At 41.0% G+C, this 144179-nt stretch overlaps 1 protein-coding gene across 3 annotated transcripts; it reads left to right on the top strand.

The window, feature by feature from the left end:
* The first annotated feature begins 59345 nt into the window (after window positions 1-59345).
* On the top strand, window positions 59346-139826 carry pomgnt1 (protein O-linked mannose N-acetylglucosaminyltransferase 1 (beta 1,2-)). Of its 3 annotated transcripts, none has more exons than XR_012101027.1 (21): window positions 59346-59578; window positions 63231-63333; window positions 66325-66440; window positions 68658-68723; window positions 78395-78508; window positions 86806-86923; window positions 87235-87333; window positions 87827-87954; window positions 92306-92376; window positions 93042-93117; window positions 93620-93703; window positions 94041-94082; window positions 99416-99474; window positions 99780-99852; window positions 114733-114861; window positions 119595-119720; window positions 119979-120043; window positions 120770-120814; window positions 121156-121291; window positions 134935-135022; window positions 135308-135417. XR_012101027.1 is itself a non-coding variant. In XM_073062978.1 (21 exons), the coding sequence occupies exons 1-21, from the start codon at window positions 59423-59425 to the stop codon at window positions 135733-135735; spliced, it is 1989 nt and encodes a 662-aa protein (XP_072919079.1). In that variant the 5' UTR covers window positions 59346-59422; the 3' UTR covers window positions 135736-139826. The 3 variants fall into 3 exon arrangements, 2 of the variants coding, with proteins under 2 accessions (XP_072919079.1, XP_072919080.1); XM_073062978.1 differs by lacking the exon at window positions 134935-135022 and adding an exon at window positions 135663-139826; XM_073062979.1 differs by lacking the exons at window positions 134935-135022; window positions 135308-135417 and having other exon boundaries at window positions 120770-120809.
* The last annotated feature ends 4353 nt before the right edge of the window (window positions 139827-144179 follow it).

Here is a 144179-nt window from a genome sequence, read left to right as displayed (position 1 = left end):
TCCCCATAACCTTTGATGCCCTGATTAATCAAGAAACTATCAATTTTTGCCTTAAGTATGCTCAATGAACTGGCCTGCACAGCTCTCTGTGGCAATAAATTCCACAGATTCACCACCCTCTGGTTAAAGAAACTTTTCCTTATCTCTGCTCTAAATGGACGTCCCTCTATTCTGAGGGTGCACCTTCTGGTCCTAGACTCTCCACTGTAGGAGACATTCTCTCCACATCCTCTCTATCTAGGCCTTTCAATATTCAACAGGTTTCAATGATAACCCCTCCTTAGTTTTCTAAACTCCGGAGAGTACAGACCCAGAGCCATCAAACGCTCCTCACCTGTTAACCCTTTCATTCCTAGGAATATTCTTGTGAACCTCCTCTGAATCCTCTCCAATATCTGCACATCTTTTCTTAGATAAGGGACCCAAAACTGCTTACAATACACCAAGTGCAGTCAAACATTGCCTTATAAAGCCTCAGTATTACATCCCTGCTTTTATATCCTAGTCCACTTGAAATGAATGTTAACATTGCATTTGATTTTCTTACCACTGACTCAATCTTCAAGTTGAACACTAGGAATAGACTCTCCTATGTCTATCCTGCGGGCTAATTCCTCAAAGAATTCCAACAGACTTGTCAAGCAAGATTTCTCCTTGAGAAAACCATGCTGACTTTGACTTATTTGATCATGTGCCTCCAAGTACCCCAAAAGCTCATACTTAATAATAGACTCCAACACCTTTCCAATCACTGAAGTCAGGCTATCTGGCCTATAGTTTTCTTTCTTCTGCCCCTCTCACTTCTTAAAGAGTGGCGTGGCACTTGCAATTTTCCAGTCCTCTGGAACCATTCTAGAATCTAGTGATTCTTGAATGATCAATACTAATGCCTCCATAATCTCTTTAGCTACTCCTTTCAGGCCCGTGGGGTCATCTGGTCCTCATCTCCCTTCAGACTTTTCATCTACCAAGCACTCTTGCCTTAGGAATAGCAATGACAATCATTTCTGCCCCCAGTCACTCTTGCACTTCTGGCATTCTACTAGTGTCTTCTGTAGTGAAGTCTGATGAAAAATACTTATTAAGTTCGTCCTCCATTTCTTTGCCCCCATTACTACCTCTCCAGCATTTTTCCAGCTGTCCAATATCCACTTTTGTTTACTTTTTATATATCTGAAAATCAATTTTTGAATAATCTTTCACTGTATATTATTGGATAACTTACCCACATATTTCATTTTTTCTCTATGGCTTTTTTAACTGCCTTCTGTTGGGTTTTCAATGCTTCCCAGTCCTCTACCTTCCCACTAATTTTTTGCTGTATTATATGCCCTCTCTTTTGCTTTTTATGTTGTCTTTGACTGCCCTTGTCAGCCATCATTGCTTCATTCTTCCTTTAGAATACTTCTTCATCTTTGGGATGTATCTTTCCTGCGCCTTCTAAACTTCCCACAGAAACACCAGCTGTCACCGTTCTGGCATCATTACTTCTAGTATCCCCTTCCAAACAACTTTGGCCAGCTCCTCTCTCATGCCTCTGTAGTTCACTTTAGAAACATAGAAACATAGAAAACCTACAGCACAATACAGGCTCTTTGGCTCACAAAGTTGTGCCGAACATGTCTCTACCTTAGAAGTTACTAGGGTTACCCATAGCCTTCTATTTTTCTAAGCTCCACATACCTATCCAAAAATCTCTTAAAAGACTCTATCCTATCTGCCTCCACCACCGTTGCTGGCAGTCCATTCCACGCACTCACCACTCCCTGTGTAGAAAAACTTATTCCTGACATCTCCTCTGTACCTACTCCCAAGCACCTTAAACCTGTGTCCTCTTGTGGCAGCCATTTCAGGCCTGGGAAAAAGCCTCTGACTGTCCACATGATCGATGCCTCTCATCATCTCATACACACCTGCTGTAATACTAAAACCCCCAACTTTAGCTTCTCCTTCTCAAACTGCAGGATGAATTCACTCATATAGAGATCACTGTCTCCTAAGGGCTCCTTTATCTTAAGCTCACTAATCAAATTTGGGTCATTACATAACACCCAATCCTGAACTGCCATTCTCCTCGTGGAGTTAACCACAAACTACTCCAAGAAGCCATCTCATAGACATTTTACAAATCCCATCCCTTGGGATCCAGCTTTAAGCCGATTTCCCCCACATATTGAAATCCCTTATGATTATTGCAACTTTGCCCTTTTTACATGCCTTTTCTATCTCCCATTGTAATTTATAGCCTGGCTACTATTTGGAGGCCCGTATATAACTCCCATCAGGTTCTTTTTACACTTGCAGTTTCTTAAATGAGGATTCTACATCATACGATCCTATGCCACCTCTTTCTAAGGATTTGATTTCATTTTTTACTAACAGTCACCCTACCATCTCTGCCTACCTACCTGTCCTTTTGATATAATGTGTAGCCTTAGATCTTAAACTCCCAACTGTGATCTTCTTTCAGCCACCACTCAGAAATGATCACATCATTCGTGCCAGCGTCTAACTGCCCCTGTTACAGTTAACTCAGCCCACTGACTGTAATTTTGCATGTCCTTCCTTACAGACTTTTTCTATTTGTATACCAACTGCACCACCCTCATCTCTATCACTCTGGTTCCCATCCCCTTGCCAAATTAGTTCAAGCCCTCCACCATATCTCCATCAAACCTGCCCGCAAGGATATTGGTTCCCCCTCAGGTTCAGGTGTAACCTGTCCTTTTTTGTACAGGTTATACCTTCCCCAAAAGAGATCCCAATGATCCACAAATCTGAAACCCTGCCCCCTGCACCAATTCTTCAGCTTCACATTCATTTGCCAAGTCATCCTGTTCTTATCCTCAAACCTTTTCAATTTCATGCAGTCTTGAGCAGAGCATTTGCCATGCTAATTCATGGTGCATCCAGATAGGATATTTTCTATCGTACATTGATAAAAATTGGTGAGATACAAAGGCAACATGCAAAATGTTTATAGCTGCCTGAAGAAGTAGAGGTGCTGGTGAGTTTTCTTGGCTGTGACATTAGCATGGTTGGACCAGGTTTTTGGTGATATTTACTCCTGGAAACATGAACCTCCCTGTCTCCATCAGTACTCCGAGTCTTTGATATTTGGAGTACAGCCCATGATAGTGGTTTCATTTGGAAACGTGTGGAATCTGGCCATGCACTCCTGAGAGTACAGGGGTCTGATGATGCAGCCTTATGGGGCATCAGTGTTGTGGATGATCGTGATGAAGGCGTTGCTGCTTAAACTTATTGATGGCAGTGTGTTGGTCAAGAAGGCAAGTTGCAAGAGGAGGGTCTAGGAGTTTGGAGATGAACTTGCTTGATGTTATAGTATTGATTCTATAACTCCCGTATAATTCGGTATTCTAGTATAATCCTTCAGTTTAGTTCACCATCTACTGGATGTTGAGACAAGCTAATTGCTTGCCAGCATGTGACCTATGTCATGGAGTTAGTTGTAAAGAGGTACAGTTGTACTAAAATTTAATGTCTCATATGAAAGATGGGACTTGTGAGAGTGCAGCACACATGTAGTGCAGGGCTATAGTGATGGTCCAGATATTATACTCAGTTAATTTCCTATCACTGAGGCAATGGTTAACAACCTTACTGAAGATCATAACTACCTTATTTAAGTCATAATTCTTAACTTAATAAATTCTAATGTCTACATTTATTATGGTAAACTTCTTTTATAAATTCAACAGGCTATAAATGCTGCTCCTCATTCTCCAGAAGCTAGTTTCTCATCCACTTCTGGGGATAATAAACCACCATGAAGTAACTGTTTTATATTTCTTTTTAAACAAAAACTTACGGCATTTTGAAGCTGCATCCAAGGAATGATGGCCTCGTATATTTAGACAGACATTTATTTAGACTGATGGAATATAAAGAACCAAATCCAATCAGAATCGTATTATTATTCAATCAGCAGGAATAAAATGTTGGAGACAAAGCTGGGATTCAACCATAGCGGGTTCTGCAGCCTGCTTGAAACTTGAGAAGTAATGTAAAAGTCGAAGCCCTGAAGGCTGAAAATGAGGAGTGGCATCAGACTCTTCAGTCATTTTACTTACTGACAAACTCATCCTGGAGCTGGAGATAGTTCAGCATGATACTGGGATCGGGCTCAAGTTTTCCTGAGGGGAGATTTGATAGAGGCATACAAAATTATGAGGGGTATAGATAGGGTTAATGCAAACAAGCTATTTCCATTGAGGTTGGGGGAGACTAGAACTGGAGGTCATGGGCTAAGGGTAAAAAGTGAAATATTTAAGGGGAACATGAGGGAGACTATCTTCACTCAGATGGTGGTAAGTGCGTGGAACAAGCTCTCAACCGAAGTGGTGGCAGGTATAATTACAATATGAAAGAGAATTTTGAATAAGTACATGAACGGGAGGGGTATGGAGAACTCTGGTCTGGGTGTGTGTCGATGGGACTGGGCAGAATAATAGTTCAACATGGACTAGATGGGCTGAAGGGCGCGTTTCTGTACCATAGTATTCCATGAGTTCATTGACCAGGGCTGTCGTCAGGCATGTTGTGGACTTGGGACGTTAACTCAGTTTCCCTTTTCACAGATGCTGCCTGACCTGTTGATTGTTACTAAGATTCAAGATTCAAGTTTATTTACCATGTGCACATCAAAGCATACAGTGAAATGTGTAATTTGCAGCAACAACCAACACATCCAAGGGTGTGCTGGGGTTTGCCTGCTTGAGTTGCTAAGGATAATGTGCCCACGATACCAGGCAGAATGATGTAAAACAGAACGAGCAACAAAACAACAACAGCAAAATCTCCCTCCCATCCTTGCTTATACACCGTCCCCGAACCGCAAAACAGGCCATCGTCTTTGGCTCCAGTATTGCGAGGACTCAGTGCGTGACCCAGACACTCAGACACTGGGCCTTTGACGATCCTAGTGGGCTTGCAGAGATTCAGCCTTGGCAGGCTTTCTGGTCGTTATATTGTTGTTGAAATCTCATTTTTAGATATTTCTAGTGTTCCTATATTTAAGAATTAGAAGAATATGATACCACCAAGCAGAATCAACTTGATTTTATGAAAGGGAAATCCTGTTTGATAGGTTTGAAGATTCTGATGAAGTTTGAGGATGTAATGAGCAAGGTGAATAAAGACAAACAAATAGATGTCACGTTCAGTATTTGGGTTTGTGGAAGACATTCATTCCAGAAGGCATTCTATGCACAAAAGATTCTGAAGTGAGGGTAACATATTAGCATGGATTTAGGATGGGCTGTGAGAAAATGGAGAGTTGTGATAAATGGTTCACTTCTGATTAGCAAACTGTAACTATCATTGTCAGTGTCTAAGATAAAGGAATCAAGTGTATTTTGGCCAGATTTGCTGATGATACAAAGAAAAGTGAGAAAGGAAGTACCAAGGAGGAATCTGTAAAGGGTTAATCATAGGATAAGTGAAAGGGCAGATGCTTATCATGCAGTGGAGTGAGAGGTTATCATATTGGTAGAAAGAATATAAAAACAAAAAATGATTAATGTCCAGCAAGACTGCAGAAGGCAGCAGTACAGGGTGATCTGGGTGGCCTTATCTGTAAAACTCAAGAAGATGCAGAAACACAAGCAGCAGAGCCTGGACTATACGAACCCAAAACTGCATATCCACCCAATGTACAGCTTATACTGTGTGACCTAGACTATACACCTAACATTGCCCATCTACTGTTGTATATATGACACCATACAGCCAAAACTGAACGCCCAATGCTGCACGTCAAAAGCACAGTCTCTGCCATCCAACCATTCTGTGTTTCCCACGTTAAATATACAATACAAAGCAGCCTGTTGCTAAACAGGCTACACTGCACAGACTGTGCTGTTGTGTAATTCAGCAAAGAATGACATATACTGCACAGTGTACACTGCACAGATTACACTGTACCTCTGGTGTTGCACAAGGCATAGTTCCGAGATTACACTGAGCACTGAAAGCCGTGCATCCAACACCACACAGACCGGGGTTCACAACCTACACCATACATCCAGACATTATAAATCTGACACTGCACTGCCGACACCGTACACGTGTCACTCCCGAAGTGATGTGACACATCCAGACTTCGAAAGCGATATCTTGGTCAAAGCTCAAAACCTCTGAATAAAAAATAGCAAAAGGGAATCTGTTGATGGCAAAATAGAAAGAGATATTTTTTGCAATCTTTGAAGGAGAGCCCAATGAAGTTTGTTTGGCAATGTAACGTTTTCACTCATCTTTTGAGAATAGGAGAATATGATAGCAAATGTAACAGGCACCATCAATGAAGGTGGCAGCCAGGTTAATTATCAACCAGATAACAACCTGGAATCTGTCTGAACTGCTGAGTTTCCTCTATTTTTCTGGGTCTTGCAAAAACTTGGGGGGTTCCACCTGGATTGACAAGTTAAGTACAAGGGTTTTGTTTTTTTTTCTTTATCTTACTTACTGATAAATTCATTATAATGTTTGAAATGAATTTATCTCAGTTAAACATGGATCCTTCCACCTTGTAAGATGGTCTCATCGGTGAGACCTGGCTGCTGACATAAACCATGTACCCGGTAGTTGTAAAAGGTCAGTGCAGCTGTAGAGAGCACCGACCTCTGCAGGATGCAAGGGGTTAAAGCAATGGACCATTATAAACAGCAGTCACACAATGCTGTGTGTCAGTGATAGTCTCATTACATTTTCAATCAAAGAATATTATGGTGAAGTCAACCTCAGTTCTGTAGAGGGTAATGTAAATTATTGTGACACCACACTCTGAACCCCAGGCACTGTCAGGAGGTGTTGCCATGGTGAGACTCACTACCATGGAATGTGGCTCTCTTAAATTGGGTGGAGGCCTCTAGGGAAGATACTGCTCATCTTAAGTTTACTTTTAAGAAAATTACATTGACTTGACATGTTAGGAGTTCCAGAGAATGAAGGATGTCAAAGAAATTCAATAGCATGCAGGATATGGGAAATGGGAGAATGTTGAGCTGCTATTGTGATAGAAGATTTTCAAAGGTTTCAAAAGTACATTTAATGTCAGAGAAATGTATACAATATACATCCTAAAATGCCCTTTCTTCACAACCATCCACAAAAAGCAGAGGAGTGCCCCTAAAGAATGAATGACAGGTAAATGTTAGAACCCCAAAGTCCCCCCCCCCCCCAGTGTAAGCAGCAGCAAAGCAATGAACCCCCTCCCCCACCAGAAAAAAAATGCATCGGCCCCCCCCAAGCACTCAAGCGTGCAGCAAAACAACAGCAAAGACACAGACTTGCAGTGCCCCAAAGACCACCCGGTGTTTGACATACCATGGGCTCTCTCTTCCTAAGAAGGGAGAACGAGATGTCTCCGTTTCACAGCAAGAGGAGAGACATAACAAACAACTCGCTGATTTACGATGTTAAAAGACTGTTGCATAATTTTTTCCAAGCTCTGTGCCCAAAGATCTTGCGTTTCTGGGCACACAGCCAGAGATCTTCCGTCTCCAATGACACACCGATTTCCTGCTGGGATACCGACCTTCGGTCCGCTGTCTCCAGAGCCACGAGATCTCGGAGCTCTGAAGGCGAGCTCAGCTCCTAGGCTGTGTCCTTGGCACGTCAAATAACGGCCAGTCATGAAACCCCACGAGCTGGTCCCATTCCTGCGAAGAACCGAAGTCAGCGTGACTCCAGGTCAGAGTCTTCAAAAGAACCCTGAAAGGGAAAAATAGAGTTATTAAAGATGGAAATAGAGCTGTTTCCAAAGATGCAAGCTGTTTTATCACTATGTTTGTCTTGAACACTTCTTTTTTAAGTACACAATCTTCCATAATAGTTCTGAAGATTTCTGGTGTCATTGGTGTGGCAGTGAAGAAAGTAGCAACTGTGTACGTTGTCTGTATTATTATATATGGTACAAGTACCAATCATTGCATTTTTCTGATTCCATGTGGTTGGGTTTATTCATTAGTGGAAGAGGGATTGCAACAGTCTTATAAGATCCATTGGCGTTTCACAGAATAGGCTGAGCTTGGGAAATCTGCTCTGTCATGTGGGGGCCCAGTGTGATATCCCATTGCTTTAATGAGGAAATTCTGCCACAATATTTGCTATCATAGTTCTGATTCTCATCTAATTGTAACCTAAATGAAGACCGTGTTGAGTGAGTACACTTGCTGTGCCCCCCGCCCCAGTTAGATGGGACCATTGATGACCTTGGTTCTTGGCCTAATTAAAGAGGTCTTTATTTTCATTTGTTGCTTTTTTATGTATTTCTGGTCAATCTTTTATCCCCTGCATTACTTTCTTTAACTAAAAATGAATCAAATATTAGTATTCTTGGATGCTTTGAGGTCTTTAGATGAACCACATAGAGTGCTGAAGGGAATCATCACAGAGTCCGACCAATCATCAAGTTTGCTGATGACACAACAGAGGTGGTAGAGTGGCTTATAGGATGGTGTGAGCACAACAACTTGATTCTCAATGTGGTCAAGACTAAAGAGATGATTGTGAATTTTAAGAAGGCACAGGCTGAGCACTTCTTACTGCACTTAAATGGCTCTTCTGTGAAGTTTCTGGGGATACACATAATGGATGATTTCATCTGGGCCCTCAACACCACCTCTTAAGTCAAGAAATCACAGCTGTGTCTCAACTTCCTGAGAAGATTGAGGCAAGTGAGGCTTCCCCCCAACCATCTTTTACAGAAACATCATCAAGAGTGTTCAGACCAATTGCATCTCCATCTGATACGGTAATTGCAAGGCATCTGACTGCAAGACTCTACAAAGGATTGTGAGGTCTGCTGAGAGGATCATTGGGGTCTCTCTTCCACCTATTTGAGATATTTATCATGAATGCTGCATGTGCAGGGCCTTTAGCATTGTTAAATATCTCTCCCAACCATCCCACAATCTCTTTGACCTCCTACTGTCAGGCAGGAGGAAATGTAGCATAGGACAAGGAAGTTAGGAGGGGAAACAGCTTCTTTTCACAGGCAGTTTGCACAAAGAAAAGTTGTTTTGCTTGGCGGTATACATAGCAATGCTGGTGCCAAACTGTATTGGTCTCTGCTGTTCCTTTGGGCTCATCAGAGGTGTGGAGAGGGGGAGTTTTCGAAATGGGCATCAGCTTGTTCTCCATATTGTACTGCACTGGCTTGCATATCTAGACAGCTAGGTTGCAACCTCCATGTTTGGCCCTGACCGACGGAGTTCTCACTTATACGTGTATACGGCATAATGATCATAAATTTGAACTTGATGATGATGGTGAATAATACTGGGTGTAGTGTCACCATTTGGAATCTATGCTCATCAATCCCCTTTACAGATCGTTAGACTAATTGGAGCAGACCTACCTCCAGTTCAGGAGGGTGATGCCAAGTAGTTGGAAGTACACTTAACGGACTTATGTTATATCAGATAGGCTAATATAATGATATACGATTTCAAAAAGACATCACCCTTCCTTTACCCTGAAACCTATCAGGGCTTTACAACCCTTTGAAAGGGTTGCTGTTTTAATTCTTGCTGTTTGCTTACACTCTATTTTAAATGCCCTGTTCTCAGCTGCAGAAGTCCTAAATGCTGGAATTTAATCCTCTGTCATTCTTCATTTAAGACCCGCCTTAAACTCACCTCCTGACTAAAGTTTTGGTTAAGATTAAAGTATTACCTGATGTGTCTTGGTATCCATTTCTGCTAGATGAGATTTCTATGAAGTAAGTGTGAAGCGAAGTAAGGTGGAAGAAAGATCACATGTAGCACAGACACACTCGTTAATTCTGACCAGTATCCCAGCCTCTACAATGCAGCTTCCTGTCTAGAAACAGAAAATGGAAAATCGGCCCTTTTTATATAATATCATACTGGCATTCCCTTTATCACAACTGAGTTTAAATCCTCAACCTCTAAAATGTGACTCTGAACCAGAAAGGAAGAATAAGCAAGTAGTTCTGAAGTGGGAGAAAATTACTGAGAGAAATTGAATTCAATTGATTTTATTTCTTAAATCCTTCACGTACATGAGGAATAAAAATCTTTACGTAATGTCTCCGTCTAAATGTGCAATGTGCAGTTTATATCAATTTGTAATAAATAGTATGTACAACAGGACAGCCAATATCACATAGAAATACAATTGTATCAGCATGAAATAGAAAGTCTGATGGCCTGGTCGAAGAAGCTGTCCTGGAGCCTGTTGGTTCTGGCTTTTATGCTGCTGTACCACTTCCCGGATAGTAGCAGCTAGAACAGTTTGTGGTTGGGGTGACTTAGGTCCCTAATGATCCTATGGGCCCTTTTTATACATCTGTCTCTGTAAATGTGTTGAATAGTGGGAGGTTCACATCTACAGATGCGCTGGGCTGTCCGCACCCCTCTCTGCAGAGTCCTGCGATTGAGGGAAGTACAGTTCCCATACCAGGCAGTGATACAGCCAGTCAGGATGCTCTCAATTGTGCCCCTGTAGAAAGTCCTTAGGATTTGGGGACTCATACCAAACTTCTTCAACCATCTGAGGTGAAAGAACGTCATAAAGCAAAATTTTCAATTATATAAGCAATATAATGCTTGCTTGAAGCTGTAACAATCTCAGGAGTTGAATAACTGTATCCTCTACACTGGAAGTATCCTCTCTATCTTCATATATTCTTTTTATTCATGTTAATTGAGATTGAATTTAAAAGCAAAACAACATTACTTGAACCTTGTTGCAATACTCCTTACTTAAATGCATAGCAGGTAGATATTTGTATGTGGACGTGGTGCAAGCTGGTCCAGTTGTGATTACCTTTTCTGTTTTATTCTGGTGTTATGTTCAAATGCTAACCATTCATTTTTGGCACTGAAATGTTAGGAATGCATGCCAGATCTGTCTTTAAGACATCTGGATCCTATCTAAAGAGCAATTACAATTATTACTCTTTCAGGATATGAGGAACGAACATCAATCATTTCATTATTAAATAATAAACAAATGTGGACTGACTTCTCTGCATCATGATAGCCTTTTTTCTATTTTAAACATGGTTGAAGAACAATATTTTCAATATTTTTCTGATACTGAGCTGATGTGAGTGTCACCAACAATAAGACATTTTAAGAAGAGCCTTCACAAAACGTTATTCGTAAGTTGCTCCAGATTTCAAAGCACATATGTAATTTATGACTTTTAATTTTTCATACTTGGAATTTTCTGTCAGGGTGATAATTTATCTAAAATTCTGCACAATGTTAAGGGCAAAAGCAAGTGGAATATGTCCGTGACTGATTTTGTATTTCACTTATCAGTCAGTACTGTTGCAATAAAAGGGCTGAACGTATTTTACTGAGGTAAGGAGGAGACATACATTGTCCCAGAAGGGCTGAGCTGAAAGTTTAATGGATCATTCTGAGCCCAAGGCATCTTCTGCTTCCTTTTGCAGGCTGAGGTGTGTCAGCTGCAAATGATATAAAACATTCCTCTGCACACATGCCTGTACAGTTAGTCTGCCATTATTATTTTTAAATAAACTGTTTTTGCCAGTTATGATTGCATGCTTTTTTTACACTACTCCTTGCCAAACCTGCTAATCTGCTCTGTTCCTTCTCTCATCAGGAGAAAGCCATTCTCCTCTGGCCACTGCCAAAGTCCCATGACCTCCCCGGTCTCCTTTATTTTGGTTTTCCCCTCAGCCTGCTTAGTTTCAGTTACTGTGATCTTGACCAGCGTCCACTTCTTACAGACATTGTAAGTTAGAAATTACTGCTGGCAAACACAATGAGCAACATTTCATCATAATATTTTAATATCCCTGTCACATTATTGAAGCAATTATCCTATCTGAAGTTTGAAAAAACACCTGCTACCAAAGCATTTGGTTTTCTCCCTATTATTGGAATTGTTGAAAAGCTTATATGTTACACACACTTCAAGAACTAGAGCAAAGGATAGTCTGGTGCCTCATGCAGAATTGCTGTTTCCATCCTTTACATTGGATCACTTTCATTCATTTGTGTTTCTCATCATCTTTGCACAGGTAGCAAGTAAACCCCATCCTCAAAGACAACTTCAATAACTCTCTCCAGCTTCAACACACTTTTGGACTAGGCATGTTGCATTAAATACAGGAATAAAAAATAAAGTCAGGTAATGATTTGCTTCATGCTATTTGCCATTTGCACCTTATCTGGACTCACAGGGTGGAAATTGTATTGAAGTGATTAAGGTATGGACTAGTAATGTGGAGGCCTATAACGATGATTTGGACTAACAATTATGAATTGGGGATGGGCTTCATGTGATGGCCTTTCTGATGATGTCTAGTCATGAACATAAAACATTACAGCACAGTACATGCCCTTTGGCCATAAAATGACTAAAAAATTTCTCTTGCATCTTAATCTCTTTTGCCATTTCATGTCTCCCTCTAATCGTTCTGTCATTGGTCACTCATTGTGTTCACTCCTCTCCTCTGCATGTTCTCTGCATATTATTGTCACAGAGTCATAAAGTGCAGAAACAGGCCCTTCGTCCCATTTTGTCCATGCTGAGCAAGTTGCCTGCTCCCATTTGCTTACATTTGCCTCACATCCCTCTAAACCAGGGGGTCCCAATGTGAGGTCCACTGACTCCTTGCTTAATGGTATTGGTCCATGGCATGAAAAAGGTTGGGAACCTCTGCTCTAAACCATTTCTATCCATGAGTAAATGTCTAAACCTCGTAATTGTATCTGCATCTACTACTTGTTCTGTTAGCTCACTCCATATACCCACCATCCTATAGGTGGAAAGATTGCTCTTCAAGTTCCCTTTCAAAGTTTCTTCTCTCATATTTAATCTATGGCTTCTGAGTTTTAGATTCTGCTTCCCCCGGGGTAAAAGACTATGATACGTAATTCACCTTACATATGCTCCTTGTGGTTTTATACACTTCTATAAGTTCACCCTCTTCCTTCTCAGCCTTCTGTGCTTTAAAGAATATATATTCTCTCCTTATAACTCAAGTACTCCAGTTCCAGAAGAGAAGAACAATCAAATAGATACCTTGGTCCTGTTTTCTCATAAGTAACTTTCCAGAACTGTTAGGGAACCAAGAACCTAATGAAGGTGAGGAAGGAAAGGAAATTAATATGAGTAAGAAAATAGAGCAGAGGGAATTATTTAGAAGGAAAGCTGATAAATCTTCAGTCACTGATAATTTGTATTCCAGACTATTAAAGGAAGTAGCTGTGGAAATTGCAGATATATTGGTTATTGTTTTCCAGAATTTTTTAAGGCAAGGCAAGGCAAGTTTATTTGAATAGCACTTTTCAAACTCAAGGCAGTTCAAAGTGCTTTACACAAAACAAGGTATAGAAGTCAAACATCAAATTTCAGACAATATAAAGAGAACAAAATCACACATAAAATGAAAAAATAGAATTTACAGTGCAGGCGATGCTAATCAAAAGCTACAGCAAAAGAAAAGTTTTAAGCCTTGATTTAAAAGAGCTTAAAGTTGAGGTAGAGCATAGTAGCTAAAAGCTGCTTCACCACATTTAGTTTTGACCCTGGGGACGGTAAGCAGACCTGCTCCAGATGACCTGGGAACTCGGGAAGGCTCATAATGAAGCAAGAGATCGGAGGTGTATTTTGGCCCCAGACCACTCAATGCTTTAGAAACCAGTAGTAATGCTTTAAATTAATCCTCTGATGGACAGGAAGCTAGTGTAGTGATCTGAGAACTGGAGTGATGTGTTCTACTTTCTTGGTCTTAGTGAGAACTCTAGCAGCAGTGTTCTGAATGAGCTGCAGCTGTCTGAAGGATATTTTACAGAGACCTGGGAAAATGCTATTACAGTAGTCAAGCCTACCAAAAATAAATACATGGATGAGTTTTTCTAGATCTTGGCTGAGACATAAGCCCTTTAACTCTCACTATATTTTTAAGTTGGTGGTAGGCTGACTTTGTTGTCTTAAAGTGGCAGTTAAAATTTAAGTCAAAGTCCATCACAACACCAAGGTCTGGGTTGGTTTGTGGTGTGTAACGACAGGGATCCTAAGTGAGCCCTGACTCTTAACTGTTCTGTTTTGGCACCAAAATCAGTTTTCAGTTTTCTCTTTGTTTAACTGGAGGAAATTTTATCACATCCAATCAGTGATTAGTTCACACAGTTATTTTAGTGATTGTATGGGACCATAGTCACTTGATGACACTGTTATATAAATCTGAATGTCATCCGCACAATTAAGGTACGATATTTTGTTGTTTACGATGATTTGAGCGAGAGGGAGCATGTGTATGTTAAGCAGAAGAGGCCCCAGTATGGACCTTTGAAACACTCCGCCATGTCATTTTTGTTCGGTCAGATACGCAGCTACCAATTGATACACAATTGTCCCTGTCCTGTAGATATGATTTAGGACTGTACTGGAAAGTCCCACCCAGTTTTCCACCCTGTCCAGGAATATGATAAGACCATCTGTATCTGAAGCAGCACTAAGATCCAGTAAAACCAAAACTGAAATTTTACCATCATCATGGTTTAAGTGATTAAAACCTTTAAAACCATTTAAAACCTTGACCAGAGCAGTCTCAGTTCTGTGGTGGTGTCGAAATCCAGATCTGAAAACATCCATTTCATTAAATAATGAAATAGATACTTGAGAGGAGAGTGACAAATGTAAACACACAACTTGGCAGATTGAATATAATGTGGTTATTCACTTTGATAGGGAAAGAAGAAAAACAGATTATTATTCAAGCTTCGACTGTTTATTGTCATTCTTCAGCGCACACTGTAAAGGAGAATGAATTTATTGTTACTCCAAATGCGATGCAGCAGAAAAAAAACACTATGCATAAAAACCACAATAAATACAAATATAAAAGCAATCAAATAAAACCTGATGTACAAGTAACTGTTAACTACTATGCATAAGACTAGCTTATATATAGTATATAGACTGATTGTATGCACATAAATTGACACTAGATGGTGAAAGCATACTTCGTGTATTGTGTGCACTTCTGGTCTCCCTGTCCGAATTGATCAATTTGACATGGAGAGAGTGATGTGGAGGTTTATGAGGCACATTCCAAGGATGATAAGACTGACATATGAGGAGAGGTTAGGTTGAATAGGTTTGTGAACTTAGAGGGAGAGACATCTAATTAAGCTTACAGAATTCTTTGAGGGCAAGACAGAATGGATGTTGGCAGGATATTTCCTGTGGCATGGATGTGGGGAAAGATGCTTTGAGCTGAAATGAGGAGAAATGCTTTCACTTAGAGCGTGGTGAATCTGACGAATTGACTACCACAGAAGACTGTCGAGGCTAGTGATGCACCATCAATAACTCACTCTGAGATGTAAGAAGCGAGATATCGGCTTTTATTGACTGGAAGAATGAACAACACTACATCCTGGGGAATGAGGCCGGGCTCAGGCCTCAATCGCCTTTATACAGGGGTCTGTGGGAGGAGCCACAGGAGCAGTCAGCAGGGGTCTGTGGGAGGAGCCACAGGAACAGTCCAGACAGGTATATGTAGTTCACCACAGCTAGGTCACCAAAAACATTTAAGAAGATTTAAAGGGTATGGGAAGAGAATGGAAAATTACTTTGAGACAGAGGATCAGTCATGATCATATTGAACCAAGGAGCAGGCTGGATGGGCTAAATGGCCTATTCTTGTTCCTATTTGACTATGAATTTATACTTTAATCTGTATTCCCCTTTCTCTATCTCTATCAAATGAGGTAACATATAGATAATAGGGGAATCCACTAGGATTTACTTGTATCTTCTTGTACTTTCTGCCCTGTATGGATAGCATCACTTTCCTAATGGCACAGTCATGATAAAATTGAGGTTGGTTCCAGGAAAGCTCACAGTCACAAGCCACTCTTTTCTCTGAGGGTCCATGAGTACATCAATGTGGATGCAGTGGAATCCTTTGTGATCTGCTTGTACCACAGTTGTCATGCTTTCACAAGAGTAGCTGGCAAGGGATATGACAATGACTGAAACACAAGAGAACATTGGTAAATAAGAGCAGGAGATGGCCACTAGGTCTTTCAAGCCTACCCTGCGATTTAATATGATCATGGCTGATCTACCCCGGGCCTCAGGGCCTCTGTGCCAATCCCTATGACCCTCAAATCCTTGATCTTTCAATCATTTACATACTTTTAAAAAGTTCCAATGACTTGGATTCTATAACCCTGCGCACAGAGAATCACTATACTTTGTGAGAGGGAAGTTCTATGCGCCTCATTTTTAAGTTATTGCCACCTTATCTTGTAACCATACCCCCCGTGTGTTCTCATTCAAGGCCCCCTCCCATCTGAAGGTCTGGCCTGTAATGCTCCCTTAAACGTTTCAAAGAGATCATCACCCATTCTTCTAAAATCCAAAGAATAAAGATCCATCTTCTTTAGCCACTTGGCAACAGGAGAGGACTGCCTCCAATATCCTTTCTCAGGTAAAGGGACTAAAACCGAGCACAGGTGTGACCTCACCAACACCCTGTACAATTCTAACAAAACTGTCCTATTTCTAAGTTCCAACTCCTTTGCAAAAAAAGGCCAAATCCTAGTGGGACTCTCACTTGTTACATTCTCTGCTATAGTTTTGTCACGATTGTTGAGTGGAATTGAAAGTGTTAAATTAGAAAATTTCAGAACTGAGCACACTGCAGTAGCAGTATTAAAAATAACTGATGGTATGCAATTGCAATATTAAGGCAACTTGAACTAAAATGAATTCAACTTAGAACTATTCAAAATTAAATTTTGTTTGACAATTGGATGACACCGTAAGCATTTTAGTGTAATTTACAGAATCACATGACCATTCAAAAGATAAACATGGTTCAATGAACATATATTCTAAATATCATTCAAGATGTTTCTTGTCCTGAGTGATCTAGATGAGATGATACTATGTATTAAATAATTAGCCGGCAGCATTCTACATAGAAAAGGAAAAATCATTCAGGTTACCCAGACCTGGGCTCTGTGTAGCAACCTGCATTTCAATGGAAATCATGACATTGTAAAATATTTCAAGGATTTTTATTGGGGCATTGTCAAATAAAATTTGACATCAAGCCACAAGGAGATATTACAGCATGAAATATTAGCAAATTGGGAGCCAGCATGAGTCAGCATGTATATGTCTCCTGTACCTTGTCATTAACATTTCCAATGAATTGAAACTAGATCTAAAAATACATTAACAGCAGGTGCACACATAGACACACTCCATCTGCTGAGGCGCAGTGATTTTTCACAAGTCCTCCCAATAATTGTGGCACTGTTGAAGCTGATAGTTTCCATTTTCTATTAATCACATCCTATTTCCATTTCCTTACTCTCTTCACCCACGAATAATATGGGGTGAAGAGAACTAAGGTGTTTTTGGGCATTGGTCAGACTGGTCAGACCACACTTCGAGAATTGTGAGCAGTTTTGGGCCCCTTATCTTAGAAAAGATGTGCTGTCATTGAAGAGGGTCCAGGGGAGGTTCATGAGAGTAATTCTGTGAATGAAAGGGTTAACATATGAGGAGCATTTTGATGGCTCTGGGCCTGTACATGCTGAAGTTTAGAAGACTGAAGGGGGAACTCATTGAAACATATTGAATGTTGAAAGACCTAGATAGAGTGGATGTGGAGAGGGTATTTCCCATAGTAGAGAAATCTAGGACTAAATAGAGGGACGTCCATTTAGAATGTAGAGGAGAAGGAATTTATTTATTGAGTGGAAATCATTGACACAAATGGTGTGGAGGCCAAGTCATTGGGTATATATTTAAAGCAGAGTTGGATAGTCTTTTGATTAGTAAGGGCATCAAAGTTTATGGGGAGAAGGCAGTAGAATGGGGTGAGGACTGATAATAAATCAGCCATGATGGAATGGTGGAGTCGATTCAATGGGTTAAATGGCCTAGTTTTGCCCTATGTCTATGGTCTTAATATCTAGAGAGAAGACTACTGGTCTTCTCTTCACGAGTGCTCTTCAACAACTGACTTGGAAGGGCACACATGAGAAACCAGATAATAATCTACCCTACTTTATTTCCACTCCTTTGGAGTGAATTCCATTCTCTTAATTCCTGTGTTATCTCCTCAAACACTGGACCTGACACTGGTTTCATGTATACCCATAAACTTTCATATAAAACAGTGCTGGAAGACATCATACAATCAGATATATAGTGATTAAAAAATTAAATAGAAAGAAGCAAACAGTTTTCTTAACTTGCAGTATACATACAATACTCTGTACCTTGTTAGACTTTTCTCAATGATCATTACATTTTTAAAAATATTGACGTTTTACTCCTAAAATCCCAAAGCTTCTGCTCCCAGTTGGATCAGCTAAAAAATGGACAATGATTGATATGGCTTTTGGAATTAATTCGTGTCTGAAGGTCAAACTCTTAATCAGGATAAGTAGGGTACTTCTCACAGACTGTCCATTCAATTATACATCATTTCACTTAATGCAAGTTGTCAGCAAAGCTGATTACTTAACTTCCACCCACCATGCTTTATTGAATGTGGTAAAAGGCTAAAAAGCAAGCGATTCATTATAAATACCTTTTAAAGAAAGATGGAGTGGATAGCAAATCATTGAATTAGTATTCCAAATCCTTACGGGGTGTTAAAGCCTTTGTCTTTTGTCACTTTTGCCCTTATACTTGACCTTGCCACAAAACCACTTCCACTCCAGAAATCAAGTTGAATTAAAGTTTTTGTCAATGATATTTGAAATGTTTAATAGGATTTGCACCATGAGAAATATAGTAACTTGTTCCATTGTGCTTCCTCTTTCGTGATGGGCAAGTGCTTAATGTCTTAGATCATGAATAACTAAAAGCATAATTAGTGACTGGAATTTACCACAGAGATGTTTATAGGCTCAGAATTTGGTTGTATTAATCCTGTGGCATACATTGGTACACAAGTTCACCATGGGGAACACAGGGTCTTTGTTCTTGTCACACTCACTGTGAGCTCCAGCTAAGCAGGTTCAGGCCTGGTGAAGACACAAATGGGAAACGTCATTTGATCAGCAGACTGAATTTGCATCTGAACAATCCCCGCATACTAAAATCTGCACCCATGTTGGCTTTTTATCTAGAATATTGCCATTTATATTGAGTTTATCCATAGTTAATATGTTTATTGGTTGGTGAATACAAACAGCTCACAGTTGGCAACAAATTATGTTTTGCACATGTTGATTATACTGGTGCTAATTCTGAGCTCATTAAACTGTTTCCAGAACCCGTGGATTGTCTTTTTCTAAAGTTATTTTCTTTTGGCATCAGTTTAGCGCACAGACTTTAACAGTGAGTAGGTGGTGGAGAAGACCACTCAGCCCACAATCCCCCTCTACCATTTAATAAAACATGACTGCAGCCTGAACTCCGCATTCCTGTCCGTGCATGATTACACTCGCCCTTTGTTTATCAAGTGTTCATCCCCCTCTGCCCTGAATATATTCAGAGACTCAGTTCCTATGGCTCTTTGAGGAAAACAGTTTGAAACACTTACTGACAATCTGAGAGAAAGCATTTTGTATCAACTCTCTGCTAAACAACCAATCATATATTTTTAAACCATAACCCTTAATTATAGATTGTTTCACAAGAGTAAACATCCTTTCCACATTCTGTCAAAACCCCTTAGGATGTTATACAGTATGTTTCAGTCAAGTCCTTCTCATTCTTCTAAATTGCACTGGATATAAGCCTAGCTGTCCAAATTTTCTGCATTCCAAACTTAACCATTTCCTTGCATTTGTTACTGATTTCCCACCCTCATTTTCTAGCGGAGGGAAACTCCATCTGTTTTCTTCTATAATAAACACCGTAAATCTTACTATGTGTTTCATATTTCTGGCTATTTTTCTCTTGCATCTATATTTTTTCTTCTTTGCTAAACATGTTGTCATTCTTTACTGTCCTTTATATTCCGTCCAATCATCTGGCCTGCTTCTTGGCACAATGATATGCTTCTGCTGATATTATCTTTAACTATTTTAATTAATCACAGATGTAGGTCTTCTCCTTGGAATTTTTCATTCTTGCTGGAATTCTGTGTATTTGTAAAGTTCCTCTTGAATGTCTACGACTGTATATCACCAGACTGCTCCCTCAACTTAATGTGCCACTTCATATTAGCTTGTTCTACTCTCAAGTCTCAGAGTTGCCCATGGTTAGTTTTGGCTCATTGTTCTCTTTCTCAAACAGAATATAAAATTCAATCATGTTATGATTGTTGCGACTTTACAACATGAGCATAAATTAATTGTCTCATTGCATAGTACCAAGTCTAAAATAGCCTGTGTTGTTGCCGGCTACTGAACGTCTACTCCAAGAAACTCTCCTTAGAAAGATTTACAAATTCTCATTTGAATTAACTTTGCCTGTTTTTCCATCCCAATGTGGACTTAAATCTCCACAAGCACCCATAGTTTCTTTCTTTATATATGTATCCTACTGTGCAGTTACAGCAAGAATACTTGTAACTATTACCAAAAGTGACTTGTTGTCTTTAATACATCTCATCTCTACCCACAGTTTACTGAACTTCCATCAACATCAAGGATAAAGGGAGGAACATTTGTTTGGATGCAGAGGTCGTGAGTGAGGTCCTTAATGAGTACTCTACAGTATTTACCAAGGAGAGGTACGTAGAGGATAGGGAGATCAATGCTGAGCATATTGATATTCTAGGGCATTTTGAGGTAAAGGAGGAGGAAGAGTTGGTTCTTTTAAATAGCTTTAAGGTGAATGAGTCGCCAGGGCCTGATGAGATATACTCCAGGTTATTGAGGAACGCAAGAGAAGAGATTGCTGGGGCTTTAGCCAATATCTTTCTGTCCTCTCTAGCCACAGGAGAGTTGGGGAGGTCTGGCGAGTAGCTTATGTCATTCTATTATTCTAGAAGGGAACCAGGGATAATCCTGGAAACTATACACTGGTGAGTCTTATGTCAGTGGGAGGGATGATGTATTCTCTAGAGCAGTGGGGAGATCTGATAGAGGTTTATAAGACTGTGAGAAGCAGGTAATACCTTTTTCCAAGATGTGAAGTGGTAAAGTGAAAAAAGGCAGCATAGCACGCGTGGGTCTCTTCGGAAGGGTGAGAGAGAAGACATTTGAATTTAGGAAAAGGTGAGAGATGGACAAGATTGATGATTTCATAAACAGTGAGTACCGGGTGATAATAATCATACTAAAGAAGAGCAGAATTAACAGTGCATGCATTTAAGGTGGAAGGGGTAACTTCAAAGATGTGAGGGTTATTTTTAACAGGGAGTGATGATTGCTTAGAATGCACTGTCTGGGGTAGTGGGAGAGGCAGAAGCATTAGGGACTTTTACGAGACATTTAGCTAGACAAATGAATTTGAAGAAAATGCAAGGATATGGACATTGTGTAGGCATAAGTGATTAGTTTAGTTAGCCATTTGATTAACACACACAAAATGCTGGTGGAACACAGCAGGCCAGGCAGCATCTATAGGGAGAAGCACTATCGACGTTTTGGGCCGAGACTCTTCGTCAGGGCTAACTGAAAGGAAAGATAGTAAGAGATTTGAAAGTAGGAGGGGGAGGGGGAAATGCAAAATGATAGGAGAAGACTGGAGGGGGTGGGGTGAAGCTGAGAGCTGGAAAAGTGATTGGCAAAAGGGATACAGAGCTGGAGAAGGGAAAAGATCATGGGACGGGAGGCCTAAGGAGAAAGAAAAGGGGAGGGGAGTACCAGAGGGAGATGGAGAACAGGCAGCGTGATGGGCAGAGAGAGAGAAAAAAAGAGGGGGGAAAAAGCTAAATATATCAGGGATTGGATAAGAAGGGGAGGAGGGGCATTAACAGAAGTTAGAGAAGTCGATGTTCATGCCATCAGGTTGGAGGCTACCCAGCCGGTATATAAGGTGTTGTTCCTCCAACCTGAGTGTGACTTCATCTTGACAGTAGAGGAGGCCATGGATAGACATATCAGAATGGGAATGGGACGTGGAATTAAAACGTGTGGCCACTGGGAGATCTTGTTTTCTCTGGTGACAGAGCATAGGTGTTCAGCGAAATGGTCTCCCAGTCAGCGTCAGACTGGGACACCATTTCGCTAAACACCTATGCTCTGTCCACCAGAGAAAACAAGATCTCCCAGTGGCCACACGTTTTAATTCCACGTCCCATTCCCATTCTGATATGTCTATCCATGGCCTCCTCTACTGTCAAGATGAAGAAACCCTCCCCCTCCTACTTTCAAATCTCTTACTATCTTTCCTTTTAGTTAGTCCTGATGAAGGGTCTCGGCCCGAAACGTCGACAGTGCTTCTTCCTGTAGATGCTGCCTGGCCTGCTGTGTTCCACTGACATTTTGTGTATGTTGCTCGTATTTCCAGCGTCTGCAGATTTCCTCGTGTTAGCCATTTGATTATTAGTTTAATTGTTTCGGCACAAGGGCTTGTTCCCGTGTGCCTGGTACAGGAACTGTACTATTCTCACTCACAGGGCACTTCAGAGAGTGGTGCGGACAGTCAGCAATCTGTGGATGTGAACTTTCCTCTATTCAGGACACTTACAGCAGCAGGTGCATAAAAAGGGCTCGGAGGACTATCAGGGACTCCAGCCGCCAAATGGTACCGCTGCATTAAGGCCAGGACCAACAGGCTCCAGGACAGCTTCTTTAACACAAGTTATCTCCTGGCTCCCTTGTTTTCCTTTCAATTAGTTTTCATGCTTTGAATTTACAAAACATAACGATGACGATGAGGAGGTTTTAAACAAACCCGAGATGTCTACCTGTTGAAGTGCAGTAAGATGTTTGAGTTTAAAAAAGCAGCGAGGAACAGTTGAATTAAAGAAAAAGCAATGCAGCATGTATCTCTGGAGGGGAGAAAAGAAATGCGTTTGAGTTTAATAAAAGGCAGGAAATGGACAAAATTCAAGGGTTCATAAGGAGTGAGTACTGGGTGATAATAATCATAAAAAAGAGCAGAAATGGCAGGCTACATCAGAAATATTGACATGTTTGATTTCATAATAGATAACTGGATATTGTATATTGAGTGAACCAGGCAGTAATTTAAAGCAAATGCAGTAGCCGATGGGAAGTGAGTGCCTAGTTTGCTGAGTGTATCTGATTTAAAGGAATAGAGTTTTTTGGAAGTTTGACTGCTCTAACCAATCCAGCCAAAATGAATTTTGCTGATAGTGTGAAAATAATGCAGGAACATTTAGAATCAAAGTCATTGTTGGACTGCAGAACACTTCAGGATTCATAGAATCCTAACCCGAGATTTATGGCTAACACAAGAAGGCACTTTTAAGGTGCTTGGAAGTAGATACAGAGGAGATGTCTGGGGTAAGTTTTTTACTCAGAGAGTGGTGAGTGCGTGGAATGGGCTGCTAGTGATGGTGGTGGAGGCGGATATGATAGGGTCTTTTAATAGACGCCTGGATAGGTACATGGAGCTTAGAAAAATAGAGGGCTATGGGTGACCCTAGGTAATTTCTAAAGTAAGCACATGTTCGGCACAGCTTTGTGGGCTGAAGGGCCAGTATTGTGCTGTAGGTTTTCTATGTTCTATGTTCTAATCAAAAGGAAGGAGAGTCCACTTCAGTATATGTGGCTGAATTGAAGGAATTGTCTGAGCATTGTCAGTTCAGTAATGGACTTAATGATGCACTGAGAGATTGTTTAGTTTGTGGAATCTTACAAGAAAGCATTCAAAAACAGCTCCTAACTGAAGCACAACTTGCATTTAAAAGAGTAGCTAAAATTGCTCTATCAATGAAAGCAGTGGACAAAGATGCAATTCAGTTGCAGTCAGGAGTGAAGGAGAGAGTGAACAAAATTGCAATGTCTAAACAGGAGCCTGCCTGGCTGATAAATTGTGTTACCATCGTGGTAAGGGCCCACATACAGCAGACCAATGCAGACTTAAAGGTGAATCTTGCAACAAAGTAGGACATATACAAAGAGCTTATCAGGCAGACAATAATAAATGGATTATACAGGAAAGAGAAAAAGATAAAAAACCACATTGCAGATTCAAAAAGAGCATTAATCTGCATGCGGCTGATGAAAAATCTAATAGTGAGAGTGACTGGGGACTGAGTAGCATTAGGATTTACAATGTGAAAATGAGCAACAGACAAGCAATATGGCTTGCACCAGAAGTGAACGGCAAATTAATCAAAATTGAATTGGACACTGGCTCAGCAGTTTCAGTCATTCCACAAAATAAGTTTGAACTGTATTTCAAAGATACTGAACTAAAGCCTGCAGATATCCAATTAAGAATATATTAGAGAAAAAATAATCCTGTGCGAATGACATTTGTAACAGTAAAATACAACAACCAACAAGCCACATTGTATGTGGTAAAAACAGGAAGTCCAGCATTGCGGGGCCGTGCGTGGCTGAGACAATTACAACTTGATTGAAAATCCATCCACCATTTGCATGCCACATCCCCTGTAAAAGAGTCAACTGACAGCGAATTAAGAAAGGTGCTGGATGATGCCAAGACTGTCTCCACAGTGTACAACATGAATCGTGACCCAACAGAGGGAAAGGTGCCAACCAACCACTGTGCCTCTGGTTGGAAATCATATTGGTCTAAGGATGGACCATGCTACTCAGAAGGATCAAGAAAGTGGTAAAAACAGTGTTTTGACTATAACAGGTTTTGTCGGTAACATAACTGAGAAGGTTCCACCATGGGTGATAGTGGAAATAAGTCCCCACTACCTGTAAAGTGCTCCAAATGGCATATGACTCTAACAGCCTCTGATGACCAAGTCCAACTCTTGGTCTTCACATGTGGCTTAGCTACTAGGCCCAGCGGAACTGTTTCTACTGACAAGAGAAGGGGCAAAGGCAGACCACTGGTGCCTCAAAACCAGTTGCTTCAGGCAAGTGGGGCTTGTCAGCCTTAGATGGCAGCCCAGCTAGGAAAAGGAAAACTCTGATTTTAAACCTCTGCTGGCTTGCAGCCATACCCACCGACGGGAAAGGCTTCAGGAGTAAACTTCGAGGAAGGAATCCAGAGCTGGGGTCCCTAAGGCAGTCTGATGTTGTTTACAACTTTGCTCTGGCAACCTCTGCCACTGACACTGGTGCCAAGCTGTATCAGCACTTGCCCTTCCCTTGGACTCCATCAGTGACGTGGAGAAAGGGAACCTGCTGCACAGGCAACAGCCGGTTCTTCAAATCTTCCCGCCCTGGAGAGGACGCAGTCCAGCAGAGGCACAAATTCATAATCCCCTGGGATCGATGCCTCCCTACTACTATCTGAGAAAGCTTCTGATACGTTAATGAGACAGTTTCTGTGAAATGTGGCTTAGTTTTAAGCTAGAAGTGAGTTTAAGGAGCTTTAGAAAAGTTTCAAGCATTTGGCTTCTGTGAGTATAAAGAACCAAAATCTATTCTGTATGTATTAAGGTTATTGTACGAACTTCAAGTGGGAGACAAAAAGCTGTTTGTAAAAGTAGATGCAAAGACCAAAGCCCAGCTGGATGAATGGAAGGCAAAAAAGGAAAGGAGTCAATGGAGATACAGAAACAGGATTCGTCAGATGATGTGAGATGAGGAAATGGAGAGGAGAGATTAGATCATAAGGAAAGATTAATAAAAGACTATTCCAGTGAACTAAATGCACTTTTCCAAGATCAAGCTGCACATCCTAGAAAGAAGAGAAAGGAGAAGAAAGAGGAGGATGACATGCATGCTGTGGAAATGAAAGAGGACAAGCAAAACTAATTTCTCAAGAAATTAGCAAATTCAGAGATACAAGAAACTAGAAGGAGAAAAAGGAAGGAGAAAAAGAAATTCAAGAATTTCAAAAGGAGAGAAGAGAGAGAGAGAGAGAGAGAGAGAGAGAACATGAATGAAAAGGCATGAAAGAAAAGTAATGGGAGTGAGAACATGGGCTAGATTGAGACCATGATAGGGATCAATGAGAGAACCCTGGATAAGGAATGGGAGTGCGACTCAGAAAGGGATGGAGTGCAGGAAAAAGAGAGAGAAATAAGCTGGGACTGGGAGAGAAGCTCTTGAACTCAGTCCCCTGACTAATGAAGGTCAACACTCTAAACACCACCTCAACAACCTTATCAACTTGTGTGGCAGCCTTGAAGGATCAATGGATTTGCAGCATGGCTAACTTATCTAAGCTTTTGTTCTTTGAGATACAACTCCTTATTTTGCACAGGTTTTTCTTACAGTTCAATGTTATATGGCATTCTACATGCTCTAAGATGACTATTCTTCATACATGGCTAAGCCAAACAAGTAGGGGTTTTATATACAATTACTAAGGTAGAAATAAATTTTAAGCATAGTCATCCGCACATATATATTTCTGACTGATGGTTGTATTTTCCATACTGGCTGTGATATAAATCTTAAATGTAAAATATGAGCAATAATAGCAATCATATAATCTTTAATATCTAGTCACACAAAATGATCCTAGTTTTACTATTTTGGCTAACTGTCTATTTACCTTTTGTGGTGATCTGCCCAAATAATTTCAATTACCGGTACTATAGAATCATATAGTTATGTACTGTTGAAACTGGTCCTTTGGCCTAACTTATCCACGGTGAAGAAGGTGTCCATCTGAGCTAGTCCCACTTGCCTGCATTTGGCCCATATGCACTTGATCCTCTTTTACTCATGAACCTGTCCAAAGGTTCTAAATATGTTGAAAATGTACCTGCTTTTGCAGTTTCCTTGCACAGTTCATACCATATACCCATCACCCTCTGTGTAAAAAAAAAGTTGTCCTTCAGATCCATTTTAAACCTTTCCCCTCTCATCTAAATTCCATCAAGGCTCAAGATTAATTTTTTATCAAAGTATGTATATGTCGTCATATACAACCTTGGGATTCATTTTCTTGTAAGTATTTACAGGAAAAATGAAATATAATTGAATTTTACCAAACACTATGCATAGACAAAGACTGACACATAACCATTGTGCAAAAGAAGACACACCACAAATAAAAATTAACACTGACAACATGAGTTTGTGAAGAGAGTCAGTAGGTTGGAGAAGCAGTTCAGGCTAGTGGTGAATGAAATCATCCATGCCGATCCAGAAGCCTGATAGTTGTAACGTAATAACTGTTCCTGAACTTGATGGTGTGGGACTAAGTCTTCTGTACATTGTGTTCAATAGTAGTACCAAGAAGAGGGTATTTCCTGGATAGAGGAGGTCTTGGATGATGCATGCTGCAGTGCTCCATTTTATTGCACTCAATGGTGGGGTGGGCTTTATCTGATATGGACTGGGTTGCATCCACCATTTTCTGTATCCTGTTCCTTTCCTGGGCGTTGGTGTTTCCAACAGCCTGGATATTCTCCACTGTGTATCAATGGAAGTTCGTCAAAGTTTTTGGTGAGGTAGGAGTACAGAAGCCTGGAGGCACACTCTCAGCAATTCAGGAACAGCTTCTTCCCCTCTGCCATCCGATTCCTAAATGGACGTTGAACCCATGATCACTACCTCACTTTTTTAATATACATTATTTCTGTCCTTTGCACAATTTTAATCTATTCAGTATACGTAATACTGTAAATTGGTTTATTTAATATTATTTTACTTTTTCTTCTTCTTCTAGTATTGCATTGAACTGCTACTGCTAAGTTAACAAATTTCACAACACATGCTGGTGATAATAAACCTGATTCTGATTTTGACATGCCAAATCTATGCAAGCTTCTAAGAAAGTAGAAGCTTGTTGTGCTTTCTTTGTGATGACTCTTAAGTGCTGGTATCAGAATGGATTCTCTTATGCATTAATGCCAAGGAAAGTCCTCCGTGTCCTCTAGTTGTAGACTCCCTTACCCAGCAGCTCTCATAACAAAACAGCTGAATGCTCCTTCCAGGGAAATTATCAGATAAAAATTTGACCAGACTACATAGCAAAATGTTAGAACATAAATTCTAAAGCGAGATTATGGGAGTGGGTTTTAATGAGGATCTTAATGAAGGAAAGAGGAAAGCAAGATGAAGATTTATAGAGGAAGTTCTGAACCCTGGAATCTTGGCAGCAGAAGGGCTGACCACCAACGGTAGAGTGATTGTAGTTGACCTTGTTGAATAGTTGATTGGTTTTGTTGCCCTATTCTATCCGGGTGAATCAAAATAAAGAATGATAAACACCTTTTACACCTTGCCTGTAAAGCAAGTTCTAACTTGTGTTACAGGTATGTGGCGGATTTGGCTCATTTAGATTTAACAAAAGACCATGCTGTGCAGCTAAACACTGCCCTTTCTATCACATTTTACTGATCTGTTATAGGCGCAGGATGAGGTAAATAACACATTTGCCATTATTTTGTAGGTCCATAAAGAAATACTCACAAAAAGATTCATTGTTGGGTCTGGGTTGGGCAAACATCAGATTAGGATGTGATATTGTTTCATCGTTGACCCCATGGTTTGAATGGTGACAAACAGCTTCAGGCAAATTCTCATTCAGTAAGAGAGTGCAGGTTAATCATGAACAATATGAAAGTTTTAGTCCTCAAAGAGCACTTTAAGGGAACTAGAACTTTCACCGCACTGTAGCTGAAAAAATATTCTACCAACTGAATGTTAGAGCATGTAACGTTAAAACTCATTTGACAGTTTTGACAGTTATAAAACTAAAAAAGAACATATTTTCCTTGCACTGTTGTTTATCTTATTCAAATTACCTAACGTTCTTTTTGTGACTGTGCATTCAATATTTGTGTGGGTAAAGGGAGGGTGATGCCTCACGGTAGATAATTCCCTCTCATGCTGTTTCTGAGTGTCTTTGTACTTATCTCTCTGTAATTTATCTCTCTACAGTTCATTTCTGGCACCTACACACACAACCTCTTTTGTGTCCTTGCATTATTTTTAAAGATCTTCTTACTCTGAAAATAATGGATTAAAATTTATCAAAATATATTGGGAAACCAACTGTTGCACAATGTGACAGGCTTTGTCATGTTCCAACCTGTAAAAACTGCAAGGTTATCAGTCCATGATTATGAATATATCTATTTCATGAAAAGGTTTTAATATAATGGGTTAACTTGAATGTTTAAATTGAGTACATGTGGATTGTAAACACGTCTCCAAACCAAGAACACTTCAGAAATTTGTACAGGAGAGTCCCTTTAAACATATTCAGATGAATACTTACAGAATAAAACAATCTCTGCAGCTATTGTTACTGTTCCATTAACAGCTATGATTAAATATACACTTGCATGTTTCTCCATCAGCCTACCCAAACAAAATGTTCCAAAATTCTTCATAATCTCTCATTTTATTGGTTTTATTCATGTGTAGAATTGCACAAACTTTAATAACATTGACTTCTTAATACTGAAGAATCAGGCGGAATAAGATTTGCTCCAAGTGACAGCCACAGACAGAAATGCAGAGCTGAACCCCTCATATCTCTTTGCTTACCCGTGAGGGTGGCCACTGGGAATCCATTTTAATTCCATTTCCCATTCCTGTACGTTCATCTATGGCCTCCTCCACTGTCACAATAAGGCCACACTTAGGCTGGAGGAAGAACACCTTATATTCCATTTGGGTAGCCTCCAAACAGATGGTGTGAACATTGATTTCTGAAACTTTCAGTAATGCCTCCCCCTCTCTCACCATTTCCTATCCCCTTTTTGCTCTCTCATGTTATCTCCTTGCCCTCCCATCGCCTCCCTCTGGTGCCCCCCCACCTTATTTTCCTTCTTCCGTGGCCTTCTGTCTCTTTCACTAATCAACTTCCTAGCTCTTTGCTTCATCCCTTCCCTTCCAAGTTTCACCTATTGCCTGACACTTCTCTCTCCCCTCCCTCCACCTTTCAAATCTACTCCTCAGCCTTTTCTCTCCAGTCCTGCCGAAGGGTTTCAGACTGAACCGTCCACTGTGCTCCTTTCCATAGATGCTGCCTGCCCAGCTGAGGTTCTCCAGCATTTTGCGTGTGTTGTCTGGCATAAATGGCTTGTCTTATCACTGGTGGCTAAATGAGTTGGATTTGTATTCTCTGGAGTTTTGTGGAATAAGAACAATGTTATTATAGAAACATACAGGATCCAAAAGGGGCATGATATTGTTATGTCATTAATTCGAGGATTTAGTTACAAAGGTAAATCCTGAAAGGTTCCACTAGGGCAAAAGAAAGTAGATTGTTTTTGGGAATCATTTCGCAATCTGGAAAAAGGGACAGAGGTAAAGCAAAAGGAAAAGGATTTCTGGAGCTACAAATGACAGAAGATGTTTGGACATTAAGATTATATATAGAGTCTTATAGGATATTGTAGTGAGGTAATGGAAGATTATATGTGTATAACTAGACATTGTTAACATAGAAGCTAAGGCTAAATTGGAGTGGACAGAAGAGTGTGAGGAAGGTCTTTATAGATCTGCGGTTTTGGGAGCAAGGAACTGATGGAGTGTTTCATTACAACAAAAGGTTCTTGAAAACAGCTCAGAAAGGCAGAACGACACAAATTCCAATTATCTACTTAAAACTACATCTATTAGGACAGATCAGAGCAAGCATTAAAATATTTATCCAGGTGTGCGTGATCCTCTCATCGCAGCACTCTTCTGGTTCTGCCAGTCCATGGCACTGTCCACCAACAGCCCATTGGAGAGGCCTTGAAGAACTCCCCCCACCCCCCAAGCACTCTATTTTATACCCTCTCCACTGATATGGAATGATTATGGAAGTGGACCAATATGTTAGCACTCAAACCATCAATCATCGCTTGTCAACAGTCTGTGTTCACCTAATTTTCATGTCCCACAGTTGTATTCTCATAGTTGTATTGTATCCCTTAGTTGCAAGCAAAGCTCCTGCAGCTAGTTCTGTTATGTCCAAGGCCACGGTGGTGGTGAAGACATTCAACAAGCACAAAATTCAATAAACCCTTTACAATACATGCAGGAATTTTGGCAAGAGTATGCTTTAGGTGTAGTACTGTTACAAATAGCCCAGCAGTATTCCCCTGTGGGACTAGAACATAGAACATAGAACATTACATCACAGTACAGGCCCTTCAGCCCATGATGTTGTGCTGACCTTTTACAGCACTCTAAGATCAATCTAACCCTTCCCTCCCACATAGCCCTACATTTTCCTGTCATCCACGTGCCTATCTCAGACTCCCTTAAATGTCCCTAACGTATCTGCCTCTGCCACCACCCCTAGTAAAGTGTCCCAAGCACCCTCCACTGTGTGAAAAATTTACCTCTGACATCTATATATACTTTCCTCCAATCACCTTAAAATTATACCCCCTTTTATTCTTTGACTGACTGTAGGTTAGTAGTCCTAAACGGGAATGTTTGACTATTTCCTTGGGAACTGTATGCAAAGAGTCTCTACTCTGCAGTGCCATCAGCCATTTCTGCCCTGAGAAAAAGTCTCTGGTTGTCCACTCGATCTCTGCCTCTTATCATCTTGTACATCTCTATCAATTCATCTCTCAACCTTGTCTCTCTCAGCAATGTTGTACTCATTATGTGAAATATGTTATATTAATTTTTTTGCTGATAAAAAGTTTTGCACTGCTTACAAGAACCAATGCAGTAGTAACCTTGAGACTAAGGCACACCCCAGCAAGATTACTGAATTGTAAGGGAACCAAAGAGATGATTGAAGGAGCTTTATCAGCAAGTTGCAACAAATTGAGCTAATAAAATGAATTTATTGGCGAAAAAACCATGAGAATGGGACATAGAGAAGTAAGTGATGGCAAGAAATTACAGTTTATTAGGAGTGCTTGAACCATTTTGTATGTTGTTGAAAGACAATGAACCCAATGGTTTATGCTGTACAACAAGTCAAGAAATGATTTCACATCAGTCAGATAAAACGATAAATCTGAAAAGAGCAACACAGAAAATGCTGAAGGAACTTGGCAGGTTCTCACATCTGCAGTCTCTCTCTTGTCTCCAAACCTGAAAAGAAGCAATGAAAGCAAAAATATCTGGTGGTATGATCACATGGTGGGCCTTAGCAGATGATGATTGTCCTTTGGTAATATTGGCTTCTACACTATCTCAAGTCTGTCAAGGAGCAGGTAAGAGGTGTGATTTGGGGAAATCACGCATGCATGAATAGCCTAGTTAAACAACTGGCTTTGCATAACTCAAATCATACTGATGGAACATCCCGGAAGAACAGTGTCAATGTGGTGTATTGTTGGCTGATGGTATCGGAGAATGGAGACTTTTGTGTGCAGTTCTCAAATATTCCCATTTAGCACTACTACATCTGTAATCTACAGTCAGGCACAGGTACTTCAGTAAACAATATTGTTTCGAGACATTTAAAATATTCATTGATCTTTCAAATTGGCATACTCCAGACTGCAGCCCACTCATGTAGTGAGTGCAGTTTCCATTGTTAGAGGAAGCGTGGCAGCCGGGGTGGGCTGCGGGTAAAACTGTAATGCAGGATTCCGAGGCCCCCTCCTCCCCACCATCCTCCAGCCTAATGTACATTCTGTAGAACATAAAACTGAAGACCCCAGAGCAAGATTGCAGTACCAGAGTTGACCAGAGAGTCACAAGGTATGCACCCTGATGACCTTCCATTCGTTGTAGGGGACTTCAGTCAAGCCACCTCGAAGAAGTCTCTGACAACCTGCGACCAACATGTCACCCGAGGCCCATACTTTAGCAAGTCTGATCACTTAGCTGTAACTCTATTCTGGGCCTACGGGCAGATACTGAGGATCACAGCACCAGTGGGAAGGATCATGAAGGAGTGATCAAGGCAGACGGATGAACTGGACAATACATAGGGATTCATTTTCGGATTTGAATGAATATGCCACAGTCATCACCGACTTCATCAAGACCTGTGTGGATGAATGTGTGCTTTTGAGAATATACTTGGCATTCCCAAACCTGAAGTCATGGATGAACTAGAAGATTCACGGTCTTCTGAGGGCTAGATCATTTAAGACCAGTGATCCAGCACACCAGAAGAAGTCCAGGCACAACCTATAGAATGCTATCAGAAGAGCAAAAAGCAGCACCAAGTGAAGATGGATTTATAATTAGATGCATGTCAACTGCGGTAGGGTTTGCCTGCTATAACTTCCTACAAAGTGAAATCTAACATCATGAATATCTGTGATACTTCACTCCCAGATGGGCTCAATGCTTTTTATGCACACTTGGAAAGGGAGAATAAAATTATACCTGTGTAAGTGCTTGCAGCATCTGGAAACCCTGTGATATCTGTCTCAGAGGCCAACAGTAGAATATCTTTCAAGAGACTGCAAGGAGTCAGGCCAGAAACAACAATAATCCTTCTGGATTTTGAGCTTTGCTGTAATATATTCTGGTGGCTTTGCTGCATATGTGAAAGATTTGATATTACATTTTGCTGTAATCCAGCCTCCTTTATCCTAATATTGGCATTTGTGCTTGAAGAAGTCTGGGCTTTGAACTCAAGAATTTCCTCCCATGATCTCCAATTCTTCACTCTCCCCTTTCCTTTAAGACACTCTTTGAAGCTTACCTCTTTAACCAACTTTTGTCAAATGCCTTAATGTTGCCTTTGTTGCTCAGAGCAAATTTTCAGTTAAGACCATAAGAACATAAGTCATAGGAGCAGAATTAGGCCATTCAGCCCATCACATATGGTCCAACATTTCATCATGGCTGATTTGTTTTCCTTTCAACCCCATTCTCCAAGGACAATGAACTCCACAGTTTCACCACCACTGGCTAAAGAAATTCCTCCTTGTCTCTGTTCTAAATGGACGTCCCTCTATTCTGAGGCTGGTACTAGACTCCTCCACTATAGGAAACATCCTCTCCACATCCACTCTATCTAGGACTTTCAAATTTCAATAGGTTTCAATGAGATTTCCTCCCCCCACCCATTCTTCTAAATTCCATCGGGTACAAGCCCAGAGCTATCAATTGCTCCTCATATGATAACCTTTTCACTCTGGGAATCATTCTCCAACGTCCTCTGAACCCTTTCCAATGTCAGCACATCCTTTCTTATTTAAGGGGCCCAAAACTGCTCACAGTACTTCAATTGAGGCCTCACCAGTGCCTTATAAACTCTCAGCATTACCTCTTTGCTTTTATATTCAAGTCCTCTTGAAATGAATGCTAGCATTGCACCTGCCTTTATCACTACTGGTCCAACTAGCAAATTAACCTTTAGGGAATCTTGCAGAAGGACTTCCCAGGTCCTTTTGTACCTCAGATTTTTGAACTTTCTCCCTACTTAGAAAATACTTGCTTACTGCTCGCTGTGCTGCTGGTGTTTAGGGCAGCAATGAAGGTCCTCCATCACTGTCTGTATAGAATGATAGTTCATTACTGTCTCCATCATAATTGTTCTTTGACCAGTCTAGGTTGTTAGCCCTGAGCTGAACCCCCAAACCAGTGGACCACTCGTAGCTTGGCCTCTACCCTTTGACCAGTGTCCACCAGCAGCCAAAGCACAAGGCCCTGTCTCCAGATAAATAGCTCTCCTGGTCATTGAGGCACGCAAGACTCCAAAACCTATGACAAAGTTATGGTCCTCTTGGAGAGTTTAGAAAATAGTCTATGCTTTTACTCCTTCTACCAAAGTGCACGATAATATATTTCCTGATACAGTATCCATCTGCCACTTCTATACTCATTCTCCTGATCTGTCTAAGTCCTATTGAAGCCTCCCTGCTTCCTCAATACTATCTGCCCCTTAACATATTTTCATATCATTTGCAAACCTGGTCACAAAACCATCACTTCTGTCATCCATTGACATACAACATAAAAAGAAGCAGTCCCAACACCGACCCTGTAGCACATCACTAATCACAGGCAGTTAATCAGGAAAGGCTCCCTTCATTCCCACTATTTGCCTCCTGCCAATCAGCTAATGCTCTATCTATGTTGGTATCTTTCCTGTAATACCATGGGCTCTCAACTTGTTAAACAGCCTCATATGTGGTATCTTGTGAAAGGCCTTCTGAGAACACAACATCCACAGATTCTCCTTTGTCTATCCTGCTTGTTACTTCCTCAAAGAATTCCAACAAATTAGTCAGGCAAGATTTTCCCTTATGGAAGCCATGCTGACTTGGGTGTGCCTTCAAGTACCCTGAAACCATATCCTTAACAATCAACTCCAACATCTTCCCAAGCACTGAGGCCAGGCTAACTGGCCTATAATTTCCTTTCTTCCTCCCTCACCCCATGAAGAGTGGAGTGACAATTTCAATTTTCCAATCCTCTGGAACCATGCCGGAATCTATTGATTCTTGAAAGATCATTACTAATGCCTCCACATTTTTTCAGCTACCTTTTTCAGAACCCTGGGGTGCAGTCTATCTGGTCCAGGTGACCTATCTCACTTCTGACCTTTCAGTTTCCCAAACACCTTCTCCCTATCTATTACCAAATGCATTTCTGCTCCCTGGCACTCCCAAACTTACATCATAATACTACTTTTTTCCATAGTTAATATGCATGCAAAATACTTAATCAGTTCATCAGCCATTTCATTGTCCCTTAATTGCTACCTCTCTCTCCAGCGTCATTTTCCAGTGGTCAAATATCTATACTCATCATTATCTGAGAAAAAAAACTTTTGGTATCCTTTTTGATATTAATGGCTAGCTTATCATCATATTTCATCTCTTTTCCCCCTATGGCTTTTTTAGTTTCCTTCTGTTGGGTTTAAAAAGTTTCCCAATCCTCTAACTTCCCACTAACTTTTGCCCTATTATATGCTCGCCCTTTTGCTTCTATGTTGCTTTGACTTTCCCTGTCAGCAATGGTTGTATCATTCTGCTTTTAGAATACTTCTTCTACTTTGGGATGTATCTATCCTGTACCTTTTGAATTGCTCCCAGAAGCTCCAGCCATTGCTGCAATGTAATCATCCCTGCTGGTGTTTCCTTCCAATCAGCTTTGGCCAAGTCCTCTCTCATGGCTTTGTAATTCCCTTTACTCCACAATAATACTGAAACATTTGACTTTAGCCTGTCCTTCTCAAATTGCAGAGTGAATTCTATCATATTATGATCACTGTCTCATAAGGGTTCCTTTACCTTAAGCTCCCTAATCAAATCTGGTTAATTATAAAATACCCAATCCAGAATTGTCTTTCCCCTAGTGGGCTCAACCACAAAGTGGTCTAAAAAACATCTTGTAGGTATTCTAAAAATTCTCTCTCTTGGGATCCAGCACCAACCTAATTTTCCCAATCTACCTGTATATTGAAGCTCTCAGGACTAACATAACATTGCCTTTTTGCCATGCTTTTTCTATCTCCCATTGTAATTTGTGGCCCACATCCTGGCTGCTACACCTTCTGATCCCATGTCTCCTCTTTCTATGGATTTGATCTAATTTTTTACCAACAAAAACATGCCACTCCTCTGTCTACCTGCCTGTCCTATCAATACAATTTGTAACCTTAGATGTTAAGCTCCCAACTATAATCTTCTGTCAGCCATGACTCAATGTTGTCTACAACATTATAGCTGTCAATTTCTAACTACAAGATCATCTACCTTATTCTATATACTGCATGCATTCAATTATACCACATTCAGTCCTGTATCATCACCTTTTTTGATTTTATCCCCCTTTTATACTACAACTCATCCCATTGACTGCAATTGTGCCCTTTCATCTGCCTGTGCTTCCTAACCATCTCACTATACATTGTCTCTGCTTGTAAACCAACACTCCTATCCTCAGCCCTACCACTCCAGTTCCCAAATTAATTCAAACCCTCCCCAGTAGTTGTATCATCCCTAGCCACCAGGAGATTGGTCCCCTTGGGTTCAATTGTAACCTGTCCCTTTTGTACAGATCATACCTTCCCTAGAAGCGATCCTAATGATCCAGAAATCTAAAGCCCTGCCCCCTGCACCAGTTCCTCGGCCACGCATACATCTGACAAATCATCTTTTTCTGGAGGTCCTGCATTTCAGGTTTCTACCTGACTCCCTATATTCTCCCACCAGGACCTCCTCGCTTTTCCTACCTATGTCACTGGTGCCAAGTTGAACCAAGACTTTTAGTTGCTCACCCTCCCCCATGAGAATGTTGTGGACCCAATCTGAGACGAACCTGACCCTGGCACCTGGGAGGCAGCCCTCCATCCAGGTGTCACTATTGCATCCACAGGTTCTTGTGCCTGCTCCTCTATGGAATTCCCCATCACTACCGCAGTGCTCTTCTCACCCCTTCCCATCTAACCCACAGTGTCAGAGATCTGGTTGCTGCAGCTTCCGCCTGCTAGCTCATCCCCCTCAACAGTATCTAAAATGGTATACTTATTATTGAGTGGAATGGCCACAGGGCTACTCTGTACTGGCTGCCCATTTCCTTTTCCTTTCCTGATAGTCACCTATTTACCTGCCTCCTGCAACCTAGGGGTGACCTGTAGATCCTATCTATCATCTCCTCAGTTTCCTGTATGAGCTGAAGGTCATCAAGCTGCAGCTCCATTTCCTTAATACGTTCTCTGAGATGCTGCAGAATGGCACACCTTAGGCAGAGTGCGTATTCAGGAGGCTTGAAGTCTCCCACATTTCCCACATCTCATAAAGAACACAACATAACCCCTGGAGCCATTCTCACTGCTCTAACTATGCACTAACAGATGAAGAATGAAGAAGGAGAAGGAGGAGAAGAAGGAGAAGAAGGAGAAGAAGGAGGAGAAGGAGAAGGAGAAGGAGGAGAAGGAGAAGGAGGAGAAGGAGAAGGAGAAGGAGAAGGAGGAGAAGGAGAAGGAGAAGAAGAAGAAGAAGAAGAAGAAGAAGAAGAAGAAGAAGAAGAAGAAGAAGTAGTAGAAGGAGAAGGAGAAGAAGAAGAAGAAGTAGAAGGAGAAGGAGAAGAAGAAGAAGAAACTCACCAGAACGCCCAAGCCTGTTCTCACCAAACCTGATGAGCCAAAGCCTCCCCACTCCAACAATGGCTGCTCCACTTGCCCCTGCCTTAATTTTTTTTGCCCTTGTGAATGAATCATGACTGCACTGTTGAAATCCTGCAAAAGCATTTTTTGAAGTCTCTCTCTCTGCATCCTGTGTGAAGCCTCCTCCTCTGATTTGACCACGACTGTGCTGTTGAAAAAAGTTGAAATCCCTTGAAAGTCCCTTTTTAAAATCTCTGCCCATTAATCTGTGTGAGGCCTCCTCTGCCGATTTGATGGTGACTGCTGTCGATGATTTTGTTTCTTTAAAGAAATTTGGGACACTTTGAGTTGTTGTGCACATTCTATCTTTTCTAAAGCTTTCGAAGGTTTGGGGCAAATTTCCAACTGTACCAGTAGATTTGCCATTGTTCTCTGCCTGGGGATCAATGCAATGCAGTTTTGTTACACAGAATTGGTCCCAGATGGGCTGTGAAAGGGGAGGGATTTGAAATAGGGGAGGGGAAGAGAGAAAAGACAAAAGACAATAGTGTGGAGAGGTAGGATGGGATTAGTTAGTACACTGCCTATTTACTTTACAGTTTAAAACTACAGAGAATTTGAAACCCTACTTTGAGTTTTATCCTGGGTTTTACTCCCTGTTTAATAAGTGAGAGGCCTACACTTCTTATGGCCACCGTTCCTTCTTTAATTAATATCTCAGAACAAAAGGTTCCTGCTGTCATTTATTCACTGCTTCTGAACGTTATTTTGCTCTTGGATTTACCAATATAACAATGCCCTGGAGGAAGGATAAGCTTCAATTTAAAACTCATTTTCTGCCTTCCGCTAACTTACAGATTTTGCTATGATTGACAGCTACAGCTATATATAGTGAGACAAAATTGCACCCCTGAGTCCTTTTTAAGCATGTTACCATCTTGACTGAGAAAAACATTTGGCCAATTTTAATTCTAAGTGATTCAGTAGTACCTGTGATCTCACTTGGACTACATATTGCTTGTGTTTAATTTTGCCGCAATGACCATTTTCAGAGAGGCAACCTCTTGCCTGCTTAATGATGGGAAATGTACATTTAGAAGGTGATAGCCTCTCCTTTTGTTGCTTCTGGTGGTTGAATTGATCTGTTATGATTGAGAAGGGGTAGTTATGACCCCCACACATATAACCTATGAATCCTTGGAGCTTGGGGAATTCTGTCACTTTATAAAATTGCATACCTGTTTATGTTACCAGATGCTCTTTGGAGTGGGGAAGATAAATTGCGAGCTCTGGAGAAAAATATGCTTTTGTGACTTTCTTAATGCATCTGTGCACAGCTGTTTATCTAATGTTACAGATGTTCCCAGTGAGAACCTGGACTGACCCCGTAGCATGCATGTAAAGAGTAGTCATATACTTAACAGGCCAAAGTGGTGGTGGGCTGTAAATCAAATTGCAGCATGTGTTATTACTTAGTGACAGCTTCCACTGGAAATTATAGCCCTGCTAGACACTGCTCTTCAGTTTAATGCAAGGAGGAAAACCCCTGCCCGAATATTCTGGTTGGACAAATTCTGCGTACCTAAATTGCATTCTCACCAGCTTGGCTACTGTCTATACTATAACCCTTGTTTCATTTTGCAGGAGATATGGGAAGAACAGAATATGCAAAGAAAGGGGAATTCTAACCATATTAAAGATGGAAATGTATACGCTCATCACATGATGTGTTGATGTGATGTCATTTGTAAAGCTAAACAGCAAAATGCAACAAGGAATCAGTTATAACTACATTTATAAATTACAACATGAAAAAATCTGCAGATAAATTTCCAAGATGGCGGTGCGACGCAGCTTGCAGCAGCCACTCCGGAGCTGATTATCTGTTATTGTGAAGTGGGGTGCCGTGCACAATCATAATCGATTGAAAACGGATGTGAGAGCATGGAGGAACATCGGGAAATCTCCAGGAAGACCTTCTTCATTGCTGCTGCTGCTGTGAGGTCCAGGACTCTGTTGGGAAGAACAGGCCCCCAGTCCTCGGGGTCGCGTTGCCGGTGGCCGTTGGCAGGGCCGTCTTAATACGCTCGGCAGAGGATGGTGCTCGGAGAAGCTGTGCCAGAGGGGATGGTCGGCGGCTCGGAGGCTCGACGGACTTGGAGTCTGCTGCGGTCAGGTTGCTTTCACTGTGTGCTGCGTCTGTGAGGCTGGGTTCGACAGAGCTTTCATTGTGTGCTGCGTCTGCGAGGCTGAGTCGGGCGGCGCCGTGGAATTCCCTTCTGCCGCCGGCGTGAGATGGCGAGTCTGTCGGGACCCTGGGGACTTGTGGAAACTGTGTGGTGATTTCTTTTGAACTTATAGTCCTTTAACATCTTTGGACTATTTTTACTGTGCCCATGGTCTGTTTTTTTTTAATCAATTATGCTATTGTTTGCACTGTTGTAACTATATGTTGTAACTATGTGGTTTTGTGCAGGTCTTGTAGTTTTAATTTTTGGTCTTGTTTGTCCGGTGGATTCGGAGCTCCTTTCCGGGGAACGCATGAAGACGGTAGCACGATATTAATACGTAGCAGCCTCTCCGGACTCTGGATTGGGGATTGCCAAACGTTATGTGGATTTTCTGGTGTAGTCTGTTTTGTCATATGCTTTTGTGATATCATTCTGGAGGAACGTTGTCTCATTTTTTAACTTGATTGCATTTGTGGTTTCTAAATGACAATAAACTGAATCTGAATCTGAATCTGAGATGCTGGAAATCCAAAGCAACACACACAAAATGCTGGAGGAACTCAGGAGGCCAGGCAACATCTACGGAAAGGAACAAACAGTTGACATTTCAGGCCGAGACCCTTCATCAGGACTGGAAAAAAAGATGATAAGTCAGAGTAAGAAGGTGGTGGGAGTACAAGATGGTAGGTAAAACCGGGAGAGTGGAAGGGGGCATGAAGTAAAGAGCTGGGAAGTTGATTGGTGAAAAAGATAAAGGGCTGAAGAAGGGGAATCTGAAAGGAGAAGGTAAAATACCAAAGGGAAGGAGGAGGAGCAATGGGGGGGGGGGGGGGTGGTGGTGGTAAAGAGAAAGGTGAGAGAGGGAAACAGGAATGGGGAGTGGTGAAGGTGGGGAGGTGCAGAAGTTTGAGAAATCGATATTCATGCCATCAGGTTGGATGCTAGCTGGACAGAATATAAGGTGTTTCTCTTCCAACCTGTGTGTGGCCTCATCGCAGCAGTAGAGGAGGCCATGGACTGACATGACGGAATGGGAAGAAGAATTGAAATGGGTAGCTACTGGCAGATCCTGCTTTTTCTGGTCAACTGAGCGTAGGTGCTTGCTGAAGCGGTCTCCCAATCTATGCTGGGTCTCACCGATGTACAGGAGGCCACACTGGGAGCACCAGATACAATAGATCAGGGGTGTCAAACTCATTTTAGGTCACGGGCCGGATTGAGCAAAATGCAGCTTCATGCGGGCCGGATCAGTCGGACGCATGCGAACGCAGCTTTTGTTGCCTCCGTTTTTTCAGCCTGCTCTCATGTGTCTCAGTCTCTGCTATAACTACAAAGTGTTTCACTTTACAAATTCCGTTTCTTATGAAGAAGACTGCCGAGCAAGACTGCCGAATAAACACTAAAACCCCTGAAAACCTGGTACCTGAATAAACTCAGCATTAGCCATATCATACGCCATAGGCGCTTCGATTACTGGGGCCAGCTTTAATAGTAATTAGATATTATCTCGCGGACCAAAGATAATTCCACCGCGGGCCTTGAGTTTGACATATATACAATAGATGATCCCAACAGACACACAGGTGAAGTGTCGCCTCACCTGGAAGGATTGTTTGGGGCCCTGAATGGTAGTGAGGGATGAGGTGTAGGGGCAGGCATAGCACTTGTTCCGCTTGCAAGGGGAAGTACCAGGAGGGTGACCAGTGGGGAGGGTTGAATGGACAAGGGAGTCATGTTGGGAGTGATCCCTGTGGAAAGCGCAAAGTGGGGAAGAGGGAAAGATGTATTTGGTGGTGGGATCCTGTTAGCAATAGTGGAAGTTATAGAGAATTATGTGCTGCACATGGAGGCAAGTGGAGTGGTAGGTGAGGACAAGAGGAACCGTATACCTGGTATTGCAGTGGACGATGGTGTAAGAGCAGATGTGTGTGAAATGGAAGAAATGTGGATGAGGGCAGTGTTGATGGTGGAGGAAGGAAAGCCTCTTTCTTTGAAGAAGGAGGACATCTCATTAGCTCTAGAAGCAGATGCGGTAGAGATGGAGGAACTGAGAGAAAGGGATGGTACTTGTACAAGTGATGGGCTGGGAGGAGGTATAATCCAGGTAGCTGTGAGAATCAGTAAGCGTATAAAAGATATTGGTGGATAGACTGTCTCCAGAGATGGAGACAGAGAGATCAAGAAATGGGAGGGAGGTGTCAGAAATGAACCAAGTAAATTTGAGGGCAGGGTGGAAGTTGGAACTTGGAGGCAAAGCTGATGAAGTCGATGAGCACAGCTTGGGTGCAGGAAGCAGCAACAATGCAGTTGTCAATGTAGCAAAGGAAGAGTTAGGGAGCGGTACCAGTGTAGGCTTGGAACATGGACTGTTCTGCTTAGCCAACAAAAAGGAAGACAGAGCTGGGACTCATACGAGTGGCCATGACTACACCTTTGGTTTAAAGAAGTGGAAGGAGCCAAAAGAGAGATTTGTGAAGTGTCACAGATGTAGGTAGGAAGGGACTGAACTGGGGTGGGGGGTGGGAGGATAAAGAAGCATTGAGGTATGCAGATATAGGTTTGGTGGGGCAGGAACAAGCAGAAGCAATGGGTCTATTTGGACAGTCAGGTTTATGGATCTTGGGTTGGAGATAGCAATGGAAGGTGTGGGGTAAGGGAACTATGTGTGGCAGACGATGGGAGATCCCCAGAGTTAATAATGTTGGTGATGGTGTCTGAGGCAATGGCCTAATGCTCCTTTGTGGGGTCCTGTTCAAGGGGTAAGTAAGAGGAGGTGTCTGAGAGTTGTTAACTGGCCTCAGAGAGTTAGAGATCAGTCCACCAGATTACTACAGCACTCCCGCTTATCTGTGGGTTTGATATTGAGGTTAGGATTAGAGAGGAGAGGGTGGAGAGCAGCACGTTTGGAAGAGGTGAGGTTTGAATTGGAGAGAAGAGTGGGAACGTCGAGTTGGTTGAGTAAAAGGATCTAGAGTAGGCAGATGACTCGAGCAGGTTTCCATTTTCGCTTCTCCATTCTGGCTCCCTTCGTATCCCTTCTCTTCTCCTCACCTGACTATCACCTCCTTCCGGTGCCCCCCTCCTCCCCTTTCTCCCACAGTCCACTCTCTTCTCCTATCAGATTCCTTTTCCATCAGCCCTTTAACTTCTCCATCTGTACCCACCCAGCTTCTCACTTCACCCCACTCCCCACCCACCTGGCTTCACCTATCATCTTTCAGCTTGTACTTCTTCCCCTCCTCCCACCTTCTGTTTCTTTCCCCCCTTCCTTTCTAATCTTGATGAAAGGTCTTGGCCTGCAATGTTGACTGTTTATTCCTCTTCATCGATGCTGCATGAACTGCTGAGTTCCTCCAGCATTTTGTGTGTGTTACATTGTAAATATTGTCGTTGGCACATTAATTTCTCTTCCTTTCAGAGCAATTAATAAGCCTAGATATTTGCTTTACATGAAGGGTATGCAATATAGATACGACCTCCCATGATATTGATTGCATCCGCCAAGTCTCAAGTCCAGTTGCAGAACCCTGCCTTCCTGAAAAAGCACCAGCTCCTTATGCATGCTGCACACACACACACAAATGCAGGCACGATGATGTAAGCATATATTCTTGCAGCAAGAATAAGAAATTCAATCTATTCTAGGTAGTATCTACTGTAACGTAGTTTCCTCTGGCAGCTGCTCCTTTTCTCTTTGTGGCCATTACAACAAAAGGTATGTTGTGGGAAGACACCACTCAAAAACGTATTGAAAATTTTGTCAAGCGGATGCAGTTTTGTGCTATTACAAACGAGAAAGTAAGGAGGCATGGGATCCAAGGGGACCTTGCTTTGTGGATCCAGAATTGGCTTGCTTACAGAAGACAAAGAGTGGTTGTAGATGGGTCATATACTGCATGGAGGTTGGTCACCAGTGGTGTGCCTCAGGGATCTGTTCTGGGACTCCTACTGTTCGTGATTTTTATAAGTGACCTGGATGAGGAAGTGGAGTGATGGGTTAGTAAATTTGCTGATGACCCAGAGATTGGGGGTGTTGTGGATGGTGTGGAGGACTGTCAAAAGTTACAGCGGGACATTGATAGGATGCAAAACTAGGCTGAGAAGTGGCAGGTGAAGTTCAACCCAGGTAAGTGTAAGGTGGTTCATTTTGGTAGGTTAAATATGGCAGAATACAGCATTAATAGTAAGACTCTTATAAGTGTGGAGGATCCGAGGGATCTTGGGGTCCGAGTCCATAGGACACTCAAAGCTGCTACGCAGGTTGACTCTGTGGTTAAGAAGGCATATGGTGCATTGGCCTTCATCAATCGTGGGATTGAGTTTAGGAGCAGAGAGGTAATGTTGCAGCTATATAGGACCCTGGTCAGACCCCACTTGGAGTACTGTGCTCAGTTCTGGTCGCCTCACTACAGGAAGGATGTGGAAACCATAGAAAGGGTGTAGAGGAGATTTACAAGGATGTTGCCTGGATTGAGGAGCATGCCTTATGAAAATAGGTTGAGTGAACTCGGCCTTTTCTCCTCGGAGCGACAGAGAATGAAAGATGACCTGATAGAGGTGTATAAGATAATGCAAGGCATTGATCTTGTGGATAGTCAGAGGCTTTTTCCCAGGGCTGAAATGGCTAGCACAAGAGGGCATTGTTTTAAGGTGCTTGGAAATAGGTACAGAGGAGATATCGGGGTAGGTGTTTATGCAGAGAGAGGTGAGTGCGTGGAATGGGCTGCCGGCAGCAGTTGTAGAGGCAGAATCGATAGGGTCTTTTAAGAGACTCCTGGATGGGTACATGGAGCTTAGAAAAATAGAGGCTATGGGTAAGCCTAGGTAGTTCTAAGGTAAGGACATGTTCGGCACAGCTTTGTGGGCCGGAGGGCCTGTATTGTGCTGTAGGTTTTCTATGTTTTTGTGTCTCTATATCAACAAGTTATTTAAATATTAAAAAGTTTAAACACAAAAGAGGCAGAAAAATAAAAGAATTAAAACTTGTGAGCAAGTAGGTCTTTTATTGAAATTTTACAAAAGAAAGATAGTCTAGTGTAGATTCAACAACGCCAAATATTTTTTGAGATGCCAAGAGCTAAATGACCAAGTTGTGTTCCAACAATTGCTTGGATTTGCTTCGTATGTGATTAAACTTCGGCCATGTGTCAAGCATTTCAAACCACTCGGAGATATAATGCAGAAGGACTTAAAGTATTCTGAGGGGAATTTTGTAAACTGACACTGGCCAAAGATTTAAAATAGAAACAACCAGCATATTTGTTCTCAAGGAAGAGGCTACTCTTCAATGCAGTCCATTCCTCACTGGATTGAAGCAGCAATGACATCGACTCAGCTAACTCAAACATGCCTTCAAAATCAGCTCTGACAAACTCACCTACAATGACCCCTGTCCCATGAAACATCTTGCAATGATTGTACATTACACACACCTCTGACAATATTGTTCCAAACTATGAGTAATATTATAAAATATGATAATTACTCATTGAACCTCTCAGGCTAAACCTGGTGCAGATGTTCAGAATGGTGAAGATGGTAGCACCATGTGGACCTGTAGATTCAGCAGTGATACAGGATAATTCTGTTACACTGTAGCTTTATCAGAGGAAACAGGAAAGATGATGCATAGCATCCCATCCTTTTTTGGGACAACTAAAATCAAGCTGATCAATGAGGTTGTCATTGTAACTGAAGTCATTGTGTTCTGTTTATATCCTTCAATTTTCCTTCAAAGCATGCCCTTCACGCCAACATTTCAAGATTTGCAATATTTTTAATCCCAGCTTTCAACTTGCAAAGCCTGATGCAGTATCTTCCTTGGTCTATCTTACCATGAGCCAGGTTTAAAGTCTCTTTTTTGGCCTTATTGGCATTGAACTTGCATGCTTTGTTGTGTTTTAATGTTTTGCAAAAATGTGCATTCTTCTGTTGCATTTATTGCTCTGAAAACCAATATTGCTTGGCAAGTTGGCAGAGCTCAGGAAACTTTGTCAGCACCACTAATACTTGATCATGTCTTATCTCCAGATAGTTCTACCAAAGTCAATTTAAAACGCTCTAGCACTATACTCACTTAGACTTGTAGACAAGTTTAGACATAGAGGTGTATTGTTCTCAGGCTTGCCTGAACCTTATTCATTTCCCTAAAACAATCACATTATTGATTGTGAAAGCTTGCGATATTGTTGGGAATCATTTAACACCAATATTTTCCCATTAAGCTTTCCCAACCAGTAAGAGGTTCACCAAGATTATGAAATTCACACTTTTAAACTGTCGTTCTGGGGTGAGCTGCATGATAAAGGATTAACATTTTCTTTTGACACATAATAACAAATGGATCGAGAACAGTTTCAGAAGCTTAAGAATTACTCTACATTTTTGCACAACACAGTGAGGAGAGGGAATCCAGAAATCCATTGATTCAACCTATCAACTAGCTAATCACCTGCAGAAAGAATCTAGACCAATCACCTGGTTAACCAAAATCAAAAATACTAGAAATCTGAAGTGAAAGCAGAAAATGTTGGGACTATTCTTCAGGTCAGACAGCATCTGTGGACACAGGTTTCACACAGTAGCTCCAAGACCCTTCACCAGAACTGACAAAGATTGTTCCATCAGAAAGAATAACTTATTTCTTTTTCTACAAATACTGCTTGACTTGCCTTGTGAACATTCTGACCAATCACTTGGCTAATCATCTGATGAGTCTCATGTTCTGCTATTATCACACAGAAAATGCTGCAGCCGATTCAATCATATTGAAATGGTCTAATCTAAGAAGAAAACAACAGATGCCTCCTGAACCTTCCACTGTATTTCTAAGAACAGGTTAATGATGATCTTAATGATTCTAATTAACCTCAATTTGCAATATTTGCTCTGTCTCTTTCTAGCTAGGGTATATGTTTTTATGAGTTTTGTTCAATCATCATCAGAATCACAATCTGGTTTACTGTCACTGACATATGCCATGAAATTTGTTGTGTTGTGGCAGCACAGTGCAGGCATGACAAAGCGCTATAACTTACAATAAAATAAATATATGTTAAATGTTGTATGTTCTATATTTTAAAAAAATAGTGCTGATGCACTATCAGTAACTCCAAAAGACTGGAATTAGAATAAATACTGAAGGGCTTTTATTAGCAGTGAAATGGAGCACGTCCATGCTGGATGACTGTGGGAGGAGCAGTGACACAATCACCTTTATCCAGGGGACTATGGGAGGAGCCACAGGAGCAGTCAGCAGAGGGGCGTGTCCAGACAGGTATACATGGTTTACCACAAGTGTAAAAGAAGAATAATGATGTGTTCATGGGTTGATGGACTGTTCAGTAATCTGATAGCAAAGGGGAAGAAGCTATTCCTAAAATATGTGTAGGTCTTTGGGCTCCTGTACCTCCTCCCTGATGGCATTACTGAGAAAAGGTCATGTCCCAGGTGATTAGAGTCTTTAATGATGGATGCCGGCTTTTTGGGGCACCACCTTTGAAAGACGTCTTCGATGGTGGAGGGTCTTGTCTGAGTCTGCAGCCCTCTGAAGCCTTCACAATCCTGTGTGCTTACACCTCCAACCAGTCAGAACTGTCTCCACAGTACGTCTGTAGAAATTTGTTAGAATGTCCTCCAAGTCCTAATGAAGTATAGCCACCGGCATGCTTTGGTCATGATTACATCAATATGGTGGTCACTGGATAGATCCTCTGAGATGTTGATACCCAGGATCTTGAAAGTGCTCACTATTTTCACCACTGACCCCTCAGTGAAGATGGGCATATGTTCTCCTGACATCTCCTTCTTGAAGTATACCATTATCTTCTTGACTCTGAAAGGAATGGAAGCAATAATAAAGCATAAACTGCCCCCACATCAAGATGCTGCAGTTCCTGGAGGTGTAGATGGATGACAGCTCAGACTTGAGCTATACCCTGTTCTAGGGATCTTACTGCTTTTTGGTTAAATCAGCACAATGCAGATCAGGCACGGAACCAGGATCCTCCCATTGCTAATTCAACATACAGTGCAAACATTGCAAATTGGGAGTGGGAGGTGGGGCTCACGAATTGTATTTGCATCAGAGGATAAAAGGAATGTAATTATTTTAACAAAATAAGTCCTTGTGGTGCATAATCATGGCATGCATCAGTTGGCCTGATCACTGTCTGTTTGAAGAGTTCAGAGTTCAAAGTAAATTTATTATTGAAGTATTTACATGTCACCTATACTACCATGAGATTCTTGTGGGCAGTTCACTGTATAGAATCACAATATAGTCAATGAAAAACTCCACCCATCAACACAGGCAAACAAGCTATATGTAAAAGAGAACAAACTGTGCAAGTAGAAAAGGAAGAAATAAATAAACAAGCAATAAGTATCAAGAACACGAGAGGAAGAGTCTTTGAAAGTGAGTCCATAGGTTCAGTGATGGGGTGAGTGGAGTGAATTTATCCCCTCTGATTCAAGAGCCTGATGGTTGAGGGATAATAACTGTCAATGTGGGTCCCGAGTCTCCTGTACCTCCTTCCTGAAAGCAGCAGCAAGCAGAGAGCATGGTCTGGATGTGGTGGATGCTGCTTTCCTGCAACAACACTTCTTGTAGGTGTGTTCAGTGGTGGGGAGGGCTTCACCATGATGAACTGGGTTGTATCCACTATTTTTTGTAGGCTTTTCCGTTCAAGGGCATTCATGTTCAATGTCATGTTCAGGCCATGATACAACCAGCCAGTATACTCTCGACTATGCATATATAGAAGTTAGTCAAAGTTTTAGATGACAAGTCAAATCTTCACAAACTTCTCTGAAAGTAGAGGCACTGCTGTGCTAACTTCATAATGGCACTACCCAGGACAGACCCTCTGAAATGATAACGTTGAGGAGTTTAAAATTGCTGACCCTCTCCTGATGAGGACTGGCTCATGGACCTCCAGTTTCCTCCTGCTGCAGTCAATAATCAGCTCTTTGATTTTGCTGACTTTGAGTGAGAGGCTGTTCTTATGTCACCACTCAGCCAGATTTTCAGTCTCCCTCCTATATGTTGATTCACCAACACCTTTGATTCAGCCAACCACAGTGGTGTCATCAGCAAACTTAAATATGCCATTGGAGCTGTGCTCAGCCTGTGATAAGTATAAAATGATTTGAGTAGTAAGCACACAGCCCTGTGGTGCACCTGTGCTGATGGAGATTGTGGAGGAGATGTTGTTGCCAATCCGAACTGACAGGGGTCTGCAAATGAAGAAGTCAAGGATCCATTTGCACAAGGAGGTATGGAGGGCTATGTCTTGGACCTTATTGATTAGTTTTGAGGGATGTTGGAGAAAAACCATTTGCCAACTTGCCTTTACTGATTATAATGGTTCTTATCACCATGGTGAAGTGATTACAGGAGTGCAAGAGTTAGGATGTTACATACATTGGAGTTGTATAAGATGTTTGTGAGGCCTAACTTGGAGTATTATGTGCAATCCTGGTCACATACCTACAGGAACAATATCAATAAGATTGAAAGATTGCAGAGAAAATTTACAATAATGTGCCAGGACTTGAGGACCTGAGTTATAGGGGAAGGTTGAATAGTTAGGACTTTATTCCCTAAAGTGTAGGACAATGATGGGAGATTTGATAAAGGTATATAAAATTATGAGGGGTATAGATAGGGTAAATGCAAATGAAGTTGTAGAATGACGATCAGCTGTCATAGGCACACACAGTAATGGTTCTCTTAGCCTTACTATAGCTTGCAAAACCACGATTCAGATGGATCTATCCTTCAACCTTTTCTTATCAAATATGGGTCAGATGTACATGAAATGTTCACCATAACTCACTTTTAAATAAATGTGGTGAAGGCACGAGTTTGATCTTTGGATCCATGATCTGGTTTCTGCCCTGTTACATGTTCCCTGCCTTTTGTCTTTAGGTGAGAATAAAGGTTTTGAGAAGTTTGTGTGTTAATCAGTAGCAGGGAGAGACAAAAGATTTCTAGACTTTAGACAGGAGTATTTGGAGTGCTGAGTAATTGGACATTAGTGGGTTGGGCCTGTTAAGAAGGAAACACGAGTATCATTGAACTATTGTAAGAAAATATATTACTAAGAACACAGAGAATTGTATTTATTGCATAAATATTTATTATATATAATTTTGCAATATAACATTTTATGCTATTGCATATAATTTTGAAAGCATATTGTACATTCATTATACTTCAATGTATACGCTCCACCCCTACAACCTCTCCCTCCTCACACCACCCCCTTCTCCTCAATCTTGAATGCAAATATTAGCTCCTGAGGCCAAATTGCAAACACCTCCACCTCAACTGGATCCAATTACTTTTTTGGGATTATGCTGATCCCCCTCTTGATTGCAGTTTATTGAGGCTGCATATTTTTTAAAATGTCTATGTTTCATAAGATGATGCCAAACAATTACTCCAGGCTTTTTTGAGGAATCCTGATTGCCAAAGTTCATTACCAAAGAAGATTTTATGTATTTTGTCACACCCATTGTTCAGATTAAGATCAAGCCAATCTTTTATTGAAAGATCAAATGAAACTGCCAAACCGCCCTTTCCACCGATGCATGAATTCACACTAAACACCTGCCTCAAAGTCAACTGGATAACCAATTTTCTTCACTGAAGTAGACAGGTATAAGTAATGTAAAAGACAAGATCAGAACAGCTCCAGAGTTATTAAGATTGTCTCATTTCCTTTATGACATTTAATGAGAATTTGTGACCAGTTAGCATGGTTTTTAGACAAAATGCTGGTGTGTAACTGAAGACAGTCTTTCGGTAACAATATAAAATGTTGAAGACATCTACAGACAAGACGATGAAATCCAGATCTCAGAGATTGCTTAAAGAAAAGTAGAAAGACAAAGCTGCCTCTTCTCATTAACCCTATTATTGCCTCTGATTTGTCAGACTACTTGACTGATGTCCATGACCGAATGAATGGCAATTTCTCGAACAAGACATTAATCTTTATCACTGATCCCTAACAAAACTTCTGTTTTCTAGCCACCAATTTCACCTCTTTGCCTTGTGATTGCTTCAGAATAAACCACGCAGGTTTAATTTTGGTGTTAATTTTGGTGTACATAACTCCAAGATGGTGTCCTGATTATCTAGTGGTTTTGCATCAAACTGCTGACCTCCATCTCTTCCTCTGCTTCAGTTTATCAGTTATTTCAACTTTAATCTGTGTCTAGTTACTTCTAAATCTCATTACTCCAGTGTTCCCTAAGTCAGCCTCAGATCTTAAACAACTATCAAATTAATGGACATCCAAAACTCTGTTACGTTTGTTGCTCACAAGAACACATACAAATCTGCATTGGCTTCAAATTAAACTGTGCCTCATTTTCTAACTTCACAAATGTTTGTATTTATTTTCCATTCATGGCCTCACAACTCTTATCCCTGAGATTTAGATCATAAGACATAGGCCCACTGCGTCTGCTCCGCCATTCCATCATGGCTGATCCCAGATCTCATTCAATCCCATACACCTGCTTTCTTGCCATAACCTTTTAAACTCCCTATACCGACTATCTTGCTGACGAACGTGCAGTCTGGTGAATAAAATCGATGATCTCAGAGCCAGGGTGCTGAATCAGAGGGACATTAGGACCGCGTGTGTCCTTTGTTTCATGGAATCCTGGTTAACCCTTTCTGTAACGGATGCAACGATTCAGATCGACGGGTTTACCATACACTGTCAGGATAGATCTACAGAGTCTCTCAAAAGCAGAGGTGGAGGAATATGCCTCATGATCAACTCTTCTTGGTCCATGAATATATCAGTGCTGTTCCAGTTCTGCTCACCAGATCTGGAATATCTAGCAGTAAAGTGCTGTCCTTTTTACCTACCGTGGGAGTTCTCTGGGGTCATTTTGGTAGCAGTTTACATTCCATCTCAGGCCAATGTCGAGCAGTTTAGATGATCTGAGTAACAGGATCAACATGCATGAAACAGTGCATCCTAATGCCTTCACCACTGTTTTGGGAGATTTTAACCAAGCCAGTCTGAAAAAAATCTCTAAGCAACTACCATCAACAGATCACTTGCAATACCAGAGGAAACAATACACTGGACCATTGCTACACCACCACCAAGAATGCCTACCGTGCTATTCCACACCCTCACTTTGAGAAGTCTGATCACCAGGCTGTACTTCTACCCCCTGAATATAGGCAGAGACTGAAGACTGGAGTACCAGTAGTGAGGACCAAGGGAAGCACAGGAGCGCCTACAGGACTGCTTTGAATCAGTGGACTGGGCTGTACTTAGGGATTCATCTTTGAACCTGAATGAGTATGCTGCAGTTGTTACCAACTTCATTAAAACCTGTGTGGATGAGCGTGTGCCCACAAAGACTTACTGTACATTCCCAAACCAAAGGCTGTGGATGAACCAGGAGGTATGTCACCTGCTGAAGGCTAGATCTGTGGCTTTCAAGTCTGGCGACCCAGGCCTGTACCAGAAAACCAGGTATGATTTGCGGAGGGCTATTTCAAGGGCGAAGAGACGATTTCAAATGAGGTTGGAGGCGCAACTCTGGCAGGGTCTGCAAGACATTACTTCCTACAGAGTGAAACCCAATAGCATGAATGGCAGCGATGCTTCACTGCCAGGACATCCTCAGGGAGCGGTGTCTCAGAAAGGCAGCGTGCATGCCCTTTTCCCACTGCTACCATCAGATAGGAGGTGAAGGCACACACTCAGCGATTCAGGAACAGCTTCTTCTCCTCTGCCATCTGATTCCAAAATGGACATTGAATCTTTGGACACTACCTCATTTTTTTTTAATATACAGTATTCCTGTTTTTGCACGTTTTTTAAAGATCTATTCAATATACGTAATTGCTTTACTTGTTTATTTATCATTATTATTATTTTATTTTATTATTTCTCTCTCTCTCTCTCTCTCTCTGCTAGATTATGTATTGCATTGAACTGTTGCTGCTAAGTTAACAAATTTCATGTCACATGCTGGTGATAATAAACCTGATTTTGATTCTGATTCTGATGCCCTGACCAATTAGGAAACTATCTACTTTCACCTTAAATATACCTGTGGACTTGGCCTCCACCGCAGTCTGTGGCAGAGCATTCCACAGATTCTCTCCAACCTCTGGTGAGAAAAATTCCTCCTTGCTTTTGTTCTAAAAGGTTGCCCCTCAGTTTTGAGGCTGTGCCCTCTAGTTCTGGATACTCACACCAGAGGAAACATACCCTCCACATCCAACTATCTAGTCCTATCAACATTCAGTAGCTTTCAAAAAGATCCCCTCACATTCTTCTAAATTCCAGTCAGTACAGGCCCAAAGCTGCCAAATGGTCTTCATTTGTTAACCCCATCATTCCCGAAATCATCCTTATGAACTCCTCTGGATTGTCCGATGACAATGCATCCTTTCTGAGATATGGGGCCCAAGGCTGTTGACAATACTCCAGGTGCAGCCTGACTAGTGTCCTATAAAGCCTCAGCATTATCTCCTTGCTTTTATATTCTATTCCCCTTGAAATAAATGCCAACATTGCATTTACCTTCTTTACCACAGACTCAACCTATCAATTAAACTTCTGGGAGCCTTCCACGAGGACTACTAAGTCCCTCTGCGCCTTTGTTGTTTGAACCTTCTTCCCATTTAGGTAATGGTTTGCACTATTATTCCTTTTACCAAAATACATTATCATACATTTCCCAACACTGTATTCCATCTGCCACTTTTTTGCCCATTCTTCCAATTTGTCTAAGTCCTGCTGCAATCACATTGCTTCCTCAGCACAACCTACCCCTCTACCTATCTTCATACCATCCACAAACTTTGCCACAAAGCCATCAATTCCATTATCCCAATCATCGAGAAACAATGTGAAAAGTAGCAGTCCCAACACTGACCCCTCAGGAACACCACTGGTCACTGGCAGCCAACCAGAAAAGGCCCCTTTTATTCCCACTCGTCAGCCATTCCTCTATCCATGCCAGTATCTTTCCTGTAACACTCCAGGATTTTATCTTGTTAAGCAGCCTCATGTGTGGCACCTTATCAAAGGCCTTCTGAAAATACAAGTTACATCCACTGACTCTCCTTTGTCCACCCTGCTTGTTACTTCCTCGAAGAACTCTAACGGATTTTTCAGGCAAGATTTCCCTTTACAGAAACCACTTTGACTTTGACTTATTTTATCATTAGTGATGCACCATCAATAACTCACGCTGAGACTTAGGAAGCGAGATATCGGCTTTTATTGACTGGAAGAATAAACAGCACTACATCCTGGGGAAAATGAGGGAGAGCAGCAGCCCACAGTCGCCTTTATACAGGGGTCTGTGGGAGGAGCCACAGGAGCAGTCAGACAGGTATATCTAGTTCACCACATTTAGTCTACAAGTACCCTGAGACCTTATCCTTAATATTGGACTCCAACACTTTCCCAACCACTGAGGTTAGGCTAACTGGCCTATAATTCCCTTTCTTTTGCCTTCCTCCCTTCTTAAAGAGTGGAGTGTCATTTGCAATCTTACAGTCCTCTGGGACCATGCCATAATCAACTGATTCTTGAAAGATCATAACCAATGCATCCGTTATCTCTTCAGCAAACTCTCTCAGGACTCTGGGATGTCGTTAAAGGTTACACGGAGAAGGCCGGGAACTGGGGTTGAGGAGGAGCTAGAAGAAAAGGATCAGCCATGATTGAATGGTGGAGCAGACTCGATGGGCCAGATGGCCTAATTCTTCTCCGATGTCTTTTGGTCTTATGGTCTTTCAAGTTCAAGTTTAGGTTTAATTGTCATTTAACCATACATGAATACAGCCAAACGAAACAGCATTACTCTGGGGCCAAGGTGTGAAACATAGTGCAACATTCATACACAGCACAAAGCACTTACGGCACATTTAGGATATCATGAAGGTACAGCCACACAGAAAATACAGTCCAAGACCCTGAGTCCATGACAAAGTTGAAGCAGATATGGTCTGAACTAAGGAAATAATATGCCCACCATTGGATGAGAACCATATGATTTTAATTCAAAGCCATAGTTTCCACTGAATCGGCAACTCTGTATTGTCATATGTCGCAGATTGTAATACATAAATACAACTCATAAAAGACATCTATTCTAATATACACTCAGTATATTAGGCACACTTGCACATTAATTCAAATATCTTATCAGCCACTTATGTGGCAGCAGCTCAATGCATAAAAGCATGCAGACGTGGTCAAGAAGTTCAGTTGTTGTTCAGACCAAACATCAGAATGGGGAAGAAATATGATCTAAGTGACTTTGTACTGTAGGATGATTATTGCTGCCAGACAGCATGGTCAGTGCGTAGCTCAGAAACTGCTGATCCTCTGGGAATTTCACACACAACAGTCTCCACTGGAGTTACCTAATAAAGTGGCCACTGAGCATAAACTGCAAAAATATGAATAATCTTACTGCCATCTAGTGGAGACAAGCTGCTAACTCTTTGCCTGTATTCCATTAATAATTTTGTGAGATGCCTTGCTCATTACATACTGAAGTATCAGAGCTATAGATGTTTAATAGTTTGTATCTCACAACCTACAATGAAGGATTGCAGAAGTTTGGAAGAAAGATCAAGAAATCTGACCTTCACATTTCTGACAAAGAGTTAAAGAGATTAGGATTAAAAGGTGAGAATTTACATAAGAGATACAAGCGAGGTGCAGGACTGGACCATTTGGCATATTAGACAGCCCTGACATTCAATCGGGTTAATAGCTGATCTGAGAGTAACCTCATATTGCATTCCCATCCACCAGAGCAAACTTTCCCAGACTCACACATTCTCTTTGCTACTATACAGACTGCCCCCCCCCCCCCCAACCAGGTGCTCCGGTTTCCTCACACATTCTAAAGATGGGCCTGTATCAAAGACTCATGGTCCTTTGGGAGAAATGCATTTGCCTTTTTTCTACCTTGAACGGGTGCCCACTTATTGTTAAAGATGAACCAGCCCCCTCTTCGAATAGATGGCTCCTCCATAAAGTGCACCAGGTTCCTGGGAGTTCACATCAACTGATCCCATGATATCACTTCCCTGAACAAGAAGGCACAGCAGCACCTCCACTTCCTAAGAAAATTGAGGCAAGCAAGGCTCCCACCTTCCATCATAACTACGTCTTACAGGAGCACCATTGAGAACATCCTGACAAGTTGCATCTCCACCTGGCATGGGACCAAAGGACTGTGAGAACAGCTGAGGGGATCATAGGGCTCTCCCTACCATCCATCATGGATATACAGTATATCAGGAGTACTGCATACACAGGGTGCTTAGTATTATTAAGGATCCCACCCATCCATCCAGAATCCTCTGATTTTTTACCATCAGGCAAGAAACTATGATGTATAAAAGCAAGAATGGACAGGATGAGAAACAGTTTCTTCCCCCACGCCATCAGGCTTCTGAACTCCCTGCCACATTAAATTCGATGTGTCACTGGTTAATCTGTTCCATACCTTACAATATTTAATATTAATGCACTTCATTTGTTATTTATATATTATTCATCTGTAAATTTTATCCATACCTTCATACTGTAAGTTATCAGGTGTTATGTGTGCTACTGTGCTTTACACCCTGGTTCAGAGAAACAATACCTTGTTTCTATACACATTTTTATGGTTATACATATATTATATACATGTATATAGTCAAATGGCAATAAAATTGACTTGACTTGAAATAATTATCCTTAATTCTAGATTGTTCTAGAAGAGGAAATCCTCTCCTCATGTCAAGAAGAATTTATATTTTGTAGGGCACAATTAACTCTTGAGTCTCTGGATAATAATAGTTCCACCCTGCTCTGCAGTAGGCTATACGACAAAGGAACTACGCTTAACTTCTTTCCATAATACTTGCATTGAACTGATAGACATAAATACTTTGGTGATAAGTACTGCATTGCACTAACAGATGAAAGTAAGATGAATGAACCACTGGCCTAAAAGCAACCATGAAGACTTAATATTTTGCTCCTATTACAGTCCTGGAACCGCAATCACCCATCCTATCATGAGTTAGGACTTCAGGGAAGGCGATTGTTTATGGGCATTAAATGCCCAGCTTGCAGCGGTGACCACCACCCACCTTTGCCTATACCAACTTCTCATTTTTTTTGTTACAAAAATCAGCTTTTCGTTCAGTTTGAAAATAACATTTTCCTTGTATCAGTTGTTGTAGTGGAAAAGGATTCCAATCTTCCACAACTCTTTTCAGGGGGAGTGTTTTTTTATTTTCTAATTTTCAATTTTAAAAGGCTAATCTATAAGTTTGTTACCCTTCATTCTTAACTCCCCAGCCAGCAGAAATAATTCTTTTAGATTTACCATTTTAGTTCCTCTTTCCTCCTTCTCTATTTGAATTACCTCCTCCAAGGTGCCACAGTCAGCATTTAACAGTGTTTTTGATGATCTCTACCTGTGGTCCCTTTTCTAACTTGGTTCCCCTTACTCAATACACCATAATAATTCCATACTTCTTTATGAAATTAAACCAGGAACTGAAGCAATGTTCAGAAAATTATTCCTCCTTTTTATGCTTCAAAATACTTTGTTCTCACATTTTGGTCAGACAGATATACATTGGATGTGTACTCATTACAAGCCCCGAATCTTCAATTTAGATTCATGATATGCTGTGTAATATCATTCCCTATGATATTTGTAATTTTTAAAGTCTGCTGTCTTTTTTTGTTGAAGGCTATTGGCCGATACAATATCTCATATGGAATCCAGATCAAGGTAGACCTTAAGGCAAGCTAGCCAAGTACAGCTTCATTCCTAGTTTAAGAAAGTTGAAATTTGCCCAACTCCATAACAAGAATAATCCAGTACAGTCAGTTACCTTCGAATTAGTCTGCTCAGAATACTCACCAATGACCTATTCACCATCGGCAAAGTTGGATTCTGGAAGTGCCATTTATCTTGATACATCATTTAAGACTTCCGGAGTTACTGCTCTTGATAAGAAAACGTTATTTGATTGTACTATGCATCATGAAGCCTCACATAGTTATGAGAACAAGACAAACTTTCTGCAGAAATGGCTTCCTTCCTTCCCTAAACCATTCTACCAATTACATGACATATCAAGATGGTAAGAATACTCTCCATTAATCTGAAGGAGTAGAACTCCAACAGAAGTCAGTTTTCTACCATACAGGACAAAACATGTCACTCGATTTATGCTCTGTCCAGCATCTTCAACTTTAGTCCTTCTGTAAATTGTGTACCATTGCTTTAATGTGTATCATTTACAGAAAGTACTGCAATTAGATGCTAAGACTTCATGAGCTGTACCACACAACTGGGATGTTGACAATGTACAGGAAAATGGGAGCATCATTAGCTGCAAATTTCCCTTGAAATTCGCATATCTTACTGGCTTGGAAATATATTACTTGTCCTTCATTATTCCTGAGTCAATATCCTAGAACTCTCTGCATTCCCTTTTGTTTCCATATTACCATCAGCTGTAAAATAGTTTGTGATTACTTCAAGCCCCAAAGAGATTGTTACAGAAATTCAAGTCTTGCATTTTACTATAGGAACAGCTTTCACTCATGGACTGTAGCATTTCAGGTAGCATTGTACCATCTTCTCCAGTAGAGTAATAAGGGATCAATAGTAAATGTGAGCAACATCCTAATCTAATATTAAGTTAATTATCCATATATCCAAATTGCTGTGTCATGAGGAAGCTGTCTAATCTTAATACACAGAGAAATTTTAATGCAGACTGAACAGAATGAGTTTACTCATATTGAAAGTATATTAGCTCAAAGTAAAGTTTGCATGTACTTATTGAACAATTACTGGTATTCGAGGTGAAAGAATACTATCATGAACAGAAAAAAATAAAGGTGAGTCCCTGGGGGGTTGCGTGCGTGGTGTTGTGTTGTCGAGCAAGAAATGAAATAGGAGAGAAACTGTCATGCAAAATGTCTCAGATGAGGTACGTGCAAGGAGAAAATCAAACTTATTTTGAACAATCATTTACAACACTGCAAATATATGTGTAACAATATAAATTCTATTCTCTGGTTACAATTAACCCGATCAACGACAGGGGTCGCAGAATTCAAGATGGCGGTTGTGAATGTGGTCTATTCACGGCTGGGACCCGGAAGTGATCGCGGGGTGGGCGATGACCGGGGGTACGAGTTCGGGCCTGCAGCTTGGGTCCGGGTACGGGGAACAATGATCACTGGAGGTGAATGAAGGCTGGACCGGACGGCAGCAGGTCGCCTCTGATGGACGAGTGGAAGCCGAACCCGCGAGCCAAGCCGTTCGTCCCGCGGCGGCACAGGAGCTGGTTCATCAGCTGGAGGTACAGGCTGAGGGGACAGCGATCGGCCAGGAGGCTGTGCCAGGTGAGGAGGCCTTGACGCCGGGCATAACCCCGCTCCCTGTCGGTGTACACCGGAGCCGCAGGGGTGGGGGGGATGAGGGGAAGGAGGAAGCGGGGTGGAGAAGGTCGGGGAGAGTGGAAGGAGAGGGAAGGGGGTAGAGTGGAGAGAGAACTGGGAGCCTGACTTCATATCTGCAATGCCACTTCTCAACAGTCGGCACCTCAAGGTAGTGGTAGAGACTGTCACAACATGCAGGAAGTGTAGATGATGGGATTAGTACGTAATGAAATGTTATTTCATGGTTGCATTAGAGATGGCAATTGAAGTTCTGGTTTCTGTGTTGTATACTCCATGAAGCTGTAGGGTGTCTGCAGAAGTCTCCAAATCCGTGGGTCGGATAGGGGTCCAATGTCTGTGCTTAATTCCCCATCTTCTGGGTTCTACACCGAGGTTTAAAGTACATTTATTATCCGAGTAGGTAAACTATGTCTCCAGAGGGATTCATTTTCTTGCAGGCATTTATAGTAGAATAAAGAAATACAGAATCAATGAAAAACTACAAGACTTGACAAACAGCCAATATGCAAAAGAAGTCAAACTGTACAAAAACAAAGTAATAAATAAGCAAGCAATACTGAGAAGATGAGTTGCAGCATCCTTGAAACTGAACCCATGGTTTGTGGAATCACTTGAGAGCTGAGGTGATTCCATGCTGCTTCAGGAAGCTGATAGTTGAAGGGAAGGAAATAACCGTCCCTGAACCTTGTAGTGTGAGACCTGAGGCTCCTGTACCTCCTTCCTGGTGGCAGCAGTGAGAAGAGAGCATGGCCTGGATTCGATTCAATTCAGGCAGGGGACCTTGATGATGGATGCTGTTTTCTTGTGATAGTGTTCCTTGTGGAGGTGCTCAGTGGTGTGGAGGCTTTTGCCTGTGATGGACTGGGCTGTATCCTCTACTTTTTGTAGGCTTTTCCATTCAAGAGCATTAGTTTTCCCTCTCAGGCCATAATGTAACCAGTAAGGATACTTTCTACTGTGCATTTATAAAGGTTTGTCAAAGTTTTAGATGGTGTACTGAATTAGATGATCAATGGGAAGACTAAATTCATTTCCCTGGCACTAAATTCTCAAAACTGAGAACTCTATAGTAATAAATTTCCAAGCACAAATAGAGGACATTTTAAAATTAGTCAGAGGTACAGTGAAAAACTTTGCTTGGCATGTCACTTCAAGCATAAGTATATTGAGATGGTGCAAAAGGAAAAGCAATAACAATGCAGAATAGTGTTACTACTACAGAGAAATTGCAGTTCAAAGGTTCATTTATTACCAAAGTATGAGATTTGTCTTCCCCTTATGGCTACGAAACAAAGAAAACCATGGAAATCATTCAAAGAAAAACACCAAACTCGCCCCCTGCACAAAAAAAAAGCAGTAACATGATCATCAGCCCCCAAAACACCTTCCCTGCACAAAAAAAACTAACAAAACACACCAACGAGAAAGAACAGGTGAAAACACAGAAGAGAAAGCCATGAGACTGAAAAAGTCCACAGTGTATAGTTCAATCCATAAATGCAGAAACTCGGTAACATCCTCCAACAGCATCGATAGAAAGAAATACTACTTTAACGCAAAGGGGAGCGATGGGCCACCACATAGACTGCTTCTCCCCGGAAGCAGAGAGATCCGTTCATTCAGCAATCAAAAGCAGGCAGTCAGTCCAGAACCCTCACTTGCCTTCCACATTTACCTCGATGTTTCAAACTTCTTCAACACATTAGTCAGCGATTAATGAAAGCTTCAGTCGATTATTGGCTTGCGCCCTGTTTCTAAGTTTCTTTGCCTCAAGGCGCTACGAGCTTGAGCTTACTTTCCCGAATCTTCTGAGAGGCAGCAAATAACTGGATCACTGATTCATTCTCCCAGCTGTAAATCGCAGAAACACATTTAAGATGAAAATCAGATGTGAAAGAAGTGAAATAGACAGCTTTGTGGACTAGCTGGAAGATGCCGACTAAGGACGCATTGTACGCTGACCAGAGTTTGGGTGGACAAGTAAGGAGCAAGGACCATGATTGGGTAAAGTGAGAGATGAAGAGTTCAAATTTATTGTACAAGAGGTCTGTTCAGGAGTTTTGCGGCATTAATGATGAACTTGGGGTTGATGGTGTCTGCTTTCAGGGATTTGTGTCTTCTGACTGATGAAATGGAATAAAGAAGACAATGTTCGGTGGGGGGGGGGGGGGGGAAGGGCCTTTGATTACGTTGTCCGCTTTCCCATGGTAGGTAGAAGTGTAGACAGAGCCAATGGAGGGAAGGTTGACCTTGATGATAGACAGGATTGTGTTCAAAACTCCTCAATTTCTTGTGACCGGGGCAGAATACTTGTCATACCAAGCTGTGGTGCATCCAGATAATTTGCACTCTATGGTGCATCTATAAAAATTGCTGAGTGTAATCGGGAACATGTTGAATTTCCCTAGCCTTCTGATGAAGTAGAGGTGCTTGCGTTCTTCCTTGACCCTAGTGTCTACGTGATTGGATCAGGACAGGCTACCAGTGGTATTTACACCTAGAAGTAGTAAGCTCTGAGATACTTCCACTTCAGAACCATTGATACAGATTACTGATACATGTACTCTCTCCTGATTCCTGAAGTATTTTGTTTTTTCTGACACTGGGGGAAAGGTCGTTTTGACACCAAGTCACTAGGCTCCCTACCTTCCTCCTGTACTTCCTCATTCTTGGTGGGAGGAAGAAGGGGAAGGATTGCAAGGACTTCTGGAGATTCTTGGCCTGAATAATCAAAGTCAATTAGGAATACTTGGCAAGGCACAGAGCATCTCAAATTTCCACAGTGGGACTTCATATGGATCACCAAGCAGGTGGTAAAAATGGGCACGAAATATTGCAGATGCTGGTTTGGTGGGAATATGTGCTGATTTGTGAGATGGGAAAACATAGATAGTCTGGTGGCAGGACTGAGAAGGGAGATGCTATTTAGCTGTCCTATTTAAGTAGCTAGCTAACTGATTTGGTTGATCAGTGACATACAGCAGTGACACAGACCTTTTGGTGTCATGCCGTCAAATACCCATCTCCAGTGATTACATTTTCTAGTTCTTGGCACGTAGCTTGCAATGCCATAGCTTTAGAACCCAGAGAGAAACAGGAACAACTGGAGGTTAGGATTTTCTTTCAGGAGTTGGCTGATTGTAGCTGCACATTGATAGCAGGCAGCTTTTCAGTGCTTTCTATTATTAACTTGTAAGTTGATTCACCTCCTGTAACAACATGGTGTCTCCTGCACTCTTAAATTCTATCTGGTTTTGGTGTTTCTGTATGTCTAATCAGCGGAAACCCTCTTTACATTTTTAGTTCAACACAGTATTTTGTCAGTTACTTAATGATTGTAGGATGTAGAGTAATCATTGATGTTGTAGTGAGTGAGCAGTTATCTTAAGAGCCGCCTCACACTGATTGTATTAAATATAACAAAACTATAAAAATAAGATGTGGAACATGGGTATCAAATTCACTGTCAAGTCATTTAAGTATTTTGTGTTTGCATTAGTTATTGCAGGCAACTGAAATATTTGTGATAATGGCTTTTTTTGCATTCTGATATTTCTTATCAGCACAGGTTTGATCAAATTCATTTTTCTTCCAGACTGGTGCACTCCTGTTTTTACTTGTGACCATAATTGTCAACATTAAGCTTATTTTGGACACAAGAAGAGCAGCAAATGAAGAAGAGCTTGATGAAGACTATGGTCAGTTTATGTAAAGATTTCTACATTTTTTATTATTATTTTTGTCAGCAATGTAAACGTTTAACAGTTTCCAGCTATATAAAGATATGTTGTGTCAGTTCTTTCACCCATGCTGAGGTTAAGGTGTAGCCTTTCAAATATAGATAGACATAGATAGAGATTGCCTATGCTTGCTTTTTTTGAAATCGCAAAGGACAATTCATTTTAGATGATGCTCGTGTACAGTTGCAAGAAGATGAAGATCAGAACACATTTTATAGACAATAGACAGTAGGTGCAGGAGTGGGCCATTTGGCCCTTCTAGCCAGCACCGCCATTCACTGTGATCATGGCTGATCATACACAATTAGTACCCTGTTCCTGCCCTCTCCCCATATCCCTTGACCCCACTATCTATAAGAGCTCTATCTAACTCTCTCTTGAATGCATCCAGAGACTTGGCCTCCACTGCCTTCTGGGGCAGAGCATTCCACATATCCACCACTCTCTGGGTGAGAAAGTTTTTCTGCATCTCTGTTCTAAATGGCCTACCCCTTATTCTTAAACTGTGGCCTCTAGTTCTGGACTCACCCATCAGCGGGAACATGCTTCCTGCCTCCAGCGTGTCCAATCCCTTAATAATCTTATATGTTTCAATCAGATTCCCTCTCATCCTTCTAAATTCCAGTGTATACAAGCCCAGTCGCTCAAATCTTTCAACATATGACAGTCCCGCCATTCCGGGAATTAACCTTGTGAACCTATGTTGCACTCCCTCAATAGCAAGAATGTCCTTCCTCAAATTTGGAGACCAAAACTGCACACAATACTCCAGGTGGAGTCTCACCAGGGCTCTGTACAGCTGCAGAAGGACCTCTTTACTCCTATACTCAATTCCTCTTGTTATAAAGACCAACATGCCATTAGCTTTCTTCACTGCCTGCTGTACCTGTATGCTTGCTTTCATTGACTAATGTACAAGAACACCTAGATCTCGTTGTACTTCCCCTTTTCCTAACTTGACTCCATTTAGATAGTAATCTGCCTTCCTGTTCTTGCCACCAAGGTGGATAACCTCACATTTATCCACATTAAACTGCATCTGCCATACATTTGCCCACTCACCCAACCTGTCCAAGTCACCCTGCATTCTCATAACATCCTCCTGACATTTCACACTGCCACCCAGCTTTGTGTCATCAGCAAATTTGCTAATGTTACTTTTAATCCCTTCATCTAAATCATTAATGTATATTGTAAACAGCTGCGGTCCCAGCACCGAACCTCGCAGTACCCCACTGGTCACAGCCTGCCATTCCGAAAGGGACCCGTTAATCGCTACTCTTTGTTTCCTGTCAGCCAGCCAATTTTCAATCCATGTCAGTACTCTGCCTCCAATACCATGTGCCCTAATTTTGCCCACTAATCTCCTATGTGGGACTTTATCAAAAACTTTCTGGAAGTCCAGGTATACTATATCCACTGGCTGTCCCAGTAACTAATGAGTAACTAATGCAGAAAACCAGGTGATTGCAAAGGGTTCACAAACTTTTCCTTACAACTGTACGTGTAAAATTTGCTTTAAGGATTAAATTGACACTGCTTTTTGGTGATGCATGTCAGTGTGGCCTTTTTAAGTCCAGCTTTGGTAACTTTAGATAGATAGATAGATACTTTATTCATCCCCATGGGGAAATTCAACTTTTTTTCCAATGTCCCATACACTTGTTGTAGCAAAACTAATTACATACAATACTTAACTCAGTAAAAAATATGATATGCATCTAAATCACTATCTCAAAAAGCATTAATAATAGCTTTTAAAAAGTTCTTAAGTCCTGGCGGTTGAATTGTAAAGCCTAATGGCATTGGGGAGTATTGACCTCTTCATCCTGTCTGAGGAGCATTGCATCGATAGTAACCTGTCGCTGAAACTGCTTCTCTGTCTCTGGATGGTGCTATGTAGAGGATGTTCAGAGTTTTCCATAATTGACCGTAGCCTACTCAGCGCCCTTCGCTCAGCTACCGATGTTAAACTCTCCAGTACTTTAACAGGAGAATAAAGCTTGATGAGATAATGATTACACGTAATACTGTTATCATTTTTGATTTGAAGATTTAAGTGGCTGGTGTTTTATATGCATAACAAATCGAAGTGATTTGCTTTGAGGCTTTACTGTATATGGTTTACTTTCAAATTTCAGTACATTAGCAGTTTTTAAAAACATAAGGAAAAGGAGTGAGAATTGGTTCCATCATATCTACTATCTCTTCTAATGAAATGTGGCCTTGTCTCAACTGCTGCATTTCTCTATCTCCATAAATCTTAATTCCCTTTGTCTAAAAATGTATTCCTCTCATTGTAAACATGCTGTACACACTGTATTTCCATGGCCATCTGGTATAGAGAATGCCCCAGATTCACAGTATAATTAATAGTTGGAAATGCACCCACACACCCCTCATTCAAACTCTCCTCCCTCCTGCCATCTGGGAAAAGGCACCAAAGCATTCGGGCTCTCACAACCAGACTATGTAACAGTTTCTTCCCCCAAACCATCAGACTCCTCAATACCCAGAGTCTGGACTGACACCAACTTACTGCCCTCTACTGTACCTGTTGTCTTGTTTATTACTTATTGTAATGTCTGCACTGTTTTGTGCACTTTATGCAGTCCTGGGTAGGTCTGTAAACTAGTGTAGTTTTTTCTGTGTTGTTTTTACGTAGTTTAGTGTAGTTTTTGTATAGTTTCATGTAGCATCAAGGTCCTGAAAAATGTTGTCTCATTTTTCCTGTGTACTGTGCCTGCAGTTATGGTCGAAATGACAATAAAAAGTGACTTGACTTGAGATGGGTGTTAAATATCTGTACGGCCAATAACTTCCCTATGCCGAGCATGCATATCTCTGACATTTTTGTACTTGTCTGGTATAACTCAGATCTGCCAGTTCCTTCATTATACAGCATACTTCTGTAGGTGTTTTATGGATATCATCTTGTTTCTGTGGTAGACGATGCAATGCCTAATATGGAAACTGCTCGTAGGCCATCACACGGCCGGAAGGTTCTGGACATTGAAGTATATTCCAGCAGGTCAAAAGTCTATGTTGCTGTTGATGGAACCACAGTAAGCACCTTCTTCCTATTTAATTTTAATTAATCCATCGTGCTCTGTAATACTAGTTTTAACATTAAAACTGCACAGAAAGAAACAAGTAGAAAGGTGATTAGCTTTATGTCAGAGTTGGATACCATCAAAGCTATAGTGATGCATCAGGATGAGTATTTATTTTCCCTCTATCTCCTTCATAGAGTTATTCATTGTCGTTTGCTTTGCATAGCACGAGAGAAATCTTGCTATTATCTTTGTTCTTGTCACATTTTTTTATTGTAGTGTCTTTACCTCTTCCTTTCTGGAAGATTGATTGTTATATGAATGCCCTTGTTTTTGTTTTTTATTTTTTAATATTGAAGTGGCTGACTTTTTTTTTGCTCCATTATAGTTCTAAAGGGTCTAATTTCCCTTCCAACACAATAACCATAAAAAGACATCGGAGCAGAATTAGGCTATCCGGCCCATCAAGTCAGCTCTGCCATTTGCTTAGAGCTGATTTATTTTCCTTCTCAACTCTGTTTTGTGTAACCTTTGACACCCTTATGACCTGTCAACTTCTGCTTTAAATATACCCAATGACTTGCCCTCCACAGTCACCTGTGGCAATGAATATCATACATTTACCAACCACTAGCCAAAGAAATTCCCCCTCTTGTCTGTTATAAAGAGATCCCCTTGTATTCTGAGGCTGGGTTCTCTGGTACTAGACTGCTCCACTACTGGAAATATCCCCTCCATGTCAACTCTAGATAGGTTTTCAAATATTCAGTAGGTTTCAGTGAAATTCCCCGCTCCCCTTATTCTTCCAAACCCCAGTGAGTTAAACCTTCCATTCCTCATATGTAATACCTTTCATTCCTGGGATCATTCTCATAAACCTCATCTGTACCCTCTCCAATGCCAGCACATTCTTTCTTGGATATGGGGCCCAAACTGCTCACAATATTTTGAGTATAGTGTGACCAATGCATATTTACCTTCTTTTCTACAGACTCAACCTGTAAGTTAACTTTTTAGCAATCGTGAACTAGGACTCCAAGGTCCCTTTGCACCTCTGTTTTCTGAATTTGTTGCCCTTTTAGAAAATAGTTTATGCCTTTATTCCTTTTACCAAATTGCATAACTATACACTTCCCTCCACTGTATCCCATCTGTCACTTCTTTCTCTATTCTCCTAATCTGTCCAAGTCCTTCTGCAGACTCCCTGCATCTTCAACAATACTTGCCCCTCCACCTGTCTTTGTATCATCTGCAGATTTGTCCAGAAAGCCATCAGTTCCGTCATCCACATCATGAAAAGCAGCAGATCCAACAGAACCCTGTGTTACCTGCAGCCAATCATCAATGGATCCCTTTATTCTTACTCTCCGCCTCTGCTGCTTCGCCAATTTTCTGTCCATGCTAGTATCTTTCCTGTAATAACATAAGTTTTTATCTTGTTTAACCGCCTTGTGTGTGGCACGTTGTTAAAGGCCTGTTGAAAATCCATGTAAGTAACATCCACTGACTCACCTTTGTTTATCCTGCCCGTTATTCATGTGAGTCTTAATATAGTGCTGGCAGGCAATTTCCTCCTCATTCAGTCCCCCCTCCCACCCCCGAACCTTCCCTTAACCCTTCCTTTAAAAACAAAATGCATTAGTTGCATTCATGGTACCATCTTCTCCAGATGAGTTTAATTAACCCAACTCTTAATTGGTAGATCTGTTGATCTGAAGAGATGAGCAATGTTTATGTATCAGACTTGGTGGGAAATAAAAATTATAATCATTTATTCAGCTCACTGTCTGTCCATCTTGATTATTGTATGGCAGAAGTGTGTATGCAACAGTATGTGTTGAGTGATAGAGAAAAGGGCTTGAACAATGGAGGCAGCAATTTAACTGATGTTTTTGTTTTTTTATTATCTCAAATTCCTTTATGAAACCAGTGTTTGGTTGAATGCAGATGAACTTTAATTTTGGAAATTACTGCATTTATTTACTGCTGATTACTGTTTTTTTTGTACGAAGCAAATCCTTAATATTAAAGTAATACTATGTAATTAATCTGAAAGAAGTTTTTCAGTTTGCACTTTTTGCTTAGGCAAATGGAGAATGCTTACTTGTTGTTTAGTAGACAGATCAATTAGTTTTTGTAACTGTTCATGCTGACACATGAGAAAATTTTTAATTTCACAGACCAGTTGAGCAGTGCTACAACTCATGCACTTTTAATCTGGTGTTGTAGGTTCTTGAAGATGAAGTCAAAGAGCAGAGTCGAGGAATACACGTTATTGTTCTGAATCAAGCTACAGTAAGTTCGGCATGGAAAGACTGAAACTTCTTCCCACAAACCTATGGTTAAAATGATTATAGACGCAAGCTTGGATCCCACATCAAATTCTGTTTGACACATTATAGATGCCAGTTTGCATCTTGAAGTCTATGCAAGTCACACGTTCGTTTTTTTTTATATCAGTAGGCATTTTTCACATTGGATAGTGCGGTGTGCATTGCTTAGTAGTACCAAAGTGCATTCAGTAGGCAGTTCAGTTCTTATGCAGCACTAACTTGACACATGACTAACCAGTTGGATGGGAGTAAGCGTTCGACATGGACTAGAAGGGCCGAGATGGCCTGTTTCCGTGCTGTAATTGTTATATGTTATGGTAATAACATAGATGACATTACTTTAATCAGCATAAAGTAGTCCTGACTTTGCGCTGTATTTTGGATTCTAGAATGCCTGAGCAAACTGAATTGGTCTTGACAATGCAGAATACTGCCCGGGTACTTTGAATCTCTCCCTCTCCCAGTATAGAGCGCCTCCTGCTTCAAAATATCCACCATTGTTCCCGTAAGTAAAATGTCTATGGTAACATGTCTGAACAACTGGCATCCTGTTGCGTTCACCTCAATAATCAGCAAATGCTTTGAGAGGCTGGTGAAGGATTACATCTGCAGCATGCTACCACCTACAGTGGATTCCGTACAATTCGCCCGCCGACACAACTGACAGATGATGCAATAGCCACAGCTCTACACACCATCCTTACACATCTGGAGAAGAAGGATGCTTATGTGAGACTGCTGTTCTTGGACTACAGTTCAGCATTCAACACCATAATTCCCTCCAGGCTCGGCAAGAAGCTCAGAGACCTCAGCCTTCACCCTGCCTTGAGTAGCTGGATCCTGGACTTCCTGTCAGATTGCCAAAAGGTGGTAAGAATGGGCTCCTTCACCTCTGCCCCTCTGACCCTCAACACAGGTGCCCCTTGGGGCTGTGTCCTAAGTTTCCTCCTTTACTCTCTGTATACCCATGACTGTGTCGCCACCCACAGCTCCAATCTGCTAATTAAATTTGCTGACGATACTACACTGATTGGCCTAATCTCAAATAATAATGAGGCAGCCAACAGAGGAGTTGTCATCCTGATACAGTGGGGTCAAGAAAACAGCCTCTCACTCGATGTTGCGAAAACAAAGGAGCTGGTTGTGGATTACAGGAGGAACAGAGACAGGCTAACCCCTATTGACATCAGTGGATCTGGGGTTGAGAGGGTGAACAGCTTTCAGTTCCTCGGCATAAACATCAGCGAGGATCTCATGTGGTCTATGTATACCGGCTGTGTTGTGAAAAAGGCACAATAGCGCCTCTTTCACCTCAGATGGTTGAAGAAGTTTGGTATGGGCCCCCAAATCCTAAGAACTTTCTACAGAGGCACAGTTGAGAGCATCCTGACTGGCTGCATCACTGCCTGGTAAGGGAACTGTACTTCCCTCAACCGTAGGACTCTGCAGAGAGTGGTGCAGACAGCCCAATGCATCTGTAGATGTGAACTTTCCACTATTCAGCATATTTGCAGAGACAGGTGTGTAAAAAGGGCCCAAAAGATCATTGGGGACCAGAGTCACCCCAACCACAAACTGTTCCAGCTGCTACCATCTGGGAAACGGCATCACAGCATAAAAGCCAGGACCAACAGGCTCCAGGACAGCTTCTTCCACTAGGCCATCAGACTGATTAATTCATGCTGACACAACTGTATGTCTATGTTATTATTGACTGTCCTGTTGTACATGCTGTTTATTATAAATTACTATAAATTGCACATTTAGACTGAGGTGTAATGTAAGGATTTTTACTCTTCATGTATATGAAGAATGTAAGTAATAAAGTCAATCCAATTCAATTCAATTCAGGTAGGACTTGTTCATGAAGAGTAGGACCACTCTTGCAACATAGTTTGTCTTCACTTGATAGCAAAGTAATGGTGTTCATTGGTCCTCTGGCAAAACATGAAATTCCACATTGGGTGAGAGTGATTGCCCTTGACATTGGGGTGGTATTTGACTGATTGAAGCAACAAGGAATGTTAACTGAACTAAAGTCAGTGGATATCAAGGGGAAAGTGCTGCATTGGCTAGAGCCACTTGAAGAAAAAAGATGGTCATTACCATTGGAAATCAATGTATCAACCTAAAGATGTCACTGCAGAAATTATTTGAGGCAGTGTCCTACGCCCTTCCTAGGCTAATGATGTTCCTTCCATCAGGAGCTCAGAAGTCATTGATGAAGCGGCTGAAGATGGTTAGATCTCAGATATTGACTTGAGGGAGTCATGCAGTCACATCTTTCAGAGTATGTTGGTCTCCAAAGGCAGTGACTATCATTCTCTAAGTGATATGACTCCTGCCACTGAAGTGCTTTTCCCATGATGTCCATCTGCTGACTTTAATTTTACCAAGATTCTTTGATATTTCATTCAGTCAAATATACTTTGATGTTGAGGGCACTCACTTTGCAAAATGAGTTAATGAGTCCATGTCAATAGTAAGGCTGTGGTGAAATCTGGAATAGAACTGGTCCTGGCAAACCATGAAATGGAGTGATGTCACTAAGTAGCACTGACAGTATTTTCTTTCAATTACATTACTGATGATTGAGAGATGGTTGGGTGATAAAAGCTGTATTGATTTTCCAATTTTTTATGAACAGGACACCCGAATCAATTTCCACATTATTAATTAGCAGCCAGTATTTTAACAGTATGGGAGCAACTTGAGGTGTGGCTAATTCAGCAGCACTGGTCTTCATCATTATAACCAAATGTTCCCTTTAACTGTTTTAACCTCTGGTAGTCATATTGATCTGCTTTCAGTGAGGATGGTGATGTTCCTCAAGATGTTGTATGTTGTCTGCACTTTCCCTAAATGCAGGCTTTTCACTTTTAGACATGTTTAATATGTAAACTATTTAATTTTCAGGCTGCATTTTGTTACGTATTCGGGCAACAATAATATAGATGAGTTAGGCAAGGGGTTTTATAACGAATAACACGTTTATTAAACACTGATAACAAACCCCCTTCGAATGTAAACAAACCCAAACAATGGTCCGAGCTCAGCTGCTGGCAGCTGGTCAGACAGTTCTTAATAGCTTTGCAGTCTCAAACAGTCTTTAAAGTAGTATTGAAAAAAAAACAGTTCTCCAAAGCGAATTGCCGAATGAAAGCAGTTCAAAGAACGATATGCCGACAGTTCAAAAGCTCACGGTACTTTTAAAAGGAGAGACTTTTTAAAGCGATGTAAATTCTCTTCCACGTCGATGTCCTTCGATTCCCAGCGTCGAACTCCCACGTCGAATCTTATTAAATATAACAACTTAAAGTGACTGACCTTCCTTCCACAATATTCTCAATCTCCCGCTTCCCAGCGGAGACTATCGTGAGAACAGTAAACGAAATCCTTCCGAATGAGGATCAAACAAAGTCGAAGTCAATCCATCGAAAATCAATTCTTCTCGATCTCCATTTTCCAAACTTTTCTTCACTCTCCATCAGCAAAGAAACCGTTGGCTCTGACCTTTTAAACTTTAGGCATTATATAAAACTTCATTTTTAACTAAACTGCGTCATCCCTTTAAATCACGCAGTGACATGAAGTCATCTTGGCAAATCCAGCCACGAACTGCCCCACCTGACAGGGTGGGTCTTCCTTTTATACCCTGTAGAAAAAACCTGTCACATGACCTCTACTGGCGGGAAAATGACATCACTCCACCATTACCTCATGTCCAGTATAACTTCAACCCCAGTCACGTGACAAGGGTACCACTGTCATGTCTCACGGGTACGTAACACCTCCCTCCAAAAAAAACATTTTTGGTCTATCAAGAACAAAAATTTTTAACAATTACTTACAAAAAAAAAACCCAAAAAAAAAAACAAAGGTATAAATTATATAACATACACAATATACAATACAGTAGGAGTGTTACAATAAAAAAAAAACCACTCCAAAAAAAAACATTGTACATTCAATATCGAGATAGACAATCAGCAACCACATTATCTTTACCTTTAATATGAGTTATCACAATATTGTACTCTTGTAACATCAAACTCCAATTTAACAATCTTCTGTTTTTGTTTTTCATCTTACTCAGAAAAACTAACGGATTATGATCAGTGTAAACAATAAGTGGTTTTTGAGTTGTACCAACATATACCTCAAAATATTCCAAAGCTAAAACAAGAGATAACAATTCTTTCTCTATTGTTGAATAATTTCTTTGATGCTTATTAAATTTCTTAGAAAAGTATGCTACCGGATGATCAACCTCATCACCCTCATTCTTTTGCATCAATACTGCTCCCGCAGCTTCATCACTAGCATCCACAGCTAATGAAAAAGGTTTTTCAAAGTCAGGTGCCTTAAGCACAGGTTGTTCACATATCATTGTTTTCAATTTTTCAAATGCTTCCTGACAAAACACTGTCCACACAAACTTTACATTCTTCTGCAGAAGATTAGTTAATGGAAGGGCAACATTAGCAAAATTCTTACAAAATTTTCGATAATATCCTACCATTCCCAAAAACCTTCTGAGAGTTTTTTTCCCCGTCGGAGTGGGAATTTCCAAAATTGCCTGAACTTTTGCCTGAACAGGAGCTACCTTACCTTGACCCACAACATAACCAAGGTAAGTCACAGTAGCATGTCCAAATTCACTCTTGGCTAAATTAATAGTCAAGTTAGCTTTTGAAAGCTTTTCAAACAATTTCTCCACCGCAATTATGTGTGCTTCCCAAGTATCATTTCCTGTCACTAAATCATCAATATAAGCATCAGTATCTTTCAAACCCTGAATCACAGAATTAATCATCCTCTGAAAAGTACCTGGCGCATTCTTCATCCCAAATGGAAGAACATTATACTCATATAACCCAGATGGAGTTACAAATGCAGAAATTTCTCTACCTCTGTCCGTTAGTGGAACACACCAATACCCTTTCAATAAATCAATCTTTGTAAGGAACTTTGCTTTTCTAACCTTATCTACACAATCATCTACTCTAGGAATTGGATATGCATCTGTTTTCGTTACAGCATTCACCTTCCTATAGTCCGTACAAAACCTAATACTACCATCAGGTTTTGGCACCATAACACATGGCGAACTCCAATTCGAGTTAGAATGTCTAATAATATCATTCTCTAACATGTATTCAATTTCTTTCTCAGCAAGTTCACATTTTTCCATGTTCATCCTATATGGATGTTGTTTAATAGGTTTGGCATCTCCAACATCTACATCATGTGAAGCTATAGTAGTCCTTCTAGGAACATCTGGAAACAAATCCTTATACTTAAAAATCAATTCCTTCATCTGTTGTTTCTGCTCTAGCTGTAAATGTGCTAATTTCTCATCCATATTTTCCAAAATAGTCGAATTAGGTAACCTAACAGAAACAATGTTAGATTTAGAATGAAAGTCAGATGAATCATCTATCATGTTCCCAGTTAAATCCAACTCATTCTCACTAACCACAACAGTCACAGTATCAGATTGTTTCTCAAAATATGGTTTAATCATATTTATGTGGCAAAGTTGTGTTGACCTTCTACGATCTGGAGTTTTTATTACATAATCCACATCATTAACTCTAGACACAATTTCATAAGGTCCATGAAATCTAGCTTGTAAAGGATTTGTCTGCACTGGGAAAAGAACCAACACCTTATCTCCAGGCTTAAACATCCTCATCCTAGCTTCCTTATCATACCAGGTTTTCATTTTCTCCTGAGCCAACTTCAAATTTTCCTTGGCTAAGCTACAAGCTTTATATAACCTGTCCTTAAATTTCAAAACATAGTCCAACAAATTAGTATGCACTTCCTTACTAATCCATTGTTCCTTCAATAAAGCTAAAGGTCCTCTAACTCTATGTCCAAACACAAGTTCAAATGGACTAAACCCTAAAGATTCTTGTACCGATTCCCTTACTGCAAATAAAAGTAAGTTTATACTCTCATCCCAGTCACTTTCATTCTCCACACAATATGTCCTAATCATATTCTTGAGAGTAGAATGAAACCTCTCCAAGGCACCTTGCGATTCTGGATGGTATGCAGACGAAGTAATTTGCTTAGCTCCCAATTTATAAACTATCTGTTGAAACAATCCAGACATAAAATTACTACCTTGATCAGTTTGTATTTCCTTAGGCAATCCAAAATAAGTAAAGAATTTAATAAGAGCCTTCGTCACAGTTTTAGCTTTTATATTCCTAAGTGGTACTGCCTCTGGAAACCTAGACGAAGTACACATGATAGTCAACAAATACTGATAACCAGTTTTTGTCTTTGGTAATGGACCAACACAATCTACAATAACTTTAGAAAACGGTTCACCAAATGCTGGAATAGGTTGTAATGGAGCTACTGGTGTAACCTGATTTGGTTTACCCACAATCTGACAAGTATGGCACGTCTTACAAAACATCGCCACATCTTTTCTTAAACCAGGCCAGTAAAAATGTTTTAAAATCTTGTCCACAGTTTTCCTTATCCCTTGATGTCCACCTAAAGGCACACTATGAGCTAAAGTCAAAATCTCATTCCGATAAACTTTAGGAACAACTACCTGATAAACAACATTCCATTCCTCACTTGCAGGAATTGTAGGCGACCTCCACTTCCTCATCAACACTCCTTTTTCCAAGTAATATCCTACTGACACCTTCTCAATTTCACTACCTAGTAAAGCTTGTTCCCTTAATTTTACAATCTCAGGATCTCTATTCTGCTCTGCTATCATCTCCTTCCGAGACAGAGATAAATCTTCATAGTCAGACTTACTCCCAGAATCTTGTTCAAACAACGAAGGTAAGAAAGTTTCTGACACATCCTCAAAACTCAAATCCTGAGTTGAACAGTCATGAGTAACAACCTCATTCTGCACATCAATCTTTTTAGCCATAGCTCTAGTCACAACACAAGAAAAATCTGTGTTAGAATTCACCTCTGGTTCCTCTGACTCCTTTGTCAAATGCACTTCAGGAAAAACTTGTCCACCTGCCAAGTCATTACCTAACAATAAAGAAATACCCTTCACAGGTAAGCTATGCTGTAGTCCTACCTTAACAAATCCTGTAACTAACCCTGACTTCAAATTTACTTCATGTAAACGTACAGGCATAAAATCACTTCCAACACCTCTTATGTAATTTACCTCACCAGTATCACTCTCTTCATTAAACTTCAACACACTATCTAACATCAGTGATTGAGAAGCTCCAGTATCCCTAAGAATTTTTATTGGCACCAGAGTAGATCCTTCTTTCAAGGATACAAACCCTTCAGTTATAAAATGATCATATCCCTTTCTAACTTTGTCAGACTCTAACAAATCCTCATTTGTGTTTACCAAACCCTGTAACTTTACAGGTGCTTTAGTATGTTGCACACAAGCATCCGGAACTGCTTCCTTCTCTTTCTTTTTCAATTTGAAACAGTTAGCTATTACATGGCCAGGCTTCTTACAATAGTTACAAATAAGACCAAACTGTCCTTCCTTCACAGGTTTTCCTTCCTCCTTACCTCTCTCATTAACCTCTAATTTAATTTCTGATTTACCTTGAGTCTCCATATTATTTTTCCTCTTGAAAATTCTACCCTGAGGAAATTTATTCTTATGGATTAAAACATACTCATCAGCTAATCTAGCACAGTCCTGCAATTTCTCAGTATCCCTCTCATTTAAGTAGGTCCTTACTTCAACAGGAATGCTTCTTTTAAATTCCTCCATCAAAATCAGCTCTCTCAATGTATCATAATCCTCATTTACATTTTTAGAAGAAACCCATCTCTCAAAACACATAGCTTTATCATAGGCAAATTCCACATAAGTCTTTTCCACAGACTTTTTCAAACTCCTGAATTTTTCCCTGTAAGCTTCTGGGACCAACTCATACGATTTGAGAATATTTTCTTTCACAATATCATAATCTAATGCTTGCGCAGCAGTTAAAGCTGTGTAAACCTGTTGTGCCTTGCCTTTGATTACACTCTGTAATAACACTGACCATTTATCTTTCGGCCACTCTGACATCCGAGCAATAGTTTCAAAATGTTGAAAATATCTCTCCACTTCTGTTTCACTAAATGGAGGGACCAATTTAATTTCTTGGCTAGCAACAAACGGTTTTCTAGAATCAGCAGACTGTTCTACAGACCTTAATTTAGCCATTGCATATTCAAAATCTCTCTGCTTTTGTTCAATTTCCAATTTACACCTTTCTAACATCATTTGTTCAATTTGCAACTGCATCTCCAGATTACTTATTGGAAACGATTCTAAAATCGATTCTTCAAAATCACCCGAAGCCACAAAATGTGATGCGATCTTTCTCTGTATTACAGCTTTTGAAGTAGTTGGCAAAATCCCTTTAAGATGCAACCGATTAGCGATCTCAGACACTTCAGTTTTTTTCGCCTTCGCTAACAAGTCCGCGTCTGGCGAATCCAGAAACTCATCAATATTCATCGTTGCCGAATACCACTCACAAGCCAATCAAACAAAAAAAAATCGAGCAATCCCCGTTACCAAAACACCGACTCAAAATTCAAAAAGCTTATTAAACTCAAATAATTCAATCCCGGACGAGCCCCCATAATTATGTTACGTATTCGGGCAACAATAATATAGATGGGTTAGGCAAGGGGTTTTATAACGAATAACACGTTTATTAAACACTGATAACAAACCCCCTTCGAATGTAAACAAACCCAAACAATGGTCCGAGCTCAGCTGCTGGCAGCTGGTCAGACAGTTCTTAATAGCTTTGCAGTCTCAAACAGTCTTTAAAGTAGTATTGAAAAAAAAACAGTTCTCCAAAGCGAATTGCCGAATGAAAGCAGTTCAAAGAACGATATGCCGACAGTTCAAAAGCTCACGGTACTTTTAAAAGGAGAGACTTTTTAAAGCGATGTAAATTCTCTTCCACGTCGATGTCCTTCGATTCCCAGCGTCGAACTCCCACGTCGAATCTTATTAAATATAACAACTTAAAGTGACTGACCTTCCTTCCACAATATTCTCAATCTCCCGCTTCCCAGCGGAGACTATCGTGAGAACAGTAAACGAAATCCTTCCGAATGAGGATCAAACAAAGTCGAAGTCAATCCATCGAAAATCAATTCTTCTCGATCTCCATTTTCCAAACTTTTCTTCACTCTCCATCAGCAAAGAAACCGTTGGCTCTGACCTTTTAAACTTTAGGCATTATATAAAACTTCATTTTTAACTAAACTGCGTCATCCCTTTAAATCACGCAGTGACATGAAGTCATCTTGGCAAATCCAGCCACGAACTGCCCCACCTGACAGGGTGGGTCTTCCTTTTATACCCTGTAGAAAAAACCTGTCACATGACCTCTACTGGCGGGAAAATGACATCACTCCACCATTACCTCATGTCCAGTATAACTTCAACCCCAGTCACGTGACAAGGGTACCACTGTCATGTCTCACGGGTACGTAACAATTTAAACCAAATGGATTTGTTGTGCAGTCCCACTTGTGTGGAAGGTGTACTGTAATAGTTAATATTAATGTCTTACTGTTTTGAAATATTAAAAAGCAGTTTTTTTTTAGTTACCAAGTATACTAATGGTAGTAAATTGTTCTTGCTTTAAACAGGGTCATGTTATGGCCAAACGTGTGTTTGATACCTATTCACCCCACGAAGATGAAGCTATGATCCTTTTCTTAAATATGGTGTCTCGTGGTAGAATACTTCTCTTCACTATTAAGGTTGGTGTAGTCTTTCCTTTTCCAGAGTTACATTTGGGAAATTCTGGATTTCCTTATGAGTTGTCTTATGACTCCCTTTACATTTTGATTTTGTTTGGAAGGAGGGTCACCTTCCAATTGAATTGTTGGGTTCTGCTTCTGGAGTGTCAACTTGATGAATTTATTCATATCTATGCAGTGGATTCCAGTTAATTGGGCAATTGCTTAATTGGGGCAACTACTTATTTGGGACAGCTCTTAAAAAAACAAAAAACATTGAGAAAATAGCCACGATTCCCTTAAATAGGGCAGGAGACTGTTGCTGAACTGCTTCTAACTAGTGTCAGATGTGTGCACTTGTGTGGCTTTAGACAAAGCACCGTGCATAGAGTGAACAGTTTTTAAATGGCATCAGTTGTGCGTGCTTGTGTTCAAAAAGCAGTGATTTTTTTCTCACTGATAGTTGGTGAGAAATTTGCAGTAAGACAATTCAGAACTGTTTTGCTCACTGTGGTTTCAAGCTTTCAGGCTTGGAGATGCCAGAAATGTCTGAGAGTGAAAATGAAATGATTTCACTACTTCAGCAAGTCAGGAGCTATGAAAAATTTGAGGGTATTGCCGATCATCTTGAATGTTACAATGAAAATGAAGATTTGGAGGATGCAATCGTCAATAGTCTTGTGTGAAGACAGTCCATTATCTACACTAGGTGGTCTGTACCGATTTTGTTCATTTACAGTCACTCAGTGTACACTGGATGAATTCCTCTGTCGATAACTATTAGGAACTAATACACAATTTTATAGTACTGTAGTGGTATTGATAATCGTATTTGTTCTGTATTTCTTTTAAGAAGCTAATTTGTTATTCTGCTAAAATAGTAGTTTTTAAAAAAAAATAATTTCCATGAAACTTCAGCTAATTGGTGCAGCCGAAATGTATTGGTCCCAAAGTCTCCCAATTAATTGGAATCCACTGTATTAGTAACAAGTTACACATTATCTCCAACCTCATATTCTTCTTGCCAAGATATTAGTTTTTAAACCAGAGAACCTTGAGTTTAATATGTTCATCGTTCTTGCTGGAATTTTGACTTGTGATCAGTTATCTGAGTCTTCCCTCTATTTCATGTACCCATCCTCCCTCTCAGCTACCACCACCACCCGGTTCTCCTTATAACTACAGTAATCTTTTGCAGCCCTGTGTGATAAATTGGTTTTCAGATGTTACTGTCAGGGCTGTAGTTCAAGACAGAATGTGCAAGAATGCAAGAAATTAGGAACAGGCATAGGCCATCAGGCCCCTCGATACTACTTCACTCTTTAATACAGTCATGGCTGATGTATGCTACCTATTCCTCAAATGATCAAATGATTATCCACCTCCATTTAAAATTTTTCCAATGATCTAACTTACTCTATCACAGAGGTAGCAAATTCCAGAGATTGATGACCCTCTGTGAGAAGAAACTTTTAAATATCTGTTTTAAATAGCCACACCCACACCCCCTATAGTTGTATCCTCTTATTTGAATTCTTCCACTTGTGAAAACTTCTCAACATCAACCTGGTCAATCCCCCTTAGAAAAGAACATAGAACATAGAATAGCACAGCACTTAGGTTTTTCTATATTTGAATAAGCTCATTCCTTGTTCTTTTAAACTTTATGGAATACAGAAACCAGACTATCTAGCCTTTCTTGATAGAACGTCCACAGTGAACTAGCCTTCTACTTTTAGGTGACTAGTTTTTGGAGGTGGCTACTGATGTACTAATTCCAGGACAACATTACAACCAAGCAGGTTACAGCGATTTGCCCATACACAATTAAAAATCGCTAACCATAAATTTGAGAGATGGAATAAAAGGTTACTCTTGAAGAATTTCTTTGCAAAAAAAAATTAATACTTTTCAATTCGTATTTCTTGGCACGTGCAGATGATGAGGCTTCTTGTTACAGACAATTGTAATATGGCTATTTTCTTAGAATCCAACCCTCTCCTCCTTTTACATGTGGGAGATACTTCTACCACTAATTTAGTACTTAAAAGCAGATGAAAATAAATGTATGATTTACTTAAAATGTGTTTGAAGACATTAGATCTGAATTGGCTGACAGCACAATCCCATCAATTCATTTCTCCCATGTGCATTCCTGTAAATTTCTCTATTGCGTGTGCGTCAACTCCTACATCTGCACTAGGGCAATGTTCAGTAATTAATTCAACCACCAGCCACGATGCTTTTCTGACATGTGAGGAAACTCAGCCAGTCATGAGAGGAATATCCACACAGTCAGCCACGAAAATTGGGATCAAACTTGAGTTTCTGAAATAGTGGGGCAGTAGCACTATCTGCTTTCTCATTGAGCAGTATGTGCTGTGCATAAAATTTAAAACAGCAGAGTGTACAGAATGCTGGGGGACCTCAGCAGGTCAAACAGCATCTACGGAGGAGAATAAACAGTTGATGTTCTGAGCGGGGACCCTTCAAATGGCAATCCTAATAAAGGGTTTCAGCCTGAAATGTTGATTGTATATTTAGCTCCATAGATCTTCCCTGACTTTTGTCTGTGTTGCAGAATTTCTTGTGTTTATAAACGATATTTTCAATCCAAGAACACAATAAATAAGACCTAAGAGTAGAATTAAGCCATGTGCCGATCAAGTTTGCTCTACCTACTGATCATGGGTGATTTATTTTTCCCTCATCCCATTCTCCTGCTTTCCCTCTGCAAGCTTTGACACCCTTACTGATCAAGAACCTGTCAAACTTGGCTTTAACTGTAGCCAATGACTTGACCTCCACAGCGTCTTTTGCAATGAATTTCACAAATTCAACCACCTTCTGTTTTAAGAAATTCCTCCTCATCTTTGTTCTTTAGCAGGGGTTCCCAACCTGGGGTCCACAGAATCTTTGCTTAATAGTATTGGTGCATGGCTTAAAAAAGGTTGGGAACCCCTGGTCTATAGGGGTTTTCCTTTATCCTAAGGCTGTGCCCTCTGGTCCTAGACTCTCCTACTGTTGGAAACGTCCTCTCTATGTCTACTGTATTCAGGCCTTTCGATATTCGGTAGATTTCAATGAAACTGCACCCCCCCCACCCCCCCACCCCCCTACTTCTAAACTTTAAGTACAGGCCCAGAGCTATCAAATACTTTTCATACATTAATCCTTTCATTCCCAGAGTCAAAAATTTCAAAGTAAATTTATTATCAAAGTACATATATGTCACCATGTAGAACCCTGAGATTCGTGTTCTTACAGGAATACACAGTAAATCCAAGAAACGTAATAGAATCAAAGCGCACACCCAACGGGCTGGACTAACAACCGATGTGCAAAAGACCACAAACTGTGCAAGTATAAAAGGAAAAAAAAGTGCAATAAATATCGAGAATATGAAATGAAAAGTCCTTGAAGGCGAGTTAATAGGTTGTATTAACAGTTTAGTGATGGGGCAAGTGAAGTTATCCCCTCTGGTTCAAGAGCCTGATGGTTCAGAGATGATAACTGTTCCTGAGCCTGGTGGTGTGCTCCTGTACGGTCTTCCTGATGGCAACAGCAAGAAGATGGTATGGCCTGGATGGTGGTGTTCTTTGATGATGGATACTGCCTTACTGCAACAGCACTCTGTACTAATGTGCTCAGTGGTGGGGAGGGCTTTACCTTTGATGGGCCGGGCCATACCCACTACTTCTGAAAGGATTTTTCATTCAAGGGCATTGGTGTTTCCACACCAGGCTGTGATACAACCACTCAATATACTCCTCACCACATATCTATAGAAGTTTGTCGAAGTTTTACTTGGGAAATAGAAAAAGACATCTACAGTTTTGTGTGTGTGTGTGTAATTTTATGTATTGCACTGTACTGCTGCTGCAAAAACATTCATGATATGAGTGATGCTAAATCAGACTCTGATATAGGTCTCTATTGTAAACAGAGTGGGAAAGGGGCAGGGAGAGGGAATCATGGTTGGGTAAAGGGGAAAGGAGAGGAGAGGGAGCAGGAAGCAGCACAGACATTCTGTAATGATCAATAAACCAATTGTTTGGAATCAGTTGACCTTGCCTGGTGTCTCAGGGCTGAGTGTGTCTGTACTCGTGCTAACAAGACTACTCAGCCTCCCCTCCCCAGCACTCCTCTGTCACCTGTCCCACACCCTGCCCACGGCAAACATAAATATGGCGTTGGAGCTATGCTTAGCTTCATAGTTGTAAGTATAAAGTGAGTAGAGTAGGGTGCTAGACACACAGCCTTGTGGTACACCTGTGCTGAGGGACATTGTGGAGGAAATATTGGCAATCCGAACTGAAGCTCCAGGCTTGAGTATAGAGCTAATGAAAATAGCATCTGCTGTTGACTTGTTGTGTTGGTAGGCAAATTGGAGTGGATCCAAGTCCCTTCTCAGGATTTTTCTTGTAAGCCTCCTCTGGACCCTCTCCTCTGCCAGCACACCCTTCCTTAGCTGCAGGGCCCATTGCACATACAACTCCGAATGTAGTCTGACCACTGTCTTATAAAGCCTCAGCATTGCTTCCTTTCTTTTGTACTCCAGTCCTCGCCAAATCAATGCTAACATTGTATTTGACTTCCTTACCACCGACTCATCCTGCAACTTAACCTTCATAGAATCCTGCACAAGGATTCCCAAGACCCTTTGCATTTGTGATTTCTGAATTCTCTCTCCATTTAGAAAATAAACATCTTTGTTCCTTCTACCGAAATGTATTACCATACATTTCTATATATTGTATTCTTGCCCATTCTCTCAACTTATCCAAATTCTACTACAGAATTACTGCTTATTCAACATTACGTGCTCTTCCAATTATCTTTGTATGATATACAAACTTGGCCAAAAAGCCATCAGTTCAGTCATCCAAATCATTAACATAACATGAAAAGTAATGGACCCAACGCTGACATTTGGGGACCACCACTAGTCCCTAGCTGCCAAACAGAAAAAAAGAAAGCTCTTAACCCCAGTGGAGATATCGGGACGCTGTCGTGATGGTGTTTTTTAGCAGGCTTTCTTGTTTTTACAAGGCTGAGTTGCTAGCTCGATGCTCAACCCAGCACGGATGGAAAGCGTGCAAGGGGGCTGGCTGGATTCGAACTCGGGAGCCTTCGCTCTGAAGTCTGGCGCTGATCACTACGCCACCAGCCGGTGCCAACCAGAGAAGGCCTCCTTTATTGCCACCTGATAGTCAGTCAATCCTCTATCCATGCTAGCATCTTTTCTATAACACCATGGATTCTTATCTTGTTAAGCAGCCATATGTGAGGCACCTTGTCGTAAACCTTCTGAAAATCCAAGCAAGCAACATCAACTTACTCTTCTTTGTCTATCTTGCTTGTCACTTCCTTAAAGGATTCTAGCAGGTTGGTCTGGGAGGATCTCCCCTTAAGGAAACCATGTTGTTAATTTATTTTGTCATGTTCTTCCAAGTATTGTGAAATCTCATCCTTAATACTGGACTCTTAAGATCTTACTGAAGTCCTTTGCCTCCCTCTTTTTGTTTTAAAGAGTGGAGTGATATTTGCAATTTTCCAGTCCTCTGGAATCATTCTTGATTAGTAACTCTTGAATGATCATTAATGTTCCATAATCTCTTCAATGGTCTCTTTAAGAGCTTGGTGGTATAGTCCATCAGGTTCAGGTGATAACTCACCTTCAGACCTTGCAGTTTCCCAAGCACCTTTTGCTTAGTAATAGCAGCTCACTCACTTCTGCCCTCTAACACTCTTAAAATTTCTGGCATGTTGCTAGTGTCTTCCACAGTGAAGACTGCAAAATACCCATTCATTTTATGTCATTTCTTTATTTTCCCCATTACTACTTCTCCAACACAATTTTCCAGTGGTCTGATGTCCATTCTTGCATGTTTTTTACACCTTGTATCTGAAAAATCTTTTGTTATCTTCTCTTATGTTATTTGCCTTCCTTTATATTTCATGTTTTCATCCCTTATTGCTGCTTACATTGCCTTCTGTTGGTTTTTAACAGTATCCCAATCCTCTAGATTCCCATTATCTTTTGCAGTATATGCCCTCTCTTTTTGGATTTATGCTGTCTTTGCTTTTCCTTGTCAGCTATGGCTGCCTCATCCTTTAGAATGCTGCTGTTTCTTTGTAGTGAACTAATCCTGCGACTTCCAAATTGCTACCAGAAACTCCTGCCATTATTACACTATAATCATTCTTGCTAGCATCTCCTTCAATCAATTTTGGCTATCTCCTCTCGTGCCTCTGCCATGAACTTTACTCAACTGTACTACTAACACATCTAATTTTAGCTTCTCCCTCTCAAACTATTGGAGTTCCCCCATATCTGCCCCTCTTATTTTGATAGGATGTGTGTCCTTGGATGTTTAGCCTCCAGCTGTGATCTTCTTTCAGCCACAACTCTTTGATGCCCTTAATGTCATACCCGCCAGTTTCTAGCTGCACTATAAACTCATTTACCTTGTTTCATATACTGTGCATTCATATATGACAACTTATATCCTGTATTTGCTACCCTTCTCAAATTTGTCTCCATGTTGCCTGAAATTAAATTCTTAACCCTTAATAAGCTTTGTCTTTTTTAAATTTTGGCCACTTTAGTAATAGTGGGCAGATACTTGGCAGATGGCGTTTAATGTGAGGTTATCCACTTTGAGAGTAAGAACAGGAAGGCAGATTATTATCTGAACGGTGTAGAGTTGGGTAAGGGAGAAATACAAAGAGATCGTGGAGTCCTTGTTCATCAGTCACTGAAGGTGAATGAGCAAGTGCAGCAGGCAGTGAAGAAGGCTAATGGAATGTTGGCCTTTATTACAAAGGGAATTGAGTACAAGAGCAAGGAAATCCTCTTGCATTTGTACAGAGCCCTGGTGAGACCACACCTGGAGTATTGTGTACAGTTTTGGTCTCCAGGGTTAAGGAAGGACATCCTGGCTGTAGAGGAAGTGCAGTGTAGATTCACGAGGTTAATTCCTGGGATGTCTGGACTGTCTTGCGCAGAGAGGTTAGAGAGACTGGGCTTGTACACGCTGGAATTGAGATTGAGAGGGGATCTGATTGAAACATATAAGATTATTAAGGGATTGGACAAGATAGAGGCAGGAAATATGTTCCAGATGCTGGGAGAGTCCAGTACCAGAGGGCATGGTTTGAGAATAAGGGGTAGGTCATTTAGGACAGAGTTAAGGAAAAACTTCTTCTCCCAGAGAGTTGTGGGGGTCTGGAATGCACTGCCTTGGAAGGTAGTGGAAGCCAATTCTCTGGATGCTTTCAAGAAGGAGCTAGATAGGTATCTTATGGATAGGGGAATCAAGGGATATGGGGACAAGGCAGGAACCGGGTATTGATAGGAATTGATCAGCCATGATCTCAAAATGGCGTATAAAGGCTCAAAGGGCCGAATGGTCTACTTCTGCACCTATTGTCTATTCTTCCCTTTTTGCTTTATCCATACTTTTCTAATCTGTTGAATCCATCCCTTTACTATTTAGTTTAAAGCTCTGTCCATGGCCCGAGTTATGTGATTTACCAGTTCCCTGGTTTCAGGTGCAGGCCACCCCATTGGAACAGCACCCTCCTTTGCCACTACTAGTGCCAATGTCATACACCCACTTCTTCTACACCAGTCTGAGCGCACATTTAACACAAATCTTATTGATCCTCTGCCAGTTTGTGTGTAGCTCAGGTAGAAATGTAGAGATTATTACCTTTTTGGTTGTGCCTTTAAATTTAGCAGATTAATCTTGTTTGAATTAAAGTTTAAGCAACTAAAGTCACAATAATCTGTCAATGGGGCAGACTTGCATTCTCTCCTTCATTTAGAAGTTTGTACTAAGTATAACATTTTAAGTTTTGCTACCTTTTAAATATTTTGTTAAGTTTACAGTTGCTTATTTCCCAATAATTTTTATTAAGGTAGGTTATTAAGTTAGACTTCCTCAAATATACACACATGTTACTATAGAAAACAGTGAAATGACAGTATTCCTCATGCTGAGGTTAATTGCAATAAACTGGATCACTTTGGATGGTCAAGACTAGAGAATTTGAATCTCTTCACTGATCTTATAAACGATTATTGACTTAAAATATATTAACTCTGATTTTCTTTCCACAGTTGCTGAAAGACCTGTTGAGATCTCCTGAGTTCTTTGTGATTTTTTTTTTGCCATAAATTTCTATCAGGATGAGTCAATGCAATTACAGCAATATAAAATGTTAATAATCAGTATTTTGGTTTTTCCTTTCTTTAAACATACTACACTGGGGGGAAATTGCTTGTTATTTTCTTTTTATTTGCTACATAGGATGAAGGATCCTTCCACCTGAAAGATGCAGCCAAAAATCTGCTGAAAGGCCTAGGCAGTCAAATTGCCTCCTCACTCAGTTGGCGTGACATGTGGACTTTCGTTGTAAAGAAAGGAGGTGAAGTTTATGCATATTTACATGTTCATACAGTATGTGATAGCCTTCATTATTTTATCTGAAAAATGAAACGTGCCAAAAGTAATAACATGGAGAAGTGAACAGTATTTTTTTGAGGTAGTAAGAATTTGTTATACCACTGCCCTGCACTCGGTATTGCAGTAGATTTCCACTTTGAATCCCGTCGTCTTCAATGGCTTATTAGTTAGAGAGATGTGGAGATTTGCATGTTCTTGCAGTTAATACGTGCCAAATAGGTGGATGTCAAACTGATTTATTTGGAAGCTCACAATGTTCAGTTCTACTTTCAGGTCAGGTATATGGTGAAAAACATTCAAAATCTCCTGCATTGGCCACTTGGGGTGATCCTGTTTTATTGAAGACTGAAGTTCAGTTAACTTCGACTGAAGGTGAATATTTAGCATTTGTGCTTTTTAAAATGTGGGTCAGTTGATTCTGAGCATTGCGGTACATGATGAGCAGTATTCAGCTTTTACTCTCTCATTAAGCACCGTGCCTTATGCAATTTTAAGTAACTGCTGAAGCTGCATGGATGCCTTTAATTTTTTTTGAAAAATTTAAAAAAAATTGAGAAACAAACTGATCAGCCATGTGCCATCATAGCCGATGTTTAAGTTGCAACGAGCTCAATCTTGCCTTACCACCCTGTTCCCAGCAGAGAATACCTGCCTGAAAATCCTTCACTTACAATTTATATTCTTAAACTGTTTCTCTATGAAATTACCTGTAGTTAGTTTGAAGTATGTGAATGGAACAAAACATTTAAAGTTGTAATTAGCAGATTTTGAAGGAAATAAATGACAGATATTCCAGACCAATTCCTTTGGTGTGACAAGTCACAGGAAGTCAAGTGTCCGCTAAAGGTTTGCATTTCTTCTGAAGATGCTGAGTGCCACTGGGCAGATACAGATGCCAATCGCAGGAGGAAGACTTTCTGCAGTAAAGTGGAAGGATATGGGAGCATCTGCAGCTGTAAGGATCCAGCACCTATTGAATTTAATCCTGAGCCTGTAAGTTCTTCTTCCCCCTTGAGCTGTTTTATCAGTCAACACGAGTGAATCTGCAGATGCTGGAAATAAATAAAAACACAAAATGCTGGCAGAACTCAGCAGGCCAGACAGCACCTCCTCCCATAGATGCGGTCTGGCCTGCTGAGTTCTGCCAGCATATTGTGTTTTTGTTTTATCAGTCAATTGTTTTCAAGTGGCTGCTATGTTATAATAGACCAAGGTTCAAAGTAAAATGTATTATTAGAGCACATGCATATCACCACATACAATCCCAAGATTCTTTTTCTGTGGGCATATTTAACAAATCTATAGAACAGTAAATATAAACCGTAAACAGTAGGAACTGTTAACGGAAAACAAACTGCAAATGCGGATATACGTTTGTAAATAAATAGCAATAAGTAATGAGCATGGAATAGCAATATAAACTTAATTAACCTTAAATGGGTGTAGTTATCTCCTTTTGTTCCAGAGCCTGATGATTGAGGGGTAGTAACTGTTCTTCAACCTTGTGGTGCGAGTCCTGAGACATTTGTATCTTCCACTTGATGGCAGCAGTGAGAAAAGAACACGGCCTGGGTGGTGACGATCTTTGGCGATGGAGGCTGCTTTTCTATGGCAACGTTTCATGTAGATGTGCTCAATGGTTGGGAGGGGTTTACCCATGATGTACTGGGCTGAATCCACTGCCTTTTGTAGGATTTTCCACTCAAAGGCATTGGCGTAATGCAGCCAGTCAGCACACTTTCCACCACACATCTATAGAAGTTTGCCAAGGTTTTTGATGACATGCCGAGCCTCCACAGATCCTTGAGGAAGTAGAGGTGCTGTTGTGCTTTCTTCAGAATAATATTTATGAGATAGGTGAGGACAGGTCCTCTGAGATAGCAACACCTAGGAATTTAAGGTTACTGATCCTCTCCACCTCTGTCTTCCGATGATTACTGGCTCATGGATCTTCCCTCTCCTGAAATCTACTATCAGTTTCTTGGTCTTACTGACATTTTGTGGGAGGTTGTTGTTATTACACCACTCAGCAAAGTTTTCAGTTTTCCTCCTGTATGCTGATTCATCACCCCCTTTGCTACAGCCCACAACAGTGGTGTCATCAGCAAACATGTATATGGTGTTGGAGCTGTACTTAGCCACACAGTCATAGGTATAAAGTGAGTAGAGCAGGGAGCTAAATACACATTCTTGCAGTGCTCCTGTGCTGATGGAGATCGTGGAGGAGATGTGTTTGCCTGTCTGAACTGACTGGGGTCTGCAAGTGGGGAAATCTGGGATCCAATTGCACAAGGGGGTATTGAGGTCCAGGTCACGAGTTTACTGATTAGTTTTGAGGGGATGATGGTGTTAAATGTTGAGCTGTAATTGATAAAGAGCATTGTGATGTATTCATCTTTGCTGTTCAGATGTTCCAGAGTTGTGTGAAGAGCCAACGAGATGACATCTGCTGTAGACCTATTGCTTTGGAAGGCCAATTGGAGCAGATCTAAGTTGCCACCCAGACAGAAGCTGATGTGCTTCAATACTAACCTCTCAAAACTCTTAATCACTGTGGGTATAAGTATCACTGGGCGATAGTCATTTAGACAGGCTGCCAGGCTCTTGTTAGGCACTGTTACAATTGAAGCCTGCTTGAAGCAAGTTGGTACCACACTGCTGGTGCAAGAGGTGAAGATATCTGTGAATACACCAGTCAGTTGGTCGGCACAGGTCTTCAGTTCTCAGCCAGGTACTCTGTCCAGACTGGATGCTTTGCTTTGGATTTACTCTCTTAAAGACAGCCCACATGTCATCTTCAGATACTGAGACCAAATGACCATTGGGCAACATTGGGGTGTGCGATGGTTCCTCCCTGTTCTGGTGATCAAAGCAAGCATAGAAGGCACTGAGCTCATCCGGAAGCGAAGCTCTGCTATTCCCTGTGTCACAAGATTTAACTTTGTAGGAGGTTATGGCATTCAAATCCCAACACAGCTGTCGAACATCCCTTGCTGATTCCAGTCTAGTCCAGAATTTCCACTTCGCCTGAGAAATGGCTTTCCGTAAATCATACCTGCACCTCTTGTAGCATTCTTGATCTCCATACGTGAATACCTCTGACCTCGCTCTCAGCAAAATCCAGATTTCATTGTTCGTCCAGGGCTTCTGATTGGGGAAAACGCTGAACGATTTTGTGGGGACAATCTCATACACAGCTGTTTTAATAAAGTCTTTAACAACCCTGGTGTCATCATTCAGGTCTTCAGATGTGTTCTTGAGCATGGTCCAGCCCACCTACTCAAGTCAGTCTTGTAACTGTTCCCCTGCCTCCTGCAACCAGCTCTTAGTTGTTTTATGTCTGGAGCCTTGCCGTTTAATCATTTTCTGTATGCAGAAAATTATGTATAAGGAATACAGTCAAATGATCCCTCTTACCAAAATGCAGTTGCAGGAAAGAAGGATAAGCATGTTTTATTGTAGTGTAACACTGCTCTAATATGTTAGGACCTCTGGTGCAACAGGGCATGTGCTGTTGATAATTGGGCTGGATTTTCTTCAAACAGGGCTGGTTAAAGTTTGAAATGTGTTGGGATGGGCATTTCTGGTTTGCAGATAGCATTGTGCAGTTTTGTGAGTGCTTGCTTATAATCGGCTGCTGGTGGTATATAAGCTGTGGTCAGGATCGTGGATACGAACTCTTGAGGCAAGTAGAATAGCTTACATTTCATCATTAGCTGTTGTAAGTCAGGGGACAAGAAGTTGACATAACCCCAACATCCCTGCACCAGTGAGAATTGACTCAAAAAGCACACACCACCTCTTTCCTTGCCAGAGTTTGAGGTTTGATTCATTCTGAAAGTTGTAAAACCTTCTGGTCAGATAGCTGCATCCAGTGTGTTCACTGTTAACCGAGTAAAGCAACAAACATTTGAGATCTGTCTTTGATACAGCAACCTTTCCGTGAGATTGCCAATCTTATTTTCAAGTGACTGTTTTTCACCAACAAGATGCTCAGAAGGGGAGGCCTCATTCCCCATGCTTCAGCCAGGTTTGAATCCTGCCCCTCCTGCTGCGTTTTTGGCATTTAACTCTTGAATGTGAGAGCTGAAAATCATTGATGGAGTTTCGTAGTCCATTGTTAAGAGGAAATTTACATGCTACGGATTGCAGCGAAAGTAGCTCAAAAGCAATATATTTTAAGAGGAAAATTTCCTGCAGCCCGCAGAGAGTCCGGTGTACACTGGCATGGCATCTTGGGTCATTTTAGACTTGATAAATTCTGCTGAAGTGTTCTAAATTGATTTGATTATATTCTTGACTGATTTTAAATCTTCTAAAACGTCTATCTTAATATTTGATTGGCTGAGTGTGTGTGGTCATTTCAGCCATTGATTCAATTCAGTGCTCTAGAACGTTCTCCGTTAATGTGTGTCGACTGATTATTTGACTAATTTTTTTTACCATTTCAATCTCCTAAAAATAAGCTCATTTGGGAAAAGGGGAGGAATATGCTGCTCATTTTATGTGTGTTTGGTGAATCATGAGAATGATTTAGAACAATGTGTAGCTTTGATGCATCTTTTCCTTCATCTTCCCATGCTTTTACTACCTCTTGTAGATTTTGGAACAATCTCTCACAAGCTGAACAACATATCATAGAGTTTGTGAGCCATGAAATAAGTTCCTACATCCTGCCCACATTATTTGAATTTACAATAGGGTGTTATCATAACTTTGCAAAACAAATAGGACTGCTTTCCATGGGCATCTTGGTGAGCATGGACAAGTTGAGCTGAAGAACTTCTCTGCATTCCTCTGATAAAATGGAAAAATCTAGGTTTAAAAATCGAGATCTGTATATTTTCTCATGTTTGTTAAAAATTGGGGAGCTCTGTTGCCATAAATGATAATTTCAGTGCTTGTATTCTTAATTGGCACTTGTTTTAAAATAATTATTATAAAATATTTGGATGGCATATTGTAAACCGTGCTAAAAACCTTTTATGCGTTGGCATTGTTGATCACAGTGCTGTTTGTCCATGCAAACTGGAGGCCAAATGGTTGCTCTGAAGGCTGAAACTTTTGTTAAAGTTATTTTGATGGCATAGTTGAATGATTCTTCTGGTTGGGTCAGATTAACATTTGAGATGTTTCGAGCAGCTGGTTAGGTGCAGAGATTGTTTGAAGGATGCCAAAAAGGATTTAAAAATAAAACAATGAATGCTGTTTTGTTGAGAGATGTATTGATTTGTGCCTTGATTGGAATTTCAGTTTTATTACAGAACAAATATCACACATAAATTCCAATATTTTTGTGTAGTTGTCACCAGGATAACACCGAATATTATGTTTATTTTAACAGCTAAAAGATAATAAAGTGTATGATATCCCAGTAGCAGTAATAGCAGGGAACAGGCCTAACTACCTTTACAGGTAAGATTACTTATTGTTTATGTGGTTCGTGCAGATGATATAATTTGATTTGTTTGTTAATGTTAACATGAGTATTTCAACATATCCTTATTTTACTGTATTGCTATATTAAGGATATATTTCAGAATTCTATGGTTGCTCTCTCATGTACCGGTAGTTGTGTATCATCCTGATCTATGGCCATCTAGCTAACACCAGGTCTAGAGATTTCTAATTCTTCCCATTAAAGGCCATTTGACTGATATATAGTCAGACTATATATGAATTAGAGAGTACGAAATAGAGACCATCTCAGAGATTATATTCATGAAGATTTAGTGAGATGTTGGGAGAATCTCTATACTTGGGAGTCACTGATCCTCTGGAAAGGCTTTATGCATAACATTTTTGCAGCTTGGAATGTTTTGCCATGAGAATTGGGGCAATGGTGAAAATCTTGTGGCATTGGAAGTTGAAAAAGATTCTGTCTGTGGGCACAAACTAACAGTGGCTGATTTTTGGACTGCCTTGTCTGCAAACCAGGTCCAATTCTAGTTGGTCTAAAATAAAATCCTGAATGTTTTTAATTTTTGATTTGTTTGATAGTCCCCATGATTTTAATATTTTCGATTAGGAGAGGTGATAAAATAAACCACAATTTTGAATGTAGCTTTGTTTTTTTGCAGGATGTTGCGTTCATTACTGTCTGCACAGGGTGTGAATCCAGAGAAAATCATTGTTTTTATTGATGGTTACTATGAGGTGAGAATTTACTTTAGTTAAAAGAACAGGTGTGTATAGATCAAACCCTCTGAATATGTAATATCCAAATGAACTGTTTTTCCTTTTTCTCTATGGCACAGATAAATTTAACTGCTTTGTGAGTCACTTCCGATTCTTTATGGAGATATTTAGAATATTTTTTGTAAATTCAGAGAAAATCTGATTATTATTAGCGAGGTAATAAGAATTCTATTGTGTTCATCCTAAAAAGGTGTGAATAACCAAACTGCTTTATTTATACATGTTTCTACTCTCTCACCTTTGGTTACAATACCTCTTCCAAAGTCAGACCCTCATTAATATCCAAACTGCAGTGTTCAAATATGTTCTTTGTTTTGTTTTGGTATTATTCTGATTGATATTTAATAACATAAATTATGTTAGACATGGTATTTTCTTCAGGTTTAAAAATAAAGTGAAAATTATATAATTTCAAGTAAATCTGTTCTTTAATGTTCCATGTTTCTCTTTCCTCTTTTAGGAGCCAATGGATGTGGTAGAACTCTTTGGCTTGAAAGGTGTTCAGCATACTCCCATTAGTATTAAAAATGCTCGAGTTTCACAGGTAACAGTCTAAAGTTTTAGTAATCTGCTTGCCTTCTCTACTTTCTTTGTCTACTAGCAGTTCAAGTAGAATCCTTTTCCATCAGTGTTTCATGATTTTAATAGTTCAAAGGACACAAACAATGATGAATTAAAACCTGAACTGCTTGTGCTGTTGAAAGAAGACAACTTCAAAAGACAACTTCATTTGTCTTCAAATACAACTTCATTTACGAAAAAGGACCACTGTAACTGTATTTGTTAGTGTATTTAACTTAATGTATTTAAAGAGAATGGACTTTGTCTATTAACCCTGATCAGCACTTGTATTTCTTTCTAAATTCTTTTTCTTTTCACAGCATTACAAAGCCAGTTTGACAGCCACATTCAATTTACATCCGGTAAGTAGTGAAAACATTCTGTACAAGGTTCTTTTAAAGTGTAAGCTACTATGGCCCACTTAGGACTTAATCTTACAGGTAAATGATGATTCAGCATTAATCTATTTATGTGGAATCAAGGTGGGGGGGGGCTTCCTGTATGCGTAGTATGAAAGACCAAAGTCCTGAAGTTACTGAACAATTTGTAATGTAGTTTTCTCCATCGCTGGACTCCGTTATCTTGTTCACATTCCTAGGTGTCTCAAATCGTGTGTTAGATTAGACCCCACTCTCACTGAAATCAATGTGGGCTTGTTAAAAATAATGTGGATGGAAGACAGGGCAAAATCTTTTTTTTATTTACTATTTGATTTTTGTTTAAGTGTTTGCAGCAAATGTTTTTAGAAGTATTTTTTAAATGTTTGTAGTTTCATCTTTAGTACCGTAGATTTCGCACTACAGAGCGCACCTGATTAAAAGCCGCTGGCTCTAATTTTAGAAAGAAAATCAATTTTGTACTTGTAAAAGCCGCACCGGATTTTAAGCCGCAGGTGTCCCACGTTGTAATATGAGATATTTACACAGAAAGATATTAGACGTGAGGATTTTTTAACTTTTAATTAAATCCGTATGGTAACATAAACAAATACATATTGCAAATGCTTTTTTTTGAACCGTGCCTGTAACACGGCTACTTTTAAAATACATACCGGTACGTATCGGTAACACATAAATTACGTTGCGTATACTTTTTTATCGCCTTTATTGATAAAGTTATATATAGTTATTGATCGCCTTCTTCATCTTCCTCCTGCGCACTAAAACCATCAAAGTCCTCTTCAGTGCTCATCAGTGTCCGAATTGAACAACCTCAGGATCTCATCACTCACTTCAGTCTCTTCGTTGTCGCTCTCACTAGAGCCCACGCGATCCTCTTCATCACGCAGCAGTCCAGCCTTTCGAAACCCGTTGGTGATGGTGGATGTTGTGACATGGCTCCAAGCATTTAGGATCCACTGGCAGACTTGAGTTAAAGATGCTCTTCGCATGTGGCCTGTTTTGGTAAAGGATTTCTCGCCGCTCGTCATCCAAGTCTCCCACTCAACGCGCAGTGCCACTTTAAATGCCCGGTTCACGCTGATGTCCAGTGGCTGCAAATACTTCGTGGTGCCCCCAGGAATCACAGCTGGAATTGAGTTTGTACTCTTGATGGCAGCTTTCACTGAATCTGTTATATGAGCCCTCATGCTGTCCATAACGAGCAACGCTTTTTTTATGTGAAAAAATCCCCCCGGTCGCTTGGCGTAGCACTCTCTGAGCCAATCCTTCATTAGACTCTCCATCATCCAACCTTTCTTATTGACTTTCACCATGATTTCTTTTGGGAATTTTTCCTTTGGCATTGTCAGCCGCTTAAAAATCACCATCGGTGGAAGCTTTAGTCCGGATGCTGTGCAGCTCAGAACACAAGTAAAATGCGTTCTCTCATGGCCACTTGTTTTCAGTATGATGGACGAGTCACCTTTTTTATTAACAGTCCGAGTGAGAGGCAGGTCAAACGTCAAAGGTACTTCATCCATATTTATGATTTCATCTGGCCCGATGGAATTCTCCGCTATCTTTGTTTGAGTGAATGTGCGGAAGTTAGCAAGTTTTTCCTCATGGTCGGGAGGGAGCTGCTGACAGAGAGTCGTGCGTACCCTGATGGACAGGCCTTTTCGTCTCATAAATCTAAAACACCACGATGGCCCACCTCTAAAATCTTCGATTTTCATTTTGGTGGCGATTGCTTTAGCCTTCAGTCTGATCTGCACGGTGGAAACACCGCGGCCGCCTGCTCTCTGTGTGTTAACTCAGTCTTCAAGAAAGTTTTCAAGTTCGGGCCATCTGCTATGATTACCTCTGAAAGCTTTTGTCGTCTTTTTGCATTGATTCAGTTCTTCGCGCTGGCGTCTCCACCTTCTCACCATCGATTCATTTATGCCAAGATTACGTGCAGCAGCTCGATTTCCTTCTTCAACCGCCAGATTGATTGCCTTTAACTTAAAAGCTGCATCATATGCTTTTCTTCGAGTGTTTTCCATGTTGATGAGGGTGAGTACAAATGACTGATTTACAATAATTTGTGAAAGTGCGCTTGATTTATCGTACAATTTCATTGGACCTCTGTGAACTACTCATCAATTTTATTGGTCTACTGTTACGAGGCAAAATGTTTTTGGCGGCATGAAAAAAAACCATGCATTAGCCGTACCGTAGTAAAAGCTGCAGTGTTCAATGCTGTTCAAAGCATGGGAAAAAAGTAGCGGCTTATAATCCGACATCTACGGTAGTTTTCCAAAAGTTGCATTTGTAGCCTCCGTGCCCCCAATTGACCCCCGTTTGCCCTGGGGTGAACCGCCATCACCCCGCCAGTAGTGCAACACTTCGGTGTAAATACGGTGTAATGTCCCCCAGTACACGCTCGCAACACAAATACCAGACAATACACCAAAGGTGAGTAAATAATTGCAACTTTATAGTTATTTCTTAGTGATGGGTTAGTAGAAACAGATAATCTAAAGACGCCAAAGTAATAATCAGTTTGACAGTTTGTGCACATATTTTAATACGATGGAGCTCATGCCTCCAGTTCCTTCCACAACGACCTTCCGAGCTTTCAGCCACTGTCCGAACCGCCGACATCCAGTATCCGTCACTCTGGAACCGCTGCCCGCTCCACACACGTCCGTCCTCTGCTGTCCTCCCGAAAAAGACCGCGAACTCCCGCTCAGCTTACACAGACAAGATAGCATAACAATTCTCCATTGGTTATTTTCCCCCTTATCAGTAACCATAACCCAAACATACCAGACACAGAATCCCATTATAGCATTACAGAGAAGCCATTTTGTTAGCCTGAACAGTTAACACCATGGTTACTGTTACTGAGAACCCTACACATTTAATATTCATTTTTTCCAAATTGACTAAGTTGCCTGTTTACAGTACCATTTGCTTGCATTTGGCCAATATTCTAAACCTTTCCTATGCATGTACCTCTGCATATGTCTTTTAAAGATTGTAATTGTACTTGCCTCTACCATCTTCTCTGGCAGCGTCTTTCATAAAGCCAATATGCAGTGTGTTTTGGGGAGAATCTTGCTGCTCAGATTCTATTTGAATCTTTCCCCATTCATCCTTAATCTACACACTTTAATTCTCTATGGTGGGGAATACACTCTCATAATTTTATAAGCCTCCATGGTTATCCCTCAACGTGATTCATTCCAGGGGAATTGGTTAAAGCCTATCCCATCGATCCTTGTAACTCAAACACTCTAGTCTAGGCAACATTCCTGTTAATCCTTTTTGTGCTCTCAGGAGCTTGATCATATCCTTACTCTGGCGTAGCAGCCAAAACTGCACACAGTGCTCCCAGTACAGTCTAACAAATAATTTGTGCATTTCTAACAAGACATTCCAACTCCCATCCTCAGTATCTCAGCAGATGAAGATAACAAGCATTCCTTACTCCTTCACTACTCTGTCTGCCTGTGCTGCTCCTTTCCGGGAACGAGATGCCAAAAAAAACAACAACTGTTGGAAGAACTTAGTGGGTTGAGCCAGCATCTAGTTTGGGGGAGGGGGGTTGTGGGAAAGTGGAGCCAATAGAATGCAGAGACCTGACTCGAAACGTCACCAATTCCTTCAGCAAGAATGAATGTATATGTTTGCACACATACTAGTCTCTTGTGTTTCCCGCTGCTGCCACAAAACAACAATTGGGAGACCGCAGTCAGTGCAGATTGGAAATAACATCTCCTCCTTGCTGACTATCATCACCTGCAGACCTCAAGGATATGTGCTTAGCCCACTGTGCTATTCTCTCTATGCCCATGACTGTGTGGCTAGACGCAGCTCAAATGCCATCTATAAATTTGCTGATGACACAGCAATAGTTGGCAGCGCTTCAGAAGGTGATGGGAAGGTGTACAGGAGTGAAGATGGATCAACTGGTTGAGTGGTATTGCAACAACAAACTTGCAGTGAAAGTCAGTAAGACCAAGGGATTGATTGTGGGCTTCGGGAAGGGGAAGTTGAGCAAACACACCAGTCCTCATCGAGGGATCAGTAGTGGAAAGGGTGAGCAATTTCAAGTTCCTGGGTGTCAACATCTCTGAAGATCTATCCTGGGCCCAATCTATTCACGCAATTACAAAGAAGGCACAACAGTGGCTATATTTCATTAGGAGTTTGTGGAGATAAAGTTAGTATAATTACTGAAATGTATCGTATCACAATATGTGCCAGTACAAGAAAATGCAAAGTCTGAGGAAACTTGTATATCATGAAAGACTCTCAAAAAATTTCTGCAAATGTTCCGTGAAATGCATTCTAACTCGATGCAACATCTTTCTGGTACGGAGGGGCCACTGCACAGGATCGGAAAAAGCTGCAGAAAGTTGCAAATTCGACCGGCTTCATCATGGGCACTCACCTTCCTTGCGTTGAGGAGATGTTCAAAAGACAAAGCCTCAAAAAGCAGCATCTATCGTTAAAGAATCCACATCAGCCCTCTTCTCATTGCTACCATTACAGAGAAGTACAGAAGGCTGCAGACAGACTCAATATTTTAGAAACAGCTTCTTTCTGTCTGCCATCAGATTCCTGAATGGGTGATGAATTCATGTATACTACCTCACAATTTCTTTATGTTTTTGCAGTACGTACTTAGTTTATTTGTGTGTCTATACTATATGTGTTTGTCTGTATGTGCATATGTGTATGTGTGTGATTTGTCGAGTCAAAGGGCCTGTTTCTGTGCTGTACCACATGATGACTTAACTGGAGAGAATGTACCTGGGCCTGATTATTGGATATACTTTAACTGTCTTGACTCACTTCCTAGCATTTTGCTCTTACTGTGCTTGACTGTCCATCAAAGTAAAAATGTCACATCCTCCTTCCATCTTAATAAATGGATTGAGCATGCTCCCCACATATAGAAGTAATTAATTGTTTGTGTATTCTTACAGGGCTCTGATTTGGCTTAATTCTGTATTAACAAGCATTTTTTCAGTATATAAAAATTGCAGATGTTGGAAATGTGAAATACGAACAAAAATTGCTAGAAATACAACAGGCAAGGCAGGCCATCTGGTCTTTGACTTGAAGTGTTCTCTTACCACAGATGCTCTCTAACCTGCAGGGGTTTTCTAGCACTTTCTGCTTTTGATCTTATCAGTCCTGGATGATTGATAATTGACATGTTTCTGTTCTTTGGTAGTGTTTAAAACACTACCTTTTAATATTTTGTAATGAATTTCCCATTGCATAGTATTCTCCTATTTATTTTTTGTATGGTATCCTAGGATGCAAAGTTTACTGTGGTACTTGAGGATGACTTGGATATCTCAGTGGATTTTTTCAGGTGAGTACAGACATATTTCCTGTTTCAAATGGTACTGCTTCAGTAAGCAGTGAAGTAAAGTAAATTTGTAAAGTATTGATTTACTTTAAGAAACACTTCCTGATGTTGTATTTTTAAATTCTTATAAGAAAGTTTCAAAATTTTTGTGCTTAGCACCCTATTGATTAAAGAATGTATTCTAGCCAATGATTATTCTGTGGAAAATTTCTTGTTAGTTATAATTGTCGTTTGTAAATTTGGTTCAAGATTGGGTCAAGTCCTTGTTATTCATAATTGGCAAGTACTCTGGATCTGTTTTCTTCTAGTTTTCTCAGCCAAACAATCCATTTACTTGAAGAAGATGAAAGTTTGTATTGCATATCTGCTTGGAATGATCAGGTAGGCCATACTAAACTGCATCTGGTTGAGTTCTAGTTTAACTAGTTTGTGTGCACATTTGAATTGAAAGATTTGTTTTGCATCTGAAGGGTGTGAAAACTCCTGACACTGCCAGGTGAATGCCTAGTTTAATCAATCTCTGGAGAAATTCTTCATTTTAATTGGAAGTCTAAATCCTAAACACAGTCGGCCCTCCTTATCCGCGGGGGATTGGTTCCAGGACCCCCGCGGATGCTTAAGTCCCTTATATAAAATGGCGTAGTATTTGCATATAACCTACACACATCCTCCCGTATACTTTAAATAATCTCTAGATTACTTTTAATACCTAATACAATGTAATTGCTATGTAAATAGTTGTTTTGTTTAGGGAATAATGACAAGAAAAAAAAGTCTGTACATGTTCAGTACAGACGCAACCATCGTAGCTGTTCTGGGAACTCTGATGCCACCTTGGCATCAGCCGATCCTGATTCTCCAGTGATCTTTAAGTTCTTGGGGCTGTAGCGCTTTACGTAGCTAGCCAGCCATCCCCTCCTAGCCTTAAACTCCTTCCTCTCGCTCACAACACGAGTAGCTAGCGAATGAATGAGATGCGAGGCGAACAATGCTCAACTTCCGGGTTTTCCCGATCCGCGGTTGGTTGAACCTGCGCATGCGGAACTTGCGGTTAAGGAGGGCCGACTGTATTCATGGAGGTACTGGATAAATGCCCTTCCTTCAAATTCAGTATAAGGCCATGTAAACCAAGCAACTTCCCTATGTTCTTGCTCCACTCTAAAAAGGAGAACCCATTTCTTTTCTGTCACTTTTTTGTATCCACAAAAATCTGGAATGTTTTAAATATGAAGCAAGAGAAGGGTAACCTCAGACTTTGTGGTCACCCAGCTGATTAGCCTAAGCATTCTTCCAAATCCCATGTAAAGGACTAAAGTGTTGCTCCTGTATCTGGAATAATTCCCCATCAAAATGTTGGTTCAGAAATTAAAAGAATGGGTGTTTGGGCAAGGAGGTGGCATTTCAACTCCTCTACTTTATTAAGAATTTGCATAGATTCAGCAAATCACCAAAAACTTTGATAAACTTTTATCAATGTTGGAGATTATCCTAAATGGCTACATCTCCTGGTATGGAATTATCAATGCCCAGGAATGGAAAAGACTACAGAAAGTGGTGGATACAGCCCAGTCCATCACAGGCCTTCCCACATGGAGTACTGCTACAAAAAAAGACAGAATCCATAATCAAAGACCCCTACCATCCAGGCCATGCTCTCTTCTTGCTACTACCATTGGGCAGGAGATACAGAAGCCTTGAGTCCCACAGTGTTTCCATAAATTCTATCGTATTTTATTTACTTTTCCTGTACATTCCTGCAAGAAAATAAATCTCAAGGTAGCATATGTTAACATACTTTGATAATAAGTTTACTTTGAACTTTTGATCAAACTTACAGAAAAACATGTATAAATAAAAGATAAATTTACTGTTGTATGAGTTTCATAATTCTATTCTTTCATCTCACTACCTTCCTTCTAAGTGAAAGACAATATGAAAGTAAAGACGATTGTTTCACTGTGCAGTACAATTCTTGTTTACCCTTCCAATGCTGCTTCTGCTGTATTTGTAGCTTTGAAACACTATCGAATTTATCTGTCACCTCTTAATTTACCTCATCTATGATACTTTCAGCTCCAGTTAATTTGCTGTACATTCTGCATTGAACTGCTGCTGCTGTTAACAAATTTCACGTCACATGCCGGTGATAATAAACCTGGTTCTGATTTTGAATCTGTTTTTGAGTTTCAGTTTGCTAGCCGACATTATCTCTGTGAAAACTATTTGCAGCAGTTTCTTCCATTTGCCATCCTTCCACAACCCAAAATGCTCAACATGACTTTGATGAAAGTTCCCCTTTCTCATTACAGGTGCATTTTTCCTGTGTCCTTTGCATATTTGCTATGCCTGATTTTCCCACGATTGCCCCGTTTGATTTCAGACAGACCTATTTCCCTCATTTCTGCTTTGCCGTAACTAATTCCTTTTTTACCCTCCTATAGCCTTTGTGTGTGACAATGCCTGCGTCCTTCTCTATTCATTCCGATTGTTAAGTCTCTCGACTGCTCTTACTTAGTTCCATCCTGATTTGTAAGCAGCATCTCTCCTAATGGCTTCCCTTTCCACACCTATAACACTATACCGTGCCTCCCGTAAGGAGAGAGTCGTGTTTTCTGTCTCCTTTCTTTTGGTCTGAGTTTCAGCATTCAGATATGGGGATGGAAGGACAGAGCTGCATTTAAATGCCACGGTGGTCTGTGACTTGGATGGAATTGCAGATGTTGGCATTCATGTGCATCAGCTATGTTTGTCCTTGTTGATAGTGATTTTTTTTAATGGTGGAGGCTTTCATAGAAATTTGAGTTGATAGAGCGCATTTAATAGAATGGTGCCTACTAGAGTCAGATTATGTTGCTGCAATGGGGAATAGATGAATAGGCAGTGGTTCAGTTGACATCAACCAAGCTGCTTTGTCTTAGATTGCTGAGCATCTGGAGTATTATTGGCATTGCACTCATTAAGGCAGGAGGGAGAGTATTTTGCCACGTGTGTCTTGAAAATGCTTGGTAGGCTATGCAGGCCAGAAGGTTAAGTGACTACTGGTCTTTTAATTGCAGTATCGGTGGCTTGTTCAGCTAGCCTTTGGCTCCTCAGGGAGATTTGGTGATGGTAATGATGTCAAATGCAAGAGGAGATGGTATCTCTCTTGCCTGGTACTCCTGGGGTTCAAATGGTTACCTTTCAGCTCGGACATGAATATGACAAGATATAGCTGCATGCAACCATAAATTGCTTCATTTTTCTGAGCGGCTGTATATGAAGTTCAATTTCTAAACTTGTAATGGAGGAAACAAAAGAAGACCGATGTTTGTAGCACATTGATGTTTGAATGCTCTGAAATATATTCTGCAGTTGAATATTGAGGAACTCTACCACTCATCCCAAAATCTCTTTAACTCACTATTGTCAGAAGGGAGGTTCAAGAGCATCAGGACTAGGACTGCTAGACTGGGTAACATTCTGTGTATCAGTTCCCGGGGAGAAGTTGGATTGTACATAATTGGGTATTTGTCAAGAGCCAATAAAAAGAAGTTAGTTTTAAGTGGAGTGGTCATTGTGTGAGTGTGCCAGTGTTAGAGTGGGGAGTTCAGGCTTTGGTGAGGAGAGGTGGAGGCCATCGGTAGTGTTACGAATGTGAAGCACTCTGAGGGGCCAAAGGGTACAAAGTCGCCCCCTCCTTTTTGAGAATTGCAAGATCGCTATTATTTCGGGTCTGAGACCCAGGAAATGAGAGAGAGACATCCAGAATACACAAGGTTTGGAATGTGTCCTGACATGAGCGGAATGGAACCACTGATAACGGCCACTGTCCCTTGGAGACGGAATTGTGTATTGAGTACTGTACTATTCATTGAAACCCCTCGGGACAACCAGAGTGGTCTGGTTGAGGGATTGCATCATCCCAACCTGATTGACATCTGAGACCCCGTGAGTAAGGATAAAAGAGGGGTCTGGGGAACAACCCCTTTAGACGCACCAGGAGAAACGCTAGAAATCCCGTGACAGCGTTTTATAGCAAAAGCCGGTGGGGGCTCATGTGTGTCCTCCCTTGCCTGGGTGACGAGCTCACCACGGAAGAACGGTTTAGCTAAAGGAGAGGTCACAATTGAACGGCCACGACAACGAGACACCTGACAGATCGAAATCATAAAGGAAGGTTGGAAAAAACCCATAGCGGTAACTGTTCCCATCCTATCTCTCTCTCTCTCTCTCTCTCTCCAACAATTGCAACACAGCGGTCCCCAACGGCTGCAGCCTGCATGATCTGAACGAACTTTATATTTCCATCGGACAATTCATTATCCCTTAGACAACGATAGAGCTTATTTCTTATTGATTATTATTATACCCGCACTTTTAGATTTAGTATTGATGACGTATACTATCTGTATATTTGCATGATATTATTTTTGTGTATTTTTACTAATAAATACTGTTAAAAATTGTATCATCAGACTTCAACGGATGTCTCTATCTTTGCTGGTAAGTGACCCAGTTACGGGGTTCGTAACAACGTGGGGCCTCGTCTCGAGATTTGATACCAAATTGGAGGGCCAGTAAATCGGGCTTTTAAGTCCAAACTTGGATCTGGTTGCGCGGGTAACCAGACGGGAAACCAGCAAAGATGGACATAGACGAATGTATAGAAAACCCGACTCTGGAGGCACTAGAGGCTGCCACAAAGTTGGACTTGATAAATATTGCGAAAGGACTAAATCTCACAGAGGTGAGGATGTCAATGAAAAAGCGGGAGGTGCAGAGGGCCATAACTCAGTATTATATTGTGAAGAATGTGTTTTCGGCTGAGGTATTGGAAAATATCCCTGAAAAGGTACCAGCTAGTGGGACAGCTCAGTTAGAGTTGGAGAAATTAAGGTTGGAACATGAAATTAGGTTAAAACAGCTGGAAGCAGCTGAAAAGGAGAAGGAAAGAGGCGAAAAGGAAAGGGAGTATGAGCTCCAGCTAAAGGAGTTAGAGGTGAAAAGGGAGAAGGAAAGAGCTGAAAAGGAGCAGGAAAGAGCTGAAAAGCAGAGGGAGCATGAAATTAAGTTAGAACAGCTGGAAGCAGCTGAAAAAGAGAAGGAAAGAGCTGAAAAGGAGAGGGAGTATGAGGAGAAGGAGAAACAGAGGCAACATGAGCTGGACGTGGAGAAGTTCAGGCAAGAGCGAAGAGCTCAAGGGCCAGACCGAGAGGAGAGATTTAATGTTAGTAGGGAGTTTAGGTTAGTACTTCTGTTCGAGGAGACGGATGTTGATAGTTATTTCTTGCATTTTGAAAAGGTGGCAGTGAGTCAGAAGTGGCCCAGAGATCAGTGGGTGGTGTTATTACAAAGTGTGTTAAAAGGGAAGGCACAACAGGCATATGCGGCGTTGTCCATGGAGGAGGAGGAGTCTGAGAATTATGAGGGAGTAAAAGAGGCCATTCTTCGGGCCTATGAATTGGTACCTGAGGCCTAAAGACAAAAGTTCAGAAATTTAAAGAAAGTGTGGAATCAGACGTATGCAGAGTTTGCCTATGAGAAGGGTGTGCTCTTGGATTGCTGGTGTGCAGCAGAAATGGTGGAAGAAGATTTTCGGCGTCTCAGGGAGTTAATTCTGATTGAGGAATTTAAAGGTTGTGTTTCGGATGATATCTGGATGTATTTGAACGAGAAGCCGAATAAGTCCATATCCGAATTTGCTAGGTTCGCAGATGAATATGCCCTAACCCACAAGACAAAGTTGTCCTCGAATAAGAGTTACCAGAAAGACCGTGGGAACGGTAGAGAAAGCCCGCCGGCTGAGGCAGAGATTCAGCCGGGAGCTAGTGGTAAAAATAAGGAGGAGGAAAGGCAAGACGGCAGGAGGGGTCCTGGCTTGACCTGTTTTAATTGTGGAAAGTTGGGTCATATTGCATCTAAGTGCCTTGCTCTGAGGAAGGAGACAGGAAAAGGGAAAGCAGCAGTCCCTACAGGATATATTGTGGTGATCAGTAAATCGACGAGAAAGCCCCAGGTAGACAGAATATGAGAGGGGCCTGAGAAATTTATTTCAGAAGGAACCGTGTCTGTGAAAGAGGGAGACATGCCAGTTCCACTGCGGATCGGGACACTGGCACTGAGCTGTCATTGATTGGCAGTAAGGTACTAGATTTTGGTCCCGAGACTGGAGAGGTGGCTTTGAGAGGCATAGGAGAAGGGACAGAAGCTGTGCCTTTGCATAGGATCATTATAAATTGTGAGCTGGTATCTGGACCAGTTGAAATAGGGGTGCGATCAGAATTTCCGAGAACTGATGCAGACATCCTTCTGGGTAACGATTTAGCTGGTGGTGACGTTTGGTCGGCCATGGAACTGACGAGCCAGCCTGTAAGTGTTGAGGACCCGCCCCTAGATTCCAAGATCTATCCTGCATGCGCGACCACTCGCAGCATGTCGAGAAAGGCAGCTGAGAAAGAGGCCAGTATCGATTTGGCTGAGACGTTTTTACCGACCCTGTACCAAGAGGGGTTAGAGGGTGGTAAAACGGAGAATAGGGAGGTGAAAGAGAGTAAGGGAGAGGAGGTAGACCTGCCCTTAGCCAGGAGGAAATTTATAGAGGCACGGAGTAAAAATGAAAAACAGATAAGGCTGTTAGAAGGTCCAGGGTTGGACATGGATGATCTGTCTGGCTTGACAGAACTGTTTGAAGAAGTTGAAAATTTTAAAGGTATTCCCGATAATGAAATGAGGGCAGTCCTAGATGAAAAGGATGCCATTACCTTGAAGAAGTCTGCTGGGTTGGCAGATGAGGTTGTTTCAGCCCGCGGGGTTGAGTTTACTCCGGAAGGGAGTTGCCCAGAGAGTAACTGGGAGGATCAGGGGAATTTAGAATTTGAAAAGGGTACGGGTATTGAAAGCCTGGAAGAGGCAGTTGTCCCGTTTGAGTGTGTTCAAGATGTGGATGCACGTGGTACTGAACCTGGTAATGAAACTCAGGAAAAGTCTGAGGTATTTGATTCAGTTGAAAAGGAATGCAGTCTTTGTGGGTCAGATGGACTTGGTTCAGTGAAGAAAGGGTTAACCTTGGTACTAGTGGGAAGTGAGAATTCCCAGTTGTTTGTGTTCGAAGGTGTGTTAAAAGTTAGTGAGGAGATAAAAGGTGGTGATGTGAATATTATTATTGAAGGGAAAGGGAAAAGTGTAGTTCCTAAATTGAATGAAGAAAATTTAAAGTCTGGATTGGGGTCAGAAGCAGTAACCAGGCTGAAGGGACAATGGCTTGTTAACACGGTGCCTCGGAATCAATTACAGGTTGATTTGGAATGTAAAGGTGCCCCACACGCTATTGTTATTCAAGAGTGTGCTGTGAAGAGGCAGAATTTGAAATGCTGTTTGGACAAAGAGGGATTGCTTGCAGATTTTAAACTGGAAGCCAATAGAATGAAGGGTCCTGAAGATAAAACTAACGATTTGCTTAAAAATAAAGAATTGGGTGGAAATTCAGCCAATGGGCTACGTTTGGAAAGCATTGTTGATAAAATAACTCCTATGAAAGGAGCATGCAAAGGCCTATTCCACACTGGTATACAAGTTAACCACGTGGGAGTTAACTGGAAAAGTGGCGAGGGTTGACGGGATGCCACTTTAATTAACAGGATCCGGTTTTAAGGGATTTCGACAAAGCATGTAAATAATAAAGACAACACCATGGAAGATTGACTGTTAAGTTTGAAAGTAAAATAAAGATTAGTAGTTGCATGAAATTTTGTAATATACACAAAAGCTAAGATCACAACTCTTTAGTTTTGTTTTGCTGAAGAAAAGGAATAAAAATAGGTGGTTATTAAATTGGAGTCTGATGCTACAAGAATTTATTAAGGTACAAGATATTAAAGGAAGTGACAATGTAATCGCTAACTGTTTAGATGCTGAATTGAATGTATAACTGTATTACTCTGTAGTGAAAAAAAACTCTTTTGTATTGTGTTAGAATCTGAAATCCTGTAAGACTCTGTATTAATTAATTTTTACCTGTGGCAAAAATCCTAGAAGGAAGGGAGTGTTACGAATGTGAAGCAACTCTGAGGGGCCGAAGGGTACAAAGTCGCCCCGTCCTTTTTGAGAATCGCAAGATCACTATTATTTCGGGTCTGAGACCCAGGAAATGAGAGTGAGAGACATCCAGAATACACAAGGTTTGGAATGTGTCCTGACATAAGCGGAACGGAACCACTGATAATGGCCATTGTCTCTTGGAGAAGGAATTGTGTACTGAGTACTGTACTATTCATTGAAACCCCTCAGGGGACAACCAGAGTGGTCTGGTTGAGGGATTGCATCATCCCAACCTGATTGACATCTGAGACCCAGTGAGTAAGGATAAAAGAGGGGTCTGGGGAACAACCTCTTCAGACGCACCAGGAGAAATGCTAGAAATCTTGTGACAGTGTTTTATAGCAAAAGCCGGTGGGGGCTCGTGTGCGTCCTCCCTTGCCTGGGTGGCGAGCTCACCACGGAAGAACGGTTTAGCTAAAGGAGAGGTCACAATTGAACGGCCACGACAACGAGACACCTGACGGATTGAAATCATAAAGGAAGGTTGGAAAAAACCCGTAGCGGTAACTGTTCCCATCCTATCTCTCTCTCTCTTTCCACCAATTGCAACACAGCGAAAACCAAAATACGGCAGCTTGTGGAACTGCAGTGAACTTTATATTTCCATTTGACAATACATTATCCCCTAGACAACGATAGAGCTTATTTCTTATTGATTATTATTATACCCGCACTTTTAGATTTAGTATTCGTCAATACTAAGAGTAATACTCAGAGTTGCTTCACATTCGTAACAGTAGATATTTTTCATTTATTTTTTTCTTTCTTTATTGCACAGTTAGAGCAGTGGGGGTGTCAGACAGGAGAGTGAAATGCTCCTCTTGCAAGATAATGGAAGGCAGGGAGACCTCCAATGTCACTGACGACTGCACCTGCAAGAATGCGTGTGTGCGCGTGTGCGTCTGTGGACCCCAGAGTGGGAGCCCCTGTTCTAAAGGGAAGATGAGGCTATCTATCATGGCTGACAAGGGAAGTCAAAGACAGCATTCACTCAAGAGAGCAATCATATAATATAGCATTAATTAGTGGGGCGTTATGTTATTGAATTGGAAGACTGAGTTCATGGCTAAGGAGCCAAGTTTGCAGATGATATAAAGATGGGATGTGTGGCATGCAGTGTTGAGGAAACAAGAAGTCTGAAGAAAGGCTCAGAATAGGAGAATGGGCAAAGAAGTAGCAGATGGAATATAGTGTAGGGAAGTGTATGGTCATAGAAGAAATAAAGGTGCAGACTATTTTCAAATCAGGGAGAAAATTAAAAATGAACAGTTGTACAAAGGGACTTAGAAGTCTTCGAGCAGGATTCCCTAATGGTTAACACTGCAGGTTGAGTGCAGTTGAGAAAAGCAAATGCAATGTTAGCATTCATATTGATGGGATTAGAATATAAAAGCAAGGATGTAATGTTGAGGCTTTATAAGGCATTGTGAGCAGTTTTCACCCCCTTTTCTAAGAAGAGGTGTGCTGGCATTGAAGGGAGTACAGGGCAAATTCACGAGAATGATTCTGGGAATGAAAGAGTTAATGTATGAGGGGCATTTGATGGCTCTGGGCTTGTACTTGCCATCAAATATTGAATGGCCTAGATAGAGTGGATGTGGAGAGGATGTTTCCTGTTGTGGGGGAGGCTAGGACCAGGGAGCACAGCCTCAGTATAGAGGGATGTCCATTTAGAAAAGAGATAAGGAATTTCTTTACCAGAGGATAGTGAATTTGTGGAATTCATTGCTACAGATGACAGTGCAGGCTTAGTTATTGGGCAATTTAAAGTGGGGGTCGATAGGTTCTTGATTACTCATGGTGTCAAACGTTACAGGAAGAAGACGAGAATGACGTTGAGGGGGGATAACATCAGCCATGTTGGAATGGCGGAGCAGATTTGAAGGATTGAATAGCTTTATGGTAACAGCTTCTTCCCTCAGGTTCTGAGACTAATGAATACCCTACAACAACTGAGGTCTTGTCACTAGGACTACGAGCTGCTCACCCGTGCAGCATATTACATACACTTTGAATTATGTTTCATTATCTTAATATTTTGTTTAATGTGCTGTGTGTGATATGTTTTGTGGGTGTTCATATGTATGTAGTCAGTTGACAATAAACTTGAAACTATTGTTCCAAGATCCCGAATATTATTCCTTTTGTACTGGGTATCGCTTTAGCCACAAATGGATATTCAGAATCAGAAACAGGTTTATTAAAATTGGCGTGTGTTGTGAAATTTGTTGATTTGTGACAGCAGTACAATGGAAGAAAAACGTTATTCTAAGTTACAATAAAAATAAATAGTGCAAAAAAAAGGGATAATAAGGTAGGGTTCATGGATCAACCAGAAATCTGATGGCGGGGGGAGAAACTGTTCCTAAATCACCTTTGGTGAGTCTTCTGGTTTCAGTTCCTCCTACCTGGTGGTAGTACGAGAAGAAGGCATGTCCCACGTGGTGAGGGTCCTTAATAATGGATGCTGCCTTCTTGAGACACTGCCTTTGAAGATGTCCTCAATGGTGGGGAGAGTTGTGTCCGTGGTCGAGCTGGATGTATGCACAACCCACCGCAGCCAATTTCAATCTTGTGGATTGGAGCTTCCTTACTAGGCGGTGATTAACCAGTCAGAATACTCTCCACATTTCATTATGTATACTCTGTATGCATTTGCTGGAGACTTTAGTGACATACCAATCTCTTAAAACTTGTGCCAACCAACTGCAGGAATATTCAAGGACATGGTTCAATTTCTCGCTGCTGCAATAGAACATTCCCTCCATCTTCAATCATGCCAGTGCCCAAGAGGAGAGGGTGAGCTGTTCAATGACTATCTACCAGTGGCACTTACATCTACTGACCTGAAGTGCTTTGAAAGGTTGGTCGTGGCTCGAATTAAACTCCTACCTAAGCAAGGACCTGGACCTGCAATTTACCTATTGCCATAATAGGTTTATAGTGGATGCAATCTCACTGGCTCTCCACTGGATCACCTGGACAAAAAGTAATGCCTACGTCAGGCTGCTGTTTATTGATTACAGCTCAGTGTTCAACACAATCATACCTTCGGCTCTAATCAACAAGCTCCAAAACCTGAGCCCCTGTACCTCCCTCTACAACGGGATCCTTGACTTCCTCACCGGGAGACCACAATCTGTGCGGATTAGAAATAACATCTCCTCGCTGACAGTGTACACTGGCACACCTCAAGGATGTGTGCTTAGCCCACTGCTCTACTCTTTCTGCACGCACAACTTTGAGGCTAGGCTCAGCTCAAACACCATCTATACATTTGCTGACAACACAAATATTGTTGGCAGAATTTCACATGGTGACCAGGAGGCATACTGGTGTGAGATAGATCAGCTGGCTGAGTGGTGTTGCAACAAAGGCCTTGCTCGTAAAACCAAGGACTTCAGGAAATTGAGGGAACACGCACCAGTCCTCATCGAAGGATCAGCAGTGGAAAGGGTGAGCAGTTTCAAGTTCCTGGGTGGCATGGGACGTGTCCACCAGCAACACACTGCATCGATGGAAATCTGGAAAGATGCACAAATTACCGAGGAAGCGTGGAAAAGAGCTGGGCTGCTGGTCAGATTGAAGGGAGGGGCTTTTGGATCCCTCTGCCCACCATCCTACTAGCTAATGTGCAAGCCATAGAGAACAAAGTGGATGATCTTAAAGGGAGACTCGCCTACTGCAGGGAGATGCAGAACTGCTGTGTATTCTGTTTCACAGAGACCTGGCTCTCCCCTGCCACCCCTGACTGTGCTACCCGACCAGAGGGATTTTCGATCCATCGGATGGACTGCATGGTGTCTTCGGGCAAGACGAAGGGAGGTGATGTCTGCCTACTGATCAACACTGCGTGGTGCTTGGACACAATGGCACTGACAAGCTCCTGCAGTCCAGACCTGGAACATCTGTCGGTGAACTGTCAACCTTATTATCTGCCACGGGAATTCACCTCGGTAATACTGACAGCGGTCTACATTCCCCCCCCCCAGGCGGACGTGGAGTGTGCTGTGAATACACTGTATGCCAGCATCATTGAACTTGAGACCAGGTATCCGGAGGCTTTACTCATTACATCTGGGGACTTTAACCAGGCCAACCTCAGAAAAGCGCTGCCAAAGTTATACCAACATGTCTCCTGCTCCACTAGAGGCCCGAATATACTTGACCACTGCTACACAGCAGTCAAGGATGCCTACCGTTCCATCCAACGACCTCACTTCGGAAAATCGGACCATCAGGCCGTACTCCTCCTCCCGGCTTACAAACAGAAACTGAAGCGGGAGGTCACTGTGTCAAAAGTGTTGTTGCGTTGGACAGAGGAAACGGATGAGGTCCTCCGTGACTGCTTTGAATCGGTGGACTGGTTAGTATTCAAGGACTCGGCAGCTAACCTTGATGAGTATGCCTCAGCTGTCATGGACATTATCTGGAAATGCACAGAGGACTGTGTGTCTTGCAAGACGATCCGGGTATTCCCTAACCGGAAACCTTGGATGAATTATGAGGTCCAGTCCCTTTTGAAGGCTAGAGCTGTGGCTTTTAGGTCTGGAGATACCAGTTGCTACATGGAATCCAGGCGTGAACTCCGGAAAGCCATTAAGGGTGCCAAGAGGCAATATCGAGCCAAGTTGGAAGCCCACGCTAACCAGAGGGAAGCCAGTAGACTACGGCAGGGTCTAAATGAGATCACTGGACGCAAAGAAAAGGCTGGGAATATCAATAACTGTAGCGCTTCTCTTCCTAACGAACTTAACGTATTCTACGCAAGATCCGAACAGAAGAGGAGCGTCCCGCCCCCTCCGGATGAACCAGACCTGGTGGCATCGAGATTCATCGTCACCGAGGAAGACGTTAGAAGAATCTTCCTGAAGATAAATCCAAGGAAGGCGATGGGCCCAGATGGTGTCCTGGGACGGGTTCTCCGGGCCTGTGCAAGCGAGCTAGCTGGAGTGTTTGCTGACATCTTCAACTGCTCCCTGCTTCAGTCTAAGATCTCCTCGTGTTTTAAGAAGGCAACGATAATCCCGGTGCCGAAGAAAAGCAAGGTGGCATGCCTGAATGACTGCCGACCTGTGGCTCTAACATCAATTGCTATGAAGTGTTTCGAGCGATTGGTTATGGCACACATCAACCATAATCTACCGGTCAACCTCGACGCTTTGCAATTCGCCTACCAGAACAACAGGTCAACGGCAGATGCCATCTCTCTGGCACTACATTCCTCCTTAGAACACTTGGAGAATAAAGACGCATATGTAAGGCTCCTTTTCATCGACTACAGCTCTGCCTTTAATACCATCATTCCAGATAAACTGATTCCTAAGCTCCGGAACCTGGGTCTTAGCACTCAGATCTGCAGCTGGATCTTCAGCTTCCTCACAGACAGGATCCAGGCTGTAATGATAGGGGACAAGCTCTCCTCTACAATCACTCTGAGCACCGGTGCCCCACAGGCTGTGTACTCAGCCCCCTGCTGTACTCACTGTACACCCATGATTATGTAGCCAAATTTCCATCAAACTCAATGTATAAGTTTGCTGATGACACCACAATTGTAGGCTGCATCTTGAGTAATGATGAGTCTGAGAAGAAAGAAGAAATTAAGAACCTGGTGGCATGGTGCGAAGACAATAACCTATCCCTCAAGGTCAGCAAGGCGAAGGAATTGGTTGTTGACTTCAGAAGGAGTAGCGGACCGCATGACCCCATCTACATTGGTGGTGCGCAGGTGGAACAGGTCAAAAGCTTTAAGTTCCTCGGGGTGAATATCACAAATGACCTGACTTGGTCTTATCAAGCAAAGTCCACTGCCAAGAAGGCCCACCAGCACCTTTACTTCCTGAGAAAGCTGATGAAATTTGGTCTGTCCCCTAAAACCCTCACTAATTTTTATAGGTGCACAGTAGAAAGCATTATTCTAGGGTGCATCACAACCTGGTATGGAAGTTGTCCTGTCCAAGACCGGAAGAAGCTGCAGAAGATCATGAACCTAGCCCAGCACATCACATAAACTAATCTTCTATCCTTGGACTCACTTTACACCACACGCTGTCGGAGCAGTGCTACCAGGATAATCAAGGATAAGTCCCACCCAGCCAACACACTTTTTGTCCCACTTCCCTCCGGGGGAAGGTTCAGGAACATGAAGATACATACGGCCAGATTTGGGAACAGCTTCTTTCCAACTGTGATAAGATTGCTGAACAGATCCTGAGCTGGATCTGGGCCATACCTTCCAAATATCTGGACCTGACTTGCACTACTGTACTTTCCCTTTTCTATTATCTAATTATGATTTATAATTTAAATTTTTATTATATTTACTTTGATTTGTACTTCAGGGAGCGCAAAGCGCAGAAACAAATACCACTGCGATGATTGTACGCTCTAGTATCAATTGTTTGGTGACAATAAAGTATTTGTATTTGTCATCTTTGCTGCAGATCTATCCTGGGCCCAACAATTACAAAGAATGCTTGATGCAATTACAAGGTGGTATGACAGGGTCAGTATTTCATTAAAAAGTTAAGGAGACTTGGTATGTCACTAAATGTGCTTGCAAATTTCTACAGTTGTGCCATGGAGAGCATTCTAACTGGTTGCATCTGCATCTGTTATTGAGGTACCACGGTAATGGAGCAAAAGCAGCTGCTGAAATTTGAAAACTTGGCCAGCTCTATCATTGGCACTAGCTTCCCAGCATTGAGTGTTGTTATTTTCCATAACATTCAAGTAATTTTGATGTCATTTGAGTCCTGCATAGTGGATCAGATTAGCATCTGTTATGGAGAGGATCATAGAGGTGGAGGGGATGGATTGTGTAATTGGGTTTTAACTCAAAATGATGGTTGCTACCACTTTAGCTGTGTTTAGTGTGTTCAGCTGCTCTACTTGTATTGGGAAATCACTGCCTCCTTATTTGATGCCTTTTCCATTGAAGTGTTTGTTCTAAATGACAATATTAAATTAAATTTTGTGATAATTTACAGTGTTTGTAAAGGTAAATGGAGAAAGTTAACTTCTGTTTTAAAGCATTTTGATACATCTATGTTCTTATGGTTGATTTTCTTTCTGCTCTACAAATTATCTGTGACTGATGCTGTTATCAGATCAGTATTGCTTGTTGATTACTTGCTGTTCTCCATGGTTGAAAATGAGTGATACTTTGTGTGTAAACCTTAGGGCTATGAGCACACAGCAGAGGACATTGCTCTGCTCTATCGAGTAGAGAGTATGCCAGGGCTTGGATGGGTTCTAAAGAAGAGCCTTTATAAAGATGAGCTGGAGCCAAAGTGGCCAACACCAGAAAAGGTAAGGTTGTTTTAATTCCTAGTCCATTAATTCAATGTTAGTTCCTATGTGTTATTCTGACAGCTGTTTTAATTTTTTCCATAACGATCACTTTGAGTGTATCAGTGTGACAATTTTTTTTTCTTTCTGCTCTCTCTTTTCACATTTTTTTTCTTGGCAGGAATTGTAGAAAAAGTATCTTAAATATGTATGTTAATTTCCTTTTGAATTGTTATACATTAGTGGAACTGTGCAGTAATTATTTACAAATTATTTTAATTTCTTATGGGGATGAGAGATGAAATTCAGAAAAAAAAGCAGAAATACCATGTCCAACTTAAAGAACTTTCTCTTTCTCCCTTCCATTCCTATTGCCTTTGCAATAAGGCATCTCTTCAGAGAGTGAGCCATTAAATGGATTTTTTTGGTCAATGTACTTGTATCAGACAACTATTTCCTCTCTTTCCCGGGCCAGATCATTTGCATTGTACAGCTAAGGAAAAATTAAAAGAAACCATAATAATTTAGTAAAGATCCCTAAGTTGTCATATTTTGATTAACCAGGATGTGATGTCAAGAATGGAGCAATAATTATTATTGCCAATTGAAAGAGTTGGTGCAAATTCTTGATTCTGTTAGTGTAGTTGGAAATAATTGATTATCTGAAAAGCATTGTCCTATCTTTTGTTGATGGGTAAAGTACAATATTGTAGTCGCAGCGTGTCAGAGGTTATAGTAATCAAAGCTATATTAAAAAGAACTGAGAAGTTGTAACATGAAGGGCTAACTTGCCAGCTGGTCAAAAGTTGCTTCTACTGTGCCAGTCACTAATTGGTCTGTTCAAAGGATGCGGTAGCATTGGCTTCTGGAGATTAGAGTGTGCCAGATGCTCTGCCTCTTAGCCAAGGCCTTCCTTCAGGCTGGATCGTAACCAGGACTGAAGAACGATTGGAAAAGTGTGCCGCTGCGCATACACTTCGGTTGAATGTTTAGTGTTGTAGTTGTGTAATTTGGGACTTGACCAAATACCTGTTTGAGTTAGAAATTAGTGTTTAGTGTTGTAGTTTTGTAACTTAAGGGGCTTAGATAAGTACTTGTGTGACTTCGATACTTAGTTGAGTGTTTCACTGTAAATAAATAGTGAAAGTGCTTGTACGCAATCAGTGTCTCCTGTCCCACTTACTGAATCTGCTTCTGTCAAACATTTGGCATAGTCAGCAATGATCCAGAGATTGAACAGAAGTTAAGTTTCTTTAGAAGGGAAAATAAGAGAAAGAACTCTGTGTGACCAGTGTCATGTCCCAGGGTGGAATGACAGCAGTGCGAGATTTGGGAGTCTTGCCAACCTACTTGATGCCTGGAGACTGGTCAGACAAGTTGGACTCCTGTGAGGTGAATATCAGACACCACATAATGTCTGTACTTAATAAGGCAGGTTCCTCAGGGGAAAGGAGAGCCGGAGTGATGCTTTCACAATTGCTGGCAGCCATCGTAAAGCACCAGCAAATGACGATCACACAGAGAGAGCTGGAGACAGCAAGCCTCAAGAATGAGGTGGTGGTGCTGCACCAGCATTGTACCACCATGGAGGAAGCTTCTCATTCAGCACTGACCCAGGCTGAAGTGCTAGAAGACAAGGGTACGAAGATAGCCTGTTGGGTAGTGAAGGTGGAGCATTTGGAGGCTGTCCGACAGGCTAACTGGCAAATGGTTCCTATTAAGGTTTGAGCCTTGTTGCTGCAGGGAGATGATCCAAACGTGCCAATTGGGGATAGGGATATCTGGCTAGATGGTGAAGATGGAGGAATCAGAATCGGGTTTATTATCACCGGCATGTGACGTGAAATCTGTTAACTTAGCAACAGTTCAATGCAATACATAATCTAGCAGAGAGAAAAAAATAATAAACAAACAAGTAAATCAGTTATGTATATTGAATAGATTAAAGAAACGTGCAAAAACAGAAATACTGTATATTTTTTTTTAAATGAGGTAGTGTCCAAAGGTTCAATGTCCATTTAGGAATTGGATGACAGAGGGGAAGAAGCTGTTTCTGAATCGCTGACTGTGTGCCTTCAGGCTTCTGTATCTCCTACCTGATGGAACAGTGAGAAAAGGGCATGCCCTGGGTGCTGGAGGTCCTTAATAAAGGATGTTGCCTTTTTGAAACACCGCTCCCTAAAGATGTCCTGGGTACTTTGTAGGCTAGTACCCAAAATGGAGCTGACTTAGACTTACAACCTTCTGCAGCTTCTTTCGGTCCTGTGCAGTAGCCACTCCATACCAGACATTGATGCAGCCTGTCAGAATGCTCTCCACGGTACAATTATAGAAGTCTTTAGTGTATTTGTTGGCATGCCAAGTCTCTTCAAACTCCTAATAAAGTATAGTGGCTGTCTTGCTTTCTTGATAACTCCATTGATACGTTGGGACCAAGTTAGATCCTCAGAGATCTTGACACCCAGGAACTTGAAGCTGCTCACTCTCTCCACTTTTGATCCCTCTATGAGGATTGGTATGTGTTCCTTCATCTTACCCTTCCTGAAGTCCACAATCAGCTCTTTTGTCTTACTGACGTTGAGTGCCAGGTTGTTGCTGTGGCACCACTCCACTGGTTGGCATATCTCACTCCTGTACACGCTCTCGTCACCACCTAAGATTCTACCAACAATAGCTGTATCATCAGCAAATTTATAGATGGTATTTGATCTATGCCTAGTCACACAGTCATGTGTATACAGAGAGTAGAACAGTGGGCTAAGCACACACCCCTGAGGTGCGCTAGTGTTGATCGTCAGCGAGGAGGATGTTATCATCAATCCGCACAGATTGTGGTCTTCCAGTTTGGAAGTTGAGGGTCCAATTGCAGAGGGAGGTACAGCGGCCCAGGTTCTGCAACTTCTCAAATAGAGCAGAGTTGTATGATTCTCTCTGTACAGCTCAGATCTATGACCACATGATCCCATATCCAGCATGGGGCCCCTGGGAAATGCCATGGGAGTACTACAATAGGCCCTTCCGAGGTCAGAGATCAGGGGGTTCTCCACTAAGGAACTAGAGGGATTGGCGGATAGGTACAGGCCAGGCAGAAGCTGGTAAGGCCCCTGGTCACGTGATTGTTGAGGATATGGGATGATAGGGGTACTGGAATGAGTCTATCTAATAGAAAGAAGGGCGCCTTATGGGGTCTGTCGTTCCAACATGTGATCAACAACACACAGGATGCTGCTCACTCCCTGTAAATGTAAATAAATCCTTATGCGATTGGGCAGCAGTGTCGGTCAAGGTCAGATACCCTTCCCGCCTTGAGTAGGATTTAAAGCCCTTGGCAGAGTGAAACACAGAAGAGAAAGGGACCAGGGCTCTTTGCCAGTGGTTTTGTGTTTTATATGTAGTTTAGTGGGGTGCTTGTCGGGGTTATAGTAGCCTGAGGGCTGACTAGTCATGGTGTTGTGTCTTTTGAGGGCTAGAATGTAATGTAAAGGATAAACTTGCCTACCGATAGAAGGCCGCTTCCACGGTGCCGGTCGCTGATTAGCCATTTGAAAGATGTAGCAGCTGTCTCCCATTAGCTGGCTTTCACGCCGTAGCACCATCTTCTGGTTTCGGGCCCCCCAGCAGTATAAGAATAGTGCGTGCCAGACGTTCTGACCCTTGATTAGGGACTGGGTCCTTTCAGGCTGGGTCATGACCAGGGCTGCAGAGCCATTGGGAAAGTGTTCTGCTGATATAAGGGCCCCACACAGAGACAGACAGTTTGTTAGAGTTGTGTAACTTGAGGGGGCTTAACAAAGTTCCTGTTTGAGTTAGTAATGTTATTGAATGTGTAGTGTTGCAGTTTTGTTATGCAGGGGGCTCAAATAAGTACTTGTTTGACTTCGATGTTTGGTTGAGGGTTTCACTGTTTGTTTATAAATAAATAGTTATCGTACCTACTTGCAATCAGTATCTTCTATTCCACTGACCGAAACCACAAATCTGCTTCTGCAAAACAAAGTCTTAGTTTTTAAAATGAGTGGGATCCATGGTCATTCTTATAGATGGCGAATTTTTACTAGAAACATGAATATTTATGAAATTTTAATAACATATAGTAATCATACATTAAATAAATGTCAACAGGGGCCAACTTGTCATGTCTGTGCTATGGGGAAATGCCGTGTATACCTGGTTGAACCAGAATGCTTGTGACATTGACATCTTGCCAAGTGTGGATGAATATATTGACAATTGTTGCCCAGATCAAAGACTCTGCAAATTATTAATGCATAAGTGCCACTGATGTTATCTGGAAAGTTTAAATTAAAATCAATGTACAACAATTCATTTTTATCCAAGTGGTTTTATCAACACTTTGTTTTGATAAGAGATGTCAGCACAATTGCTTTGAGTTAAATGCTTTCTTTTACATGTTTAAACACTCCATTTGAAGAAATATTTTAAAAAAATGTCTTCATACTATCATGCATTACATAGTAATTCTATGAGATAGGAATTTATTTTCTATTTATCAAAGAAAATTTAAGAGTTTATTGTGGTCATGGTGAATGCACCTTTAAAGTGCATAGTATACAACTGTGGCATTGAACCAGGATCAGGAGCATCATGCAGGCTGAGTGTATTGTTTTGGACAAAGCAAATAAATAAATAAACCAATAAATAAATAATAAAGAAGTAAATAAAAATGCAGCTATATACCCTGATATTTAGTTTAAAGAAGATTATTTGAGTTTTAACTTCTGACTACTTCACAGCTCTGGGACTGGGACATGTGGGTGAGAATGCCTGAGCAAAGAAAAGGTCGGGAATGTATTATCCCAGATGTATCCAGATCGTACCATTTTGGCATCGTTGGACTCAATATGAATGGGTATTTTCATGTAAGTACTAGGTGGTTGTATTAATATAAAGCTGCTCTGATGGGATGATTTAGGGTTGGTCAAACCAATTTAGTTACAGTGATAAACAGCTGATGTGTGCTGTGACCTTTCTGGTTGGCTTTTGTATAGTCAGCAGTACCGTCAATAGCTGAATGATTAGTGATTAGGGCTTAATTTTAATCTATTTTAATTGAGTTGTAATGTTTTGTTGTTCTGAATTAACACATTTTGTGTAATTCACTTTTTTTTCTTTTGTAGGAAGCTTATTTCAAGAAACACAAGCTCAACACTGTTCCAAATGTGCAGCTCAAAAACGTAGATAGGTATCTTGTACTTTTATCAGTCTTTGGCTCTTTCGACATCTCATTGTGTCCCAAATAGTCTTGTGTGCTTCATTTACCTAATGTTGGTATTTGACTTATATAACTATATAACAATTACAGCACGGAAACAGGCCATCTCGGCCCTTCTAGTCCATGCCGAACGCTTACTCTCACCTAGTCCCACTGGCCCGCACTCAGCCCATAACCCTCCATTCCTTTCCTGTCCATATACCTATCCAATTTTACTTTAAATGACAATACCGAACCTGCCTCTGCAACTTCTACTGGAAGCTCATTCCACACAGCTACCACTCTCGATGAGTAAGGAAGTTCCCCCTTGTGTTACCCCTAAACTTTTGCCCCTTAACTCTCAACTCATGTCCTCTTGTTTGAATCTCCCCTACTCTCAATGGAAAAAGTCTATCCACGTCAATGCTATCTATCCCCCTCCTTATTTTAAATACCTCTATCAAGTCCCCCCTCAACCTTCTACGCTCCAAAGAATAAAGACCTAACTTGTTCAACTTTTCTCTGTAACTTAGGTGCCGAAACCCAGACTTTTCGGCAATTTTTGAACCAGAAATTTACTTGTGCCCCATTCTTGTATTTAGATCAAAATCTATTTGTTTTTACACTTTATACTAATGATTCTTAAAAGCCATTTTAAAACATTGTTGATAAAATATCTTTGCATGCTCATGGGCTCAAACTTGACCTCTTTTCCAGTTTGAAAAAGGATGCATATGAGAATGAAATTCACAAGCTGGTAAGGTAAAGTAGTGCTTTGTTTAAATAAAACTGCTCTTCTTCTCACTTGTTTTCTTTCTGATCCCGTTTCCTGTTTAATATTTATATAGAATAAGAGGACAGGGTATAAAAGCAGCTACTGAATTGTTTAGCTTTTCATTTCAAGAATTTCTGTGATTGGAAAATGTTTACTTTGTACCATTACCTTTAATAAGCAGTGATCATGTTTAACTACCCTTAGTAGTAATCAAACAGTTTGGTAATTGTTGATTAACTAAAATGAACCTGCTCTTTGCAGTATATACAACATAGCTTAACTTCAGTTGACCTCTTGGATTTCTAATAATTGGTGGTTATTCCTGCAGTGAGGCCAAGGTTCTAGACCATACCAAAAACCCCTGTGAAGATAGTTTCATTCCAGACACCGAAGGAAAAATCTACATAATGTACATTCGAATGGAACAGGAAGATGATTTTATAACCTGGACACAGTTAGCAAAGGTAAGAGGGGTTTTCTTCTGGTTTGAGCCTCAAAAAGTGACTCATAAAGAGGCACAAGAAATATTATTCTGAAATTAGAAAGTACTTGACTGTGTAAGCATGGTGTATCTGCATTATGTTTGGGAGAATCCCATACTGATTTGCGGTTCAACAGATGAAATGTGGGGTTTTCCTCCTGTTTAAGGAATGGTAAAACTAAGAGGCATCTGATCATTGTAAAGGGATTTATCTTGATTGGAATGTAAGTCATGAGTTTTGGGGGAATGGTTTAAGTAGTTTGTAGACAATACCAGAACTGACTTTGTTACTGTTGTAAAGCTGTAGAATTTAGGAAAATATAAGAGATTTGCTTAGGGTGAAGAAAAGTAGCAATTGGAGTCTATGGGATTGTTTGGGAGGTGGCAGGGCAAGGGTGAAAACAAGGCAAAGGAATAAATGGAAATAGGGAAAATATGAAGTGCAGAAGACCAGATGACATTTTACAGATTCCTCAAGATAGCTTGCAGGTCAGTAAGGTAATTACAAAGGTAGTTTATCAATGGAGAAATGGAATGTAAAAGAAAGGAAATCATGCTAGAGTTATGTGAAACATTAAACATACAGTTAAGAATTCTGCGTAGCTCTGGTCATTGCATTTTAGGAATTGTGAAGCACTAGCGATGATTAAGAGGATATGTACAAGTTACCATGGCTGAGAGAGATGGTTTTGGGAAATGATTAACTAGGTTATGCTTGTTTACTTCAAAACAGAAAGCTGCGGCAGGTGCATAAAGGTGCATAAAATAGTGGCGTAGAAAGTTTCTTTGTACGCCACTTTCCTTCCCAGAGAAAATGTATCACCTTAATGGTAAGATAACAGGACTGTAAAAGAGTTTAACATGTTCTTCTATCCAGGTGCAGTGAGGACAGAAACATTTACTGCATTTAATTAGTGGGCGAGCGGTCACCGGGTTATAACCTGCAAGGTTGGGGGAAGAAAATTGGGATATGTTTCTGATTTAAATTGAAGTTTAAGAGAGAGTTGGTGACAATTCCTTCTGGAGTTTTTGTACCAGTTTTAAAAAACCCCATTGGGATTTGTCCGTGGAGCGGGAGATCACCGAGAGAGTTGGCAATAATTCCTTGTTGAGTTGATATGCCAGTGTTTAAAAGGAGCTGGGCGTGTCAGAACTTGTCTGCAGAGTTTAAGATGGCCTGGTTATTAGTCACTTGACAAGGGTCAATGAAAAGGAATGAAGTGCAAGTGGAGTGGGCCCGTGTTAACAATGAGAGGCTTTGGCTCAACTGGCAGAGGCTCCAAGTAATTTTCTGGAAAGTTTTTTTTTTCTTTAATGATACATAGCCAGTGCATTGAGAAGGAAACATAGAAAACCTACAGCACAATAGAGGCCCTTTGGCCCACAATGCTGTGCCGAACATGTACTTACTTTAGAAGACCAGGAGTCACTTAAAAGAGCCTATTGTATCCGCCCCCACCACCGTTGCCGGCAGCCCATTCCACACACTCACCACTCTGAGTAAAACAACAACTTACCCCTGACATCTCCTCTGTGCCTACTTCCAAGCACCTTAAAACTATGCCCTCTTGTGTTGGCCATGATCTAGGCATAATGGCATGTTCTTTGTGAGAGATGAGGGAGCTCTGGGAGATCACCAGTCTCCCTGATAACTACATCTACACAAAGTGCTTCGAGCTGCAGCTCCTAAGAGACCATGTTAAGGAACAAGAGCTCCATCGGGATGACCTTTGCCTCATACGGGAGAATGAGGTGGTGATATATAGGAGCTACAGGGAGGTATTCACCCCTAAGTTGCTGGGGGAAGGTAGCTGTGTGACTGTCAGGGAATAAGCAGCTAATGCAGAGTCACCATTCTCCTCCATAATAATTATACTGCTGGGAGGAGAGGGGTGACCTACCAGGGGAAGACGCAGCGACTGGCACAGAGTCTGTCTTTGTGGCTCAGAAGTGGGGAGGGGGGGGGGAAGAAGAGGTGTGTAGTATTGGTAGGGGATTCCGTAGTTAGAGGAGGTTCTGTGTTTGTGACACACCCTGATGGTATGAAGCCTCCCAAGTGCCAGGGTCCTCTTGGATGAGGTCCACACCATTCTAAAGGGGGAGGGTGAAGAGACAGATGTTGTATTGGTACTAACAACATGGGTAGGAAAAGGAATGGGGTCTTAGAGAATAAAGGGAGTTGGGTAGAAAGCTGAAAAGCAGGGCCTCAAGGGAAGTAATCTTGATTTCTGCCTGTGTCATGTGCCAGTGAGAGTAAGAATAGAATGATTTGTCAGATGAAAGTGTGGCTGAGGAACTGGTGCAGGGAGCAGGGTTTCAGATCTCTTCTGGGAAGGTATGACCTATACAAAAGGGATGTGTCACACCTGAACTCAAGGGGCACCAGTATCTTTGGTTTGCTAGAGCTGTTTGGAAGGGTTTAAACTAATTTGGCAGTGGGATAGGAACTGGATTGAAAGGGCTGAGGATGGGGCAAGTGGTACACAAGTAGGTGCAGTGTATAGTGGGACTGTGAAGAAGGACAGGCAAAACATAGGACAAAATTGCAGTCAGTAGGGTGAGTTAAAGTATGGGGCGGCGCGAAATCAAAACCTGATTAAAAACAGAACTGAAGATGTTATATTTGAATGCACGCAGTATGTGGAATAAGGTAGATGTTCTTGTAGAACAGTCAGAGATTGGCAGGTGTGACATTGTGGATATTACTAAGTCACAACTGAAAGAGTATCATAGTTGGGGGCTTAACATCCAAGGATATGCGTTGTATTGAAAGAACAGACAGGTAGACAGGGAGTGGTGTGGCTCTGTTGGTAAAAAATGATATCAAATCTTTAGAAAGGGGTGACGTTGGGTCTCATAAATATCATTGATTAAATCAGTAAGTTTTTCAATTCCATAATCTTCAAGGGTGATAATTTGTTCTATCACTAATTCATCAGGACCTGCTGCCTTTCCTTTCTTCATCTTATTTGTTGCATTACGAACTTCAGATTTTAAAATACTTGGACCGTCAGTGTTCTTCTTAATTTCTGGTTTTTCACCTTGATTGTTTTCAAACAATTCCTGAATATACTCAGTCCATCTGTTCATAATCTCATCTTTTTCCATGATAATGGTACCATCCTTTGCTTTCAAATATCCACCTGAAGAATAGAGGAGCTTTTCACCAGTAATATTCTTGATTTGTTGATGTTTCATTTTTGGATCAGTAATAGGGATTCTTTCTAGTTGCTCACATTCCTGGTTTAACCATTCTTCTTTGGCTTTTTGACATAAGCTTTTAACTTTTTTATCTAAGGACTTATATCGTATAAGAATTGTTTTCTTCCGTCTCCTTTCTTCCATTAGATTTTTGATTTCATCTGTCATCCATGTATTCTCTGTGCTTTTTTTCTTTTTTGGGAATCACTGACTTTGCTGATTCTACCAAGGCATCTTTTAGAGAGTTAAACTTCATTTCTACATGATTGCTATCATCTTCAACATACTCTATTTCTAGACTTTGAAATCTATTCCTTACTTCAATTGTAAATTTTTGTTTTTTAGTTTTCTTCTTTAATTAATTGTGAGTAGTCATTGAGTAGGGATTGATTAGGTTTTTGCTTCTTTAGTTTAAGTTTTACTTTTACGTGACATATTACTGGGGTATGGTCACCATTACAGTCTGCACCTGGATATGTCTTGCATTGAGTCACTGAGTTTCTAAATCTTTGGTTTACAGTAATAAAGTTAATTTGATTTCTGGTGTTATTACCTGGACTTTTCCAGGTCAACAAGCGTCTTGGATGGTTTTTAAAGTAGGTATTCGTAATGACCTGACCATTCATCTTGCACCATTCTACCCATTTCTGACCCCTTTTATTTCTTTCCCCTAGTCCAAATTTTCCTATGATATTTCCATTAGCACCTTGTCCTACTTTAACATTTAGATCTCCCATGACAATAACAATATCTTGAGATTTGCATCCATTCTTTGCTTGTTCAAGCTCTTCATAGAATTTATCTATATCCTCATTTGTTCCATCTGTTGTTGGTGCACGTACTTGTATAATTGCTAAATCAAATGGTTGCCCTCTGAATCTAACAAGGAGCACTCTTTCTGATATTGCCCAATGTCCTAAAACACTTGCCATGTTTTCATCTATAAGTATTTATCACTCTTCCTAAGAAACCCAGAGCAATAGCATGTGAATTATGTAGGACCATACTTATAAGATACTTATAAGAATTTTGATGACAAGAGCTAAAAATAAGATACAAGCTGAAATAAGTAAAGAACAATGTGGTTTTGTGAAAGAACCGCGATATTGATGTTAAGGATACTATCAGAACAAGTTATTCAAATGCAAAAAGATTTGTTTGTTTTATCAACTACACAAAAGCATTGATAAAGTGAAGCACAGTAAGTTATTTGAAATACTACAGGAAACTCTAGATCTAGATTTGAAAGACCTCCGCCTAATCAGAAATCTGTACTGGGAACAAACTGCTGCTGTAAGAATAGATGGAGAAGTGAGTCAGTTTATGAAAATCAAGAGAGATGTTATACAAGGGTGTGTTTTCTCCCTGGATTTGTTTAATGTGTACAGTGAAACAATATTACAAAAAATAAGAGACACCTGGGGAATCAAAGTTGGCGGTGAAATCATCCATAATTTCAGATATGCAGATGCACTGCATATGGGGGAAGAACTACAAAAGTTCATTGATATAGTCATTGAAGAAAGTGCAAAAATGGGTCTATCTGTCAGTTGCAAAAAGGCAGAATGTATGGTGATATCCAAAAAGAAGGAGAATCCTATTTGCAGGCTGAGAATAAACAGGGAAAACATAAAACAAATACAGAACTTTTGCTACTTAGGAAGCTGAGTGACATTAGATGGCAGGTGTGACATGGATATCAAAAGAAGAATAGAGATGGCAAAAGACACCTTTACGAGAATGAAGAGTATGCTGACCAACACTAAACTAGGCATGAAAACCAGCCTCAGAGTACTGAAATGTTACTTTTATCCAGTTTACTAGAGGAGACGAATTGAAGCAACAGAACTGTGGTTTTTGAAGAAGATGCAAAGAATATCATGGACGAAACGAATGTCTAACGAGGATGTCATGAACAGAGCAAGCACAAAAAGAAATAATGTATGAGATCATGAAAAGGCAACGTAACCTCATTGGACAAGTGATTAGGAAAGAGGAGTTAGAATGCACGGTAATTATGGGAAAGAACTGAAGGGAAGAAAGCAAGAGGAAGACAAAGACAAGTGATGATGGAGACAGCAGCCAGAGAACTGGAAATGAATACCAATGAATTGATCCACTTGACCTGAAACAGGAGTGTGTGGGCCATGGCAGTCAAAGCTCAAACTGCGCATGGCACCTGATGATGATGACATAGGATCTAATGATGTAGAATCCTTTTGGGTAGCATTAAAAAACTGCAAGGGTAAAAAGACCCTGATGGGAGTTAAATACAGCCCTCTGAACAGTAGCTAGGATGTAGGGATTAAATTACAATATGAGATAGAAAAAGCATGTGGAAAAAAAAATACGATAGTCATGAGGATTTCAATACTCGGATAGATTGGGAAAATCAGGTTGATGCTGGATCCCAGGAAAGGGAATGTGTAGAATGCCTATGAGATGGCTTATTAGAGGAGCTTGTGGTTGAGTCCATTAGGGAAAAACCGATTCTGGATTGGGTGTTGTGTAATTAACCAGATTTGATTAGGAACTTAAGATAAAGGAACCCTTGGGAAGCAGTGGTCATAATATGATAGACTTCATCCTGCAGTTTGAGAGGGAGAAGATAAAGTGAGATGTATCAGTGTTACAGTGGAGAAAAGGGGAATGAGAGAGGAGCTGGCCAAAGTAGATTGGAAGGGGACTCTAATGGGATTGACGCCAGAACGCAGTGGCTGATGTTTCTAGGAGCTATTTGGGAGGCATGGATAGTTATATCCAAAGAAATAGTATTCTAAAAGGAGGCTGAACAACTGTTATTGATGAGGAGGTCAAACATAGCATAGAAGAAAAAAGAGAGGGTATATAATAGAGCAAAAATTAGTGGGAAGTTAGAGGATTGTGAAACTTTTAAAACCAACAGAAGACAACTAAAAAGCCATAAGGAGAGAAAAGATGAAATTTACAGACGATATGAAGGTAGGTGGAGGTGCAGATAGTGTTGAGGAAGCAGGAAGTCTGCAGAAGGACTTAGATGGAATATTCTACGTTATTCTAGACAGAAGGAATTGGTGGCAGAGGGAATATAGTATAGGGAAGTGTTTCATTGTCAAGTCATTTCGACCATAAACTGCTGGTACAGTACACAGTAAAAATGAAACAATGTTCCTCCAGGACCCTGCTGCTACATGAAACAACACAAAACTACACTAGACTATGTGAGACAGCACAAGCCTACACTAGACTACGTAAAACAACATAAAAACGGCACTAGACTACAGACCTGCACAGGACTACATAAAGTGCACAAAACAATGCAGGGCAGTACAATAATTAATAAGACAATAGGACCGGTAGAGGACAAATTGCAATATAATAATAAATGATGTAGATGTCAGTCTGGACTCTGAGTATTGAGGAGTCTGATAGCTTGGGGGAAGAAACTGTTGCACAGTCTGGTCGTGAGAGCCCAAATGCTTTGGTACCTTTTGCCAGATGGCAGGAGGGAGAAGAGTTTGTGTGAGGGGTGCGTGGGGTCCTTCATAATACTGTTAGCTTTGCGGATGCTGCGTGTGTTGTAAATGTCTGTGATAGCGGGAAGAGAGACCCCGATGATCTTCTCAGCTGACCTCACTATCCGCTGCAGGGTCTTGCGATCCGAGACGGTGCAATTTCCGAACCAGGCAGTGATGCAGCTGCTCAGGATGCTCTTGATACATCCTCTGTAGAATGTGATGAGGATGGGGAGTCGGAGATGGACTTTCCTCAGCCTTCGCAGAAAGTAGAGACGCTGCTGGGCTTTCTTGGCTATGGAGCTGGTGTTGAGGGGCCAGGTGAGATTGTCCGCCAGGTGAACACCAGGAAATTTGGTGCTCTTAATGATCTCAATGGAGGAGCCATCAACGTTCAGTGGAGAGTGGTTGCTCCGTGCTCTCCTGAAGTCAACAACCATCATAGTTATGCACCTTGGTAGAAGGAATAAGGCATTGACTATTTTCTAAGCAAGGAGAAAATTCAAAAATCAGAAGTGTAAAAGGACTTGGAAATCCTCCTGCAGGATTCCCTAAAGATGAACATGCAGGTTGAGACAGTGGTAAGGAAGAAAAATGGAATGTTAGCATTAATTTCAAGAGGTCTAGAATATAAAAGCAAGGATGTAATGCTGAGGCTTTATAAAGCAGGAGTCCGACTGCACTTGAAGTGTTGTGAGCAGTTTTGGGCCCCTTATTTAAGAAAAAATGTGTTGGTATGTTTGTGGGGGTGGGAGGGGTTGTTGCCTTGCTGCTTGTGTGTGGGTGGGGGAGGTAGGGGGGCTTTGGGGTTCTACCATTTTAACTGTCATTCATTCTTTGGGGCACTTCTCTGTTTTCGTGGATGGTTGCGAAGAAAAAGAAGTTCAGGATGTAAATTGTATACATTTCCCTGACATTACATGCACCTATTGAAACCTATTGAGAGAGTCCAGAGGAGGTTCATGAAAATAATTTCAGGAATGTAAGGGTTAATGTATGAGGATAGCTCTAGACCTGTACTCACTGATTTCATTGAAACCCATCAAATATTGGAAGGCCTAGGAGCTGTTTCCTGTAGTAGTGGAGTGGAGGACCAGAGGGCACAGCCTCAGAACAGAGGGATGTCCATTTAGAAAAGAGATGAGGACCAACTTCTTTAACCAGAGGAAGGTGTATCTGTAGAATTCCTAGCCATAGATGACTGTGGGGGCCAAGTCATTAGGTATATTTATAGTGGAGGTTGATGGGTTCTTGATTACCTAGGGTGTCAAAGATTACAGGGAGAAGGCAGCCATGATAGAATAGCGAAGCAGACTTATTGGGACAGATGGTCTGATTCTGCTTCCATGTCTTCTCTCGTGGTCTTAAAATGGAAAATCCCTTTAGGTTAGAATGGATCAAATAAAAAAAAATTGTTGTCTTTCTGTGATGTTTAATTCTGCCATTGAATGCTACCAATATGTCCCAATTGGAAAAAGTCGTCTGTTATTTTTAATGGCATTATGTAAAAATAAACAATTTCTGGAACAACAACACACACAAAATGCTGGTGGAACACAGCAGGCTAGGCAGCATCTATAGGGAGAAGCGCTGTCGACGTTTCGGGCCGAGACCCTTCGTCAGGACTAACTGAAAGGAAAGATAGTAAGAGATTTGAAAGTAGTGGAGGGAGGAGGAAATGCGAAATGATAGGAGAAGACCGGAGGGGGTGGGATGAAGCTAAGAGCTGGAAAGGTGATTGGCGAAAGTGATACAGAGCCGGAGAAGGGAAAGGATCATGTGATGGGAGGCCTCAGGAGGAAGAAAGGAGTGGGGGGGAGCACCAGAGGGAGATGGAGAACAGTCAAACAACTAAATATGTCAGGGATGGGGTAAGAAGGGGAGGAGGGGCATTAACGGAAGTTAGTTAAGTCAATGTTCATGCCATCAGGTTGGAGGCTACCCAGCCGGTATATAAGGTGTTGTTCCTCCAACCTGAGTTTGGATTCATTTTGACAATAGAGGAGGCCAGGGATAGACATATCAGAATGGGAATGGGACGTGGAATTAAAATGTGTGGCCACTGGGAGATCCTGCTTTTTCTGGCGAACCGAGCGTAGGTGTTCCACGAAACGGTCTCCCCGTCTACGTCGGGTCTCACTAATATATAAAAGGCCACACTAGGAGCACCGGATGCAGTATACCACACCAGTAACAACCCTGTTGTGTTTAATTTTCTTCTGGGGTTCTAGAAATGGTACTTTATTTTACACACACCTGGAAGATGACTCTTGGAGTTTAAATTAGAAGCCAATTAGTTCTGTAAACTCCTTGAAATGAATCCCATCCAGCTCTTATACTAGCAATAGAGGCAGTATTAAACTGATTCACTCGACTATTTCCTGGAAAGAAAAGGTGTCTTGTTAAGAGTGGCCAAAGAAATTAAGTCTGGACTCTTTAGAGTTTAGAAAAAAGAGAGCTGATTTTATGGAAACACAAGATCCTGACGGGCACAACAGGGTACATACTAATATCTTTACACTAATGGTATGAACTTGAATGAGGGAAAATAGTTACAAGTTTAGAGAACAGTCATTTGAAGTTGGGATGCAAAGGAGTAACTTGAGAGTTTGATAAATCTCTGGAACTGTCTACCCTGGAGTGTTGTGGAAGCTAGTTAAAGAAGTAAAGAAAAATCTGGGAATTGAAGTTTATCAGGACCTACACAGAAGAGGCTGGGAACAAATGAGTTGTGGTTACATTAAATGGTGGGATAAGCTTGAAGTACTGAGTATCCTAACTCTGATGGTTTTTTTACTTCTGTCCTTGCACCAGAGCCTAAATTTGCTTCCACTGCCCTTCCAGCTAATAGATCTGACATAACAATTTGTATTTGTGTATTCCATGTCTTATTAAAATCAGAGGCAGCAGAAATTGCTAGGAACACTCTGGATTATTAGCATCTGTGGAGATTGAAATCAGGTTCTTGACCTTTCATTGTAAATAGAAATATTTAAGAACAAGTTCTGCTTGAAATTTTAAACCAGTTCTCTCTCCACAGGTGCTTCTGGTCTGCTGAATGTTTTCAAAATTTATAGCATTATATTTTTTTGCAGTTTGATTGTCTCAAACTTTTTGCAATTTTCCTTTAACCTGTATCCTATTTCTGGTGCCATTTAAAAAAAAAAAATTCATTCTGTGAAAATCAACGCCTACTAATTGACCTCTTAATTTTCCTTATTTGAAGGAAAACTGCCCTCTTTCTGGGCCTTCCACATAAATGATAAGACATAGATGAAATCTGTCATCCCAATGAATATATGAAATCCCAATAAGTACTCCTGCTTGAGTACTGTTGGGGGGGCGGGGGGGAGGCCTACCTGGGGGAAGCTACTGTGGTCTCGCCTCTGGCACGGAGTCTGGCCCTGTGACTCCACAGGATAGGGAAAGCAAGAGGATGACAGCAGTGATGAGACTTCTTTAGTTAGGGGGTCAGACAGGTGATTCTGTGGACGCAGGAAAGAAGTATGGATGGTAGTTTGCCTCCCAGGTGCCAGGGTCAGAGATGTTTCTCATCATGTCCATGATATCCTGAGGTGAGAAGGAGAACAGCCAGTGGTCGTGGTACAATGGCATAAGCAGAAAAGGGAGGAGGTCCTGAAAGCAGACTACAGGGAGTTAGGAAGGAAGTTGAGAAGCAGGACCACAAAGGTAGTCATCTCGGGATTATTGCCTGTGCCACGTAACAGTGAGTATAGGAATAGAATGAGGTTGAGGATAAATGTGTGGCTGAGGGATTAGGGCAGGGGGCAGAGAATCAGATTTCTGGATCATTGGGACCTCTTTTGGGGCAGGAGTGACCTGTACAAAATGGATGGATTGCACTTGAATCCTGGGGGACCAATATCCTGGTGGGGAGGTTTGCTAAGGCTATTGGGGAGAGTTTAAATGAGGACTACTGTGGGGTGGGAACTGAACTGAAGTGACAGAGGAAGAGGCGTTTGGCTCACAAATAGAGAAAACTTGGAGACAGTGCATGAGGGAGGATAGGCAGGTGATAAGGGATGCGCTCAGACTGATGGTTTGAGATGTGTTTATTTTAATGCAGGGAGTATCATGAACAAGGCGGATGAGCTTAGAGCGTGGATCAGTACTTGGAGCTATGATGTTGTGGCCATTACAGAGACTTGAATGGCTCAGGAGCAGGAATGGTTACTTTGAGTGCCAGGCTTTAGATGTTTCAGAAAGGACAGGGAGGGAGGCAAGAGAGGAGGGGTGTGGCACTGTTGATCAGAGATAGTGTCACAGCTGAAGAAAAGGAGGAAGACCTGGAGAGGTTGTCTACAAAGTCTCTGTGGGTGGAAGTTAGGAACAGGAAGGAGTCAATAACTCTACTGGGTGTTTTTTATAGACCACACAATAGTAACAGGGACATCGAGGAGCAGATAGGGAGACAGATTCTGGAAAGGTGTAATAATAACAGGGTTGTCGTGATGGGAAATTTTATTTTCCCAAATACTGAGTGGCATATCTCTAGAGCAAGGGGTTTAGATGGGGTAGAGTTTGTTAGGTGTGTTCAAGAAGGTTTCTTGACGCAATATGTAGATAAGACTAAAAGAGGAGAGGCTGTACTTGATCTGGTATTGGGAAGTGAAACTGGTCAGGTGTCAGATCTCTCAGTGGGAGAGCATTTTGGAGATAGTGATCACAATTCTATATACTTTACCATGGCATTGGAGAGGGATAGGAACAGACAAGTTTGGAAAGCATGTAATTGGAGTAAGGGGAAATATGAAGCTATCAGATAGGAACTTGGAAGCATAAATTGGGAACAGATGTTCTCAGGGAATTGTATGGAAGAAACATGGCAAATGTTCAGGGGATATTTGTGTGGGGTTCTGCATAGGTATATTCAAATGAGACAGGGAAATGATAGTAGGGTAGAGGAACCGTGGTGTACGAAGGCTGTTGTAAATCCAGTCAAGAAGAAAAGAAGAGCTTACAAAAGGTTCAAAAAACTAGGTAATGATAGAGATCTAGAAGATTATAAGGCTAGCAGGAAGGAGTTTAGGAATGAAATTAGGAGAGCCAGAAGGGGCCATGAGAAGACCTTGGTGGACAGGATTAAGGAAAACCCCAAGGCATTCTACAAGTATGTGACAGTGGAAAATTGTGTATGGAACTGGAGGAGATAGCAGAGGTACTTAATGAGTACTTCGCTTCAGTATTCACTAGGGAAAAGGATCTTGGCGGTTGTAGGGATGACTTGCAGCGGACTGAAAAGCTTGAGCATGTAGATACTAAGAAAGAGGATGTACTGGAGCATTTGGAAAGCATCAAGTTCGATAAGTCACCGGACCGGATGAGATGTACCCCAGGCTCCTGTGAGAGGCAAGAGAGGAGATTGCTGAGCCTCTGACGATGATCTTTGCATCATGAATGGGGATGGGAGAGGTTCCGGAGGATTGGAGTGTTGCAGATTTGTTCCATTATTCAAGAAAGGGAGTAGAGATAGCCCAGGAAATTATAGACCAGTGAATCTTACTTCAGTGGTTGGTAAGTTGATGGAGAAGAATCTGAAAGGCAGGTCTTACGAACATTTGGAGAGGCATATTATGATTAGGAATAGTCAGCATGGCTTTGTGAAAGGCAGATTGTGCCTGATTGAAATTTTTGTGGATGTGACTAAACACATTGATGAAGGTAGAGCAGTAGATGTAGTGTATATGGATTTTAGCAAGGCATTTGACAAGGATCCGCATGCAAGTCTTATTGAGAAAGTAAGGAGGCATGGGATCCAAGAGGACATTGCTTTGTGGATCTAGAACTGGCTTGCCCACAGAAGCAAAGAGTGGTTGTAGATGGGTCATATTCTGCAAGGAGGTTGGTGACCAGTGGTGTGTCTCAGGGATCTGTTCTAGGACCCTTACTCTTCATGATTTTTATAAGTGACCTGCATGAAGAAGTGGTGGGATGGGTTAGTAAACTTGCTGATGACACAAAGGTTGGAGGTGTTGTGGATAGTGTGGAGGGCTGTCAGAGGTTACAGTGGGACATTGGTAGGATGCAAAACTGGGCTGAGAAGTGGCAGATGGAGTTCAACCCAGGTAAGTGTGAGGTGGTTGATTTTGATAGGTCAAATATGATTGCAGAATATAGTATTAATGCTAAGACTCTTGGCAGTGTGGAGGATCAGAGGGATCTTGGGTTCCAAGTCCATAGGACACTCAAAGCTGCTGCGCAGATTGACTCTGTGGTTAAGAAAGCATGCGGTGCATCGGCCTTCATCAATCATGGAATTGAGTTTAGGAGTCGAGAGGTAATGTTGCAGCTACTGTATATAGAACCCTGGTTAGATCCCACTTGGAGTACTGTGCATAGTTCTGGTCATCTCACTGTAGGAAGGATGTGGAAACCGTAGAAAAGGTGCAGAGGAGATTTACAAGGATGTTGCCTTTATTGAGGAGCATACCTTAATGAGAGCAGTTTGAGTGAACTTGGCCTTTTCTCCTTGGAGCGACGGAAGATGAGAAATGACCTGATGGAGGTGTGTAAGATGTTGAGAGGCATTGATTGTGTGGATAGTCAGAGGCTTTTTCCCAGGCTGAAATGGTTAGCCTGAGAGGGCACAGTTTTAAGGTGCTTTGAAGTAGGTACAAAGGAGATGTCAGGGGTAAGTTTTTTGCGCAGAGAGTGGTGAGTGTGTGGAATGGGCTGCCGGTGACGGCGGTGGAGGTGGATACGATAGGGTATTTTCAGAGACTCCTGGACAGGTACATGGAGCTTAGAAAAATAGAGGACTATGGGTGACCCTAGGTAATTTCTCAGGTAAGGACATGTTCGGCACAGCTTTATGGGTCGAAGGGCCTGTATTGTGCTGTAAGTTTTCTATGTTTCTATCTCTTTAATTTCTGTGCAACCATTAATATGTTGTTTTCCCTCCTTCATGTAGTCAAGATATATTGGAGCTTTTGGGACATAGTTGGCATTTATTCATCAACTACTGAACTTTTACATCACTAAGGAAAGAAAACAATCTAGTTAGTGTTTGCATTATTACTTGGCTTTAAAACTGTTGGACTTGCCTATGTTGTAACATTGAAGTCAAAAACGTGTGGCATTGAGTCTCTGGTTATGAATAATGAATAACTTGCTTATTCTCCTATAAAGAAATGGTTAAACATGATTCAATTGTAGAAAATGACACCTTAGTAAATCTATATAGTGAAGATTATACTGTTAAATGTTGAATTGATGTTGATTTTGTGTTGTCTATCATTGGCTTATACTGATTGTCTAAAAATTACAGTAATTCTGTTTTCCAGTGCTTGCACATCTGGGACCTAGATGTCCGAGGCAACCACAAAGGCATGTGGAGGCTGTTCAGAAAAAAGAACCACTTACTTGTTGTGGGGACACCTTCCTCTCCTTATTCGTAAGCATCATTCTCTCATTAAGTCAATTTTAAATTGAAGCATTTCTTTTATATGATTCCTTACAGCTTACTTGAGAATGTTCTGATCAGTTGGAAGATTTTGTTTTAAAGTTAAATGAGATATAACCAATTTTCCGTGACTACGTGCAGTTGAATTTTGTTGTGTATAAGCCTCTTCATAGAATAAAACTTTCTCCAAATGTCTCACTGATACTTTGAGGACATTTCTTTCTTTTTTTAAACAGGGCAAATAAGCCTGCATCAGTTATGCCAATATATCTTGAGCCACCTCCAAAAGAAGATGTGGAAATGAACTGAAGAGGACAATCAAGAAATTTAATAATGACTATTCTTGACTACTTTATGCCACTATATTTAATGTACTGTTATCATGATGTTTACATGTTAAATGAACTGCTTCAACAAAAGAAAACAAAGTTAGAAATGGCTAATACTTGATTAATTGTAAAGCTATTATAGATTTAGTTTTATAAATTATGGATTGATATATTTATTTTACCTGAATGCTGAAACCACATTTTCTGAAATAGAACATAAGAAATAGGAGCAGGAGTAGGCCATCTGGCCCATCGAGTCTGCTCCACCATTCAATAAGATCATAGCTGATCCGGCCATGGTCACCTACCAGCCTTTTTTCCATAACCCTCAATTCCTCTACTATGCAAATATCTATCCAACCTTGTCTTAAATATATTGACTGAGGTAGCCTACACTGTTTCACTGGACATAGAATTCCATAGATTCACCACTCTCTGGGAAAAGCAGTTCATCCTCATCTCCGTCCTAAATCTACTCCCCTGAATCTTGAGGCTATGTCATCTATTTTTTGTCTCGCCTACCAGTGGAAACAACTTCCCTGCCTCTCTCTTATCTATTCCTTTCATTATCTTTCTTACTTCTATAAGATCTCCTCTCATTCTTTCGAAATCCAGTGAGTACAATCCCAGATGACACGAATCTCTCTTCAGTCTAACACCCTCATCTCTGGAATCAACCTGGTGAACCTCCTCTGCACCGCCTCCAAAGCCAGTAGATCCTTCCTCATGTAAGGAGACCAGAACTACATGCAGTACTCCAGGTGCAGCCTCACCAGTGTCCTGTACAGTTGCAGCATAACCTCCCTGCTCTTAAATTCAATCTCTCTGGCAACAATGAAGGCCAACATTCCATTTGCCTTCTTGATAGCCTGCTGCACTTGCAAAGCAACCCTTTGCAATTCATGCACAAGCACTCCAAGTCCCTCTACACAGCAGTAATCTGCCATCTTTAACCATTTAAATAATAACCTGCTCTTCCATTTTCCTTCCAAAGTGAATGACCTCGCATTTACCAAGATTGTACTCCATCTGCCAGACCCTTGCCCTCTTTAACCTCTCTCTATCTCTCTGCAGACTCTCCGTATCTTCTGTACAATTAGCAATGCCAATCATGTGGTTAGATAGTTTAACTGATGTATCCAAGAGATTATGAATGGGGTTCTGATTTATTCAAGCTAAATGTAGTTGTTGAATTTGACAAAACAGATTTCTTCAAGCTAGTGTATTTTCTTACACCACAAGTGTTTCTACTGTAATTATCTTGCTGAATTTTGTACAGATTGTTAGCCAGAATTTTATCTCAAAGCTCTATCATGTCTTCAAATTCTAGAAATAAGTTAAGTATTAAATATGTTAAGCTATTGAGGTTTTTAAAAAAAAAAGTTAGGGGTTTGTGTATTGGGAGTAAAACTAAAAAAGAAAGATCTATTATCCCGCTGGACTGATGTATTTAAAAGAAAGTACTAACATTAAGGAGCAGGACAATCTAACACTAATTTTTGTTAACTGGAATTGCCAGGTTGTTATTTAATTAACCTCAACTTGGACTTATTATTTCCTGACCTGTTTTATATAAAAGAGGAGCTTGTTTATTTGCTTATCTTGAATTGTGTTGTCCATTTATAAATAATTAATGTTTATATTTGTATATAAAAGAAGCCAGTAAGCTATCGGTACCTTTTCAAACTACAGTGTTGTTCTGGGCTGACAGAAAATCATCTGAGCTCCTTGAATGTTTAAACCACTTATTTCAAGCAGGTGCTTTACCCTTTGTTTTATTTCTCCCATGTTGTACCCCAGCACAATGCGAACTGCAAATTGTATAGCTGAGGTTTTGATTGCTTCAGAATGAACTGCCTGACTCAAATTTACAAGATTATAAAACAGTAATCCTAATTTTAATAAAATGTTTTTAAAGCCTCATTAAAGCTGCTGATGGTTGATGGGATGGTAGAGGAAGGTTGTGGGTGAGGCCTAGAACATCATCCATTTCACACAATGAGCAATACAGTATATACTTGTTTGGTCTACAAAGTACAAAAATGTTCTGTAGCAAGAATTTTTCAAAATGTAGTGTGGAGGGTGTTTAAACAAGGCAAATTGATCAGTTTTTTTAGTTTCTGGTGAGAGAGAATAGTTAACGCAAATTAATTTATGTAGCATCCATCTATATTTTCCTGCAGTGCAGTATCCAGGCCAGTTCCATTCTTAATCTCTTACTGTTATTTTTTAAAAAATACGCTAGAACTGGGAAACTCATTCACTTGTAAAATGCTAACTTAATAGAATTTTGTCTATGGAATGATGAGGTGGACCTTTTTTGTTTAAGTTTTAGAGTTGACTTTTTGAGTTCTTGTTATCAACAAGTCTCAGGTGGCAGTTGCTGTAGAAAGATCTATTTAGATAGTTGCTGAAAGACATTATCTCCAAAAATATGTATATATCTACCAACAAGCAATACTCAAGATAATTGGACATTACTAATTTCTATATGTTTCTTGTCATCTACTAATCCCTAATTTTAAAGTTTGTAGAAATGCTAGTTTTCAAACTGCCAAATTCGTCGTGCCTCAGCTGAAGTAGCAATAAGATTTAATCGTGTGTTAATCCTCAAGTTTTTATTACCTGTGGAAGCTATGTTGAAGTTTAGCAGTTCCTTATTCAACCTCTTCTGGAACTTTAACGGCCATGGTGAATTTATCTCCCCATAACCTTCACAGATGATTCTCTTTTTGAATGATGAGCAGATCACACGCTAGTACAGTTCCAATTCTTCAACCAGTTTGAAACTTAAGAGTAGCAGAGACTCTTTTATGAGAATCCTATGGAAAAAAATGGATGATTCTATTCAACCTGAAATAGAAAAGACTTTTAATATTTTGTGCTTAACCTGTTGTGGCAGGTGAGTACCTATAACTGCTTTGCATGATGAGACTCCCTTGAAGTGAGTTGAAATGACTCTGCGGTAGTTATCTCGCAATTCAATTGGATTGATTGTTCCAAAGATCTTGACCTAAACCATAAGGAGTGGGCACTATGCAACATTTTCAATAGCTAACATCAAGCTAGCAAATCTAATAGTTTCTTAAAGTTATTTTTTGCCCCAGACAATCTAGTGTTTGTATCAGAAGATGGTTACCAGATTTTGATTATTGACTAAGCATTTATAATAAGTGGAAATTAGTATTAAACACCAGGAACACAAGCTACCAAAATTTGGACTAACTCTTCTAATGACTTTGGGGCAGTTTTTTTTCCTTGTACCTCTGTGATTGTACTATGTGGAAGGTGCTTTATAAATGCAAGCTTTAGAAGTAGAAACAGAATAGTCTAAAAGAGAATGTGTTTTGAACTAAGGCCACTGGAGCTCTTGTTCTGCACTTGCTTCGTAGGCTAGTGTGAGAGAAAGTTCCTGCTATCTATTGGCAATCAGTTAATTTCAATTTGACTCAGATCATCATCAAATTCTTGCATATTGAGTTTGTCTGACACTATATGCACAGAGTGAGTTAAATTTGCTGATGTGATGGGTTCTGAACTGAGCTGTTGGTCACATTAACAGTAGTTACTTATTCAAAACGGCAACTGTTGCTGCTTCTCATAAATATAAAGTTCTCTCACAAATGTGTTGTCCTCAAAATGAGAGCGTTTCTGAAGATCTATGCATCCTCTATACCTATTTCCATTGTGCCCTTTAGTTAACTTTGGTATTTCAGATACTAAAGCAATCCATTTCCTAATAGGGATCAGACTAGTTGACAACAATAAAGGGATTGCATTTTCATATATTTGATAGATTACTGCACTGTAAAGCTCCTTCACTGTAACGTTACCTGCACCATGAGCTTCAGTTGTGTCTACAGCTTCAGACCGCTTCCTTCAATATTTTACTGTTATTTGCTTAATGCAATGTCATTTCTTGCTACATGTACTAAACATAATGGAGGAAAAGGGATTGTGTAGGTTATGTTGTGACTGAACAACCTACCATTAGCTTTTGATCAGCACTCGAATAAAACATTTTGTATATTATAAGTAAGCAGATGCTGACAATTAAACATGTTTTCAGTATATCCTTCTCTTCATGGAAGATTTTTTTTATGTTTGTGTTTTGCAAATGCATTTTTACTTGGTTGATGTTTCTTTCAGTCATCATACTACTTGTAGTGACTCAAATTAGCATTGTAAATCCAACTATTAAGAAGGGTAAACCATTTTGATGTGAATAATGTTAACTCAATATTGTTTTAGCTTTACCTTGAATCTTGTCAGTTTAGGACTTGAGCTAGTGATTTGATACTTGTTATCTATAAACCTATCTAGCAAGTTCTCATGTCCCAGCGTTGGAAGTGCAAATATCTGGATTGAGGCAATCTTTTGATTAATTCAATCTAATTGGGGCTACCAATGAAACAAATCTGGGAGATACATACATGTCTGATTACATAATTTGGGGATTATTTTTTAAGATAAAAAGTGCTACACATCAGGGACTGCCAAGTGACATTTTAAGACACTGACTTTACAGGTTTCAGTGAAACATTTTAGAGGTTAAAACCTAAAGACTTATCTGAAGCCCAAAAATGTGCAAAACTGTCTGCAATACTTGTTTTGTGTGCTTAGCAATCCCCCCCCCCCACCCACCTTTCTACTCACTTTACACTTATGACTGTGTGGCTAAGCACAGCTCCAAGCCATATAACACCACTATCAAAGATTGTGAAGAGTCAGCATATTGGAGGGAGATTGGAAATCTGACTGAATCAGAGGGTCAGCAACTTTAAATTCCTTGGTATTATCATTTCAGAAGACCTGTCCTGGGCCCAGCATGTAATTACAAAGAAAGCACAGCAGCATCTCTACTAACTTAGGAGTTCACGAAGGTTTGGCATGACATCGACAACTTTATAGAAGTTTGTCAGATCTATGATGGAGAGTATATTGACTGGCTGGATCACAGCCTGGTAGAAACACCAATGCTCTTGAATGGAAAAGCCTACAAAAAGTAGTGGATAAGGCTCAGTTGATCACAAGTAAAGCCCTTCCCATCACTGAGCTCATCTACACAGAACATTGCAGAAAAGCAGCCTCTATCATCAGGCATCCCCACAACCTCGGTATTGCATTCTTCTCACTGCTGCCATCAGGAAGAAGGCACAGCAACCTCGGGACTCGTGACCAGGTATGGGGACAGTTATTACCCCTCAACCATCAGGCTCTTCAATCAAATGGAATAAATTCACTCAGCTTCATTTGCCCCATTATTGAAGTGTTCCCAGAAATTATGGACTCACTTTCAAGTACTCTTCATCTCATGTCCTTGATATTTATTGCTTATTTATTTATTTTTGTATATGTACAGTTTGTTATCTTTTGCACACTGGTTGAACACTTCAGTTGGTACAGTCTCACTGATTTTATTATGGTTATGGATTTATTGAGTATGCCCTCAAGAAAATGAATCTCAGGGTTTTATATGGTGGCATATTGTACTTTGATAATAAACTTACTTTGAACTTTTGCTGCAGTGCCTCTTACACCAAGTTCTTGTACTGAATCAATTGTAGCCTTGCTTTGAAAGTTTATTTCCTAATTTTAAGCAGACTTCTTGAGCTAGAAGTTATTCTTTGAAAGTGGGTGTTTTGCCAGGCCAATTAAATGGTCCTACACAAATTGCCCATTGTAATTCATGAGGCTTTGCAGGATCCAAGTGATCAAAATAGACTTTGTCTTTGCTTTCCAGCATTTATTTGTGATAAGCTAAATATATTTTATGACAATTGTTTGTCTCTTGATTGACATCCGTTGATTCACCAGTAGGTGCCATCTACAATAGTTAATTGTCTATTCTATAGCAACAGTAACTTCCAAACCACAAATGTTGCCACAAAAAAAACCCAAGTAGTACACATTTGGGAATGCCAACACCTACAGATTTTCTTCCAAATCACACACCATCCTGCATAATTTGTAAAAATGGAAAAAAAAAAGTAGAAGTAAGTCTTTTCATCTCTTTCTAAGGCAAAAAAATCATGGTTTCTTTGAGCCTCTATGAAACATTGTTCTGGCCATTGCAATAATTTCTGGTCTTGTTCTTGGATGAGTTTGTGCATTTCAGCTAAAGAACCTTGACCACCCATCAGTGTGGATGGTCTGTTGTCTTGCCAATTCCTAAATGTGGGTGTTGAGTAGAGGGGAATCAACATCCACAAAAGTGTGCTGTACCTGAAGGCAGTTTTCCACCGTGTACCGACAGTAACCAGTCCACAACAAGTTTATTCCACTGCATTGCAAGAGAAAAATAAACATTGCAAGCATTTGTCACAAGATCAAACCTGCTGTGTGAATTACAAAAGGTAATAAAAACACAGAAAACCTACAGCACGATACGGGCCCTTCATCCCACAAAGTTGTGCTGAACATGTCCCTACCTTAGAAACTACTAGGCTTACCTACAGCCCTCTATTTTACTAAGCTCCATGTACCTATCTAAAAGCCTCTTAGAAGTCCCTATCGTATCTGCCTCCACCACTGTTGCCGGCAGCCCATTCCACACACTCACCACTTACTGAGTAAAAAAAACTTACCCCTGACATCTGTACCTACTCCCCAGCACTTTAATCCTGTGTCCTCTTATGGCAACCATTTCAGCCCTGGAATAAAGTCTCTGACTATCCACATGATCAATGCCCCTCATCATCGTGTACACCTCTATCACGTCACCTCTCATCTTCCTTTGCTCCAAGGAGAAAAAGCTGACTTCACTCAACCTATTCTCATAAGGCATGGTCCCCAATCCAGGCAACATCCTTGTAAATCTCCTCTGCACCCTTTCTTTGGCTTCCACATCCTTTCTGTAGTGAGGCGACCAGAACTGAGCACAATACTCCATGTGGGGTCTGACCAGAGTCCTATATAGCTGCAACATTACCTCTCGGCTTCTAAATTCAATCCCACAATTGATGAAGGCTAATACACCATATGCCTTCTTAACCACAGAGTCTACCTGCACAGCTGCTTTGAGCTTCCTATGGACTCGGACCCCAAGATCCCTCTGATCCTCCACACTGCCCAATAGTCTTACTATTAATACTATATTCTGCCATCATATTTGACCTACCAAAATGAACTGCCTCACACTTATCTGGGTTGAACTCCATCTGCCGCTTCTCAGCTCAGTTTTGCACCCTATCAATGTCCCTCTGTAACCTCTGACAGCCCTCCACACTATCCACAACACCTCCAACCTTTGTGTCATCAGCAAACTTACTAACTCATCCCTCCATTTCCACATCCAGGTCATTTATAAAAATCGCAAAGAGTGAGGGTCACAGAACAGATCCCTGAGGCACTCCACTGGTGACTGACCTCCATGCAGAATATGACCTGTCTAAACCACTCTTTGACTTCTGTGGGCAAGCCAGTTCTGGATCTACAAAGCAATGTCCCCTTGGATCCCATGCCTCCTTACTTTCTCAATAAGCCTTGCATAGGGTACCTTATCAAATGCCTTGCTGAAATCCATATACGCTACATCTACTGCTCTATCTTCTTCAATGTGTTTAGTCACATACTCAAACAATCAATCAGGCTCGTAAGTCACGACCTTGACAAAGCCATGCTGACTATTCCTAATTATATTATACCTCTCCAAATGTTCATAATTCCTGCCTCTCAGGATCTTCTCCATCAGCTTACCAACCACTGAAGTAAGACTCACTGGTCTATAACTTCCTGGACTATCTCTACTCCCTTTCTTGAATAAAAGAACAACATCAGCAACTCTCCAATCCTCCGAAACCTCTCCTGCCCCCATTGATGATGCAAAAATCATCACCAGAGGCTCAGCAAACTCCCCCCTCACTTCCCACAGTAGCCTGGGGTACATTTTGTCCGGTCCTGGCGACTTATCCAACTTGATGCTTTCTGAAAGCTCCAGCACATCCTCTTTCTTAATAACTACATGCTCAAGCTTTTCAGTCTGCTGCAAGTCATCACTACAATCACTAAGATCCTTTTCCATAGTGAATACTGAAGTAAAGTATTCATTAAGTACCTCTGCTATTTCCTCTGGTTCCATACACACTTTCCCACTGTCACACTTGATAGGTCCTATTCTTTCACGTCTTATCCTCTTGCTCTTCATATACTTGTAGAATGCCTTGGGGTTTTCCTTACTTCTGCCTGCCAAGGCCTTCTCATGGCCCCTTCTGGCTCTCCTAATTTCTTTCTTAAGCTCCTTCCTCATAGCCTTATAGTTTTCTAGATCTCTAACATTACCTAGCTCTCTGAACCTTTTGTAAGCTTTTCTTCTTGACTAGATTTATTACAGCCTTTGTACACAACAGTTCTTGTACCCTACCATAACTTCCTTGTCTCTTTGGAATGTACCTATACAGAACTCTTACACAAACATACCTTGAA

Source organism: Hemitrygon akajei, chromosome 12 (assembly GCF_048418815.1).
Source record: "Hemitrygon akajei chromosome 12, sHemAka1.3, whole genome shotgun sequence".
Lineage (NCBI taxonomy): Eukaryota > Metazoa > Chordata > Chondrichthyes > Myliobatiformes > Dasyatidae > Hemitrygon > Hemitrygon akajei.
Note: the sequence above shows the minus strand (reverse complement) of the source record. Positions and strands in the feature narration are given on the sequence as shown.

Bases quoted from the DNA above. Each gene is read 5' to 3' on its own strand.
- pomgnt1 (XM_073062978.1), top strand. From the start codon at position 59,423: ATGAAGGCTGGACCGGACGGCAGCAGGTCGCCTCTGATGGACGAGTGG. The intron at 78,509-86,805 runs GTTGGTGTAGTC...TTTGCTACATAG, and splicing joins TACTTCTCTTCACTATTAAG to GATGAAGGATCCTTCCACCT. The intron at 86,924-87,234 runs GTGAAGTTTATG...TTCTACTTTCAG, and splicing joins TTTCGTTGTAAAGAAAGGAG to GTCAGGTATATGGTGAAAAA.